This window comes from Pelophylax lessonae, assembly GCF_965119305.1.
Source record: "Pelophylax lessonae genome assembly, chromosome: 1".
NCBI classification, from domain to species: Eukaryota; Metazoa; Chordata; class Amphibia; order Anura; family Ranidae; genus Pelophylax; species Pelophylax lessonae.
Genome location: NC_138768.1, coordinates 574,257,206 through 574,401,384, shown reverse-complemented (window position 1 = coordinate 574,401,384; position 144,179 = coordinate 574,257,206). Strand labels below are relative to the sequence as shown.

Below are 144,179 nucleotides of genomic sequence, written 5' to 3'. Positions count from 1 at the left end.
AGGTGGACATCATTTCACTAATTATGTGACTTTTGAATGTAATTAGTTGAACCAGAGCTTTATATGGGCTTCATAACAAAGGGGGTGAATACATACGCACATGCCAATTTTCTGTTTTCTATTTCTTAAAAAATAGTTTTATGTATATATTTTTCTCATTTCACTTCACCAACTTAGACTATTGTGTTCTAATCCATCACATAAAATTCAGATTAACAAAACATTAAACTTAAGGCTGTAATGTTACAAAATAGGTAAAAAGTAAAGGGGGGTGAATACTGCTTACCAGAGCAGTCAGAGGTGGGGAAAACGATCCGGTCATGTCCCAGGCAGGAAGTCGAGTGAGGGCAAGATGGCCCCCACACCACTCTATGGCCTTGGCGGACCGGAGCGTGACGTCAGCTGTCGCTTCCTCCCAACAGCCTTAAATGTTCCATTTTTTTTCTTCATAAAAAAAACAAAAAAACAGAGTTAGACTTACCAGTAACTCTGTTTCTAGGAGTTGTCCAGGACAGCACAGGAGATATAGACTCCACCTCCGGAGACAGGAAACACAAAGGATCAGGTGAATAAAGGGGCGGACACCCACTGTCTTCTCCCCAGTCTTTATCCGAGAACTCCCCAGACATGGCATCTGCAACAAGACAAAAACACTCGCCCATGGTTATAACAGCATATAGGGAGGGAATCCCTGCTGTCCTGGACGACTCCTAGAAACAGAGTTACCGGTAAGTCTAACTCTGGTTTTTCTCCAGTCGTCTGTCCAGGACAGCACAGGAGAGATCAACGAGAACTTACCAGATTTAGGGTGGGACTACCGCCTGAAGGACCTTCCTTCCAAACGCTTGGTCCTGCGCAGAGAGAAGGTCCAGTCTGTAGTGCTTGATAAATGTTGAGAAGCTAGACCAGGTGGCTGCTTTGCAAATTTGTTCTGGTGTCGCCCCTGCTCGCTCTGCCCAAGAGGCAGATAACGCCCTCGTGGAGTGAGCCAACAGAGAAAAAGGGCACTCTTTGTCTAAACTTTTATAGGCTTCCACTATAGCCTGTTTAATCCCCCTGGCAATAGTGTTCTTTGAAGCTTGCTGCCCCCTATTTTTCCCTGAATGCACTACAAATAAAGCATTGGATTTTCTAAAGCTTTTAGACAACTCTAGATAGTGTAACACACAGGCCCTGACATCTAGAAGATGAAATTCTGCTTCCTTTGGATTGGTAGGGGAGGAACAGAAGGAAGGTAACATCATTTCTTGGGCCCAGTGGAGCCTGGAAGCCACTTTAGGTAGGAATCCTGGATCTGTACGTACCACCAACCTGTTTCAAAAATTTGAAGAAAAGGTTCCTTAACTGAAAGCGCCTGTAACTCACTGATGCGCCTGGCTGTAGAAATTGCCACCAGAAAGGCTGTCTTAAGGGTAATATACTTAAACGACAGGTCTATGTCCGGCGAAAGTTTTATCCAACCCTGCAGTACTATTGATAAGTTCCATTTAGGAAGAACCCTAAATGGAACTGGTCTCATTCTGGATAATCCCTTGAAGAACCTCACCACTAACGGTTCTAAAGCCAGGGATTTCTCCAGAAACACTGATAATGCCGCTACTTGCACCTTTAAGGTGCTAACGGCCAGTCCCTTGTCTGCCCCTTCCTGCAGAAATTCAAGGATGGCTGGAATACCGACCTCCCGGTTACCCGTATTTAGCCAAGAACAAAAAATCTTCCAATATTTAAAATAAATTGCCTGGGTGACCTTCTTTCTACTAGAAAGAATTGTGCGGATCACATTATCTGAAAGTCCTTTTGACTTCAAAAGACATTCTTCAGATACCAGGCTGCCAACTTCATTCTCTGAATTTTTGGCAATTGTATCGGCCCCTGGGACAGCAGGTCTTCCCTCTCTGGGAACATGAGGGGAGGGCCCACTGCTAGACGCCACAGGGATGAAAACCAAGGCCTGTTTGGCCAAAACGGAACTACCAGGATTAAGGTGGTATCCTCCTGGATGAATTTCTTTAGAACAAGAGGAATCAGCTTGAATGGGGGAAAGGCATAACTCAGCTGAAACGTCCATTCCTGAGCCAGGGCATCCACCCCTATGGCTCCTCCGCCTTTCTCCAAGGAAAAGTACCTTGGGACTTTGTTGTACGTTCTGCTGGCGAACAGATCTATGTCTGGAAGGCCCCATCTCTGGGTCACTAACTGGAAGACTTCCCTGTTTAGGGACCACTCCGATTCCAACACCTGATGGCGACTTAAAAAATCTGCCATCTCGTTGTCCACTCCCCTGAGGTGGACTGCGGAAATAGAGCTCAGGTTCGCCTCTATCCAAGAAAAATAGAATTTTTGTAAGAACTTACCGTAAAATTCTTTGCTCTGAGTCCTCTGACAGTCGCCGCCCACTCATTCATTCTGCACGTCTGGGTATTGGCCTTCGCCACAGGAGTAAGCTAGGCAGAAGATTTTGTTAGAAATAATCACAAAACCTTGTATAGACACACCTACAGGGGGCTGTCCTGGTCAATACCCCCAGCTAGCCTCATTCCCAATTCAGTTTGGTAGCAAGCAGTACAGAGATCCATGAACCCCAAAAAAAGGGCGGGAGCGGCGACTGTCAGAGGACTTTATGGTAAGTTCTTACAAAAATTTTCTCTTACGTCCTCTGACAGTCGCCGCCCACTCATTCATTCTGCACGTCTGGGATGTCCCAAAGCAGTGTAGATGTGAGGGGTGGGAAAAAACGCAACCGTCAAAAGGGGCAACGCAGCACCCAGGTCAGAGAAAAGAATCTTGTCTGAACCAGAAAACTGGGCAACAAAAAAGCTCAACAGGAGCGAACCCAGGAAAGCAAACAAGAAAGAAACCCCAACAGGAGGAGACAGGCAAAAAACCATCCTGTTTCCCCTAAGGCACTGCCGCACTCAGAACTTTGCGGTCAAAAGAGGCATTCGCTGATGCCAATACATCAAGTTTCTAAAACTTAGTAAAGGTATGCACGGATGACCAGGTCACCAACGCCTGATGGCGAAAGGCCTAAGACGCACTAATCGCTCTGGTAGAGTGCGCTGTGACAGGGAAAGGTGGAACCTGATCCCTAATCGAATAGGCCTGCACAATCGTCTGTCTGATCCATTTAGAAATGGTTGTCGCAGACACAGCCATACCCTTCCGAGGTCCCTCGTGAAGGACAAAAAGACAATCTGACTTCCAGAAGGATTCAGTAGACGACAGGTAGACCCTGATCGCCCGACCACATCCAAGGAATGCAAGGCAAACTCCTTAGGATGCTAAGGCTTCACACACAGCGAAGGCAAGACAATGTCCTCATTGAGGTGGAAGTCAGAAACCACCTTTGGAAGGAAGGACTGATGAGGTCGCAAGACCACTTTATTCCTATGAACAACCAGGTAGGGGGACCGGCAGGACAGGGCCGCCAACTCCGATACCCTGCGAGCAGATGTGATCGCCACCACAAAGGCAACTTTCCGGGACAGCACAGGCAGAGGAATCTCCCGGATGTTCTCAAAGGGAGGAGGTTGCAAAACGGACAGAACCAAATTCAGGTCCCAAGGGGGCAAGAGTGCCCTCCTAGGGGGAGCCAGATGACTCACCCCCTGAATAAAGGTAATGCAGGAAAGCCAACACCCTCACCACCAAAAAGGAGCGCGGATGAAACCCCTGCAACTCACACCAGGCAAAATAAGCCTTCCATGTAGGACAATAAATCTTACCAGAGGAGGCCTTCCTGGCCTTGAGCAAGGTAGGAATGACCGCCGACGAGAGACCTCTGTCTCTCAAGACTTGGCTTTCAACAGCCACGCCGTCAAAGCCAGCGACTGTAAAGCAGGATGGAAGATCGGCCCTTGAGACAGAAGATGTCCGCTTACCAAGACCGACACGGCCAACCTGGGGCCACCAGAATCACTAACCTCGGCTCCGAGACCAACCTGTGGAGGAATCTGGACAACAACTGAATTGGGGAGAAAAGCATAAATCAGTCGATACCGATGCCAAGGTACCACCAACGCGTCCGAGGCGTTCGCCAGAGGGTCGCGCGTTCGTGCCACGAACCTTTCCACCTTGTTGTTGAGACAAGACGCGAACAGATCCACATCTGGGGATCCCCACCGCGCACACAGCATCTGAAACACCTTCGGGTGGAGGGACCATTCCCCCTGATCCAGGGTCTGGCGACCCAGATAGTCCGCCTGCCAGTTCTCCACATCTGGAATGTGAACTGCCGAAATCGCTGGGACCTGCGTCTGGGCCCAGGACAGAATCTCGGCCACCTCCTTGGCCGCCTGGGCACTCCTGGTGCCCCCCTGGTGATTGATGTAAGCCACCGCGGTTGCGTTGTCCGTCTGTACACGCACTGGGCAGCCCTGAAGTCGATCCGACCAACGGAGCAAACAGAGCCCGATTGCCCGCAGTTCCCAGACATTTATCGTCAGGGAGGATTCCCCCTTCGACCAAGTGCCCTGGGCACATTACTTGCCCAGAACTCCACCCAGCCCGACAGGAGCCACCACAGGAGATCTGATCTCACTTGGGGGCTCAAATAAATCCTCCTTTACAAGGACTGAGGATGTCTGTCCCACTGGACCAGAATCTCCGCTTGAAGAGATCTCGTGTGAAACTGTGCAAGTGGGATTTGTACCTCTGATGACCCTCGTCAATAGGGGTGTGCATCCTTGAGGTCGATGGAAGCCAAAAAATCCCCTGGACTCAGGGATGCCACCACCGACCGGAGGGACTCCATCCGAAACTTCTGAACCCGCACAAAGCGGTTTAGAAACTTCAAGTCCAGAATCGGACGCACCTTGCCCTCCTTTCTGGGCACTGTGAACAGATTGGAGTAAAAACCCCAAAACCTGTTCCGCTGTGGAATTGGGACGACCACCCCTTGGGCGAGGAGATCCTGGACCGCCCAGCAGAGATCCCAAAACCGATCGGGAGTCAACTGAAGATTTGAGGGAAAGAACCTGTCCGCGGGGCGAGACCGAAATTCGATCTTGCACCCTGAACGAATGTGTTCTTGAACCCACCTGCCCTGAATCTTGGACAGCCAGGGCTCGGGAAAACAACGCAGACGTCCCCCCACCCCTGAGACGGGTGAGAGCATCCCTCGAGGATGAGGCGGACTGAGTCGCTGTGCCAGCGTGGCCGGCTTTGGACTTACCCGCCCAAGGCTTCTTCTGGCCACTAGAGGCCTTGAAGGACTTCCCTTTATCCTGTGCCCTGAAGGCACGAAAGGACCCCTGGTTAAGTTTAAAGGAGGGACCCCGCTTGGCGCGGGACGATTTACCCCTAGCCACCTGGGGCAAAAGAGTGCTCTTGCTCCTAGTGAGCCTTTTGATCAGTTCACTCAGAGAGTCCCCGAAAAAACCACTCCCCGCATAAGGGATGTCAGTTACTGTCTTTTTGGAAGACTGGACGGCCAACCAGCTTTATAACCAAGTGATGCGGCGGATTGCAACTGCGACCGCTGACAGTCGTGCGACTAAAGGGGCCTCATCCAAGGCCACGTCACACAGGTACAGCACTGCCTGACCCATTTGATCCACCATCTCCAGCGCAGCAGGAGAGGCGGAGTCAGCAATTAGAGTGCGCCTAAGCGTTTTGGCCCACTCTACAACAGCCTGAGAGACCATTACTGAAGCGAACATGGGCTTCAGCAAGGAACCCGCAAGCAGATAGATGTGGCGGAAAGTGTCTCCCCCGCCTGTCCGCCGGGTCTTTAAACACCGGGAAATCCTCCACGGGCATTAAAGTGGCTTTATTCAATCTGGACACAGTGTGGTCCACCTTAGGAGCCGCAGTCCAGCGAGAATCCACCGGATCCGCAAAGGGATAACGGTACTGAAATCTCTTGGGCACGACAAACATATTGATACGGCGCCATTGGTCGTTTCGTGAAACTCCGCGGGGCAAGGAAAAACCTGGCCCGATTTTTGGGCTTTGCGGGTCCCAAAGGAAACCTTCTTACCCAACAGGGGGGGCTCATCATCCAAATTTAACTTAACAGAGCTGATAAGCGCGTCCAACGCAGCGCGGTCCCGCGCATACCCAGAGAACTAATCCTCTTCCTCCACATCCGACTGAGAGGACTGGGACCCCCCAGGGGGGACGTTGTCTGTGGCAACCATATCTGGCTCTGAATCAGAAGACTGAGAGGGCATAGGCCGTTTCTGAGAAACCCGGTCAGACATCAGCAAATCCACTTTTGACGCTAAAGTCGCAAGTGCAGCAGATAAAGAAGCTATGGCAGTGGATTCAGGGGTACCACAGGTCTGTGGGGAATTTGCTATCCTGGGACTCCATAACAGCAATATACAATTTTAGTGACGCTGGCCCTTTAAATCGGCGATTCCCACGGCCCCCACCGCAAACCTGCACCGCAAAAGGAGACCTTGTCCCTTGCTACAGGAATCTACAAAAATGAGTGCTAGCAGGAATCCAGGCCAGAGAAACCAGTAAAAAAGCCCCCCACAGTGTGCTATACTTGCCCGCGCTGCTGAGGATCTGAAGAGAAGAAGGAGGAAGTGACCTCACGCCCCTAGAGGCAAAGCCAGCCCTTTGCCACAGAAAAATGGTTGCCAATAGAAGTCTATGGGAGGAAAGCCCTGGAAAATGGCCGCTGCCCACAAAGGACATCACGCCCACACTAAAGATGGCGCCCGATCGGCGCCAAAAGGATGACAGAAAATGGCTGCTGCCCACACCCTGAGGCCGAACAGCCTGCCCACACCCAAAATGGCGGCCACGCGGATTAGCGCTATTTGCGGCCCCGCTATTTGCGAGGCCTGGGCGTACCAATAACCTGCTAACGCTCGATGGCAGGCTGGGAGTCCATAAGGTTCTTAGAACAACCAGTGCGAGGCCCAGCTCTGAAAATGCTGTAGTCTTCTAAAGTGCGACTAACTAAGCGATGGAGAAAAATAAAAGCTATCTTTCAAAAGAAAAAACACTTTTTTAGAGAGAAACAGAAAAAGAAGAAAAAAGCTGAGACCGAAGTCTCAGCCAGGGAAACCCAGCCTACTCCTGAGCTAGGCAGCAGAAAACTGAATTGGGAATGAGGCTAGCTGGGGGTATTGACCAGAAGAACAGCCCCCTGTAGGTGTGTCTATACAAGGTTTTGTGATTATTTCTAAAAAAATCTTCTGCCTAGCTTACTCCTGTGGAGAAGGCCAATACCCAGAATGAATGAGTGGGCGGCGACTGTCAGAGGACATAAGAGAAAAAGGTTCGCTGTCAGCTGCATCAAGAACGGGCACCGTGTCCCTCCTTGTTTTTTGACATAAGCGACCGCCACCACATTGTCCGAGAGGACTTGTATATGGCGGCCGTTCAGGTCCTTGGAAAAAACCTTTAGGGCTTCCCAGATTGCCTGCAGCTCTCTCCAATTTGCTGATTTCAGAGATTCCATCCTGGACCATGCTCCTTGGGCCATCCTTGATCCCCAGTGGGCTCCCCAGCCCCAGGTACTGGCATCCGTAGTTATCCGGACAGATATTGGGAAGGACCACTGAAGGCCCAGCCAGAGGTTCTCTTCTTTCCTCCACCACCAGGGCGATTGCTTGGCTTTTGGGGATAAGTGGATGGTCTTGTCCAAGGATTGTTGTCTCCCATCCCAAACTCTCAAGATGTTGGCCTGGAGACACCGAAAGTGGGCCCTTGCCCAAGTAACGGCTGGGATCGTTGCCGCCAGGAACCCTAGGCCTGACATGGCTGTCCTGATGGACAGTGACAGGTTGGTTTGTAGGGCGATCGCTGTCGCTTTTACTTTTTGCCCCTTTTCTGGCGTGAGGAAAAACTTTTTGCTCTATCGAATTTATCCTGTACCCCAGATAGCACAAATCTTGTGTTGGGATCAGGTTGGACTTGTCCTGGTTGATTAACCAACCCAGGTCCTCCAAGAATAGAGTAGCTACCCGTAAGTCTTCCTGCAAAGGAGTGAGCAAAAAATAAAAGGTCGTCCAGATAAGGAATGACCGAGATCCCCCTTAGTCTTAAGGGAGCCAGTGCTTCTGCCAGAACTTTGGTAAAAATCCTGGAAGAAGAAGTCAGCCCGAATGGCAGGGCGCTGAACTGCAGCTGGCGAACAGTACTCCCCCAGCTTATCGCTATTCCCAAAAGACTTTGAGACTTCTTCTGAATCGGGATATGTAAATAGGCAGCCCTTAGATCCAGGGAAGCCATAAAGCAATTTGGGGGGGAGCATCGCCTTCACCGTAAAGATGGCTTCCATCCGGAATTTCTTGTAGGTCACCCATCTGTTGAGAGGTTTTAGGTTCAGGATAAGCTGAAACTTCCCTGACGGCTTTTTCACTACAAAGACGTGCGAGTAGAAACCCACATTTGTTTCTTCTTGGGGCACTGGAACGCGAACCCTCTGGTCCATAAGGTCACCAATTTGCGACAGTAATGCCGACACCTTTAGGGGATCTCTGGGAGGGGAGGTCAGAAATGTTCTTGCGGGTGGAGTGCCCTGGAACTGAATCTGATAACCCTCCCTGATGACCTTCAGTATGAACCCGTTTTGGGTCACTTTTTCCCACTGTGGGAGGAATTGACCCAACCTTCCCCCCACCGGGAACCGGTCACTGGGGTTTAGGGTTTTTTTAGGAGAGGAAAAGAGAATACCCTTCTTTTGTTGCCCTCTCCCCCACTGTTTTTTAGTGGTTGGCATCTTGGAAGCCTGCCCTTGTGGTCTTTGGGGGACGAAAAAAACGTCGCTCTGGAGCCTTTTTGACCTTTGATGGAAAAGCTTTCTTCCTAGCAGCTGTTCGGTCTAAGACCTTTTCCAGGTCTAGGCCGAACAGGAGGTTCCCTTCAAAGGGAATACTACAGAGCTTTATTTTGGACACTAAGTCCCCTGACCATGATTTTAACCACAAAGCCCTGCGCGAAGAGTTCACCAGGGCTGCAGTTCTGGCTGATAACTTAACCGATTCTGCCAAAGCGTATGCCATATACCCGGCCGCTTTTGACAGCATAGGTAGGGAATCCAGAATCTCTTTAAGGGAAGTCCCTCCTTCCAGATGGGCTTTAAGTTGGTCCAGCCAAACCTCCAAATTTCTGGCCACCACTGTTGTGGCCATAACTGGCTTTAGGTTAGCCATAACTGCCTCCCATGACCTTTTGAGGAGAATCTCTATTCTCTTGTCCATGGGCTCTTTAACCGCTTGCCGACTGCCGCACGACTATTTACTGCGGTGGTCAGCCCCCCACAGGCAAAGTGACGTAGTACTACATCGCTTGCCTGTGAGGCTCTAGGGAGCGAGCGAGCGCTGCCGGAGGCGCGCTCCCGCTCACTCAGGAACCCCCCCCCCCGCACGAGTGACCGGCGGACCCGATGTCCGCCGGTCACTCGCGATCGTCGGTTACACCGGGAGAAAGGCAGGCGGCTAATGTAAGCAAAGCCGCCTGTCAATCTCCGCTGTGTAACAGCACAGATCATACCGTCCTGCTATGTAGGACCGTTGATCTATGCTGTTACACACACAGCCAGATCCAATCACAGTTAGAATCACGCCCCTAGGGACACACTTAACCCCGCCCTCTCCAATAAAGTTAACCCCTTCCCTGCCAGTGTCATTTTTACAGTAACAGTGCATATGTATAGCACTGATTACTGTAGTAATGTCACTGGTAACCCCAAAAGTGTCAAGGGTCCGATCTGTCCGCCAAAATGTGGCAGTCCCGCAAAAAAAATCACAGATCGCCGCCATTACTCGTTAAAAAAAAAAAACAATAAAAATGACAAAAATCTTTCCCTTAGTTAGTAAACGCAATAACTTTTGCGCAAACCAATCAAAAAAATACGCTTTTTGTGATTTTTTTTACCAAACATATGTAGCACAAAACAAATTGGCCTGAAATGTTAAAAAAATTAGATTTTTACATTTTTTTTTGGGGGGGGGGGGGGGACTTCATATAAAAAAATGTGAAAAATATTGTTATTTTTGCAAAATTGTCGCTTTTTTTTTGTTTATAGCGCATGATCAAAAAATCGCACAGGTGATCAAATACCACCAAAAGAAAGCTCTGTTTGTGGGAAAAAAAGGACGTCAAATTAGTTTGGGTACAGCGTCGCACGACCGCACAATTGTCCGTTAAAGTCACGCAGTGCCGAATCGCAAAATAGGCCCTGGTCAGGAAGGGGGTAAAATTTTCCGGGGCTTAAGTGGTTAAGGACACCCATGTCCTCAAAGGCCAGGTCTGTAGACTTGGCGCATTGTGAGAAGGCCGGATCCAGTTTTAGAACCTTGTTCCAGATGCAAGAGGGATCCTCGTCAAAGAGGAACCTCCTTTTTAAGCTTTTTGGGAAAAAAAGCTTCTTTTCAGGTTCCACCCACTCTTTTTTAACCACTTGCCTACTGTGCACTTAAACCCCCTTCCCATCCAGGCCAATTTTCAGCTTTCAGCGCTCTCACACTTTGAATGACAATTGCGCGGTCATGCTACACTGTACCCATATGAAATTTTTATCATTTTTTTCACACAAATAGAGCTTTCTTTTGGTGGTATTTAATCATCTCTGGGTTTTTTATTTTTTACAAAAAAAAAGAAAAAAGGCAGAAAATTTTGAAAAAAAAAAAAAAGTTTTTCTTATTTTCTGCGAGTAAATTTTGAAAATAAATTTTTCTCCTTCACTGATGTGCACTGATGAGGCGGCACTGATGGGCACTGATAGGCTGCACTGATGGGCACTGATGAGGTGGCACTTATGGGCACTGATGAGGTGGCACTTATGGGCACTGATGAGGAGGTACTAATATGCCGCACTGATGAGCACTGATAGGCGGCACTGATAGGCGGCACTGATGGGCACTGAGAGGTGGCACTGCTGGGCACTGACGGACGGCACTGATGGGCACTGATAGGCGGCACTGATGGGCACTGGCGGATGGCACTGATGGACACTGACGGGCGGCACTGATGTGCACTGATGGGCGGCACTGATGAGCACTGATGGGCAGCACCATCAGTGCCCACACTCAGTGCCCATAGTGCTGCCAGTCAGTGCTAATCAGTGCCTAGATGAGCAGGCACTGATGGGCACTGACTGGCAGCACTATGGGCACTGATTGTGGGCATTGATGGGGGGCACTGATGGCGGGCACTGTGGGCACTGAGTGTATGTTTTTTTACTTCTAGTAATCAGGGCACTGGTGATCGGTGCCCTGATTACATTCTTCTGTGTCCCCGGCGGCTGACGGCTCTCCTCCTTCCTCACACTGCAGTCTCCGTGTGTGGAAGGAGCGCTGGCGATGAGAGATGATCTCATATGTTTTCATATGAGATCATCTCTCATTGGACGGTCCGATCACGTGGTGAATGGCCGCTGTGATTGGCCATTCACCACGATCTGTGATCGGCTGTGTCCAAGGGACACGGCCGACACAGATTTTCCCCGATGCGCGCTCACGGGAGCGCGCGGAGAGTGTGTTACTGGGAGGCCGTTTAAAGACGGCCTCCCGAAAATGTGAGTCCGCGCTGCAGCCGTACATAGGCTGTAGCGTAGATGGGAGGTGGTTAATGGAGTCTGACAAGGTACCATGTATCGGAAAAAACCCTAGACTGAGTTTCTTTTAGGGTTTGGTACATCTTGTCATGTAGGGACAGAGAGACCTGCTCTTCTTTCATTTCTGAGGTCTCATAAATCACTCCTAGTAAAGCATCAACCTCCTCTAGTGATAACTTATATCTAGGCGACTTAGTCCCTAACTCAAGGATCTCCCTGGAAAAAGCTGCCTCACTAAGCTCTTCAAAGGAATCCGAGTCCTCTGCTTCTGTTTCTCCACCCTTCTCTGGGGCTGAAACTAGGGGGGCTTCTACTGGCTGTTTGGGGGTCTCTATGTTAGACAGCATAGATTTAATTGCTTTAATTTCCTTCTGGACTCCTGCGATTAAATGCTTGTATGACCCTGTTGACTCCTTATAGACTAATTTGTCTATGCAGGGTTTACAAAGGGGTTTACTCCAGCCCTCAAACTTAGCGGCACAGGCCGGGCATCTTTTCCTCCCTGCCGGTTTCTCTTGTGTCTTTGGGCTGAGCCTAAAGATGAGAAGAGGGGGAAAAAAGGAAACAGTAAGACCCTTAAACAGAAAAAAAACGAGGGGGATAATCTTTAACAGCCACCCCCTACCCCTGCCAGAGAAGCTAAGCCAGAATTCCTAGGCTCTTTAGCCCGGACTCAGCTTTGAGGGGGGGGGGGAACAAACAGGAGGTTCCACAGCATTCTGAGGGGGCCCTGTACTCACCCCCCCTCTCCCAGCCTAGTAGGTAGCCTACCCCTGTGACACCTACCTGAGCTGGGATGGCGCCACCACCGCTGTGTCCTGCAGTCTCCATGAGAGAGGCCTCTTCCTCCTGTAGCATCGTGCTGCTGCGTTTTGCACAGGGAAGCCCAGCAGACTTGAAGCGGTTTCAGCAGTTTAAATAAACCGCCATGGGGGGCGTATCCGGCCGGCGATGCTTATGGCTGCATATTGTGAGAGCTCCCTGCCATCTCTCCTTACAGCGGCTCTCATCGACGGTGTGAAGCGAGCTTCTACCTCCACGACTTACCCGCAACCTCCAGGGAATCCTGCCAACCGTTTCCGGACATGTCCAAGTGGCGTAAGAACAACAAGCCGCCGCAGCGGCTCACAGACTTTTTTCCGGCAGCTCCTCACAGGGGAAGGCAAGATGGCGCCGGCCCCGGGATCAGCTTCCCGCCCTCCTTTGCAGGTAATCTATCCAACACTGCCCTGTCTGCTGGTGACTTGGGATCTCCCCAGAGTGCCCTGGATGAGACCTCTCCTCCCTTGTCACCTACTACGAGCAGCCCCACTAAGACTAAGTACCGCAGACATGAGGGGGAAGCCCCCCCTGGAGCTCATACTGCGGCCTATCAGGCCTTACTTCAAGCTAAGCCAGGCATACCAATAGATGCCTTTCCTGCCACAGACCAGGCTGTTTCAGAGGCTACCATGAAAAATATGCTCCTCTCCGTGAAAAGCACTTTGTACAGTATCATGAAGTGGAGAAAACATGGTGGCAAGCTCACTAAACAAAGGGTTTACAAATGGGCATTCTTGTCAAACCAATCTCTTAACATTCTACGAGGAGGTGAGCTGTGAGCTAGACAGGGGCAGACCAGTGGATGTGGTGTACTTGGATTTTGCTAAGGCGTTTGATACAGTTCCCCACAAGCGCTTAATTTATAAAATAAGGTCTGCAGGTATCGACAGCAGGGTTTGCTCTTGGATACGGAACTGGCTAAAAGGGCGTGTCCAAAGGGTGGTAATAAACAGCGCATACTCAGACTGGTCGGAGGTAGTAAGCGGGGTCCCCCAGGGCTCAGTCCTGGGACCAACCTTGTTCAATTTATTCATAAACAGCATTGAGGTCGGGATCAGTAGTTCGTTATCAGTTTTTGCAGATGACACAAAATTGGCCAGGGCAATAACTGCACAGCATGAAGCAGATATCCTACAGAATGACCTGGACAAAATAACGGAGTGGGCAACGACATGGAAAATGAGGTTTAATGTGGAGAAGTGTAAGGTTTTGCACTTGGGGACTAATAACATAAAAACACATTAGGAGGGGAACCCTTGGGGGAATCAAAAATGGAGAAGGATCTGGGAGTCTTGGTTGATGATAGATTAGGCAACAGCATGCAATGTCAAGTGGCAGCTGCCAAAGCCAGCAGAATATTAGCATGCATAAAGAAAGGGATGTATTCCAGAGATAAGACTATAATCCTTCCACTTTATAAAACTCTGGTCCGACCCCATCTGGAGTATTCTGTCCACTTCTGGTCGCCAGGGATGTGTTGGAGCTGGAGAGAGTCCAGAGAAGGGCAACTAAACTGATTAGGGGATTGGAGGACCTTAATTACGAAGAGCGTCTGCAATCGCTTGATTTATTCTCCCTGGAGAGGAGACGCCTGAGGGGGGACATGATAGCAATTTATAAATATCTCAATGGGGATCTCAGCTTAGAAAAAAAGCTGTTCAGTCGAAGGGATTGCATGAGGACAAGAGGGCACACAATGCGATTAGAGGAGAAGCGTTTTAACCTCAGGCAACGTGGGGGGTTCTTTACTGTTAGGGCTACAAGATTGTGGAATTCTCTACCACAAGAGGTGGTTTCTGCGGGAAGTATGGTGGCTTTCAAAAGACTCTTAGACGTACATCTCAAGTATCAGAACATTCAGAGCTATGTGAGAGGATTACAGACACTCACACCTACACAGGTTGAACTGGATGGACTATTGTCTTTATTCAACCTCAACTACTATGTAACTATGAAGTACATGATGACAGGATACAGCATCTAGAGACTAAAATGGCGGATCTGTACACTGCTCACAACGACCTTGTTGATGCCTATGCTGACCAGGAAAGCGAGATGCAGCGCCTCCAGTACAAACTTGCGGACTTAGAGGACCGCTCTAGGCGCAATAACATTAAATTCCGGGGCATCCCTGAATCTGTGCCACATAAGGACTTGACCAACTTCATTCAGGGCCTTATGAAATCCCTTATACCATCTCTCAGTGATATAGAGTTATGTGTGGATAGGGCCCACCGTATCCCCAAGCCTAACTTTCTGCCTGACACCGCACCTAGGGATACTCTAGCCCGTATTCACTACTATCACGTTAAGGAGAGGGTCATGGCGGCGGCCAAGCACAACCCGGTCGTGCCGAATGAATTTGCGGGTATATCCCTCTATACTGATATATCCCAACAAACGGCTCTCAACAGGAAAAAGTTGTCCCCACTCACGAAATTTCTTCGTAACAACAGCATTGTCTACAAATGGGGCTTCCCCACCAAACTACTTGTCACGTGGAATGGTAAAATGTATCCTGTTCATAGTGTGCACAAGGGCATCCAACTGTTTAAACAATGGCACCTGCTGCCAGCGGATTCTGTGCCTCCAGGGAGGTCCACCCCTGAGCGCCAGAGCCAAGCCGGACCTGGAATGGACACCTGAATTGCTCTGTTCCTCCGTTTCCTTGAGAAAAAATAGGATGGATGAGACAGGGAACCGTCTACTATATTTTTTTCTCCTGTTCCTTTTTTTTTTTTCTCCTCGGATGCCCGCCAGTCAAGCGCTTTGACTGGGTGCTTGGTTCTCAGTGATGCTTCTCCATCATCTCCCCCGATGTGCTTTAGCGGCCGCCCATTGTGCCTGCATGCTCAGGCTTTTTTTATGTGTACCTGTGTATTATTTTTGTTTGCTTTTTTTCTCCCTGCCTACCCCCTCTTTTGCTCTCTCCTTTTTGGTCCAGCATCCACAGTGGCTAGTTATGCTCATCATCACCTTCCTGCTCTGCTACCAACGTGCACTGCTGCTCCGCAGACGTTGTGATGGCTGTTCCCCTGGATGTTTGTGCTACTTGGCGTGTAACCCGTCCCGGTACAGGCTTTTCTACTGGCAAGTAGTTGTATTGCATCTTCTCTTGTTATGTCTCCTTGCCACTCTGCCACGTAATCCCCCGATGCTGACATGCCTCTGAAGTTCATGTCACTGAACACCAAGGGCCTGAACTGTCCTGCTAAAAGGGCCTCGTTATTGAGAGAAGCAAAATCTCTTCGCACAGACGTTCTATTTGTGCAGGAATCCCACTTCGCCAAGGAAAAGTGCCCGAAGTTATCCTTCCCTAACTTCCCTCACCTGTATATGGCTAATGCTCCCAAAAAGTCCTGCAGGTTTTTTTTCGCCATAAACACCTCTGCCTCCTTCCTACACAAACATACCATTGAAGATCCATTGGGGAGGTATATTGTTCTTGTATGTGAAATCAACAGTTCCCTTTTCACCCTGGTGAATCTATATGCCCCCAACACCAGGCAGAGGAAATTTTTTACCCACCTCTTTAAATTACTGGAAGGTAATTTATGCAATTTATGCAGTAACCGTCTATGGACTCTACTGCCTAGGCTAGGAGGCCGTCCTGCTCTCTCTCCTCCCTGCTACAAAAACATGATCTATACGACGTATGGAGATGCTTCCATGGAAACGAGAGAGACTTCACCTTTTTGTCAGCTGCCCACTCATCTTATTCCCGTATAGACTACTTTTTGACAGACAAGAGGTCTCTGCAAAACATATTGCATGCTGAAATTGGTACGATATCTTGGTCCGACCACGCTCCGATAACATTGAGATTTGATGATAAGCTTGGCAATTCCCCTCCCCCTATTTGGAGGATGAATACCTCCTTGTTGGAGGACAAGATTTTATACCAAAAGATCGTGCAGGCTCACAATGATTTTTTATAAGTTCAAAGACAAGGCTGATGTTTCACGATTCACCCTGTGGCTCACGTATAAGGTGTATATGAGGGGTATTTTACTCCAACTTGCTTCAGGTCTTAAAAACCGCAGGAGGAAGCAAGTTGAAGAACTTTTGTCTACTATAAAAACAAAAGAGGCGACCAATAAATCGAACCAGAGTCCTACTTTTACCCAGGAATTGTTAATTGACAGGCAAAAATTAAGATCCCTGCTTCTCTGTAAATATGAGAATCACCTGAAATACACCAGGGCCAAATTCTATGGTCTCCGGGACCGGGCCGGGGCGTGGCTAGCCAGACGTAAAATTGCTTCCGTAATGCATCCTAACCCTAAAGTCTCCATGATTAACCCAAAAGATATAGCCAACGCATTTCCGGACTACTATCAATCGCTATATGACCTGCGATCGAACCCTGCCACCCCCCAGCCCTGTCCTGAACTGATTGCAGATTTTCTCAGCAAGGTTAAGCTCCCCGCTCTCACGGCGGAACAACTCCAGTCTATTTCTCAACCCTTTACTTCCCCTGAAATAAACTCAGCCATCCGCAAACTCCCCAACCCTAAATCCCCGGGGGAAGATGGTCTCCCCAATGAGTATTATAAGGCTTTGGTTGATAATATTACTCCACACTTGCAACCAGGGGCGGACTGACAACTCATGGGGCCCCCGGGCAATAGGAGATCATGGGGCCCCCTGTGTCCTCACCCACACCCAAGCCACACCCACACAAAGCCCCACCTACATATTGCACTGCCTACGCTACATGCGTTTGTCACAGAATTTCTCTACACTATGTTTAAAATAAATGTTTATTATAGAAAATAAAGAAAAATAAACTTACATTAAAGAAAGTACAACAATGGTACATTTCCAAACTTAAAGTGGAGTTCCACTCAAAAGTGGAAGCTATGCTTATCTGATTCCCCCCTCCCCTTCCGGTGCCACATTTGGCACCATCGGGGGCGGGTACCTGTTTTTGACAGGTACCCTGTCCCCACTTCAGTCAGACCTTGCCGTAGTGAGATACATCAGCATTTGCATCCCCTCCTCCTTCCCCTGCTGCCGGGCCAGTAAGAGCACAGCGCACTTCGCGCATGCACAGTTGGGAACCGGCTGTGAAGCCCCTTACAGTCAATGGTGGTGGCAGCACCTGACAGCCAATGGAAACACGGCTGGATTCCAGGACAGGTAAGTGTCCTAGTATTAAAAGTCAGCAGCTACAGTATGTGTAGCTGCTGACCTTTAATTTTTTGAGGTAGGGGTGGAACTCCTCTTTAAGGTTTTCATAAATTAACACAATATAACAGGTGCAACAAATGTCTACTTAGCTGAACAGTTTAATAAAAAAATATACAAAAAATTTAAAATACAAAGCTCTGACCAGCATGTTATAAAATTTTGGACCTAGAATTACTTTCACTCTGACGTTCCCGACAATACCATACATAAATGGCGCCACTATTGTTTACATATGTGTGCTCGTCCTACATAATGCTTTTTATATAGAGGGTGTGCTTTACACTTTTAAAGAGGTTGTAAACTCGTATAAATTTTTTTTTTTTTTTTTACACCCTGCAAAAGAAAGACATAATGAGCTAGTATGCATCGCATATTAGCTCATTATGCAATACTTACCTCAGAACGAGCCCCCGCCGTGCCGCTCACTCACCTCTATGACGGGCGACATGTCTAGTCGCCCGTCTTCCGGGATCGCGGCATCCGGCCATCTGATTGGCCGGAGCCGCGGTGACGTCACTCCCGCGCACGCGCGCGGGAGCCGACAGTCACGGCACGGGGCTCTGAAGGAACGGCACGATCGGCCGTTCCTTCACAGCGCATGCGCCAGTGACGTCACTGGCGACATGTAAGGTAAATATCTCCTAAACGGTACATGTTTAGGAGATATTTACAGTACCTATAGGTAAGCCTTATCATAAGCTTACCTATAGGTACAAGTTGTAGAGGAGGGTTTACTTCCTCTTTAATAACATATATATATATATATATATATATATATATATATATATATATATATATATATATATATATAGTATGTAAATCATTTTTATATAATTTTCACTAACCACCAATGTAAGGGGCATTTCTCCCATCAACCACCATTGTAAGGGGAAGTGTTTCTACAGGCCACCAATATAAGGAGCATTCTTATTGCTAACCACCATGTAAGGAGCATTCTTCCCACTCCCACTGACCACCAATGTAATCAACATTCTTCCCACTGACCACCAATGTAAGGGACATTCTTCCCGCTGACCACCAATGTAAGGAGCATTCTTCCCACTGACCACCAATGTAAGGGACATTCTTCCCAATTTTGTTTATTAAAAGTCTTGCAATCAATAAGCATAAAATCAATATACATAAATAAATATATACATATTTACATGAAAAGGGGGGAAAAAAAAAAAATATATAGCAAATTCTGCTCTCAAATAAAGACTGCCTTTACAGCAAAAACAAAACTCACATCATGAAACACATCATTACCGGGAAAAATAATCTTAATAAGACTCACACCACCACACCAGACATCAAACCTGCGAGGTCAAGAAACAAAACCACTCCCATTATGCATGCAGCCCTTCTTCAAAAATGAAGATATTAACTAACAAAAGCTAAGGGCGTAAAGAAATAGCATAGGAAAAAAGCTTTTCACCCAGAGATGGACAGTTCACCAAAAGCAGGTCTGATATTCCTCCACGCCCTTATCCAGACCGCTCGAGGCTCCCTGCCCTTCTCAAGACCCCGAATCTTCCCAACCTCACCCAGAATATCGTACACCACCACCTCGACAGGGAGGACTTTCTTCCGCAGGGTAATCTGGCACCGTGCATTCCACGTGAAGTAACGGACAACTATACTAACTAGAAAAAGTGTATCCAAATCAAAATCCCAGCGAGTCGGGAATGCCCCGTACACCCACTCCGCATAACTCATGCGATAGAGAAAGGGGATGCCTAGAGCCCTCCCCACCCTTTTATACACCTCTATGTTAAAGGGACACTGGAGCAAAAAGTGGTCCATAGACTCCACTTTACCAACACACTCCGCTCTAGGACAATCCCGATCATCCACAGGGCGATGCTTCAGGTTCCCTCTCACATAGAGCCTTCCGTGGAAAGCGAGCCAGGCTTGATCCCTAAACTTCAAAGGAATTCTTCCTAAGTTAATTAAACGCAACCCCTCCCTCATTACGGGGCCTGGGCAATCCCTTAAGGTCAGCGACACACTGAAAGCAGAGCCCAAAATCCTCTTCTCCAGAAGCTTTCTGGGGAGGGACTTGATATCCCCCACTGTCACCTGCCACTGCCTAAGTATTTTCAGACACGGGGCAACATAAGCCGGAAGCTTGCCATGTCGGACTCTCAGACTTTTCACTTGCCCGCCATCTTCCCAGCATCGCAGAAAAGGCCTAAACCAAGATTGAAAAATACCCACCCATCCCGGCGGGGTCTCTGCTAACATATTACCAAGATTATACTTTAAAAAAAGCAGAGAAAAGAAAACTATAGGGTTGACCATTCCTAGACCACCCTCCCGCCTGGACAGGTAAGTTACATTGCGTTTGATCAGGTTCAGCCTATTTCCCCATAACAGTTGGAAAAAGCAGCTGTACACCCTTGCATAGAGAGATTCCGGCAAGATACAGACAAAGCTGACATATAAAAAGATTGGGATCAGGTAAGTTTTAATCAAGTCAACCCTTTCCCTCAAGGAAAGTTTCCATTTCTTCCAGCTTGCCACCTTGGCATTGGCATTCAACAACCTGCTTTCCCAATTTCGATGACCATAGTCACCAGGACCAAATTTGATGCCCAACACTTTAATTTCCTGCTGGGGCTCTGGGAAGGCATCCGGAAATTCGAAGCTTTCACCCTCCTCACCCATCCAGAAAACTTCACTCTTTTCATGATTGATTTTAGAGCCAGAAGCCTCAGTGTACTGCTCTATCACAGAGACCACCTCCTGCGCCTCCTCCATCCCAGAGATAATAACAGACACATCATCGGCATAGGCCACGACCTTCAAAGGCGGCACACCAGCAATGCCCAAAGGCACCCCACACAACGATCCACTCTCTAACCTTCTTATGAAGGGGTCGATTGCGAATACATATAGCAGGGGGCTCAAAGGACACCCCTGGCGCACACCAGAGCCAACCTCAAAAGGCCGTCCAACCCAACCATTAACAAGTGGGAAGCTCTCAGCCCCTTTATATAATGTTTTCAGCCAATCAATAAACCTCCCCTGCAGGCCGTATCTACCAAGTAGCAAATACAGGTACTCATGATTGACTCGATCAAAAGCCTTCGCCTGATCCAATGCCAGCAAGTACTTTCTCCATCCAGCAGCCCTGCATCGCTCCAAAGCCTCCCGGACAGCTAAAATTGCTGAAAAGGTACTTCTGCCCTGGACCGAGCAGTGCTGATGATTGGACAACAAATCGCCTGCTACTGACGACAAGCGCCAAAAAAGAATCTTCGCCAAGATCTTTCTATAAACATTGAGAAGACTGATGGGGCGCCAGTTCTCAATTATTGAGGGGTCTTTACCTTTTGACAGAAGAATCACAGCGGATTGCCTCATGGAGGGAGGGAGAGAACCCTCTTCTAAACAGCTGTTATAAACCTCCGCTAAAAAGGGAGCCAGAATGGACTTAAAACACTTGTAAAATTCAGCTGTCAACCCATCTGGCCCAGGCGACTTTTTGGTAGCCAGCTTCTCTATAGCACGAACTACCTCATCCGCTGAAATTGGTTCTGTCAAATCCATCAAAGGCAATGTATCATTTCCCAATCCTGGAGTAGAATCCAGAAAGCTTTCCATCCTGTCCCGACTAAGGTCCTTTCTTCCCAGAAGGTCTGCGTAATATGACCTGAAGATCTCCAGGATCCCTGATCTGGACTTCACCAGGGAACCCGTACTATCCCTCAGACCTATGACCGTCTTAACTGCTATGCCTTGCTTACAGTTCTGGTAAGGATCAGGCGAGTGATATTTCCCATAATCTCTCTCCAGAACCAAGGAGGCATGCCGGTCGTATTGACACTTCCTAAGAAGAAGCTTTACCTCCGAGATCTCCCCTGGATCTCCTCCATACGAGACAAGACGATCAAGCTTCCTCCGCAAATGCTGGTAGGCAATATACATACCAAGCTGCTTCTTCTTACTTATGGCCTTGAAAAGTCCAATCGCCCTTTGTTTCACAAGCTCCCACCACTCTGACTTACTGCTGCAAAAGTCCAGAATAGAAACCTGTGCCTGAAAAAAATCCTCAAAGGATTGTCTTACCTCTACATCTTCCAGGAGAGCCGAATTCAGTTTCCAGGTACCCCTTCCCCTGGGTGGAGTGTCCGAGGCATTCAGAGTCACAGACAGCATACAGTGGTCAGAGAACTCCACCGCCCTCAACTCAGGAGCCGAGAAAGCAGAGTTCTCCTTTAAAAAAAACCTGTCTATCCTACTCTGACTATTCCCTCTCTGAAACGTGAATCCCGTGCTGCCAGGGCAGTGCTTAATGTGCACATCTACCAGGCCTGCTTGTCTAACCATATCTCTAAGAAAAACGCTATCATAACCCAGCCTGTCTATGGAGACCCCCCTGTCTTCAGGCCTAATTATGGTGTTAAAGTCACCTCCAAAGACAACCTGCTGGGATGTAAAAAGGAAGGGCTTGATCTTTGTGAAGAGGCATTTCCTGTCCCATTTTGACTGCGGTCCATAGATATTGATGAGGCGCAGGTCCTGCCCCCTAACAGAGACGTCTAAGACCATGCATCTCCCCATTTCTACCTCAATTATCCGCCGGCACGTTACCATATCGGTTTTAAAAAGAACCGCAACTCCGCTGCAAGGCTCAGCCGCAAGAGACCAAAAGGAGGGACCACATCTCCACTCCCTTTTTGCTAGATGGACATCGGCCAAAGTATTGAGCCAGGTCTCTTGCAAAAATAAAATCTCAGCATCAAACTCACTGAGCAAAAATAAGGCAATATCACGAGCTCTTGCAGATTTCACGCTGGCGACATTAATGGTCGCCACCTTTATCAGAGCGGGCACTGCCATCAGGATGATTGGGGTAGTCGTTTCTTAACCTCCACCACACTCTCATCACCCGAAACAGCTCTCTTTACACTATGTGACTCCCCCTCATCCATAGATGATAAAGAAGTGGATAAATCGGATACTAACTCCTCCCTTGATAAAACCGAAAATGTGTTGCCAAGAGGAACCCCTCCTGGCTCTAACTGTAAGGAGGAAACGACCGCTTTACTGGTTTTCCTCTTTTTCTTTTTCTTCCTCCTTGTCCTCTCCCACCCCTCCTCATCCGAATCCTCCACAACAGAGGGTGAGACATGGGACATGGACACCCCTCCCTCAACCCCATCGGCCCCACCACCATCCAGCACCCCTGCACCCTCTTGGCCGCGTTTGCGGTGTCGAGAGACAGGGACTGGAGGTGGAGTAGGCCGAGGGGGAAGATCCACTATACCCGCCCCCCCAGCAGCTTCCGCTAGTCTGGAGGATCTACGCACAGTAGATGTAGGAACAACAGGAGGGACAGACTCAGGGACCACATCACTAGGGGAAACAAAATCTGACACAACAGACACAGGAAGGACAGACTCAGGGACCACCTCACTAGGGGAAACAGAATCTGACACAACAGACACAGGAGGGGCAACAACAATTTCCTCTCTAACTTCAGCTGCTTCATCTTCTTTATCAAGCCTCTGCAGCTCAGTCTCCAATCCTGGCAAGTTATGCAGTGCCTCTGGGCACTGGCTATATGGATGACCCAGCTGCTGGCACAAATTGCACCGAATCTGGGTGCATTCTCTGGCCAAATGGCCTAAATCCTGGCACAGTGAGCACTTCTTGTGGGTGCAGGACGATGCAAAGTGGCCTTTATCACCAAATTTATTACATACCTTAGGCTGACCTTGGTAGAAAATGGTCAGCCTATCCCTACCCAGAAAGGCTGAGCAGGGAAGGTGCTGAACTACATCGCCCAGCACCCCCAATTTTAGTGACACTGTCCAGGCCCCTGTCCATATCCCATGCTCATCAAGGACCTTCCGCAGTGGAGTGAGGACCTCGCCATATCGGCGTAGCCATACTAATAAATCAGCCTCTGGTATGGATTCGTTACGCACCAAGATGGTCACCGACTTTATCAGAGGCTGTCTTGAAATCACCTTTGGCACCAAACCACTCCACTGCTGAAGGCCCTTGCACCTCCTAAATCTCTCCCAAAAGAGATCCAAACTCTCAGGTTTCACAAACGACAAATCAAATTCATAACTTCCCACCGGGCAAATCAAAGCAAAAAATGTCACAGGCTTTAAACCCCATTTCCAAGACCAACTCGGCCACTCTCCCCCTTACTGGCGGCGTTCCATCGCCCTCCCACCGCAACTGAACCACATTCCTCCTCCTATACCCACTAACCAACCCCCCAACAAACCTCCTTGAATTGCGATTACTAACCAAATCCCCACCACCCACCCTGGTGCGACTCCCCAAAGCTGAAGCATAGCTTCCAACATTCCTCCCAGCAGAAAATCCATCAGTTTGTTTTGAAACATCCGACACAGACATAACAGATAACGATTGTACAGATCCGGGATTGATCTGTACAATCGATAAATCTTTCCTCTGCTGAGCAGGGGGAAAAATGTCATTTCTATTTTTCCCAGCAATATTATCCCCTTCACCACCACCCACCACATTCATTGCTTTATGATTATTGTCATTTTGAATACTTGCTGGGATATTTGTTGTCTTCACAGCAGAATCCATAGTTGGTGCTGCACTGGTAAGAGTTTCAGCTGTCATCTTCTCTTCCACTGGGACAGGGTTTTCAGCTGTGGAAATGGAATTCAGTTCTAGCACAGCAGCAGGTAAAACACTGCAGGTAACTTCCATGGCTGCTTCCATTCCAAAAACAGCAGCATGCTGATCCCCTCCCCCACCAGCAATCAGCCCTGAAACACTGGGAAGCTCTGGTGAAAGTGAAACAGACTCCTTGGAGCTGGCAGCCATTTTGCTTTCAGAGGGACTACTGGTCTCAGCCAGACCAGCAAAATCCATGTCTGGGGTGTCAGATGCAGGTCCATCCACATTCACCTGATGGTCCGGGGATTTCACGGTCAGGGATTTTCCCTGCATGTCTGTACTGGTTGTGTTCACAGCAGAATCTCCAATAGGTAGCTGTAGGCAAAGTTCCTTCTCACCTGGGACACCATCCACTACAGCAGGTGGGGCAGACATGTTGGATGGCAGCATGGTATACTGGGATTTCTCCACCAGTACTGGCTTTGCTGGTTTGTATCTCCTCTGCCCATCCACAGGGATTTCTGATGGATCATCAGTGAATGCAAACTTATCTGCTCTCAGGGGGGACTCCATCTCCTGGATAAATGTCAGGGATCCATGCCCACTCTCAACCCCCTGGCTGGTTGCCGCTGGCGATTCCCAGTTCTGGCATGGGGGGAGAGTTGCAGAGGCAGATGGAGCCTGGTCATCCATTAACTGAGGCTGCTGATCCACAGAACTTGCTGATGCTTGGCTGGCAAATCTCCTCTCATTATCAAATTTTTCTTTAAACACTCCGCTTCTATCTTTCAACTTTTCCAGTAATAAAGATTGTTTCTTTACCTTATCTTCCAATTCCTGTAGCTCAGGCTTCATGGCTGTGCGATTTTTACTCCAGGCCTGGCAGTATTTGGCTCTGAAGGATTTATGTTCAGCCTTCAAAACTTTAAGTTTTTCTTCAGCTCTCCCAATCGCCCTAAAACGATTGATAACCTTCTGGCTGAAGACATCCGCATTCTCACCAGGGCCTGGACCCACAGACAGGTCCTCCACCTCCTCCTCACTAGGCCCCGTGTCATCAGGGGGATCCCTCCCAGGGCCTCCCCCAGGATCAGGCATTGTTCCTGGGCCAAGCTAGCAAGCAAGGCCCAGGCTTGAAAAGGGCTGGTTCTCTGAGAGAGCTCTTTGGGTGTGTCCTCCTCCTTCTTCCCACTGACCACCAATGTAAGGGACATTCTTCCCACTGACCACCAATGTAAGGGTCATTCTTCCCACTGACCACCAATGTAAGGAACATTCTTCCCACTGACCACCAATGTAAGGAACATTCTTCCCACTGACCACCAATGTAAGGGACATTCTTCCCACTGACCACCAATGTAAGGGACATTCTTCCCACTGACCACCAATGTAAGGAACATTCTTCCCAATTTTTGTTTATTAAAAGTCTTGCAATCAATAATCATAAAATCAATATACATAAATAAATATATACATATTTACATGAAAATGGAAAAAAATACATAGCAAGTTCTGCTCTCAAATAAAGAATGGCTTTACAGCAAAAACAAAACTCACATCATGAAACTGTCATTACCGGAGAAAATAATCGTAGTAGGACTCACACCACCACACCAGACATCCAACCTGCGAGGTCAAGAAACAAAACCACCCCCATTATGCATGCAGCCCTTCTTCAAAAAGAAGATATTAACCAACAAAAGCTAAGGGCGTGAAAGAAATAGCATAGGAAAAGAGCTCCTCACCCAGAGATGGACAGTTCACCAAAAGCAGGTCTGATATTCCTCCACGCCCTTATCCAGACCGCTCGAGGCTCCCTGCCCTTCTCAAGACCCCGAATCTTCCCAACCTCACCCAGAATATCGTACACCACCACCTCAACAGGGAGGACTTTCTTCCGCAGGGTAATCTGGCACCGTGCATTCCACGTGAAGTAACGGACAACTATACTAACTAGAAAAAGTGTATCCAAATCAAAATCCCAGCGAGTCGGGAATGCCCCGTACACCCACTCCGCATAACTCATGCGATAGAGAAAGGGGAGGCCTAGAGCCCTCCCCACCCTTTTATACACCTCTATGTTAAAGGGACACTGGAGCAAAAAGTGGTCCATAGACTCCACTTTACCAACACACTCCGCTCTAGGACAATCCCGATCATCCACAGGGCGATGCTTCAGGTTCCCTCTCACATAGAGCCTTCCATGGAAAGCGAGCCAGGCTTGATCCCTAAACTTCAAAGGGATTCTTCCTAAGTTAATTAAACGCAACCCCTCCCTCATTACGGGGCCTGGGCAATCCCTTAAGGTCAGTGACACACTGAAAGCAGAGCCCAAAATCCTCTTCTCCAGAAGCTTTCTGGGGAGGGACTTGATATCCCCCACTGTCACCTGCCACTGCCTAAGTATTTTCAGACACGGGGCAACATAAGCCGGAAGCTTGCCATGTCGGACTCTCAGACTTTTCACTGGCCCGCCATCTTCCCAGCATCGCAGAAAAGGCCTAAACCAAGATTGAAAAATACCCACCCATCCCGGCGGGGTCTCTGCTAACATATTACCAAGATTATACTTTAAAAAGAGCAGAGAAAAGAAAACTATAGGGTTGACCATTCCTAGACCACCCTCCCGCCTGGACAGGTAAGTTACATTGCGTTTGATCAGGTTCAGCCTATTTCCCCATAACAGTTGGAAAAAGCAGCTGTACACCCTTGCATAGAGAGATTCCGGCAAGATACAGACAAAGCTGACATATAAAAAGATTGGGATCAGGTAAGTTTTAATCAAGTCAACCCTTTCCCTCAAGGAAAGTTTCCATTTCTTCCAGCTTGCCACCTTGGCATTGGCATTCAACAACCTGCTTTCCCAATTTCGATGACCATAGTCACCAGGACCAAATTTGATGCCCAACACTTTAATTTCCTGCTGAGGCTCTGGGAAGGCATCCGGAAGTTCGAAGCTTTCACCCTCCTCACCCATCCAGAAAACTTCACTCTTTTCATGATTGATTTTAGAGCCAGAAGCCTCTGTGTACTGCTCTATCACCGAGACCACCTCCTGCGCCTCCTCCATCCCAGAGATAATAACAGACACATCATCGGCATAGGCCACGACCTTCAAAGGTGGCACACCAGCAATGCCCAAAGGCACCCCACACAACGATCCACTCTCTAACCTTCTTATGAAGGGGTCGATTGCGAATACATATAGCAGGGGGCTCAAAGGACACCCCTGGCGCACACCAGAGCCAACCTCAAAAGGCCGTCCAACCCAACCATTAACAAGTGGGAAGCTCTCAGCCCCTTTATATAATGTTTTCAGCCAATCAATAAACCTCCCCTGCAGGCCGTATCTACCAAGTAGCAAATACAGGTACTCATGATTGACTCGATCAAAAGCCTTCGCCTGATCCAATGCCAGCAAGTACTTTCTCCATCCAGCAGCCCTGCATCGCTCCAAAGCCTCCCGGACAGCTAAAATTGCTGAAAAGGTACTTCTGCCCTGGACCGAGCAGTGCTGATGATTGGACAACAAATCGCCTGCTACTGACGACAAGCGCCAAAAAAGAATCTTCGCCAAGATCTTTCTATCAACATTGAGAAGACTGATGGGGCGCCAGTTCTCAATTATTGAGGGGTCTTTACCTTTTGACAGAAGAATCACAGCGGATTGCCTCATGGAGGGAGGGAGAGAACCCTCTTCTAAACAGCTGTTATAAACCTCCGCTAAAAAGGGAGCCAGAATGGACTTAAAACACTTGTAAAATTCAGCTGTCAACCCATCTGGCCCAGGCGATTTTTTGGTAGCCAGCTTCTCTATAGCACGAACTACCTCATCCGCTGAAATTGGTTCTGTCAAATCCATCAAAGGCAATGTATCATTTCCCAATCCTGGAGTAGAATCCAGAAAGTTTTCCATCCTGTCCCGATTAAGGTCCTTTCTTCCCAGAAGGTCTGCGTAATATGACCTGAAGATCTCCAGGATCCCTGATCTGGACTTCACCAGGGAACCCGTACTATCCCTCAGACCTATGACCGTCTTAACTGCTATGCCTTGCTTACAGTTCTGGTAAGGATCAGGCGAGTGATATTTCCCATAATCTCTCTCCAGAACCAAGGAGGCATGCCGGTCGTATTGACACTTCCTAAGAAGAAGCTTTACCTCCGAGATCTCCCCTGGATCTCCTCCATACGAGACAAGACGATCAAGCTTCCTCCGCAAATGCTGGTAGACAATATACATACCAAGCTGCTTCTTCTTACTTATGGCCTTGAAAAGTCCAATCGCCCTTTGTTTCACAAGCTCCCACCACTCTGACTTACTGCTGCAAAAGTCCAGAATAGAAACCTGTGCCTGAAAAAAATCCTCAAAGGATTGTCTTACCTCTACATCTTCCAGGAGAGCCGAATTCAGTTTCCAGGTACCCCTTCCCCTAGGTGGAGTGTCCGAGGCATTCAGAGTCACAGACAGCATACAGTGGTCAGAGAACTCCACCGCCCTCAACTCAGGAGCCGAGAAAGCAGAGTTCTCCTTTAAAAAAAACCTATCTATCCTACTCTGACTATTCCCTCTCTGAAACGTGAATCCCGTGCTGCCAGGGCAGTGCTTAATGTGCACATCTACCAGGCCTGCTTGTCTAACCATATCTCTAAGAAAAACGCTATCATAACCCAGCCTGTCTATGGAGACCCTCCTGTCTTCAGGCCTAATTATGGTGTTAAAGTCACCTCCAAAGACAACCTGCTGGGATGTAAAAAGGAAGGGCTTGATCTTTGTGAAGAGGCATTTCCTGTCCCATTTTGACTGCGGTCCATAGATATTGATGAGGCGCAGGTCCTGCCCCCTAACAGAGACGTCTAAGACCATGCATCTCCCCATTTCTACCTCAATTATCCGCCGGCACGTTACCATATCGGTTTTAAAAAGAACCGCAACTCCGCTGCAAGGCTCAGCCGCAAGAGACCAAAAGGAGGGACCGCATCTCCACTCCCTTTTTGCTAGATGAACATCGGCCAAAGTATTGAGCCAGGTCTCTTGCAAAAATAAAATCTCAGCATCAAACTCACTGAGCAAAAATAAGGCAATATCACGAGCTCTTGCAGATTTCACGCTGGCGACATTAATGGTCGCCACCTTTATCAGAGCGGGCACTGCCATCAGGATGATTGGGGTAGTCGTTTCTTAACCTCCACCACACTCTCATCACCTGAAGCAGCTCTCTTTACACTATGTGACTCCCCCTCATCCATAGATGATAAAGAAGTAGATAAATCGGATACTAACTCCTCCCCTGATAAAACCGAAAATGTGTTGCCAAGAGGAACCCCTCCTGGCTCTAACTGTAAGGAAGAAATGACCACCTTACTGGTCTTCCTCTTCTTCTTTTTCTTCCTCTTTGTCCTCTCCCACCCCTCATCATCCGAATCCTCCACAACAGAGGGTGAGACATGGGACATGGACACCCCTCCCTCAACCCCATCGACCCCACCACCATCCAGCACCCCTGCACCCTCTTGGCCGCGTTTGCGGTGTCGAGAGACAGGGACTGGAGGTGGAGTAGGCCGAGGGGGAAGATCCACTATACCCGCCCCCCCAGCAGCTTCCGCTAGTCTGGAGGATCTACGCACAGTAGATGTAGGAACAACAGGAGGGACAGACTCAGGGACCACATCACTAGGGGAAACAGAATCTGACACAACAGACACAGGAGGGACAACAACAATTTCCTCTCTAACTTCAGCTGCTTCATCTTCTTTATCAAGCCTCTGCAGCTCAGTCTCCAATCCTGGCAAGTTATGCAGTGCCTCTGGGCACTGGCTATATGGATGACCCAGCTGCTGGCACAAATTGCACCGAATCTGGGTGCATTCTCTGGCCAAATGGCCTAAATCCTGGCACAGTGAGCACTTCTTGTGGGTGCAGGACGATGCAAAGTGGCCTTTATCACCACATTTATTACATACCTTAGGCTGACCTTGGTAGAAAATGGTCAGCCTATCCCTACCCAGAAAGGCTGAGCAGGGAAGGTGCTGAACTACATCGCCCAGCACCCCCAATTTTAGTGACACTGTCCAGGCCCCTGTCCATATCCCATGCTCATCAAGGACCTTCCGCAGTGGAGTGAGGACCTCGCCATATCGGCGTAGCCATACTAATAAATCAGCCTCTGGTATGGATTCGTTACGCACCAAGATGGTCACCGACTTTATCAGAGGCTGTCTTGAGATCACCTTTGACACCAAACCACTCCACTGCTGAAGGCCCTTGCACCTCCTATATCTCTCCCAAAAGAGATCCAAACTCTCAGGTTTTACAAACGATAAATCAAATTCATCACTTCCCACCGGGCAAATCAAAGCAAAAATGTCACAGGCTTTAAACCCCATTTCCAAGACCAACTCGGCCACTCTCCCCCTTACTGGCGGCGTTCCATCGCCCTCCCACCGCAACTGAACCACATTCCTCCTCCTATACCCACTAACCAACCCCCCAACAAACCTCCTTGAATTGCGATTATTAACCGAAACCCCACCACCCACCCTGGTGTGACTCCCCAAAACTGAAGCATAGCTTCCAACATTCCTCCCAGCAGAAAATCCATCAGTTTGTTTTGAAACATCCGACACAGACATAACAGATAACGATTGTACAGATCCGGGATTGATCTGTACAACCGATAAATCTTTCCTCTGCTGAGCAGGAGGAGAAATGTCATTTCTATTTTTCCCAGCAATATTATCCCCTTCACCACCACCCACCACATTCATTGCTTTATGATTATTGTCATTTTTAATACTTGCTGGGATATTTGTTGTCTTCACAGCAGAATCCATAGTTGGTGCTGCACTGGTAAGAGATTCAGCTGTCATCTTCTCTTCCCCTGGGACAGGGTTTTCAGCTGTGGAAATGGAATTCCGTTCTAGCACAGCAGCAGGTAAAACACTGCAGGTAACTTCCATGGCTGCCTCCATTCCAAACACAGCAGCATGCTGATCCCCTCCCCCACCAGCAAACAGCTGGTCAATCAGCCCTGAAACACTGGGAAGCTCTGGTGAAAGTGAAACAGACTCCTTGGAGCTGGCAGCCATTTTGCTTTCAGAGGGACTACTGGTCTCAGCCAGACCAGCAAAATCCATGTCTGGGGTGTTAGATACAGGTCCATCCACATTCACCTGATGGTCCGGGGATTTCACGGTCAGGGATTTTCCCTGCATGTCTGTACTGGTTGTGTTCACAGCAGAATCTCCAATAGGTAGCTGTAGGCAAAGCTCCTTCTCACCTGGGACACCATCCACTACAGCAGGTGGGGCAGACATGTTGGATGGCAGCATGGTATACTGGGATTTCTCCACCAGTACTGGCTTTGCTGGTTTGTATCTCCTCTGCCCATCCACAGGGATTTCTGATGGATCATCAGTGAATGCAAACTTATCTGCTCTCAGGGGGGACTCCATCTCCTGGATAAATGTCAGGGATCCATGCCCACTCTCAACCCCCTGGCTGGTTGCCGCTGGCGATTCCCAGTTCTGGCATGGGGGGAGAGGTGCAGAGGCAGATGGAGCCTGGTCATCCATTAACTGAGGCTGCTGATCCACAGAGCTTGCTGATGTTTGGCTGGCAAATCTCCTCTCATTATCAAATTTTTCTTTAAACACTCCGCTTCTATCTTTCAACTTTTCCAACAATAAAGATTGTTTCTTTACCTTATCTTCCAGATCCTGTAACTCAGGCTTCATGGCTGTACGATTTTTACTCCAGGCCTGGCAGTATTTGGCTCTGAAGGATTTACGTTCAGCCTTCAAAACTTTAAGCTTTTCTTCAGCTCTTCCAATCGCCCTAAAACGATTGATAACCTTCTGGCTGAAGACATCCGCATTCTCATCGGGGCCTGGACCCACAGACAGGTCCTCCACCTCCTCCTCACTAGGCCCCGTGTCATCAGGGGGATCCCTCCCAGGGCCTCCCCCAGGATCAGGCATTGTTCCTGGGCCAAGCTAGCAAGCAAGGCCCAGGCTTGAAAAGGGCTGGTTCTCACAGAGAGCTCCTTGGGTGTGTCCTCCTCCTTCTTCCCACTGACCACCAATGTAAGGAACATTCTTCCCACTGACCACCAATGTAAGGGGCATTCTTCCCACTGACCACCAATGTAAGGAGCATTCTTCCCACTGACCACCAATGTAAGGAGCATTCTTCCCACTGACCACCAATGTAAGGAGCATTCTTCCCACCCGACCACCAATGTAAGGGGCATTCTTCTCACTGATCACCAATGTAAGGAGCATTCTTCCCACCGACCACCAATGTAAGGGGCATTCTTCTCACTGATCACCAATGTAAGGAGCATTCTTCCCACTGACCACCAATGACAGGAGCATTCTTCCCACTGACCACCAATGTAAGGAGCATTCTTCCCACCGACCACCAATATAAGGAGCATTCTTCCCACTGACCACCAATGTAAGGAGCATTCTTCCCACCGACCACCAATGTAAGGGGCATTCTTCTCACTGATCACCAATGTAAGGGACATTTTTCTCACTGACCACCAATGTAAGGAGCATTCTTCCCACTGATCTCCAATGTAAGGAGCATTCTTCCCACTGACCCCCAATGTAAGGAGCATTCTTCTCACTGACCACCAATGTAAGGAGCATTCTTCCCACCGACCACAAATGTAAGGGGCATTCTTCCCACTGACCCCCAATGTAAGGGGCATTCTTCCCACTGACCCCCAATGTAAGGGACATTCTTCTCACTGATCACCAATGTAAGGGGCATTCTTCTCACTGACCACCAATGTAAGGGACATTCTTCCCACGGACCACCAATGTAAGGGGCATTCTTCCCACTGACCCCCAATGTAAGGGGCATTCTTCCCACTGACCCCCAATGTAAGGGACATTCTTCTCACTGATCACCAATGTAAGGGGCATTCTTCTCACTGATCACCAATGTAAGGAGCATTCTTCCCAATTTTGTTTATTAAAAGTCTTGCAATCAATAAGCATAAAATCAATATACATAAATATATACATATTTACATGAAAAGGGGAAAAAAATACATAGCAAATTCTGCTCTCAAATAAAGACTGCCTTTACAGCAAAAACAAAAAACTCACATCATGAAACACATCATTACCGGGAAAAATAATCTTAGTAGGACTCACACCACCACACCAGACATCAAACCTGCGAGGTCAAGAAACAAAACCACCCCCATTATGCATGCAGCCCTTCTTCAAAAATGAAGATATTAACCAACAAAAGCTAAGGGCGTGAAAGAAATAGCATAAGAAAAAAGCTTTTCACCCAGAGATGGACAGTTCACCAAAAGCAGGTCTGATATTCCTCCACACCCTTATCCAGACCGCTCGAGGCTCCCTGCCCTTCTCAAGACCCCGAATCTTCCCAACCTCACCCAGAATATCGTACACCACCACCTCGACAGGGAGGACTTTCTTCCGCAGGGTAATCTGGCACCGTGCATTCCACGTGAAGTAACGGACAACTATACTAACTAGAAAAAGTGTATCCAAATCAAAATCCCAGCGAGTCGGGAATGCCCCGTACACCCACTCCGCATAACTCATGCTATAGAGAAAGGGGATGCCTAGAGCCCTCCCCACCCTTTTATACACCTCTATGTTAAAGGGACACTGGAGCAAAAAGTGGTCCATAGACTCCACTTTACCAACACACTCCGCTCTAGGACAATCCCGATCATCCACAGGGCGATGCTTCAGTTTCCCTCTCACATAGAGCCTTCCATGGAAAGCGAGCCAGGCTTGATCCCTAAACTTCAAAGGGATTCTTCCTAAGTTAATTAAACACAACTCCTCCCTCATTACGGGGCCTGGGCAATCCCTTAATGTCAGCGACACACTGAAAGCAGAGCCCAAAATCCTCTTCTCCAGAAGCTTTCTGGGGAGGGACTTGATATCCCCCACTGTCACCTGCCACTGCCTAAGTATTTTCAGACACGGGGCAACATAAGCCGGAAGCTTGCCATGTCGGACTCTCAGACTTTTCACTGGCCTGTCATCTTCCCAGCATCGCAGAAAAGGCCTAAACCAAGATTGAAAAATACCCACCCATCCCGGCGGGGTCTCTGCTAACATATTACCAAGATTATACTTTAAAAAGAGCAGAGAAAAGAAAACTATAGGGTTGACCATTCCTAGACCACCCTCCCGCCTGGACAGGTAAGTTACATTGCGTTTGATCAGGTTCAGCCTATTTCCCCATAACAGTTGGAAAAAGCAGCTGTACCCCCTTGCATAGAGAGATTCCGGCAAGATACAGACAAAGCTGACATATAAAAAGATTGGGATCAGGTAAGTTTTAATCAAGTCAACCCTTTCCCTCAAGGAAAGTTTCCATTTCTTCCAGCTTGCCACCTTGGCATTGGCATTCAACAACCTGCTTTCCCAATTTCGATGACCATAGTCACCAGGACCAAATTTGATGCCCAACTGTTTAATTTCCTGCTGGGGCTCTGGGAAGGCATCCGGAAGTTCAAAGCTTTCACCCTCCTCACCCATCCAGAAAACTTCACTCTTTTCATGATTGATTTTAGAGCCAGAAGCCTCCGTGTACTGCTCTATCACAGAGACCACCTCCTGCGCCTCCTCCATCCCAGAGATAATAACAGACACATCATCGGCATAAGCCACGACCTTCAAAGGTGGCACACCAGCAATGCCCAAAGGCACCCCACACAATGATCCACCCTCTAACCTTCGTATGAAGGGGTCGATTGCGAATACATATAGCAGGGGGCTCAAAGGACACCCCTGGCGCACACCAGAGCCAACCTCAAAAGGCCGTCCAACCCAACCATTAACAAGTGGGAAGCTCTCAGCCCCTTTATATAATGTTTTCAGCCAATCAATAAACCTCCCTTGCAGGCCGTATCTACCAAGTAGCAAATACAGGTACTCATGATTGACTCGATCAAAAGCCTTTGCCTGATCCAATGCCAGCAAGTACTTTCTCCATCCAGCAGCCCTGCATCGCTCCAAAGCCTCCCGGAGAGCTAAAATTGCTGAAAAGGTACTTCTGCCCTGGACCGAGCAGTGCTGATGATTGGACAACAAATCGCCTGCTACTGACGACAAGCGCCAAAAAAGAATCTTCGCCAACATCTTTCTATCAACATTGAGAAGACTGATGAGGCGCCAGTTCTCAATTATTGAGGGGTCTTTACCTTTTGACAGAAGAATCACAGCGGATTGCCTCATGGAGGGAGGGAGAGAACCCTCTTCTAAACAGCTGTTATAAACCTCCGCTAAAAAGGGAGCCAGAATGGACTTAAAGCACTTGTAAAATTCAGCTGTCAACCCATCTGGCCCAGGCGATTTTTTGGTAGCCAGCTTCTCTATAGCACGAACTACCTCATCCGCTGAAATTGGTTCTGTCAAATTCATCAAAGGCAATGTACCATTTCCCAATCCTGGAGTAGAATCCAGAAAGCTTTCCATCCTGTCCCGATTAAGGTCCTTTCTTCCCAGAAGGTCTGCATAATATGACCTGAAGATCTCCAGGATCCCTGATCTGAACTTCACCAAGGAAACCCGTACTATCCCTCAGACCTATGACCGTCTTAACTGCTATGCCTTGCTTACAGTTCTGGTAAGGATCAGGCGAGTGATATTTCCCATAATCTCTCTCCAGAACCAAGGAGGCATGCCGGTCGTATTGACACTTCCTAAGAAGAAGCTTTACCTCCAAGATCTCCCCTGGATCTCCTCCATACGAGACAAGACGATCAAGCTTCCTCCGCAAATGCTGGTAGGCAATATATATATACCAAGCTGCTTCTTCTTACTTATGGCCTTGAAAAGTCCAATCGCCCTTTGTTTCACAAGCTCCCACCACTCTGACTTACTGCTGCAAAAGTCCAGAATAGAAACATGTGCCTGAAAAAAATCCTCAAAGGATTGTCTTACCTCTACATCTTCCAGGAGAGCCGAATTCAGTTTCCAGGTACCCCGTCCCCTGGTTGGAGTGTCCAAGGCATTCAGAGTCACAGACAGCATACAGTGGTCAGAGAACTCCACCGCCCTCAACTCAGGAGCCGAGAAAGCAGAGTTCTCCTTTAAAAAAAACCTATCTATCCTACTCTGACTATTCCCTCTCTGAAATGTGAATCCCGTGCTGCACATCTACCAGGCCTGCTTGTCTAACCATATCTCTAAGAAAAACGCTATCATAACCCAGCCTGTCTATGGAGACCCTCCTGTCTTCAGGCCTAATTATGGTGTTAAAGTCACCTCCAAAGACAACCTGCTGGGATGTAAAAAGGAAGGGCTTGATCTTTGTGAAGAGGCATTTCCTGTCCCATTTTGACTGCGGTCCATAGATATTGATCAGGCGCAGGTCCTGCCCCCTAACAGAGACGTCTAAGACCATGCATCTCCCCATTTCTACCTCAATTACCCGCCGGCACGTTACCATATCGGTTTTAAAAAGAACCGCAACTCCGCTGCAAGGCTCAGCCGCAAGAGACCAAAAGGAGGGACCGCATCTCCACTCCCTTTTTGCTAGATGGACATCGGCTAAAGTATTGAGCCAGGTCTCTTGCAAAAATAAAATCTCAGCATCAAACTCACTGAGCAAAAATAAGGCAATATCACGAGCTCTTGCAGATTTCACGCTGGCGACATTAATGGTCGCCACCTTTATCAGAGCGGGCACTGCCATCAGGATGATTGGGGTAGTCGTTTCTTAACCTCCACCGCACTCTCATCACCCGAAACAGCTCTCTTTACACTATGTGACTCCCCCTCATCCATAGATGATAAAGAAATAGATAAATCAGACACCAACTCCTCCCCTGATAAAACAGAAAAGGTGTTGCCAAGAGGAACCCCTCCTGGCTCTAACTGTAAGGAAGAAATGACCGCTTAACTGGTCTTCCTCTTTTTCTTCCTCCTAGTCCTCTCCCACCCCTCATCATCCGAATCCTCCACAACAGAGGGTGAGACATGGGACATGGACACCCCTCCCTCAACCCCATCGACCCCACCACCATCCAGCACCCCTGCACTCTCCTGCCCGCGTTTGCGGTGACGGGGGACAGGGACTGGAGGTGGAGTAGGCCGAGGGGGAAGATCCACTATACCCGCCCCCCCAGCAGCTTCCGCTAGTCTGGAGGATCTACGCACAGTAGATGTAGGAACAACCACAGGAGGGACAGACTCAAGGACCACATCACTAGGGGAAACAGAATCTGACACAACAGACACAGGAGGGGTAACAACAGTTTCCTCCCTAACTTCAGCTGCTTCATCTTCTTTATCAAGCCTCTGCAGCTCAGTCTCCAATCCTGGCAAGTTATGCAGTGCCTCTGGGCACTGGCTATATGGATGACCCAGCTGCTGGCACAAATTGCACCGAATCTGGGTGCATTCTCTGGCCAAATGGCCTAAATCCTGGCACAGTGAGCACTTCTTGTGGGTGCAGGACGATGCAAAGTGGCCTTTATTACCACATTTATTACACACCTTAGGCTGACCTTGGTAGAAAATGGTCAGCCTATCCCTACCCAGAAAGGCTGAGCAGGGAAGGTGCTGAACTACATCGCCCAGCACCCCCAATTTTAGTGACACTGTCCAGGCCCCTGTCCATATCCCATGCTCATCAAGGACCTTCCGCAGTGGAGTGAGGACCTCGCCATATCGGCGTAGCCATACTAATAAATCAGCCTCTGGTATGGATTCGTTACGTACCAATATGGTCACCGACTTTATCAAAGGCTGCCTTGAAATCACCTTTGGCACCAAACCTCTCCACTGCTGAAGGTCCTTGCACCTCTTATATCTCTCCCAGAAGAGATCCAAACTTTCAGGTTTTACAAACGATAAATCAAATTCATAACTCCCCACCGGGCAAATTAAAGCAAAAATATCACAGGCTTTAAACCCCATTTCCAAAATCAACTCAGCCACCCTCCCCCTTACTATTGGGGTTCCTTCCCCCTCCCACCTCAACTGTACCACATTCCTCCTCCTATATCCACTAACCAGCCCCCCAAAAAACCTCCCTGAATTGTGATTAACAGAATCCCCACCACCCACCCTGCTGCGACTTCCCAAAGCTGAAGCATAGCTGCCAACATTCCTCCCAGCAGAAAATCCATCAGTTTTTTTTAAATTATCTGACACACACTTAGCAGATAACGATTGCACAGATTCAGGATTAATCTGTGCAATCGAATCTTTCCTCTGCTGAGCAGGGGGAGAAATGACATTTTAATTTTTCCCAGCATTACTAACCCCTTCACCACCACCACATTCATTGTTTTATTATTATTGTCATTTTTTATACTTGCTGGGATATTTATTATTCCTGTTTTCTTCACAGCAGAATCCATAATTGCTGCTGCATTGGTAAGAACTCCAGCTGTCATCTTCTCTTCCACTGGGACAGAGTTTTCAGTTGTAGAAATAGAATCCTGTTTTAACATAGCAGCAGCAGGTGAAGCATTGCAGGATACTTCCATTGCTACTTCCATTCCACTTCCAGCACCATGTTGATCCCCTCCCCCACCAGCAATCAGCTGGTCAATCAGCCCTGGAACACTGGGAAACTCAGCTGAAGCAAACTCTTTGGAGTTTGCAGCCATTTTGCTTGCAGAGGGACTACTGGTCTCAGCAGGAGCAGAAAAAGCCATGCCTGGGGTGTTAGATGCAGGTCCATCCACATTTCTCTCACAATCTGGTGATTCGGTCAGGGATTTTCCCTGCATGTCTGCACCGGATTTCTCCTCAGCAATAACTCCAATATGCAGCTCCTTCTCACCTGGGACACCATCCACTACAGCAGGTGGGGCAGACATGCTGGAAGGCAGCATGGTGTACTGGGATTTCTCCACCAGTACTGGCTTTGCTGGCTTGAATCTCCTCTGCCCATCCTCAGGGATTTCTGATGGATCATCAGAAAAGACAAACTTGTCAGCTCTCAGGGGTGACTCCATCTCCTGGATAAATGTCAGGGATCCATGTTCCCTCTCAACCCCCTGGCTGGTTGCCGCTGGTGATTCCCAGGTCTAGCATGGGGGGAGAGGTGCAGAGGCAGATGGAGCCTGGTCATCCCTTACCTGAGGCTGCTGATCCAAGGAGCTTGCGGATGCTTGGCTGGAAAAACACCTCCCATTATCAAACTTTTCTTTAAACACTCCGCTTCGGTCTTTCAACTTCTCCAATAATAAAGATTGTTTCTTTACCTTATCTTCCAAATCCTGTAACTCAGGCTTCATAGCTGTGCGATTTTTACTCCAGGCCTGGCAGTATTTGGCTCTGAAGGATTTGTGTTCAGCCTTCAAAACTAAGTTTTTCTTCAGCCCTTCCAATCGCCCTAAAACGATTGATAACCTTCTGGCTGAAGACATCCGTATTCTCACCAGGGCCTGGACCCACAGACAGGTCCTCCACCTCCTCCTCACTAGGCCCCGTGTCATCAGGGGAATCCCTCCCAGGGCCTCCCCCAGGATCAGGCATTGTTCCTGGGCCAAGCTAGCAAGCAAGGCCCAGGCTTGAAAAGGGCTGGTTCTCAGAGAGCTCCTTAGGTGTGTCCTCCTCCTTCTTCCCACTGACCACCAATGTAAGGAACATTCTTCCCACTGACCACCAATGTAAGGAGCATTCTTCTCACTGACCACCAATGTAAGGGACATTCTTCTCACTGACCACCAATGTAAGGAGCATTCTCCCTGCTGAAGTCTATGGATGTCAGTGTTATGTATATAGGGAACAACACTCAGTATACAGATATCAGTGTAACATATAGGGAATATAACTCACTAAGTGCCGGTTCACATTAGTGCGATGCGGGAACGCTGCGAATATACAGCGTGTTCCTGCATCGCATCCGCACATCTGGCAGTTCACACTGCCATATGCGATACGCAGGGGGTGTCAATTAAAAGTTAACGACACCCCCAGTTGCGATCGCATATCCCAGTGCGATCTGCAAGTTCGCACAGGATCGGATCGCACACGTGTGAACCACTGTGTGATCCGATTCTGATGCGGCTCAAAAAATGCCTCTTGTGCGAGTTTGCTGTGGATGCACTGCGAATTCAGCCATACAAAGTGTATGGCTGAACTCAAATCCGCACAGGAGATCGCATGTAATGAAGGAGCAGTGCGCTCCAAATTACATGCGATCTCGCAAACTGCACAAGTGTGAACCGGCACTAAGTGCTATTCCCTATTTATAACACTGATATCTATACAATGAGCAGCACTCAGTCTCAGTGTACAGATATCAGTGTGCACTCAGTGTTCTAGGAAATAGCACCTGTAGATGGGCATTGGGCAAGAAGAAACACTTAGCCTGGCTTGTGATTTTAGACATACCACTAAATTGCGGTGATTACACACTGACCTGCTGCTGCACACCATGCAGGTCAGATGGCTATCTCTGAGATGACTTTACTCCGTGTGCACTCTGCAGCCTCCAGCTCTCTCATCGTCTGTCTCCCCCGGCAAAAACGTATATTGTGGCCCCGCCCCTCTGCTGAATTCTTTAGGGGGAGAGGTGGCCGAAGCGCCTGTCACTGCTATCATCCTTATCGCTCTCTGATCTCAGCAGGCACTGGATTCTCTCATACAGCTGCATTAACTGCCGGCAGGGATGCCAAAGCTCGCTGCCTCCTCAGGGCATAAACCTCCTCTATCCTGCATGATAAGCTGTGGGCACATCCAGGGGCGGACTAAGCCTCTCATGGGGCCCCCCCCCTGACTCGGGGCCCTCGGGCAGTGCCCGAACGCCCGAATGGTCAGTCCACCCCTGCTTGCAACCTGTTTTTGAACTTGCTTCCTCCTCCTCTACATTCCCTCTGGAAATGTTGAGGGCTGTGATAGTGACCCTTCCTAAGCCAGGCAAGGACCCTGTGGTTACGGCCAACTATAGGCCAATCTCGCTTCTAAATACCGATGTTAAAGTGTTTGCTAAACTGCTGGCCCTTAGGATCCAAAGGATTCTACCCATTCTGGTTCACCCGGATAAGGTTGGCTTTGTCCCAGGCCGCCAAGTTCCGGACAGGACGAGACGGCTTGATCTCCAGAGTTGGGGCCGCTCGGACGCCTTCTCTGCTTCTCTGTTTGGATGCGGAGAAGGCGTTCGACCGGGTCCACTGGGGCTATCTACAGGCAGTCCTTGATGCCTTCAGGATTGGAGGATGGATACAGTCAGCCGTCCTGTCTCTGTATTCCAATCCATCCGCTACTGTTCTCAACTCAGGAATAAAATCGAAATCTATCCAGATCACTAACGGCACTAGATAGGGCTGTCCCTTGTCCCCCATCATATTTGCCCTTCTCATGGAGCCCCTGTCAGGACGGTTCCGTTCTCACCCCTGCATCAAAGGTTTGTCGGTGGAAGGATTGGAACACAAGATAAGCCTTTTTGCCAATGATGTTATGCTTATTCTCACGGACCCTGCCACCTCCCTGCCAGAATCATATACCCTCCTGACTGAGTTCAGTAGGGTGTCTTACTATAAACTCAACGCTAACAAATCCCAAATACTGAGCCTTAATATACCGCCCACACTACAGAGTTCCCTAGCCGGGAGGTTTCCTTTTATCTGGTCCTCCCATTCTATCCCCTTTATCGGTACTCACCTTACACCTCATACGTCACAACTGTATACACACAATTTTAAACCCTTTCTGGATTCCCTGCCCTCACTTTTGCAACAGTTACGTACGCAATAATTGTCCACTATGTGTTGGCTAGCTTCCTTTAAAATGCTTATCCTCCCGAAGCTACTTTATCTATTTCGAACCATTGCCATACCCTTGCCTGTGTCCTTCTCTGCTCTCCAAAAACAGTTGACCCATTTTGTGTGGAATGCTAAGCCTCCAAGGTGCCCCCTTAAAACCATGGTTTTACACAGAAAGCATGGCGGTATGGGAGTCCCTAATCTGGCCGTCTACTACAAGGCGTGTGTTCTAGACCAACTTAGATATTGGTGGGCACCGTCGCCACACAAGACGTAGGCTTCCATTGAGTCCTCTGAAATCCCTGGTCTTGACTTACAGTTGAATCTCATTGCTACTGCACTGGGGGCTTGGCCTGGGACTTCCGAAAACCCGATTGTTCAAGCCTCCCCTCTCCCTGTAGAGGGAATTTTGCCGCTTACAATCACCTGCAACTTCCATGCACAAAATACATTCCATTGAAGGTGCTGTGCCACATTCTCCCGCACCTAGATATACAACCGTGGCTGCGCAAGGGAGTATTACTCCTTAGCGTCCTGTTCCACGAATCTCACATGAGCCCGTTTGATAGCTTACAAACCCGTTTAGACCTTCCACAGGGAGCATTCTTCTCCTACCTCCAGATCCAATCATTCCTCCACAAACATCCACTCCCCACTCATGTAGAAATACCCAGTTTGGTACACCTTTTCCTTCAGAACACAGCTACTCACATAAAAGGAATCACGCTGTTCTATGCCATCTACAATAACCATAACCTTTTCTCTAAACCCCCTTCAGTCACCAAATGGGAAAGTATCCGGTCGTCCTCATTCCCTGATTCCACTTGGCTGAAAGCCTTTGCCTCCACCTATGCGGCCACGAAAAGTGTTACCCATTGGGAACAATACCAGAAGGTGCTCCACTCCTGGTACCTCACCCCATTAAAGCTCTCTAAGTTTTATCCATCCCACCCCTCTCTATGCTGGCGACATTGCGGAGAAATAGGTACTCTGTACCACACAATGTGGTCTTGTGTCTCACTACGGTCCTGCATATCAATATTCATGAATTTAAGCCCTGCCATAGAACGGTTAACATACACCTGCTTCTTGCAGCAAAAACTGCTATAGCCACACACTGGAAATCTCCTGTGCCCCCTTCCTGTAATGAAGTCATCCTTGCACTTAACCACCACTGTATGATGGAGAGAATGCTTGCGATTGTCAACCTTGCCGCTCCCTCGTTCCGGAGGAAGTGGGAAGTTTGGCTGTCTCAGCCCAAGTGTACGGTCTTAGACTGATATGTTAATGTGAATTTGTTATCTGGATCTAGCGGGACCTCTCCCTGTCCTGTTCTTATCACCCTTATCTCTCCCCTACCTCCATTCCTGTCCCCCTTTTCTCTCCTTCCCACCGTTTTGCCTCTCCAGTCCATACCTCCCCCAAATGCTCTACCTTGGCATTTGGGTCAACCTCATGTACCTTGCTCTACGTTCTGAGCATGTTGATAAATTTAATGGTTATAAGATTGGTCGCATTACTGGTCTGTGAACCTGTATTGGTCTGTCTTCTGTCATCCTCCCAGGGCACAGTTTGTTCCCCTTGGGGTGCCCGGGGGGCAATGTCAGACATGTTATGGATGTGTACACTCACCTGTATACGTATGCTACGCTATAATGATACTTGTAGTTGACTTATCTTTCTGTCATGCCCTCTACACCTTGACCCATGTGTACTGCTTTGATTTGATCACTTGGCTGTTTAACCTTGTTATACTTGTCAAAACTCAAAAACGATTGAAACTAAATAAACCGCCATGGTTCCGGCGTCATCACCACTGTGAGAGCCGGAAACCGGAAGTGATGCGTCGGAAGCCCCGCCCTCCTCCAATGCGCTCCAGAGGCCGGAACTTGAGGCCTGCGCATGCGCCCCCTGACCTGTATGCGGAAGACGATCCCTCATCATTGCGGGCAGTGGACATAGCCCTCCCCGGCTTCCAGGAGGAGAAGCGCCAGTCACAGCCTCACCGGCCCCCACCGCTGATCGCCTTCATGGCCCGCTGACCAGGACAAGTACAGCAGAGCTCCTACACCTGCCTCCTCCTCCGGGGAGGAAACACAAAGACTGGGGAAGACGGTGGGTGTCCGCCCCTTTATTCACCTGATCCTTTGGTGGTTCCTGTCTCTGGAGGTGGAGCCTATATCTCCTGTGCTGTCCTGGACAGACGGGAGAAAAATTATTTATTTTTTTTTTTTTGCTTTTCAGGGTAGATGTGAGATCTGAGGTCTTTTCGACCCCTGATCTCACATTAAGAGGACCTGTTCTGCTTATTTCTTTCACAAGGTATGTTCACATTCCTTGTAATAGGAATAAAAAAAAAAAAATGTCTGGGGATAGGCTTGGCCCTTCTCTTGCTCTCTGCGCCTGGAGGCCAGAACCACGACCTCCGGCACGCAGTGATGACCTCACATGCCCTGGAAATTACGCCCAGCATCTTCCAGTTTGCAGCGTCCTACAGCGAGGATGTCTAGGGCCTTCCCCATTGCTGATACTCGTCCACCACTGCCCTCTCCCTCACCGGGCACTGGACAGAGGGGGTACAGAAAACTTCAACACCTGTGGAGAGAACCCGAGGCCAATAGTTGCTCCATGAAAAAAGGTGAGGGGGAACTCCTGGCTGAAGCTGGCAGTCCTTGAGCGATGTAGCTTATCCAGCCCTAGCGTTAAAAAAAACAGTTCCTCCAGGCGACAAGGTGCCTGAGGGACCATCTTTTAAAGGGCTATTAGCGATGTCTTTCCTGTCTGGTGGGAGGAGCTCCATCTCTCAAGAGCTGTCCTGAAAGACGACTGGGGGGAAATTAGAGTTAGAGGTACTAACCAACATTTATTTCAGTCAGTAAAAGGGTCCACGATAGCCAGGGATCAAACATTTCCAGAAAAAGGTGTCAGACATACCAGCCTCAATGGTTCCCTAATGCAGTCTCAAAAAAATGTTCACCAGTGGAAGCCCTAAAAAGATTTCATCCAAAAAAAAAAAATGCATATTTTTTTTTGCAGGCATGTGCATTTATTTATTTTTCTTCCTATGAACCTGCAGAGCATTGCACCTGCGATCAGCAGATCGTAGGTGTAATGTCAGACTCCTGCAGACACGCAGTATAGCTGTCTGCCCGTACCTCCCGTACATGAAGACAGTTACTGAAGTCCAGAAAGATCAATGAATTATGACAGTGCTCAACAGCACCCTCACAGTTCATTGAGGCCTACAAGCACTTATCAGAAGTGGGAAGAGCAAAATTTAGTAGCAATGATCTGGATGCCACAGTGGTTACATCCTTTTGGAACCCAAAACTTGTATTTACCAAATTACATTCCCTCTTTAGGGGTCTTTTCTGGAAGCAGAAGCAACCCAGAATGAGACTGGAATCCTTACAACTACCAAAAGGATGGAGGCAGTCTGGTAATTCCAAATGCCTGATTATATTTTATAGTGGCCAAACATCATCATGAGGGGTTAGGGCACTTTAAATATGCAAGACCCTAATCAAGGATTGCTTACCACCTTTCTCCCACAATACTCTTCGATCCCTTCCAGAAGGTGAGCAACTTCACTTGCAGCAGCAATCCCCCCCCCCCCCCCCATTCCCACACTTTTCCTTATTCATCAAATTTGGTAATTACTGAGCACACTTGGTTCACCCACAATATTCCCCACTATGGAACAACCAGGCCTTCCCTGAATTATATGGAAAAAAGGAAAAAAAAAAACAGAGCCAGAAGACTGCACTGTCAAAAGGACCATACTAAAGAGCCTCAGGGGTCTTAGTAAACTAGCAAAATAGGAAAATACAAAAGTCTTTAATCTCAAAAATGGGCACAATGATGAGAAAAAAGAACCCTCATGTCTATGTACAATGGCTCAAAAGAAAATCAATGAACGTCGGCACATGTGCATATGCAGCCAGGATGACCGTGGAGCCACATAGAATGAAGTATTTTCATAGGAAGCAAGTAACAAATGGCCAGTGTGGCAAAGCAGACTGCCATTCAAGATCACAGTTCACAGCATCGAACAATAATTAACAGGAGTGAAGCAAAGGGCTAAAATCAGCATACCACCGAAGAACATTGTATCTGAACCAAACTTTTCAACCTTCTCACAATTGGCAGAGTGGTCACTGCAGTATACAAACAGACGATCCCGTGTAACAGATGGTTGCTTAAAAAAGTAAAATTTTGGATTCACAAATTAAATACTTTGATGCCCAAAGGGTTGAATAAAGAGTAAATTCAGCAGGTATTTTTGGATTGATTATCCGTTAGGTCTTTAACCACTTCTGAACCGGAAGCTTTTACCCCTTTTATTGACCAGGCCATTTTTTTGCGATATAGCACTGCCTTAACTTCCCTGTCGGTATAGTGTGGCTCGGGGTTAAACTTTCAGTACCTAAATCGGTAACCCCCCAGCCACACTCGGGATTACCCCAGAACGTTACTCACCTTCCCTGCAATCCCCCGCCGTCCTCCCTGCTGTCCTCACTCTCTCCCCGCTCTGTGCATGGCTGATTGCCAGCACTTGCCTTCCGGTTTCCTACCCTGCGAGCGTAGCTATGCAGAGGGGGGTCGAACCAGCGGCAAATTCAAAAGTGTAAATTCACTAAATGACATGATACAGTGTAATCCATTAGGATCACAGCTTTGTATCATGCCATTTCACTACAGGATTGCACCTGGTGACTTTCCCAGAGCCCTGCCTATGCTTTTCCAGTGCTTTGTGCCTGGAAAATTATGAACGACCATGGCGACCAAAAAGCGTTTTTTGCGCAAAAGCGCTTTTAGACTACCTGGAAAACAGACAGCAAAACTGAGTTACTTGAAGAACTGAGCGATAGCGATTAGTGGGAAAATTCGTTATCAGGTAAGGAAAGTGACTATTCTGATGTCACTTTCTGGCACATAGCTTGTGGAATTTTGGGAACTATATAAAATGATGCTTCAGAATTTCCAACAGAGCTATGTGCCAGAAAGAGACATCAGAATCATCGCTGTCGTCACTTTCTGTACCTAATGACTAATTTTCCCACGAATCGCTATCGCTCAGTTCTTCAAGTAACTCAGTCTCGCTGTCACCGTTTTCCAGTTCGCCTAAAAGCGCTTTTGCGCAAAAAACGCTTTTTGGACGCCAAGGTCTCTCAATTTTCCAGGCACAAAGAACTGGAAAAGCACAGGCAGGGCACTGGAAAAGTCAGCAGGTGAAATGGCATAATACAGTGTATAGTGTATTTACATTTTATAAATTGCCGCCTGTTCCACCCCCCTGCGTCGCAACGCTCGCGGGGAAGGGAACAGGAAGACAGGTGCCGGCATCGGCCGAGCACAGAGCGGAAGGGCGACGGGGGGAATCGCAGGGGAAGGTGAGCTTTAAAATGTAAAACAGATTTCCATGCAAAAGAGTGTACCGCTTTTAGCACAGAAATCTGGACATCAGACAGCCAGGGAGGTTAATTTAACAGATAACTGACGCTGTACCCAAATAAAAATTATGTCCTTTTTTCCCCACAAATAGAGCTTTCTTTTGGTGGTGTTTGATAACCTGTTTTTTTTGCACTATAAACAAGAGCGACAATTTTGAAAAAAAAAAAAAAAAAAAAAAAAAAGGTATATATATATATATATATATATATATATATATATATATATATATATATATATATATATATATATATATATATATATATATATATATATATATATATATATATATATATATATATAATTTTTTTTTTTTTTTTTTTTTTTACTTTCTGCTATAAAAACACAGACATTAAGAAAGTTAAAAAAAATGTAATTATTATATTAATTTAGGCAAATATGTATTCTGCTACATATTTTGGATAAAAAAATCCCAATAAGTGTACATGGATTGGTTTGTGCAAACGTTATAGCGTCTACAAACTATGCAATATTTTTATGGAATATTTTTTACTAGTAATGGTGGCGATCAGAGATTTTTTAGCAGGACTGACATTGCAGTGGATAAAATCAGACATCCGACACTTATTGGGGACCAGTGACACTTATACAGTAATCAGTGCTTTAAAAAAAAAAAAAAAAAAAAAAAAAAAAAAAAGCACCGACACTGCACTAATGACACTGGCAGGGAAGGGGATACCATCAAGGGCGATCAAAGCGTTGTGTGTCCCTGGGGGGTGCTTACTGTGGGGGGAGGGTTGCACTGATTGAGAGAAGACAGAGATCAAGGCTCCTGCTTATCAGGAACACAAGATCCTCATTTTTTCTCCTTGCAGAAAAGCGATCTGCCTTATTTACATAGGCAGATAACCATTCTGCGCCCCCCGGGTTGATTGCGGGTGGCCGGCGAACATATAAAGGACATTGGCAGGGAAGGGGTTAACATCAGGGGCGAGCCAGGGGTTAAGTGTGCTCCTAGAGAGTGCTTTCTAACTGGACCCACTGTGTCCAATCACAGCGGGAGCAGGTCGCCGGCGTTACACGCGCTCCCCAGATTACAAGCGCGACGTACAGGTATGTCGGTTCGGACAGGAGGGCTGCCCTACTGCAGTGTATCTGCCGGGTAATGGTGCGGCCACGCTGAGGCGCCTTGTGCACTATACACTCCAACCTCATGGATGCATGTGGAGCCCACGCCAGTATTGGCAACACAGCCTAAACGGTTTGCATGGACCGTGTTTACAGCAGACGGGCCTGCTGTGAGAAGTATTGAACTCTGCATGGGATCGTCTGTTATTTGCATACTGCAGTAACCACTCTGCCACTATGAGAAGGTTGAAAAGCCTTGGCTCAGATGCAATGGTCTTCGGTGGTATGCCGATTATAGCCCTTTGCTTCCCTCCCTGCTTTGCCTATCGCTCGCTGCTGTGAACTGTGATTTTGAATGGCAGTCTGCTTTGCCACACTGGCCATTTGTTACTTGCTTCCTATGCATATACTTCATTCTATGTGGCTCCATGGTCATCCTGGCTGCATGTGCCGACATTTAATGATTTTCTTTTGGCCCATTGGACATAGGTGTGAGGGGTTTTCCATCCCTCCCCCCCCCCCATATGCCAGCGCCGTGTTGTTCCTTGCATTTACCACACCCCAAGTAGCTGCATATTAGGTACACTTGGATGTTTCAGGGTACTGCCCAATGGGTTTGGAGCCTTGATTTATGGATGGTTTCATACAAGTGCTTTACACTCTGCCTCCCCTTTTTGAAACAGGACAGTTTTGGTGGAAATAATTTAGTCATTCATATTGTACCTTGTGTAATATATACAGTGGGTACGGAAAGTATTCAGACCCCCTTAAATTTTTCACTCTTTGTTATATTGCAGCCATTTGCTAAAATCATTTAAGTTCATTCTTCTTCCTCATGAATGTACACATAGCACCCCATACTGACAGAAAAACACAGAATTGTTGACATTGTTGCAGATTTATTAAAAAAGAAAAACTGAAATATCACATGGTCCTAAGTATTCAGACCCTTTGCTGTGACACTCATATATTTAACTCAGGTGCTTTCCATTTCTTCTGATCATCCTTGAGATGGTTCTACACCTTCATTTGAGTCCAGCTGTGTTTGATTATACTGATTGGACTTGATTAGGAAAGCCACACACCTGTCTATATAAGACCTTCCAGATCACAATGCATGTCAGAGCAAATGAGAATCATGAGGTCAAAGGAACTGCCTGAAGAGCTCAGAGACAGAATTGTGGCAAGGCACAGATCTGGCCAAGGTTACAAAAAGATTTCTGCTGCACTTAAGGTTCCTAAGAGCACAGTGGCCTCCATAATCCTCAAATGGAAGACGTTTGGGACGACCAGAACCCTTCCTAGAGCTGGCCGTCCGGCCAAACTGAGCTATCGGGGAAGAAGAGCCTTGGTGAGAGAGGTAAAGAAGAACCCAAAGATCACTGTGGCTGAGCTCCAGAGATGCAGTAAGGAGATGGGAGAAAGTTGTAGAAAGGCAACCATCACTGCAGCCCTCCACCAGTCGGGGCTTTATGGCAGAGTGGCCCGACGGAAGCCTCTCCTCAGTGTTAGACACATGAAAGCCCGCATGGAGTTTGCTAAAAAAACACCTGAAGGACTCCAAGATGGTGAGAAATAAGATTCTCTGGTCTGATGAGACCAAAATAGAACTTTTTGGCCTTAATTCTAAGCGGTATGTGTGGAGAAAACCAGGCACTGCTCATCACCTGTCCAATACAGTCCCAACAGTGAAGCATGGTGGTGGCAGCATCATGCTGTGGGGGTGTTTTTCAGCTGCAGGGACAGGACGACTGGTTGCAATCGAGGGAAAGATGAAAGCGGCCAAGTACAGGGATATCCTGGACAAAAACCTTCTCCAGAGTGCTCTGGACCTCACACTGGGCCGAAGGTTTACCTTCCAACAAGACAATGACCCTAAGCACACAGCTAAAATAACGAAGGAGTGGCTTCACAACAACTCCGTGACTGTTCTTGAATGGCCCAGCCAGAGCCCTGACTTAAACCCAATTGAGCATCTCTGGAGAGACCTAAAAATGGCTGTCCACCAACGTTTACCATCCAACCTGACAGAACTGGAGAGGATCTGCAAGGAGGAATGGCAGAGGATCCCCAAATCCAGGTGTGAAAGACTTGTTGCATCTTTCCCAAAAAGACTCCTGGCTGTATTAGATCAAAAGGGGGCTTCTACTAAATACTGAGCAAAGGGTCTGAATACTTAGGACCATGTGATATTTCAGTTTTTATTTTTTAATAAATCTGCAACAATGTCAACAATTCTGTGTTTTTCTGTCAGTATGGGGTGCTATGCGTACATTCATGAGGAAGAAGAATGAACTTAAATGATTTTAGCAAATGGCTGCAATATAACAAAGAGTGAAAAATTTAAGGGGGTCTGAATACTTTCCGTACCCACTGTATGTTGGTAATACCCAATCGTAACTCTGCTGTACAGAAGAATGCCAAAAGGCATTGTATTTTTAAAAAGGAGAAAAAAAAAAAAAACACACTTGCAGATTTAATAATGAAAACAAAGCTGCATTATATCTGCCTGGTGTTAAGCTTAAACTATAGCAGTACAAAATAAGGAGAAATAGAGATTAGGACTCAGGGGATCCACTGGAGCAAAGATCCAAATGTAATATTTCCACAGTGGTTTTATTATAAAAATGGCACAGTATAATGCATAACGGTATAAGACTACACAAAATAAGAGATGTGGGGCAACAAAGGAAGATTAGCCAAACAGCTTCTATCAAATGGTATAAGAAACCACTGCAGTTACAAATTAAGTTACAAGTTATAAATTTAATACAAAATGAGAAAATAGCCAACATGGTCATACAACCAACACACAGTCTCTACTCCGCATTAGAGAGTCTGAAAATCAGACACGAACGATGGAGCACCAATCAAAAACAAGTGAACAAAAACTATTAAAAATGCAATATGGTTCAAAGTATTGCTTTCAAAATCTTGTATTGAGTGGGAAACATCAGATCCACTTGTATTATGTTCATTTAGTTTAGCCTTCAAAAAATTGCATACTTTATAGCAGCATTGTTTTCACAGAATCAACTGTAGGCAAGTTGGGGATGCAGAAGGGACAAAAAAAAAAAAAAAAGAAAAAAAAAAAAACTCTAGGCAGTTTGTAATGTGCCAATTATATTTCGTTACTTTTTAAATAAAGTGTTTATGGTTTTATGCACAGCTTACTGAATATGGAGAGAAGAAACTTATTTTAAGAAAATATACAGAAACATTTACACAGGTATGTATAATTTCCCCTCTGAAAAGGCTCCCTCCAATATATCAATGTGCACTGTCTCAGCCATATTAAGCTTAATCCAGTTAATACAGTACGTGCACGAACAAAGGATTAAAGCCAAAAAAAAAAAAACTTGCTAATTTTAACTCTTTAAATTAAAATGCTTCAACAGAAATGTTGCTACTTTGTAAACACACAAGAGACCAGGAGAAAAGCAAATATTCCATGTGCACATAACAAATGTGGTGAAATCATCTTCGGTATCTGCCTCTGTCTCCCCGATCTCTGTCACGCATTCTCTCTCTCTCTCTGTCTCTATCACGTTCACGTCCTCTGTCTCTCCTGTTGTCCCTGGGCCTTTCTCGTTCACGCTCTCGCTCCCGCTCTCTAGGACGGCTTCTTCGGCCACTGACAACAGCCTGAGTACGTCTCAGAAAATCATCCACCCTCATGTCATAGTCATGCTGATCAAGATTAAATGGTGAAAAAATTAATTCTCACATTACAGTGGTAAAAGATACAACAGAGAAACTGCAGAAATTAGAAGTAAATGTCAGATATTTAGGAAACAAATACAACACCTTGAAATATAGGTAAATTCCAGCAGTGCTTTATATCCACATGCTATAAATATCCATAGAATACAGGTTATCTTGACAGTCCTTGACATTCTTAAAAGTAATACGTACATATGTATGGACTAGCATATGTTGTATATAAAATTGCAAAACATGTTTAAAACCTTGATGCGGGATCATAAAAAACATTAACATTTTTAGCTCACAGTAAATTAACAGACTGGTTTGAGGAAGGTTTTTATATTAGCTGATAGGTCACATCTGCTTCCCTGTGAAGGAAATTTCTTCTTAAAAGAAACCTGTAGCAATTAAATATTGCAGCATTGACTTCCAAGGAGGTCAGCAGTAGCAAATCCAATATCTACATATAGATTGGGTGGAGGGCACCATAAAGACTTCCTATACAATAGGTCGCTAAAATCTGTTCTGCAATTGAAAAAAAATTTCTTAAAATTGATAACTTACAACTCGTTTGTCCCGGTATCGAGTGTCATGTTGACCTGGATGGTGACCTGAAAACTGTGGATGAGCCTGAGGAGGAGGAGCATGGTGCTGATAATATGGGTGGTGAGGAGGCTGTTCCATTGCAGGGTATGGAGGCTAAAGAAGGAAAAAACAGGTTGAGTTAAAAAAAAAAAGCCTTCCCCCCCCCCCCCCCCCACTGCCCGAATACAATAACTCAGTGAGCAATCCCCCAATTTTTCTGTTTAATCCACTGGTTAAATTAAAAATGACTAATTTATGGGCTGCTTTAAAAACTAACCGTTGAACCCAAAGCAATCAACTTACATACTGTATATGGCATAAACACAGATGTGTAATCAACCTTGTTCCATATAAAGCACTCCCATAGAAGTATATAGAAATATGAGGGCTAATAGCACAAAAAACCTAGCCAACAAACAAGATGAGGCACAATATTTTACATGTCTATACAGCACGAGGTGTTACTGAAATTATAATCTACTTCCAACCAACTATTAATTGTAGTGTTTAAGGATACTGATCCACAGTTGCTCTGCAGGGTTTGTGATTCTTTTATGTGTACCAATTAAAGTGTTTATTATTCAAATAGCAAGAACTGTACAAACCATTCCTTGCCATGGAGCAGGTGGTCCCATGTTATGAAATTCTCTCACATAATCGTTGTAGGACTGTAAAAGGTAAAGACGTTGCAAATAAATTAAAATCACATTACTGAACGTACAAAAGACTTTTACAAAAAATAAATAAAATAGGTTGTGAATAATCCTGTTGACAAAATGTAAAGCCCAACTCCAGAAACAGGGGGGGGGGGGGTTAAAAAAAACAAACACACTGCAAGATGTAAAAGCTCATGTTTAGGCATGGAGAAACAAGGCGCAACACAAACCTTATTCCTTCCTTGCTCTAGCAGGCTCTCCATCTTATTCTCTCAAAGGTACTCACAAGTTTGGTCTCATGATTACCTTCTCACATTGGTTGCAGGACTACTAGTCATGCATGGTACAGGATGATGCAGAGGGATCACCCAAAGTCAGAGCGTGTCAGCATTGCTCCTCCCAAACAAACGTGATGAGGAGTCCCCAACAGTACACATGGGAATCAACAGGCAAGATCCTCTCCATTCCACTCCACTTGCCTTTGTTCCACTGGTTGGCATAACATTTTAAGGGGTCTAAAGGAAGAGGGTTCCACCAGATGGGTGTACCACACCCTAGGCCTGTAAAACACTCTGCAGCCAGCCGCCTCACGTGTTGTATACAAGTACCTAGGTGAGCACCTTCAGCAGAGTCCAGTGCCAAAGGACAAATTACAGGCTGGCCCTGCTGCTCTTCAGCAGTCCCGGATACGGCTTTTGTGGCAATGTAGAAGACCAGCCGATTCAGAAAAGCTGCAAAACGAGGACCCTTTCTGACGCTGCAGCAACAGAAGAAACTTGCTAGAAAAAAAAAGTTTTTTCTTCTCTAGGGAGGCGAGAAAACATCCATTCTGGACACTAGCAAAAAAAAAAAGGCAGGCTGAAATGGGAGGAGGTTATATGGGGCTGCCCTTACAGCTTTGATTTGCTGTATAATTACCTGAAGGCAACATAAGCCAGTGTACCTGAATACTTCATCCTGTGCCCTTTAATGTATGAAGAAAAACATTTAGCAGTTTATAAAAAAAAAAAAGATCAGATTCAGCAGTCGCTGAATGGATCTCAAAAATATTGGACAGGATAATCAGCTGTTGGGCAGCAACTGCCAAAAATTATATGAGCTTTTTTAAATCACTGGTAAAACCTACTGACAAAAATTACACTGGCTGAGTAGCCCCCCACCTTCGTAGGGGAATGATCAGTCTCTACTACACTGCTTCATTCATCAGAAAGCCCACAAATGTGTTGTGTTCGATTGTATGTTTGGGAAGAAAGATTGCATGGCAAGATGGCCTTCTAATCTTGCTCTTTTTGCTGCAGTCAGAATCAACAGGATTCTTTCGTGTAAGGGTATCTGAGGTCTACAGCAGCACTAAAGATAATTTCTGCATTAATGCTAAGCGAAAAAATAAAACCACACCATTTTGACAAGTTTGGAATAAAGAAAAAAAAAAAAAAATCTTAACACTCTTAAAAATTTTGAAAGTATTTCCATCATGTTTTTATACATGGACACAGAGCATTCAAACCAATCAATTTGGTAGGGCCCAAAAAAAGCAGAAAGTGGTGAACAAGGAACACAAAATTTATCTGAACTTACTCCATTTAAAAATACATCCCTGCGAACTCCTGTAAATCTTCTGTGAAGGGGAGGGAAAAAAAAAAAAACACACACATAAATAGACCAGAATTTTTTTTTTTCTATTGTAATTAAAACGATAACACAAAAACAAAGCCTACCTGTCTACTTCTGGGAAACGAGGATCCTTAACAAACCCTGTTTAGAAAAAAATCATAACATTAGCAGTGATGGTATATGCTGTTATTTCATCCATGCCATTTTTTAACTATGTCTTTATCACTTTCCTGATTCTGCACTGAGGGAGGTTTACAAGAATGTGTGCAAGTAGCAATGCAAAGTAGCCTATATATTTGGTATGTTTTTTTTCCTGTGCACACAACCGCTCTTAAAGCGGTATTAAACCCAACACCAATATATTCCAGCTTACAAATCATTAGATGCAGCGGCTGCATTAGTTCTCTTTAAAGCAGAGTTACACCCAAAAATGGAACTTCCGCTTTAAGCACTTGCAAGCGCCCGGAGCTGAAGTTATCCTCTCCCCCTCCCTCCCTGGAATCCTCTGGGACACGACAGTGGTCCCAGAAGATTGCCGGCCAATCAAGATGTGCAGCGCAACTCACGCATGCGCAGTGTGTATCCGACTGTGAAGCCAAAAGCTGTCACAATCGGGTGTCCACACTAGCGCAGCCGAGAGCAGAGGGAAGAGGATCAAGGCTTTGGGCAACCACATCACTGGATAGTGGGACAGGTGAGTGTGTATATTAAAAGTTAGCAGCTAAACATTTTGTAGCTGCTGACTTTTATTAAACACAGAAAACGTGGAAACATTTGAATGCGCACAGAAAAACTAGGAGGGAATTTTTGTACATAACCAAAACCTTCTTTGGGATTAGAAGTACGGAAGGCTAAAAAGACCTTTTTTATTTATTTATTTTTTTGCCATCTGTAAATTCAAGGAAATTACCCTTCACTTCCCATCCCTGAGATGTAAAAAAGAGGTTAAATCTCCCAAAGAGGTGGAAATCCTTTTTTCAGACAGTTGTCCCTAGAACAGTAATCTCCAATGAAAGATTTCACATCACCTCTTGTTCTGGGGACAACTCTACATTTTTAGATCTCCCCTTCTTTTATTGGTGACAGTGGCTAGCAGGACAAATAAAGTGGCCACATCTTTACAATGGGGATATAGCAATAAAAATTTGACAGAGGGTCCAATGTCCCCCTTCTCCATTTCATTTTTTCCCCTAGAGGCACAGTTCAATCTTGTAAACAGTGTGGTGCTTCAGGGCAAGGTCAGATGAGCTAGTAGCTGACCCTGAATTTCTTGAAGTGAAACTTTACATGAAACTTAAAAACTATGTTCTATAGCTAGGTACATTCCACATGCCACACCAAAATGAGAGTGCGCTGTAAATTGCCTCCAGCATAGCTTCAGTTTCTTCTAGCTGGAGGCTGCCTTTTGTTGAAACCCAGAGCAGTCACTTCCTTACTGTGAACTCTCGCCCTCTCTTTAGTCTCAAAAACTGTACAGTATGTCACTTTCGCTAATGTGTGTCCACTTCTAGCCTTGATTTTGTGTCTTGGCTCGGCTGGAGGGGAAGGATGCAGTAGCGGACAGTGCTCAGATTCCCAGATGCTGATATCACGGTAGAAAGGAGAGAATATCAGGGAGTTAAGGCAAGACGCTATCCTTGTAAATTTAACACTTGTGTCTCCCTGGCAGCAGAATGTGCCCTGTCATCTCTCCTGCTTTTCTTTTTTCCCTGCCCAATTGGTGTTCCCTCAGTCTCATTCCTGTGGCTTCCTTTCCCTTATCAGCAGTAAATCTTGAGGCCATTAGCTGATAAGCCTCCAGTGACTGATTTTGTGCATAATGCCTAGAATACAGGAGAACCGTTCAGAGCATAATAAAGACATGTGTATTACTGGATTTTAAACCATATAGACACTTATTTTTAAGGTTTTACATACAGTAGATACACCTGCAAAAGGGATCAGCATGAAAGGATTTATCAGGACTTACATTTTTTGCAAAAGTTCCACTTTAAAGTGAATAAAAAACAAATTTGCAACAAGGAAAATGTGTGTATATGTATGTATGTATGTATGTATATATTTATATATATACACACACACACACACACACACACACACACACACACATATTATATATATATATATATATATATATATATATATATATATATATATATATATATATATATATATATATATATATATATATATATATATATATATATATATATATATATACACACACATATACACACACACACAAGGCTTGACAAATTTGCCTGAAATCTAGGAGCCAGCTAAAAAAGTTAGGAGCCAGTTTTTTTTTTTTAAACTAACAACCAAGCTTTATTTAATAAAACGGATACTAAATTTACAAATAAATAGGACTAGAACCCCACTCTCCTCTATAGCGCAATTGGATGGAAACAGACTGTCTGTCTCTTTCCATCCGCTGCCATCTGATCCGATCCACAGGATGGATAGAAAATAGAACCACCATCCATCTGTTTTTGGAGGACAGGATCAGATGGCGGCAGATTACCGCTCCCTAGAGGAGAATGAAGGGTCCGATCAGGTCTGTCTGAAAAACTGACAGGCGGACCCGATCAGACAGCCTGTGTGAAAGGGGCCTTCGGCTGTGGCAGGGCGATGAGGAAAAAAAAAAAAAAAAAAAAAGAGATAGAGATTATATATATATATATATATATAATTTTTTTTTAATAAGAATTGAAAAAAAAAAAAAAAGGAAAAAATTATTTTTTTTTTTTTAATTTAAAAAATAAATTACTAATAATAATCACACTCCCTGTCCATTTACCTTTTAAGCAAAGGTAACTGGACAGAGATGAAGCCTGCAAAAACTTCCCATCTCCTTCCAAAGAGCAGATGAGAGGGAAGGCATTGAGAACATGCATTACTCCCGGCCACCACAAGAGGGCGCCAGTTCCCCTAGCCTCTCATCTCACATAAGAAGGCCGAAAAGCCGGGGCCTCAATTTATGGACGGCGTGGAAGTCCGTGCACTCGGGAAAGAAGGTGGGGCGCAAAAGGGACAGGACACCTCCTGCAGGGCACCCCAGGTTGCTAATTCTAGTCGCAAATATATATATATATATATATATATATATATATATATATATATATATATATATATATATATATATACACACATATACATACATACATATACACACGCATATATACATACACACATATGTATATATTATAATTAAAAGTGATTACAAGAGGCTGCATTCTGGTGAAATGCAGGAATTTGTCCTTAACCACTTGCCGACCGGGCCATAGCCAAATGACAGCTACAGCATGGTCGGCTTATTCTGGAAGGGCGTACGACTTCCTCCCAGAATAGCACTTCCCGCATGCCCCCCCTGGGGCGTGCACACGCAAGTGTCCGTGTGCGCCGGATCCCGGGGACTCGTCGCATCACAGATTGTGGTAAAGGGCCAATGATGGCGCGATCACTTGTCAACAAACCGGCGCATGTCCGGTTCATTTCTCTCCTCACACTGTACACAAAGATTGGTACAGGGTGCGAGGAGAGGAGAGAAACTGCAGCTGCAGCCATCCTCTGCCTTCTCCAAACCTAAAGTATGCCCATCCATGCCACGTCAACGCCACATTGTGCCATGTCAGTGCTCATCCGTGCCTCGCAAAATTGTAATGGGAAGACAGGAAATGACAGGGCTCCCCTGCATGTTGGGCCTCTGTATGTGGCTAGGCTGTGGAAAACTGTCACATGTGGTATTGTCATACTCCGGATGTATTTTGGGGTGTCATTTTTGCTATGTACATGCTATGTGTTAGAAATATCTTACAAATGTAACTGTAAAAAATAAAAAAAAAAAAAAAAGCGTTTGCATTTTCTTTCCACATTTTCCAAAAACTAGTGGAAAAAAAAAAAAAAAACACATGTTCAAATGACGCATCATGGCTCCTAGATTATGTGTTGGGGTGTTTGCTTTTCAAAATGGGGTAATTTGGTTTGCATTTCCCCATTTTCCTGGTGCTCCAGGACCTTCAAAAGTGTGATAGGTTGTCAGGAAATTATATGTATAATTTTTGCTCCTAGAACACCTGGAGGTGCTACTTGAATGTTGGGCCTCTGTATGTGGTCAGGCTGTGAAAAGTCCAACACATGTGGTATCGCCATGCTCAGGAGGAGTAGCAGGATGTATTTTGGGGTATAGTTGCAAGTACACCTATACAGTGTGTGAGAAATAACTTTGTAATATGACAATTTTGTGGGAAAAAAACATTTTGCAAAGAATTGTGGAAAAAAAAAATTACAAATTCAAAAAACCCACCATGCCTCTTACTAAATACCTTGGATTGTCTGCTTTCCAAAAAGGGGTCATTTGGGGGGTATTTGTACTTTACTGGCCTGTTGGGATCTCAAGAAAAGATATCAGCACATCAGGTGTGATCAATTTTCAATGAATGGCACTATAGCTTGTAGACTCTATAACCTTCACGAAGACCAGAAAATGTATACTTATTTGGGTTATTTTTACTAAAGATATGTAGCAGTATAAATTTTGGCCATGAAGAAAAATGACCAAATTTGCAAACATTTTAAAACCGAAAAAGAAAAAAGGCATTTTTTTTTTTTTTTTTTACAAAGTTTTTCGGTCTTTTTTCATTTATAGCACAAAAAATAAAAAAAACCCAATTATGATTAAATACAACCAAAAGAAAGCTCTGTTTGTGTGAAAAAAGGAAAACAATGTCATATGGGTACAGTGTTGCACGACTGAGAAATTGTCATTCAAAACGTGAGAGCACTGAAAGCTGAAAATTGGTCTGGTTAGGAAGGGGGTTTAAGTGCTCAGTGGGTTAAGTGGTTGTAAATCTCAGTCATGAAATCTGAACAAAGCACATATCTGCAGTGTTTACTTGTCTCTCTTCAAAGTTTTAGGCTCCATGTACACGGGACGTTAGAAAAACGTGCTGCAAAGCTACTTCTGACGCAGGGAAAAAGCAGCTGTTAAAACGTGCTTTCAGTAGCTTTTTCCATTTGCGTTATTGCACGTTTGGCCACGTTGCTTTTAGCAACGTTTTTTCTGCCTCCATTCAAAATCAATGGTTCCCTATGGGAGCCTATTGATTTGAATGGAAGTCGCACCGCAAGTCGGATCAAGATGATCCGACTTGCGCTGTGAGAATCTTGAGGGGGAACTCCACCCCACTCCACAGATGACGTCATCTGTGACATGAGGGGGCGGGGCCTCTCGGTGATGTCATCGGGGACCACGCCCACAATGGCTATATAACAAGCTGCAGAGACCGGAGACATCGTCTGAGGAGGACCGGAGGAAGAAGAAGAGAAGAGCCGAGGGCAAAAGAGCAGAAGAGTGGACAGCAAAAGAGCAGAAGACCAGGAGAGGGAGAAGACCAGTGCAGAGAAGAACAGATGAAGATTTTTAATAAACTTTCCAAAAAGTCTCCTGTCGTTATTTACATACACTGCCTTTTATGGGCTGAATGGGTAGGGGTACAGTGTGCCCCATACCCATTCACATAGGGAGGGGGTCCGGGATCTGGGGGGCCCCCCTTGTTAAAGGGGGGTTCCAGATTCCGATGAGCCCCCTGCCCGCAGACCCCCACAACCACCGGCCAGGGTTGTGGGGATGAGGCCCTTGTCCTCATCAACATGGGGGCAAGGTGCTTTGGGGTGGGGGGTGCAGAGCTCCCCCTGCCCCAAAGCACCAACACACCCACCCCTATGTTGAGGGCATGTGGCCTGGTATGGTCCAGGGGGGGGGGGGGGGGGGGGGGTGTTGTGGGGCCGCTCGCTCGTCCCCTTCCTGCCCTACCGGGCTGCGTGCTCGGATAAGGGTTTGGTATGGATTTTGGGGGGGACCCCATGCAGTTTTTTCGGCGTTGGGCTACCCTTAAATTCCATATCAGACCCAAAGGGCCTGGTTTGGAACCTGGGGGGGACCCCCACTCAGTTTTTTTCCCCATTTTTGGCGTGGAGTTCCCCCTTAAGATTCTCACAGTGCAAGGATGATCCGACTTGCTGTGCGACTTCCATTCAAATCAATAGGCTCCCAAAGGGAACCATTGATTTTGAATGGAAGAAAAAAAATTATAACGTGGCTGAACGTATGTTCATCACGTTTGGTCACTTTCAGCCGCGTTTCTGCGTTTGAAAAGCCGGGAAACACACGTTCGAACGCAAATAATTGCGTTCCAAAAAACGTCCCTGAACTCAACTGCCTGCAAATGACTGGAAACGACCCTTTGTACATGGACAGATAAGATCAAATGTAGATGGGTTCAGGGGCTTCTGAAAAAAACGCCCAACTGCTCCTAAACAGCCATTTACAATGTCCCGTGTACATGGAGCCTTAAGTGTCGGTTCTCTGAAGCTTCCTTCCTCTGTTATCAGCATGAGTCACTTCTGAGAAGTTTTCCAGACACCAGGTAAAATCTTCAGCTGTGTGAAGGGGGGTTGTGTTCCTTTCCTCCAATCAGCTCTCAAACAGCGTCTCAGAACTAACTGCAGCTCCCCACCCCCTCCTGTGATACTGACACCACTTTTGAACAGATGTACAAAAAAGAGAAGATTGCAGATAAACAAGTAAAACTTATACTGGAAGATTTTTCAATTGTGGCTTTTCACTTCACTGGGTATTTGCTTTAAACCCCCCCCCCCCCTTTTTTTTTTTAATAAACTGCATTCCTTTTATTTATTTATTTTTTTTAATAGCTGCACAAAGTTCAATTTTAACAGAAAAAGTACAGCATGCCCTGGCCTTCCAATTACATATAGAATGTTTGGCTGATGCAGATCAGAAGGCAGGAAAAAAGTTGTGCTTTACGAATATGCCTTCAATCCCAGCAATAAACACATTTATATAAATGCATCATGAATTCAAACAAATCTAAATGAGATTTCTTGCTGACTAGAAAAAAACTTTTACGCTCTGTAACAAGATTTTTTTTACCTCTTTAGTAGCACAAAAATTATCTCAATTTGACAAACTGTGACTAAAAGGAAAATTACAAAAAAAAAAACAAAAAACAACAACACTTGAGAAAAAGCAATATAATTTATCCACCTGCTGCTGGCTTTAAAAAGAAAAAAAAAACAGCCGGGGGAGCCTGTTGACATGTCGCAGCCACGATACTTTGTATTGCAGTAAATTTACCACGGCATGAGTAGTTCACAGGAAGCACCAATTGTCACACAAGTTCGAGTTAATAGGGGGGTTGCGTCGCAACCACAAGCCAAACACTTGGTTCGAGGTTGCGGAGCTTTTGCCCCATTATACGTTACCATTTGAAAATAAAAAAAAATCCACCAGACCGCTTTTGAGAGCATAATGAACCTAGCATAAGAAGGCAAATGGATGTAAGTGCATACAAAAGGTTAAGGTGATATGAAACCCTCCTAGTCTATATAGCCAAGGAAGCCAACATCTTAGCCTCTAATCTGCAGTTGTATGTGATCAGTTATGACACTAGCCATTTGATGGCTTGACAGCACAAGCAACTGATAGTTTTTTACGACATTGCCTAATTTTAACAGTTTTGGGAAACCGTTAAAACAAGGGGTAAGTTACACTTACAAAAAAAAAAAAAAAAAAAAAAAAAAAACACTGCCCCCTTGAATCAGCATACCTTCCTTTTGTACTTACTGAGTGTTCTTGGCCTGAAAAATTTAAGGGGAACCTTATTCCAAAAACAAACTATTTCTCACTGTCTCTCCTCCTATTCAGACTAGACAAGAATGGCGTATCCCTGCCTATGCAGCCTCCTAGGATATCCCCATCATATACCTCAGGAAGCTGCAGAAGTAGGAAACCCATGGTGGCTGAAGAAAGAACCTGGTGCAGTGTCATTGTGGGCCAGCTGAAACAACCTGGAAGAGAGTCAGCTCCTGATGACTTGGAGAAGAGGGAGGCAGGGGACAAGGAATGTGGCAGAACAGGGGAGCCCAAAAAAAAAAAAAAAAAAACGCTAGAATTCACTGGATGTGTTAGTTTAGGGAAACGAATCCAGCCACCACGTCTTAGGACTTGTAAACTGCAATATACTACATTTTTTTCTTGGTCTTATTTAGGAGTTTAAGGGCAGTGAGCATGTTGTACAGAGGAGGGTCCTTTTGAATACTGTAGGGAGCCTGCCTTCTAACCTGAAGCCTATGAAATATGGCTGAAGCAAAGGAGCCAAGACTAGAGCGTAAGCCATGCAAGTGATCAATCCAAAGCACACAAGGTGTATTTATGGATTCAGACTTACATCAGCATAGGGCCCAATGCCTGGAAAGGGAATTTTCAAAGATTTAAAGTGGTTATAAAACCTAAACATTTTTAACATCTCAATGCATTTACTTGAACTTTGGTAAAAAAAAGTCTTTAGGCATCAGTATGCCCCTCACCCACCTTTACTTACCTGAGCCCTCATTCAATCCACTGCTTTATCTGTCTGCAGCTTTTCTTTCCTCTACCTTCTGGTCTCTCTGGCTTTGCTGAGGCAGCGGGAGGGAGCAGGGGGGGACAAGGCTCAAAAGCAAGTCAGCATGAGTGCCCCCATAGAAAGCAGATTTCTTTGGGGCCACTCAGAGGAGGGGAGGGGCTAGGAATGCCAGCAGGGGACCAGAGAAGAGGCGATTCAACGCTGTTCTGTGCAATTCCATTGCACAGAGCAGGTTGGTACAAACCTGATTGTTTTGTGTTTTTAACAACTTTACCCCCCTTAATGAGAAGTCCATTTTTTGCGATATGGCACTGTGTGTTGACGCTGTATCCAAATAAAACTTACGTCCCTTTTTTCTCACAAACAGAGCTTTCTTTTGGTGGCATTTGATTACTTCTGCAGGATTTATTTTGTGCGCTATAAACAAAAAAGAACCGACAATTTTTTTTTTACTTTCTGCTATAAAACACATCCAATAAAAAAAAATGTGAAAAAAAAAAAATTTAATTTCTTCATCAATTTAAGGCCAATATGTATTCTGCCACATGTTTTTGGTTAGAAAAATCCCAATAAGTGTATATATATTGATTGGTTTGCACAAAAAGTTATAACATCTACAAACTATGGGATATTTTTTTTTTATATTTTTTTACAAGTAATGGCGGCAATCACCAACTTATAGTGGGACTGTGATATTGCGGTGGACATTCTGACACTTTTTGGGAACCAGTGACACTAATACAGTGATCAGTGCAAAAAAATGCACGGTCACTATACTAACAACACTGGCTGAGAAGGGGTGGTCAAAGAGTTAACTGTGTGCCTAGCCAGTGTTTTACTAGCTATACTGTGGGAGGTACTCTTACTAGGTAAAGAGATGGAATTTATTCCCCGCTTTGGAGGGACACAAGTTCCATCCCTTCAAACATGTCAGAACGACGATCTGCCTTGTTTCATAGGCAGATCGCAATCCTGTCTCTCTGCAGGACAATCAGCGGGTGCATGCAGACAATCGAGTCCCCGATACCCGCCGATCGGCTCCTGCTGTGTGCAATCCCTGAAGTGTGGGATCAGGTAAACAAAAAACATGATTCTGCACACAGTAAAATTGCTATAGGGCGGTCGGCAACCAGTTAAAAAGTGCATTTACAAATCACTTTAAATAGGCACAACACAAAACATATCACATCACGACAGACAACTCGACACTGCCACATGGAAAGCAAGCATATCAGTAGCTGATTCGGGTGCACCATTTTTTTCTACTGCCATCTTTGCACACAAGATTAGGCCTTACCTTGTAGCACTAGGGTGTTGAGTTAAATCCTCATTACAAGAATATCTGTACTTCTAATATTCTGTAGCACCCCTATCAGCCCAATTGATGCGTACTTTTATTTATATAAATCTTATAAAGCTAACCTTCATTAAAGAATCCCTCAATTGAAGAGCAAAACAAAAAGGTTCTAGTAGCAAAGCATATTAACCTGGTCTCTGGTGAAACTCTTGTGGATAGTCAATTCTTGGTTTCTTTCGGTTGTTATGAATATCATAATCTTCTGGTCGACGCCTATACAAATTAAATGTTAGAATTAAACAGAAAACTTGTTGACATTTGGGTATGTACATACCTGAACAAAGCCAGTCTGTAGTACCATCACCATAAAGCCAAACACAAACAGGCCTGAGGTTGTAGGTTCAAAGTGGGGCAATTGGAGATAACTTAACCCAACCAAAACCACAAATGCTCATACACAAAGCTGTACTTCAGTACAATATAACCTGCAATAATTAATTCTTTAATGTCTTGTATAATGTAAACGCCAGCTGCCTCTTCGCACACCATCAGCAATGTAGGTATTTATTGCACTCAGGCAACGCTAACTGTATGTGGCTAAAGAGCAGCCAATGTTCCATAAAAAGGTTACGGACACCAATAGAAACTTCTTAAAAAAGAGAGTGGATTGTCAGCTCACCCCGTGGCCCTGCAGCATTGTCCTCTTAAAGTGTATCCAAAAGCAGTTTTTTTTTTTTTTGTTTTGTTTTGTAATGCAGTAAGGGTTAGAACTCCTCTCTGTCAGTAATAAAAACCTGTCTATTTCCCCATTAAAGGAAAATTACTCTATTTGTCCAAATGCCTAGCAGGACTGAGAAAAAAAAAATCCAAAAATTTGAGTGGTTAACAAAACTGTAATTAAGTGGTCAATTGTTCAGGTGACAAATTTCATGTATGCTAAAATTTTTTCTCTTACTTTCTGTTAAGCACTGAGACAAAAAGAAACCCCAATGAGATACAGATCGCAAAAAAAGAAAATACATCACAGGAGTTTTAACTATTACCTACTCAACCCAAAACAAAAAGTTTGGGCTTTAGACATACTTTAAGGGATACATCCAACTTTTTAAACAAATCAAGCACTGGTCTCAGTTACATACAATAATATTGGCGACATCCGTTTTAGAAGAGAATATTCTGTTGAAAGCAGCTGAACATGCAGTACATTTAGTGCATATCCTTTGGAAAAGCTTGAATTCAATTCTAATTCCAAAAGTATGCTTAATTTTTGACACATAATTCTAGGTTATATGCGCTTGTTTAATGAAGCAACCCCTCCACAAACACAGAACTATGCACCCTGGGATCTACAACTATTTGCAGTATATGCAAATCAAAAATGCAACACATGCCTACTTCTAACGGCATCCTTATACTCTTTTTCCTGGAAGTATTAATTCTGCTAGCCTATTTACTGTTAATGAAAATCAAAATACCTGTGGCATGGTTGCATAATAAAGGACTAGCATTGGAAGTTAAATCACTAGGAGACATGTGTTTTACACTTCTAAAACTTACTTTTAGTTGCTACTAAAGCCCAACAGTTTCTAATTGAAACTGTTACAGCATAAAATTCTACAATTTTGTATGCCAATTAACAGAAATCTGTACTTTAATTCTTAAGGATAACCTGCTCAAATATGAGCATAATTAAAGTTCTTTCTAAATATTTAATACCTTGTGTTAATCAATCCCTCTAAAATACCTGGAGATTTGTTATTTTCTGAACAAGAATCATATCAGTTGCACATAAAGCAAAAACCAACCAAATGATCAAAAAAATAAAAAGCTGGTGTAAAGAGGGAACATACCGCTTTCTTGTAGAGTGCATTTATGACCGGTATAAAATATAGCAACAGTTCATACAGTAGTCCACTAAGGTTTTTAAGCTGTAACCCGCACACATACAAGGTGGACATGAGAAGGTGTAGTGCTGTTACAATACATTTTGCAGTCCATTGCAAAACTGGCGTAAAATAGGTCACTTGTTAAGGCTCATTAGTGTAAAGGAAACCTCAACTTCGTTGAGTTCAGTCCATATAAAAACGCAAAAAAAATTTTGGAAAAAAAAAAAATTAAAATGGAAAAGAACTGAAATAGGGGGCTCGGTCAGGTTTCCGCCTACCTAATTGTGTCCTTTTAAGTTGAAATGAATTGGGACACTGGAGCTGGCTCTCTATCAGACACAAATACCCACAGGTGCACCCCTTCAAACCAACATATCCAGTCCTTAGAAGAAACCTGTTAGCATTACTTAATGCAATTAGCCTATACAAGGGAAGGGTGGTTGGCTGAAGGGCTTTTAAGTATCAGTTCTTTGAAAGCCTTCAACTCTGAAACCCTCTTTTTTCCTGGAACATGACGTTAAGTTCATAAAGCAGGGAGAAATAACCATGTCGATCCACTACAACATTTACAGTCCACAGGTATTGCCAGCATCTCTGGAAGGGATGTACAGACACAGCAACAGCCACACTTTCTGGTATGTTGCCGGGTCTCCAAGTGCAATTTGCTCCCCTTTCCATACCTAAAGCGGTTTCAGGAGCTCAGCAAGATGTATTCACTGTGGGGATATTTATAGAGCCCATTTTTTCAATCTGCTTCTAAACACATCATGGTGAAGCCATATGGAAATAGTCCCAACAAGGCTCCTCTTGAAAACAAAGCAACTTTTTTTTAAAGCTTTATCTCCCCAAGAGGAGGTGGCATCTTCTGCAACACCATTATTGATCCATTTTAAAAGTCCCATATCTGATAGGGGATATCCAGGGTTTTACCTGAAAGAAAAGGCTTTTCACAAGAAATTAAACATTCTTTCTGTAATAGGTTAATATATTAAATTCCTCAATCATTATTCTGGCTACAATCTGCAAGGTTGCTGAATTGAAAAGATCTAGTTCTATACTAGTCTAAAGTTGCTGCTCTTCAATGACTTTTCCCTGTAGTGGTAACCTCCTCTGATGGTACTTGACAAAAACAGAATGCAAAGTGGGACTGGGGGGTGGACTGTGGAAGGGGCGGAAGGAATGGGATCAAAATGAAATCCTCAATGAAGCCACAAACTCTTCCCTGCAGCTTGATGTGAGGATTTTTTCTCTTCATCACTGGCATCGCAATGTGCTGTGTGGTGTCCGTCATGTTACTCCAGCACAAGTGCCTACTATCAGTCCAAAGAATGTTTCTAACCTTCCCACATCTCTTGTTGTCTCGCGACGAGAGGGACGGCCTCGGGATCGGGGCTGTGAATGCATTCTTCTCTTGTGTCTCATTTTGTGAATGACTTGATACAAGTCAATGCTTTCATCCGCTGGAAATAGAAGGCAAAGCTGGGTCCCACATTCTGGTTCAATTTCCTGTAAACAACAATCAATTCAAGTGAGAAAAGCAAACACACACACAGATATAACTATTCAGGCAGTTAAGAGAAGACCGAAAACTTTTTAAGTTTTTTAAACAGATAAATTTTACAATTTGTGCATATTGTAAAAGGCTTACTCTCTGGTACAAAAGGTGAAATCAATCACCAAAGATATACTCCGCTTGCTTTTTAAAATGACTGCTTCCCTGGCGGTCCCACTGCTATAGAGCCCTTTCACATGGGCTCTCTGATCCGGTCTGCCTGTCAGTTTTTCAGGCGGACCGGATGGGATGCTCCATGCAGCCCTACGGAGCAGCAGATGTCAGAGGAGATATCTCCACTGACACCCGTTGTTATCCGGGCAGATGGAAACCATATTTTACATCCGGATGGGATGAAAACAGACAGACGGTCCGTTCTCATCTGATCTCCCATAGAGGAGAGTGGGGCTCTAACAGCTTTGCCTCTGCACACAGAGCGGAGACGAACCTGTCATCCGCCTGCTCAGCGGGGATCAGCGGATCGATCCCCGCTAAGCAAAAACGGACTCCGCCGGGCGCACTGCTAGCGTGAAAGGGGACACACAGTATATTACATGCTTGTTCCTGGTTTGAAATTAAGAAGTAGTGAAGCTAAAACACAGCTGGACAACTAAAATTATCCTCTTGGTCAGCAAATGCCACCCCAAGCTTCTCATGATCGATGTCCTTTGAATATTAACTGACCAGGAACAAGTGTAGAGAGTTGGCATACTTTCATTGATGAAAATTAGTATCCTGGCAATTAAAATAAATTAGGGCAAATGCCACAAGAGTGGACAAATTAATGGAGCCAGTATATGCCAGAAAGCATGCTTTTCTATTAATATAAGAAATCATAGAACTTTCTTAAACCATCTAAAATATATACAATTTTTATTATATATAAACTCCCTCCAACCAAGAAAACCTGCTTTTTACTTTCAGTAATAAAACAATCAAAGCAGGGGGAAGAATAAGACTGGTTTTTGTACTTACCATCAAAAATCCAGTCCTCGGAGGTATTTCAAGTCAGTAGGGTTTTACTGTCACCTAAAAAATTAAGACAACAGGCAAAAAAAAAAAAAAAACTCAAGTCTAGTGAAGAGTGCTGTGATGGCCACCATAAGCTTGAATAATGCTCTGCCTTAGCCACTGAGAAATGGTGGAATGAGAAGCAGGTTATGCTTTATGGGGATTGTCAGGGATGACAAAGAGCTGGACAGATGGATGGAAGAACCCTGTTCTGGATGGGGAGAAAGGCTGAAATCACCATAGGAAGGCTCTAGGCCTTGTCCCTGAGCAACACCAGGAAAGGCTCTTTACAATCAAGGCCGCCAGCTCAGACACATGCCTAGCAGAGTAGAAAGGGGAATATCCCTGACCATTGCAAAAGGAAATTTTTGAAACAACGAGAACCAAATTGAGATTCCACAGAGCCCCGGGTACGCAATATACTCAGAGTATTTCTGGAACAATACTGCAACTGCCAAGATCCAAGGGTAAATCAGAATTAGAATGTTTAACTAGGCCCAATTGCAGAAAGACCAAGAGTCATCCCAAGGTGAATTTTCTTGAATGAAAACTGTTTCTCACACCAAGAGAAGTAAGCCTATTTGCGATGAAAATCCTCACTTTTAGCAAGGTGTGAATCACCAGATCAAGGATGCCCCTGTTCCAGGTACACAGTTAAAGCATAAGTTGACCTTTTGTAACATGTTCCAAATCCACCAGCCCCCGCACCTAGATGTGGAAGGCAGTGGGGAAAATTCCCCATTCTGACGCCCCCCCCTTTCTGTCACACACTGCAATGAACGTGGCTGAGATTTTAATTGAAAACGACAAGGTCCGGCAGCCTTTGCAGCTGTCGGCGTGTAGTTCTCAATGAACTACCACAGCACTGTTGAGCGTTGTGGTAGTTAAAGATGTACGGTCAAACAGCCTACATACAGAGCCAACAAAAAGCTCTGCATTGCATCGGTGATCTGCTGATCGTGGGTGCAATGCTTTCCAGGCTCCAAATAAATTTAAAAAAAAAATGCATTTTTTTTACCTGCAAAAAAGGCATGCATTTATTTATTTTTTTATTTTTTTAAAGGTGAACTTATCCTTTAAAGCCAGTGACAATGAAACAGGATAGTAAACCAGTGCCTGGGACAGTAAGGAATACGTATCAGGGAATTGAACGTGTAGATCAGGTTGTACTATTCCTACGTAAACCAGAACATCCACTAGTAACTAGTAATTCTCTGCACCCAGAAGGTCCACATTTGACTTATACCTCTGGCACAGGTTATTGAACGCGGGTGTAGGGACCATTTAGTTGGGTCCAGACCTGCTGGTCAGGGAAGCTTTCCTGCCAATTGTTCATGCCAGGGAAACAAAAGGACAGACAGGGCTGGAACGTGATGGTTCTTCCTTGATAATTGATGGACGCCACTGTTATAGCGCCATCCGACTGAACCCGGATTGGGTGACCGTCCAGTCAGGGTGTGCAGCATCGTGAGAGTCTCCGTAGGAAAGACTTCACTAGCTACAAAAACTGGATGCCTGAGCCACCAGGCAAAAGACAATACGGCCCTCAATGTCAGTCTGTCCAAAGACTGGACTGACTTATCCCATGGTAAAAAGGTTGTTGAGTTGTAGGGGTCTGTATCGAAAATGGCTGAACAGAAATGCCTCAGTCAGATTGCTCCTGAACTAAAGAGTCAAAGTTGTGAGAGGGGAGACTTTAAAGTTTCTCTTGGAAAAGAAAAAAAAAAAAAAAAAAAACTCTGCCTTGAGTTGGGTCTAGGATGAGATCCAGATACTCCTTGCAAGTGATTTGTCAGTTCCAATTCTAAAAAGGTACAGAATCCAGCTGAACCTGTAGAGCAGTGGTCCTCAACTCCGGTCCTCGGAGCCCACTAACAGGCCAGATTTTAAGTATTACCTTGAGGAGATGCAGACTAGAATACTGCAATCACTGAGCAGCAAATGAGATCACCTGTGATGTAATTTAGTTATCTTGCAAACCTGGCCTTTTAGTGGGCCCCGAGGACCACTGCTGTAGAGTACATAGTTTCAGCTGTCTATGCCATGTTGTCAGTTAGAACTTGTGCTGACTGTTCCCTCAACAGAAGGCCATCCAGATAACCCACATTGAGAATACCCTGTAGTAAAGCAAGCACAAGGGCCACATTTAAAAAGCAGAAAAATAGAGTAATTGGCATGGTCACAAATGGGAAGTGTTAGTACCCAGAGCGAAGAAAAATTGAGACGCGCAAGTAAGCATCGTTTAGGTCTACAGAGGCCATTGAAAAACCTTGTTGACTTCAGAATTTCTGGGCCAGAATAAAATATTTGGGGCCCTGAGGTCCAAGATCAGGCAAATGCCCTCTTTTGGTTTGGGAACTGTTGGTAGCAGAACACCTGGAGCTGTTCTGCCACAGGTACACGAAAAGGAATCCCCCGAAACAGCTGCATGGAGATCTGATAATTTATGTAACAGGAGGAGGTTTGAAGACCTGAACCAAGGAGGGGACTGAGAATTAAATTATAGCTTGTAGTCCCTGGAAACCATCCTTTACCCAGGCATTTGAGCAGCTGGATGCCCAGATGTCCACAAAGGCCGACATCCTCCCCACTTTAGAAAATGGGAGTGCCCCTTCATGCTGAAGGAGGCCAATCTATTGACTTAAGGAACTTAGAATCAAAGTTGCAAACGGGCCCACAAATTAATGCAAGACTGCATTACAATTCTTCTAGGATAGAACTGAGGAGGAAGCCACACAACAGTGCTATAGAAGACACCTAAGATGGCAATTACCTCAAACAGAGGGCAAAATTCCAAGCCGTCAGTGTCAGGCCCTTCAGGGGGTGCATTGCAATCATTAGTGGATCATGAGCTGAAGGCAGAACCGTTCCCCATGAGAGTTTGATATGTTTCACTACAAAGCAAGGAAAACATAGCAAAGGAAGAAATCTAGGCCTTGAATCCAAACCAGATTTGGGGAAGGTTGTCTTTTGGTTCAAGAAGCTGGACCAGGACCCTGCAGACGGTAGCAGGGACAAAAGATCATACACGTGTCCCTTGTGAACAAGATCAGCAGCAGGAAGGTACTTACAAAGAATGGGCTGGAAAGAGCAGGGCAAGAACATGCAACACTCCACCCAAGCTAATGTCAGTGCTCAGTCCTTTAGTGGATTTCTAAATGGCACCCAGAAGCCTTAGTTATGAGCTAGCTTCCAGGCCCGCCGCCTACTCACAAAATGAGTCTTCAAAAGGGTCCCATTTGAGCTGTGCCATGGCTCTGGAGCTGGAAAGCACTTGGTCGTAATATGTGAAGGTCTGGAATGCACCACATTGCAGAGCCCAGTGCCCGAAGGTCACATTCCAAACAAATATTGCAATTGTCCAATCCAGTGGATACGGGTAGAGCCTCCAAAGCCATTGCTGAGGATACAGCAATCCTGAAAGCTGCATAAAGCAGCTTGTGGGGTAATCGTGATTAAAGAAAAAAAAAGCTAGGAAAAAGTTAGGCCTCTAGCCACCCCTAAAAACTTACCTAAGCCCGTTATTGATCCAGCATTGCTCACGCTCTCCCCATAGGACATGGAGGCAGCATCAGGGCCACTCCCTGTGAGGACGGAGCGGGAGGTGGGGCAGGTCACACCATGTGTGTCAATAGACACACACAGCCTGGCTCGCATGCCCTCATAATGGAAAAATAGGTTTGAGTAATACTCTATGCAAAGCCATTGCACAGATCAGGTAAGCATACCATCTTTAATATTTAAAAAAACAATTCAAACCTCTACAACCACTTTCAAGGCAGTCATGAGATTAACCTATTTCTCGGCTATATCTCGGCTCTGCCGCCACCACCTTAGAAATTAGACATTTAGAATTTGATAGCTAAAGACACTAGGAAGAGTCAATTAATGTAAAACACTAAATAGATACCGGGGGTTACCTGGCCCTGGAATCTTTACCAGCACTTTACTACTACGGAATATACTTGAACACATTTACTATAGCATTGTTAAATGTGTCAATAAAAGACATTTGAAATTTAGAGCCAACTACAATAAGTAAAAAAATGTAGTAAGAGTATGGACTTCACCTGACCTATGATTATCAACACCAATTACATTATAGGTGAAACCAATTTAGGGTTTTTTTCTTGTGAATTCTAGTGGTGGTCCACACATAGATTTACTCAAAATGTACTAATTTCTGAATACTCGCTCCTTTGCTACCTGGGCCTCTTTCCAGGAACATTCTGCAACTTCAAAATTTGAATACGATTACCATCTACAACTCAGACGCCAGCTGGTGACCCCATGTGAGCTAGGAGATTTTTTGTACACATCTACTTAATTCAACCAGAGGCACCCAGACCTATTGCTATTAGAAGTTACAATTAATAAACAGGGAGCCCCCTTCCTCTTATGTAGAAAACTGGGAGCAGGATCTTTTGGCGTCTACGGATTTGGAAGACTAATGTAAGGCCTGGTAATGCACAGATAACTTTATTTGATACTTCCAATTTTTGAATCCACATATTTACATAACTGTAGCTCTTTTTCAATTGTACTAGGTACCAGCCAAATGTTAAATTATGGAAAAGATGTTTAGCATTCCTAATAATTCCCAGTCAGAATTTTGAAAATTTGAGAACCATGGCAAAATTACACCTTCTCACAGCTTTGTCAGATCTCTTGATCTGAGTTTGTGGGGATTGGGCCCTACCCCTCTCTCACTTCTTACCACCTTCATTAATTTTCCCTATTCACTATGCAAATTAGTTTGTTTCAGATTGTGTTTGTAGATTACGTCACTGGCTTGTAGAATTGAATCTATCAGGAGCTGCAGCCTTTGTGATCTAATGTTAGTACAATATACCACCTAAAAAGAAGGCAACAATCGAGAAAAGTGGAAACTCCAAGACTTTAGCTGGAACAAAAGAAAATCAATCTAACCTGACCATCACGTCCAATCTTCACTGGCTTCATTTCATTCCATGCATTATTAAGATGAGCAGATTTAGTAAATGGAAGTTCTCGCCTATTCCAAGTGAAGTAGAAATAAAATGGTTACCATTAAAGACAGTCTTTTTTTTTTTTTTTTTTTTTTTTTAAAAATCAGTGCTGTGAGAGATTGTATTTAGGAGAATTTGGGTGTCAACAGCAAATTAGCTTACCTGCAAATCCAATCTATCTTGAATACTCCACCGAGCATCTTTGCATTCATTCCTGCTGGAAGGACCCAGTGTATGGGTGATCCACCATGATGAGATTCAGATGACAGTCGTGCAAATCCTTAAAATAAAATTCAACAGTTTAGGTATTTGCTATAGAGTTTAAAAAAAAAAAAAAAAAAAGGTACAGAGTTAAAAACTGAGTAGAATTATCCACTTACCTTGAAATTTTCCACTCTCTCTAACAGAGAACACCAAAATAACACTCTGCGAAGATCTAAAAGCTGTGTTGAGCTTTTTCTCATTTACTGGTAAAGTTGACCAAACACCCTGTAGAAAAAAAAAAAAAAAAAAAGTGTGAAAACACATGAAACTATTAAATACAATATTATATTAGCTGTAGATGCTAGAACCACTAAACCCTGTTACAGGCTGTTATTCCCTTGCAATTTTGTGTGGGCGAAAAAGGAAACCTATGAATACTACCTTCTGAATATACATGTAATTCAATAAGGTAGTTGAGCGCTCGTTCACACAATGTACAGAGACTTGCATTTTTCTGTACATGATCAATAAAAGGTCTGTGCAAGGAAATGCACGTAGTAGTGCTATGCAGTGTGTTCATGTACTTTTATGCATTGTTTCACAATGTACATGAATGCATGTTACATGCACAAACCCAAAAGTAGGTGAAAGTAATGTGATGACACAGGAAATATATAAAAAATCACCAAAAAAAAGCAGCAGATATCAAATGTACATAGAAATACATGTAAACGTGTATCATACACAATATTTCCATGAGTTTTTATGCACAATACGGTGCGGACGAACACCCCAAAACAAATACTGGGAAATTTAGTATTGTGCACCTTCATAAAATGATCCCACCCAGTGTGCGCCACCCTTCTCAGTTCTAAACAAATTGAATAGCTTAACATTTTATCCTATATTATTGCATAATGCTGAGTCATGTAATCTCCCACAGAAAGGTTCATTTAAAACAGAGGGTTAAAATCTGGTCTTCTGCTAAAAAGGCAACAGCCACTTATCTTACCTTTGCTTTAGCCAATGATACATTTTCATGATTGTTGCTCTTTATGAGGAAAAAATGTGCATCCTGCAGAATGTATCGAATTTTGTTCAATCGTTCTGAAAAATAAAATAAGTGTGAAGAATCTTTTGCCTAACAAACACGTCACACACACACACACACACACACACACACACAGTACTGTGCAAAAGCCTTAGGCAGGTCAGAAAATTCTGTAAATGAAAAATGCTTTCAGAAATACAAGTGTTAATAGTTTATTTTTATAAATTAACAAAATGCAAAGTAAATGAACAGAAGAGAAATCCAAATGAATATTTGGTGTGGACCACCCTTTGCTTTAAAAATAAAGCATCAATTCTTCTAGGTACACTTGCACACAGTTTTTGAAGGAACTCAGCAGGTAGATGGTTCCAAATATCTTGGAGAACTTACAGATCTTCTGTGCATGCAGGCTGCCTAAAATCCTTCTGTTTCTTCATGTAATCTCAGACATCAGATACGTGTTGAGGTCAGGTCTCTGTGGGGGCCAAACCATCACTTCACAGACTCCTTGTTCTTCTTTACACTGACGATAGGACATTGGCTGTATGTTTGGAGTCATTGTTCTGCTGCAGATAAAATTTGGGGTCAATCACACGCCTCCCGGATGATGATGAAGTATCTGCCTGTATTCCTTAGCATTGAGGACACCATTGATTCTGATCAAATCTCCAAACTCCATTTGCAGAAATCCAGCCCCAAACTTGCAAGGGACCTCCACCATGCTTTACGGTTGCCTGCAGACACTCATTGTACTGCGCTCCAGCAAACAAACTACCTCATGCTACAGCTACATATTTCACATTTTGACGCATCAGAAAAGAGCACCTGCTGCAATTTTTCTGCACCCCAGTTCCAATGGTTTCTTGCATAGTTGAGTCGCTTGTTGGTTGTTTAGCCACGATTCTTCCATGAAGACCACTTTTAGCCAGATTTCACCAGGCAGTAGATGGGTATACCTGGGTCCCACCGATTTCCACCAGTTCTGTGCCGACGGCACTGTTGCACCTCTTCCCATGTCGAAGGGAAGTAAACCTGATGTGTCTTCCATCTGCTGCACAGTTTCCTTGGACGACCATTGCATCTACGGTCCTCAACGTTGCCCGTTTCTTTGTGCTTCTTCAAAGAGCTTGACTAGCACAGCCTGAAACCCCAGTCTACTTTGAAATCTTTGCCTGGGAGAGACCTTGCTGATGCAATATAACTATCTTGTGTCTTGTTGTCTTGCCATGGTGTATGACCGGTGACATAAAACTGTCTTCCACAACCTCACCTTGATAGCCAAGTATGGCTGTTCCTTACCCAGTATTTAGCCTCCTACACAGATGCTTCAGTTTCAGTTAGTGACTGTTTAACCTACATATGACATTAAAGCGGAGTTCCACCCAAAAGTGGAACTTCCGCTTTAGGGAGTCCTGACCCCCCGACATGCCACATTTGGCATGTCATTTTTTGGGGGGGGAGCGGGTACCTAGTTTTGACAGGTACCCGCTCCCACTTCCGCTCGGAGCGCCGCGGCGCCCTGAGCGGAAGTTCTCCTCTCCCCCTCCCTCCCATCTTCTGGGACACGTCAGAGGTCCCAGAAGATTGCCGGCCAATCACGGCGCGCAGCGCGACTCGCGCATGCGCAGTGGGCACCCGGCTGTGAAGCCGCAAACTGTAACAGCCGGGTGCCCACAGCAGTGATGCCGGCGCCGAGGGAGAGGATCGAGGCTTCGGGCGGCCGCATCGCTGGACCGTTGGACAGGTGAGTAAATGGCTGGAACTCCGCTTTAATGATCATTAGCACCTGCTTGATATAATTATTCATACACCCAATTCTAATCCTACAAAATCACTGACCTTGTGCAAGTGTAAGCATTGATGCTGGTTTTAAGTCAAAGGGTAATCACACCAAATGTTCATTTGATTTAGATTTTTCTTTGGCTCGTCCACTTTGCGCTTTGTAAAATTTATAAATATAAACAATGAAAAATATATATTATTGAAAGCATCCTTACTTTACAGCACATCTGCCTGAAACGTGGGAACAAGAATCCCCCACTGGTGTCAGTCGGGAGAAGAGGAGAGAGGTGGCTGGTCATTTGAGTGCGGCACTCTGAAAAAAGTTATATATATATATATATATATTTTTTTTTTTTTTATAGCACACTGGGGCACCTATCATAAAACGAGAGGATTGTATGAAAATTCAATTATAATTTTATCAGCAGGAGGGGGGAGGAGGCAGAGGAGAGCAGCGGATGGAGGCACATAAACTGACCACAGTGTCAAGGCTCAGCAGCCATGAGAAACCGTGGTCAGTACCAGGCAGGATCAACCAGGTATTTCAGGTGATACAGGGGGCCAATTAACACAGCACAAGCCCTGTGCTGTATAACATGCTTTAAAAGGAACAGGATCCATTTATTTTTTATTTAATTTTTAGGGCAACAAACGCTTTAAGGCATCAGCATACAAAGACATTGTGGACAATTTCATGCTCCCAAATTTGTGCGAAGTTTGCTGTGGCCCCTTACTGTTCCAACATGACTATGCCGCCAGTGCACAAATCAGGGTCCATAAAGACGGTGATTTGGGTGGAGGAACTTGGCTGACCTTAACCCAAAAGAATTATGCCTCGTACACACGCAACGATTATCGGCCGACCGATCGTCCAACTTTTGTCCAGTGTTGTTTTGTTGGTTGGAATGTGCCTAGACTGCACACAAATTTTCTCGGCCAACAAAATTCTACTTCAGAAGTGATGTCATGTGTTGGTTTGTTTTCTTTGTGTTTTAGCTTCACTGGAGCATGCCCAGATTTGCTCATCAGATTTTTCCCTGTTGAAATCTGTACTGACTGCACGAAAATCGGCCGTTGTGTTGACGGCCAACAAAAATTTAATAGCCTGCACACCGACTTTTCGTCCGAAAAAAATCTGGAGTCGGTTGTCGGAAGCATCATACTAACAAGCTGAAAATCGGCAGATCGGACGTTGGCCGAAAATTCCCTGCCAATTTTTGACACGTGTGTACGGGGCTTTAGAGCCGAGACTGCGAGCCAGGCTCTCTCGTCCAACATCAATGCCTGACCTCACGAATGCGCTTCTGGAAGAATGGTCAAACATTCCCATAGACACTCCTAAACCTTGTGGACAGCCTTCCCAGAAGAGTTGAAGCTGCAAAGGGTGGGCCAACTCAATATGGAACTCTACGGACTAAGACTGGGATGTCATTAAAGTTTATGTGCGTGTAAAGGGAGAGAGAGAGAGAGAGAGAGAGAGAGAGAGAGAGAGAGAGAGAGCGAGAGAGAGAGAGAGCGAGAGAGCGAGAGAGCGAGAGAGCGAGAGAGCGAGAGAGCGAGAGAGCGAGAGAGCGAGAGAGAGAGAGAGCGAGAGAGCGAGAGAGCGAGAGGGGGAGAGGGAGGGAGAGAGAGGGAGAGGGAGAGGGAGAGGGAGAGAGAGGGAGAGGGAGAGGGAGAGGGAGAGAGAGGGAGAGAGAGGGAGAGGGAGAGAGAGGGAGAGGGAGAGAGAGGGAGAGGGAGAGAGAGGGAGAGGGAGGGAGAGGGAGAGAGAGGGAGAGGGAGAGAGAGAGAGAGAGAGAGAGAGAGAGAGGGAGGGACAGAGGGAGGGACAGAGGGAGGGACAGAGGGAGGGACAGAGGGAGGGACAGAGGGAGGGACAGAGGGAGGGACAGAGGGAGGGACAGAGGGAGGGACAGAGGGAGGGACAGAGGGAGGGACAGAGGGAGAATGTAATTAAAAATATACATATACACACACACACGCACTAACCGGCCACTTTGTTTGGTACACCTATTCAATTGCTTGGTAACACAAATTGCTAATCAGCCAATCACATGGCAGCAACCCAATGCATTTAGGCATCTATACGTGGTGAAGACGAATTGAAGTTCAAACTGAGCATCAAAATGAGGAAGAGAGGGGATTTAAAGAGACCTTAAAACTTGGCATGGTTGTTGTTGCCAGATGGGCTGGTCTGAGTATTTCAAAAACTGCTGGATCTACTGGGATTTTCACATACAACCATTCCTAGGGTTTACAGAGAATGGCCTAAAAAATGAAAATATCTAGTGAGCAGCAGTAATGTGGAGGGAAATGCCTTGTTGACGTCAGAGGTAAATAGGCAGACTAGTTTGAGATGATAGAAAGGCAACACTAACTCAAATAACCACTCATCACAACCAAGGTATGCAGAATACCATCTCTGAACGCACAACACATTGAACCCTGAAGCAGATGGGCTACAGCAGCAGATGATCACACTAGTTGCCACTCCTGTCAGCTAACAGGAAACTAAAACTACAATTCACACAGGCTCACCAAAATGGGACAATAGAAGATTGTAAAACGTTGCCTGTGCTGAGTGGTCTCGATTTCAGCTGTGACATTCAGATTGTAGGGTCAGAATTTGGTGTAAACATGCAAGCATGGATCTATTGTGCCTTGTATCAACGCTTCAGGCTGGTGGTGGTGGTGTAATGGGGTGATGTGGGGGATATTCCTTGGTACCAACTCAACTGAGCCTCGTTTAAATTCTACTGCCTACCCGAGTATTGTTGCTCACCATTTCCATCCCTTTATGGCTACAGAGTACCCATCTTCTGATAGCTCATTCCAGCAGGATAATGCACCATGTCACAAAGCTCAAATCATCTTACCACTGGTTTCTTTGAACATGACAATGAGGTCACTGTACTCCAATAGCCTCTGCAGTCACCAGATCTCAATCCAATAGAGCACCTTTGGGATGTGGTGGGATGGGGGATTTACATCATGGATGTGCAGCCGACAAATATGCAGCAACTGCGTGATGCTATCATGTCAATATGGACCAAAATCTGAGGAATGTTTCCAACACCTTGGTGAATCTATGCCATGAAGTGTTAGGGCAGTTCTGAAGGAAAAGGGGGATCCAATCCGTCACTAGCAAGGTGTACCTAATAAAGTGGCTAGTGAGTGTGTGTGTGTGTGTGTGTGTATACGATTTGTGTAATAGGTTAAAGCGGAATAGTAGGGTGTATTACCTTCACCCAGATATTACGGTCTTACTCTGTAAACGGAAAATACAGCAATAGGATAATCCGGTACTCCAAAGCCAGGAGATCCACCAGTGAAATCCTGTATTTGGACTCACAAAAGGATATAAAACACCCTCAGACTTATGTGGACTTTTAAATCTAGTATTTTCTTTTAAAACTACCCTTGAGGTAATGACTTGAATTTTGTGCAGGTAGACAATTGTGGGGGAAAATTATGTAAAAAGGTACATAGCGCAAGATAGGTTTACCTTTTGTTTTTGTACCCTATTTTCTGAGCATCATACACAAACAAGCAAGACATACAAACTAAGAAACAAACAAAAAAAAAACAATTAACCTCGGAGTTGGCGCCTGCCAGCCCTTTAAGGGGTTTAGAGTGCCAGGAGGCAGGGCGCAAGCAGCGAACAGGAGGCGGAAGCACGCAGGGCACGCACTCTCGGCACTGCTATTTGCACACAAGTATGCAGCCACTCGGCGCCAAGGGGTTGATATAAGAGATACAGAAGCTGAAAGTGTTTTGAGCCCAATGACAATGCACACAGCTCACTATAAAAAGACAAAGCTACTTCATTCTAAAACAAAATGTAAATCAACATTCCATGAATCATCCCATAGCAAGTAATCTGGAACTATGAAGCACTTTACAGAACTACTCATGTTCAGATATTCACCAAAAATAAAGCACTTAAAAAAAAAAAAAAAAAAATTGGATCTAAAATCATACAACTGTTGCATTAATGCTGCCATACACTGCTTGCATAACTTTTGGCTGAGAGGTCAGAAGTGCTGATGTTTAGCCTGACGGATTTTACATACAATTATTGCTGGCTAACTGTTCTCCCAGCGGCGACAGCAGCTTCCCCCAATGGGAGAGCGCAATAGCTCTGCGGGAGGGATTCCCTCTCCAACACTTACTGTTGATGGGGGAATCTAGCAATTTTCTTTCCGGCAACAAAAAAGTAAAATCGCTCTATGGCTGGCTTTACTGCCTGTCCTAAACACAAAACAAACAAAGTGATTTCCTAGTGAGTGATAAAAAGAAAAACCTAACTTGATTTTTCTATCAAGTTTTAATTTTTAGAGAAAAAAAATGTTTTTTCCTTTGAGCAGAAGGCATATACTATACTAATCCACCCTCCGTTTTGCTCTAATTTAAATAACCCTAGAATCTTCCCACCCAGCTGGTTAATATTATGACAGACTAATGCTCACATCCAAGGCCCCTTTCACACAGGCTTTCCGATCCGGTCCGCCTGTCAGTTTTTAAGACGGACCTGATTGGATGCTCCATGCAGCCCTATGGAGCGGCAGATGTCAGCGGAGACATGTCCACCGAAACCCGCTGCTGTCCGATCCTGTCCATGAAATCCAGACGAATGGAAACACTATTTTCCATCTGCCTGGAGGATCGGATAAACTCGGATGATAACGGACAGGCGGTCCATTATCTTCCAATCTCCCAGAGGAGAGTGGGGGCTCTGACAGCTCTGTCTCTGCACACAGAGCAGGGACGGAGCCGTTGGGCGCACCGCCCACCTTAAATGTATGAGCGCTCAGCCAGTGCTAAAAGAATTCCACCTAAATATGTAAAGAGAGGAACCACTGACCATCATACTTCAGGTAACAAAAAGGCTGAAGGGGGGGGGGGCTTCCAAGTTAGTTTTGTTTAGAGGGCCAACTATGGATATGGCTAATCATTTTGCTTAGCTACACTGTGTCTAGTCCTCATTTATCTTGTACTGCATGGTATCATAGCTTTTTTCCAATCAGGTTAGGACCATGCCTCTGTATGTGGGTTGCTGTGTACACCTCATAGTAGAGTGCACTGCGGTTCTATTCTTGTTGTTTCAGATTGCCAGTATGCTATGTTCTGTCAGTAGTAGTACTATTGCATTACTCTCATGTACATAGATAGGTATATGCTCATTTTATCACTCCATGCTGTTTGCTATAATTGTGTGCCCAGGATGATATTGTTACAATCAAACTTTCTTCTTGATTTAAAAAAAAAAATAGTCATATTGTATAATACAGACAATGGGGGGGGGGGGAGAGAGAAAAGAAGAAAGGGAAAAAATGTAAAGGATACCTTTTCGAATATCACGAACGGAAGAGGGTAATTTTTCACGCTTCTTTTCTGAACCTGCATTTAGTCAAAGTACATGCATTCAGATTGTGCCTTCAGACAAAAAATTCATTTTCAATACAACATTGATTGAATCAGTTTTATATCAGATAAAATGTACAAGATCAGGCTTCTTTGGAAATGCTACATTCACAAGTTGAGCAACAAGATGCACAAAAATGATCAGTCTAATCTAGCCGAAACAATGTTTAACATGCTAAAAAAAAAAAGATGGGATTCCCTAATAAAAGTTTCATATGCCATGTCATTACAGCAATGGGTTTTCTCTAGAACACTGCAAGGTACCAGAGCGGCACTTAAGATGCATTGATAAAACATTCTTAGCCAAAAGCATACAATAAACAAGCCTTCCCACCTAAATTCTCAGAGACCCTATATTCAGTATGTCTTATTATAGTAGAACAAATGGCAGTGAAGTCAAGATACTTCACTCAGCACCCCCCCCTCCCCCCTCCATTTTTGTCTGCAGTTGCATATGCCAGCGATGAGCGTCACACGCTCACCTGAAGTTTAAATTTTCTTGTGTGGAAGAAATCAGAACAAGTGTCTAATAAAGGAAAGAATACCTGCATAAGAGTCTGATGCAGAACTTCCACTTCTATCAAACACAATTGGAGAAATACCTCTAGCCCTTTTCCTTTCCTCCTTTTTCTCATCTAGAAAATGTGAAAAAATAATGTAAGAATGGCAGGGGGTCTCTGAGTGCTCCGACAAACTCTAATCTGGCTGGTTTTCTAACCATCCATCAAAAGGCAACACAAAAGCGTTCATAATCAGGAATCCAGATTCCTAAGGTCTAGCAACTACACTGCTGAAATACATGTCACACTGCTTGCACCATACACAATTCAACTAACGCACACAAGAGACAGCAAAATAGAGAGACTTCAAAATATATACGTAATGTACGAAGTGAACTAAAATTTGAAGCAGAGACAGTCTCTAGTCATCAGCTGGAAAGTGCAAAAATAGAACTTAAAAAAATTCTCAAAAAAAAAGCATCTAAAAACAGCAAAGTAAACACATTAAAAGAAAAGAAAAACCAATATCTAGAACAAAATCATTCAAAATGTTTTAGGATTTAAAAAAAAAAAAAAATCTTTAAAGTCAAGGTACCAGAGACCCCAAAACCAGCTGCACCAATTCCCACATACATGTAACCATCAATCCGCTGAAGTATCAGCAGCAATGGCATAAGATTTAAAAAAAAAAAAAAAAAAAAAAAAAGGGGGTTTTAGGCATCTAACGCGAAAAAAATTAACTCCCAAAACTAATTTAACCCATTTCCATGTCCATCTTCCATGGCCCTTGTGTGTTCATCTTTAGGACCATGCAATTATAACACTGGGTGAGAGGTGCACAAATTGTAAGGTGCTACAACTTACGAGGTGGTGCACAATTACTGAATACACCACAACCAGTTCAGCATTAGTGGTCACCTGAAACCACCACAAATATTCAGAAAAAAAATTGAATGCAAGGATGTATTACTGGCACCGAAAAAGCTTCATCATACCATTCTACCACAATACACTGTCAGAGTGGAAGAGGTCTGAAGTATTAACCTGAGATTAAAAGGAAAATTTCATCATTTTAGGTCAGTTCCTTGCAATTAATAACTATTAACCACTCCAGCTCCAGAAAGGTTTTACCCCCTTCATGACCAGGCCATTTTTTTGAAATGCACTATTTTAACTGGCAATTGTGTGGTCATACAAACGTTGCACCCAAATGTATATAAATTTTCACACAAAGCTTTCTTTTGATGGGTTTAAAAAAAAAACAATCAGATTTCTTTATAAAATTGTGGCCATAATAAATTCTGCTACATGTCTTTGGTACAAAAAAATTCTAATAAGTGTACATTGGTTTGCGCAAAAGTTATAGTGTCTACAAACTATTGTATATGCACTGGATTTTTTTTTTTCACTACCAATGGCAGTTATCAGATACCTAGAATGGGACTGCAATAGTGTGGCAGGAAATCTGACTGGGAACTAACTGCCACAGGCATCATCAACAGGGAAAAGTCATCAGTGAGAACACTATACAGTCACTGTACTACTGACACTGGATGGGAAGGTGTTTGCCTCTAGGGCGATCAAGGGGTTAAATGTTTGCAAAGTGTGCCATTTTTTCTTTTTGTGTTTTATTTTTACTAAAGCTCTGTTTCTTATCTCTGCTTTGTAAAGAGGGAATGATTTCTGTCAACACAGGGCTCAGAGTTGGCTCACATTATGGCGACACGACTTCAGGGGCGACTAGTGAAGTTGCCGTGCACCGCGACTTACACGGACTTCACATAATGAAAGTCAATGCAAGTCGCTCCGACTTCGGTCAAAAGTAGTGCAGGAACCTTTTTCTAAGTCGGAGCGAATTGAGTTGCTCCTATTAGAACGGTTCCCATAGGACAAAATGGAGCACGACTTGTCAGGCGACCAAGTCGCCTGACAAGTCGTGGTAGTGTGAGCCGGCAGTCAGGGCCCTGGTTTTGACAGCACTGATCAACACCTTCGGGATATGAATCATTGGCCTGGACAAGCTGACAGACTCCCGCTGTGTACATGCGCCATAAACCTAGAAACAGGCAGTGATGTTCCAGTACTTTGCTTGTACGGGCCACCTGTCCACAAGTAGTTAAATACAAAGTCCTTTGACACTAAAAACACTTGTGCCCAACCATATTATAGTGGTTGACGGCGGAAAAGTCAGGATGCAACCCAATTGCATGGATGAAATCTCCTAGTCTTATACCAAGCAAAATAAGATTTTCAAGACCTGTGGAAAACCTTGAAGTCTCCTTCCAGTGCTTTTGTAGGGTATAAAAAGGAATAATCATCGACTCCCTTGTCTCTTCAAGACTCCAGCTTCAACAGCCAAGTTGTTAAAGCCAGCAGCTATAAAAGGATGAAAGCTATGACCTTGCAGGATGCCCCTCCAACATGTTTACAACGTCGGACTACCAAATTCTCTGGGGCCACAGCAGGTGATCAGAAATACCAGAATGCCTTCCACTTGAAATCTGCAAAGCAGACGAAAAAAAAGCTAACAGTGGGAAGGTATAGATTAGCAAAAACAGGTCCCACAGTTTCACAACAGCATCCACCATGAACACTCAAGGATACTTGGTCCTGAAATCTAACATGTTTAGCTTCGCATTAAAACCGAACGTCACAACATCCACATTTGGGGTACCCCATCATCAGCAGAGCTCTTCAAACACTTCTTGGAGAGCCCACACTCCTGGGGACAGCTGCCCATTTTCTAAGCCTGGAAACTGGATGAAGGACAGTGCGAGAATATAGAGTTATGCCCAAGACAGGATGAAATCCATTTCCTTCTGGGCCTCCCAACTTCTGGTGCTGCCTTAATGATTTATATACGCCACTCCTGTGGCGTTGTCCAATTACATCCTTGCAGGGAGGTCCTGCACTACACTGACCAATGTAGCAGACCAGGGTGAATGGCCTTCAATTCCAGAATTTTGATGAGCAATGCCCTCTTCTGCAGTGATCAAATCCCTTGGATCGACACACTGTCCAGAACACCACCCCGGCTTAGCAGACAGACTCATCTGTCATCAGAACCCTCCAAGACAAAACACATTTCCTATCTCCAGCATCCGTAAGGAGTTCCACCAGTCCAGACACAGTCTTGTGTTGGGAATAACAATATTGGGGAATCCCAACAACTGTGTCCTCCTTTCCCACGACGGAAAGACATTCTGTTGAAGTGGAAAACTGGGCAAAGGGCAATGTCGCAAAGGGATTTGATAGTGTCTTAAGCAAGTCCACCTGAGTTTTCAGAGCAGGACATTCAGGTCTGCATGGTCAGACCCATATATTCTAACCTCGGTGCTGGGATTAAAGGATAACTTTTTTTGTGCAGAGGGATTAGAACATTTGTCAGTTTTTATTGCTGTCTGTGTCCCTCCATTTGTCCTGTTTACCATTATTAAAAGTAAAAGAAAATTCCAAATTTTGGGTTGTTCCCAGAAACATGGAGGGGTTTTGCCTGGGAAAGAGAACTTCCTATTTTTGCCAGTGTCCAATCATCTCAAGGCGATAGTATAACCTGTTGTAATGGAGATGGAGATACCCTGTGAACTGAAAAGTAGGATACAAAAAACGTACATTTAAACTATATTATGCATCCTGTGCCTCTCCTACTTATACAGCCAAAAAAGTCATGAAACTGCTGTCATTTTGGATTTGATGTCACCAGACCCAGCAAACTAAAAGTTGTCACTCAAGGGACACCATTTCCATTTGGCCTTCCCCTGACAGCTATATAAAAAGATTATGTAGAAAAGTGAGGGGCAGAAATGCTGAGCCAGCACAGACAGCATTTAGACATTCCCAGAGGAGAGGGATATGACATGGATGGAGGCAGGCTGCTGTGCTGGAGTAACAATAAGCCCATGCATGCCTCTGCACAAGACTGCCTGACACTCAGTTATCTATGTGTACACACATCCCATAACACACCTAAATTTTCCCCTTGTTCATTCTCTAAAAATAATGGTAAGTGCATCTGTGGCAAAGCAGATTCCTACAAATCTCCTCACCTGGCCTTGCTGGAAAAAATTCAAATTCACTTGTCTGCAATGGCAACATCTTCTAAAATGAAGGTACCCACAATTAAGACTGCAGGTAAACCACTTTTTTCTTTTACAAAAAACAGAAAATCCAACACACAGGATCTTCTGGCATTTTTCCTTCAAAGCTGGTTTACACTGTTAAATCTCTGAACACTTGAAATCCACCGAATCCTGTCTTGTGCAGACTGAATACAACCTTATAATTGGGATATAGATGGAGTTTGTCTTGCACACAGCAACTATAACAAAGTAATTCTAGCAATGCAAAGCAGAAATGCTGGTCATACACCAAGCAGATTTCCAGTTACCAAACATGATACTTTTTAATGGTATGCGTTGTGAAAAAAATGTTTTACATTTACTAGCTTAGAACACCAGAAATGTCAAGCCCTGATACCGTAGAGCTAAATACTTCTGCATGACATACCAATTTTTTTTTTTCCTTTTTACCGGCATCTAATGCCAATTTCAGTGTAAAAGGAGAAGTATAGCCATTACTTTTTCTATGGATCACAGAAGCGAAGTTTATTGTGCGCCCCTGTGACCAGTTTTCAGCAGACAGCATGCTAAAACCCACTGAACCCAACTTCACAGAGCCGGTCCATGCTCTGAAAAGAGAACGACCATATCGTCAGGGTCCACCTAGAAGCCTGGACCAGGCGCTGCATCAGCCTCTCTGTGATCCGCTGACATCCTGAGCCAGCCTTTCCCGCCCCCTCCATAGCCCAGCACTCCAGAAGGCACAGAGCAGAGAGCTGATGACGGACATTCACCAGCTCTCTGCAGGCTGAGGACTGAGAAGTGACCTGTCAGCAGTCTTTAATCACTTAGTTCGTGGTCTTAGAGGCAATGGGAGACACATGCAGCTGGAACTAGTACTGCAATAATCTAAGTATGATTTTTTTTTTTTTTAAGAGAAGCCATACTTCTCTTAACTGGCACATGTACCTATATATTAAATAGCAAATGTTATTTTTGGAATGCCGATGCCTAATTTCTTATTTTCAGTGAACGCTCAACGTCTACCTGGTGTATGTAATTCAATTTCCATATTTTAATCATAAAAGGGATTTAATATGTCACTATACACAATACTGCAAGTGCATACCATTATGGTATTTAATATTTACAAATGATGCAAGACTACCTCATTTTAATGCTATGTACAAACATACACGAAAACAAGCAAAAACCTTACTAAATCTTCCCTATGTATAAGGACTTAAAACAAGCTCCAGGCTCCGCCAGAAAAAAATTAACAGTCAACAGCACAAATACTGTATCCGCTTACTTTTAATATTAGGACAGTTACCTGTCCACGAATACAGCAGTGTCTTCACCCAAGCCGATTAATTAAATTGGCTCTTGGGTACTGCCGCCACCATTTTGGGTAAGGCAAACCTCCAAAAAAAAAAGTGCCAAATGTGGCAGCGGAGGAGGGGTTCGGGAGTCAAATAAGCTTCCCCTTTTGAGTGGTGCTTTAAGGTGGATATAGAGGGACTGAAATTCAGACAATTTATCAGGGACTAGATTAATTTTGATCAGTGCGTGACAACTGCAAAAGAGGAAGTGGATCGATTTCTGTCGTATGGACAATTTATGAAACTTAAAAATCGATCAACAGCTGCAGTAGGGTCCCGCTGTCAGAACATAATGTCCTAATGGAGAGGATTCCTACATCCACCTTGCTGCTCAAATAAAAAAAAAAACAAATTATCTATAGCCAGCCATCATCCATCAGGGCACATTTATTTTTCTTTCAGGGTGTCAAAAATAAAACGTCAAAAAGGAAACCTATTTTTTACTTTGCATAATATTTAAAGTTTTACAAAACATACAACAGTAAAATCAGTCTGTATTTGCAGAAAAGCATGCTGGTTATACTCACTGTGGAACCTAAGGGGTTAATCGTCTGCATTGTGTAAAAAGGCTGTTTGATCCTGTATGCACAGATCCTCTTCTTCCCTTGTCCCCATAACATGTCCGGATAAGAGAGTTACTGGAGACAGGCTGCATATGCTCAGTTTGGTGTGTATTGCTAGAGAGTTTTTTTTGTTTTTTTGGGAGAGTGCATGCGGATCAGCACAGGGCCATCCAGCACTGTCCAGACAGAGGGTCAGGGGTCCTGCATCCTGATTGGATAGCCAGTGCAGTATGGAAACTCATCCTACAAGCCTTAACCAGGCACTGATAAAAGTCACAATACTGCTATATACTGCTAATGAGAAAAGATATTTAGCAGTTTATACTTACTAAAATGATTGCATTTACATGCTCTGTGTATGACCAGGCAGTGAAATCAGGGTCCTTGGGTTTATTAACACTTTAAAATGTAACTAAAAAGGCAAAAAAAAAAAAAAAAAAAAACTTATTTGTCACTTTGGATAGTGTGTCAGGGTTTTTTTTTTTTTTGCCATCTGTGTCCCATTGGGGAGATTTCCCCTTCACTTTTTGTCCTTTAGCCAAAACAGAAAGTGAGGCAATCCCTACAAAGAAGAGGAATCCCAGGTGTGTCACCAGAAGTGTTCCCCTTGGAAGATTTCCCTCCTAGAAGTGTTCGGATGGCAATCCAAAATTTTAATGGGGGACACGCACAGCAGTTAAAGCCGACAGGTGTTCTAATGCTTCTCCATTCAATAAAAAAAAAAAAAAAAGTTAAACCTTAAAATCAGGATTCCGCACAATACTTTTCCTCTAGATTTGGATAAAAATGGGGAAGGGTTATGAATACCATCAAGTTGCTCTTGAAGCAATTTCCTCTTTATTTTGGCCTCAACCATTGGATCAGAAAATGAGGGGAAATCCAAAATTTTACAGCTACCACCAAAACAGTAGTAAAAGGTGTTTTTTGGGACTACCATCCAAAGTTTTTTTCCCTCACTTTGGGAAGATTTCCAATCACTCCCTGAAGCATCTCTGGGTCAGGAAGCGGTTGTATTTTAATTAAAGCATGCCCTGCCCGCAGTTCTTACTGTATATTCTACATTTACTATTTTTTTTTTTTTAAATGCTGGGAATAGTTATATCAATGGACACTGTAGCCTACATGTGCCATGGCCTCCCGGAGGACATGTATGTGGATGAAGTCAGTCTAGATAAAACAATTTCCAAAAACTTACCAAAAAAGCTGTAATTACAGCATGTGTGGCCCCCATTTTTTTTTAGAAGGGACAGACAGGTCATTATAAAAGCTATTAGGTTTTCAAATTTAACTAAACCACCAAACCAAAGCACAAATGCAACTTCAGGACAAATACTCACAAACAAGAGTGGTTTTTAAACTCTGATAGTTAACCTTCTCTAAAATTAAGCCATATCTTCACATTGAAGAGGCCTTCATTCCAAATCCTCATTTGCATCATAGTAATCCTCCCCTATCCTTAGCCAAAAAAAGTATAGTTTTTTTTAGTTCAAAATTATTGTTTTTGCCCCACCCCCTTCCTTAATTTTCATCGTAATTACGTTGTGCTCCTCCAGCAGCCTCCTGGTATATCTATGTACAATATCTCAGTTCTTTAGGAGGCCTCTATCATTTATTAAAAAAAGGGAAAAAATTAAGAACCTACACAGAGAGGATTTTCAAGCTGAAAACTCCACAGTAGGCAAACTTTTACAAAATTGCTCGTGTTAAAAGTATCCTGTTTTGTAGCTTTAGCCATATATGGGATTTATACAAATATAAGCATATAAAATACCACAAGGAATGGAAAACCTATGCACAAATTACCTGAAATGTCAGAACCAGAACCGGAACGAATAGAGTCTCCATCTGAGAACGAAGCAGAGTCAGACTCTGAGTCGCTGGCCTCACTACGGGTATCATAATCATTTCCTTCTCGTTGCTCTCTTTCGTGTCCTTGTTCATACTCTTCCTCCTCCTCCTCACCTTCCTCCTCTTCAGCTTCCTCTCCTTCATCCTCCTCTTCCATTCCTTCTTCATTCTCACTGTTGTTTCCTTGTTCTTCATCAGAAGAATCACTGCTACCACTGTCCCTATCTGACCCATAGTCATCAGAGTTAGCATCAGATGAGCGACTGGACCTGCTTGGTCGTCTGCTTGAATCATGTCTTACTTTCTAATAGTAAAATAAAAATGGAAAATACATAATTAAACATATATCCTTTGATTAAAAAAAAAAATAATAATAAATCTCAGCATTAGGGGGAAAAAAAACCTAAACAAAACATAAAAAGGCTACTATATAACTGACATTTCTTCTCCTCAGCACATCAAAGCGGTCATTGGTAAGGCATGAGCAAACAGACAGTATACACAATTTCCAAAAATTTTAAGTGGCATTAGGTGATCAAAATATTTGCCATTTAGCACAGCCAAGGTTCCCATGGTGGACCATTCTATTATCAAGTGTACAACTCTACATTATCATAAAATTAGTAATATGCCTGCTCCAGCTCCTAGCATTACATCGGAGAATAAAGCCATAGGGGAAATTGCCTATGTCAGGTAGCAATGCTACATTTACAAGCAGCTAAGAACAGACAAGTTATCTAGGGTGCTGGGGATCAGGAAACCAGCTGATTTTACATATCAGCAACCCTGGCAGAGATAGAAAATAAAACAAATGTGTTTACCAAAATCTGTTCAACATAACAGTTTGTATGGAAAAACGGTCTCAAGACCATTTTTGGGTTGAAACTTTTAAAGGGTAAGTTAATCTTTTCATGAAAAATAAAAAAAGAGGACCTTCAACTATCCTGGCCAACCCTCCGGACCCCACTGCATATAGCGGCTGTGATGCCTGTCCTGCTTGTGTAGTAGTCCGTACACTGTAATACACAGCTCTGAAGGGAGTATCCCTAAAAATGTTTGCAACGGCAAGCTCAACCACATGACCACACTGATGGATAGGAAACCTTTTTTCTGATCATATTGCAAGAAGCCACCTCAGATGCACTCATTTGTCAGCATGGTCATGTGGCTGCACTGACCAATAAGCATTTACCATTGCGAGCATTATGATGGATACTAACTCTAGGGCAATGTATTGATGGGTATAATTTACACTACACTGGAGCCAGACAGAGCAGCAGAAGAAAGGCGTTCTTATTAGGACGAGAACGCTCTTCACTGGAGAGAGCTTCTGGGCTTCACCACCACCTTGTCCTTGAAGGGAGAGATAAGTATTAAAAGCATTGAGAGAACCAAATTCAGATGCCATGGAGCCAAAGGTGAATACGCAGGACTTTTCTGCAATTAAAACATTTGAAAAATTCAGATAAAAAGGAGGAGTTGTGTAGTTGTCTTGGAATTCCCAAGATTATATGAGGGAAGCTTTTAAAACAGCTATAAGATTGACTTTGAGGCCCCATTCACACGATGATCACTGTTTTTTTGTGCATCTGGCAGCCCATACATGCAACGAATGCGCTGAGGAAGCTACAGGACCTTTTCGGACATAATGCATAGCGCATTTACCACACCTCAAACTGCATTTGGAGTGCCATGAGCAATTAAGGGCACTGCAAGCGTGATGTGCGTTTCCAAAATGCTAATTTCCTGTGTTTTGTGTCACATGGTCAGGAAACGCTAAGTGTGATTCCAACCTTAGTGTCCTAGAGGGGGACCCTACTGCAGCTTTCTAAAGTGTGATCACACTAAGATCTAATTGCTGCCAGAGAGCCTGAGTGTTCTTAGCAGAAAGGTGGCAAAACATCTTATAGTACACATTACATTACCCATCACCAGGTTTTTCACCATTTGATTAAAAATCAGGAGATGGAGGGTTTCTTAAAAGGATGCCCCATAGTGGTGGGCACCAAATCCTTGCTGGAACTGTTGGGCAAACAGATGGTCTCTCACTCATAACCACTTATCCTACAACTCCCAGGTTATAGTATGAATAAAACTGTTCTGGCGCACGAAAAGAAAAAAAAAAAACCTGCCAGAGTTGGGTTACTTCGGATATTAAATATTTGTATTACTCGATCCTTTAGCTAGCATAGCCAGCCCTTCGATTTAATCTTTCTAGGTATACTGGTTAATCATAGGAATCACAGGAGGTTCCTTGTAATGTTTATGGAATTACCCCTGACCCACATCTTCTCTGTTCAACAAGGCCTTCTACCTGCCGAGATGCTACGGGGCCAATTTTTCCACTCTGCTCAACCTGTATACAGATGGTGGGAGAAGCACCATGGGTACAAGTTTGGTATCATTTGTTACATTTCTTAAACCACGTTCAGACAAACCTACTTTAAAGGCATCAATTTGCCACCCTTTCCTCAAGTCTATTTCTTCTAGTAAATTCATTAGAGCCCGCCAGAATTGCTCCAATGATTGGAGATTAAGAACAAATGATACCCAACCTAAACTTTGGTTATCAGTAGTTAGAGTGAATACTTATTACTGTAGGGTGTACAGGAGGACAGGTTACAGGGGAAAGCTTTCTATAAAACAATTTTAATTTGTGTTATGTGGTCAGAGAGCGTCTCCGGTGCCTCATTCAGTACATTAGTGCAGTTGCAATGTTAATTTCCTTCTGACTATCCAATGTGTAAATATATTCTAGAAGTACACAATGGTAAGAAGTTGTCATTTCTGTTGGAAGTTTCTCCTGGTGTTAAAACAAATGCGGGCTTAAACTACTGTATGTCTAAGAACAAACCGGATATTACAATTGAGGAGTTGGTTCCAGCACTGATTTCAGAAGGTTCAGTATTCAATAAAATCTCTGGAGGTTCTGGGGGGTCAGGGCTTTCTTATACCCCAGAACCTATACCAACTACTCCCCTGGAAGGTGGTCATCTAGTAAGGCCAGTACTAGAGCAAAGATCTTGGTGAAGAATTTAAATACAGAAGGAAGGCCAAATGACAGGGCAAAGCAGAAATGCAAGTACCTAAAGCAAAGCCTAGGAAATCGCCGATGTGCTGGAAAGATGGGTACATGCAGGTATGCATCCATGACCCCTGAGGACCAGAAAGCCTTCCCCCAGCAGGGAGACTGACAGACCTGGTGGATTCCATATGGAATTTCTGGACCAGATGAAAAAAACATTTAGGGCTCTAAGACTCAATGTGGGCCAGAAGACGCCCTACACTTTAGCCAGTGTCCTTCTCATGTTAATAAACCAAAGACTCATAAGGACACAATAAGCCAGAAAGCTTACAACAAGCCCTTCCCCATGTAATTCAAGACTGAAGGCATGAGCTCTAAATAACCAAAGGATCGACTTCTAAAGAGATAAGTTTTAAGCCAAAAACAAAGATTTGACAGATCAAGGTCATGGCTGTGCAATAGGTTGCACAGCACAGCACGCACGTCAGCATTACACATGACACCGGATAGCCGCAAGTCAGCTCCCTTTCCTCATTTCATCTACCCAGGTGATGCTGGAAGTTGAGCACTTGCAATGATTACATACATGGAGTATCCTGGGTTTTTAATCCCTCTGTTTTAATAAATGGTCAATACTGCACTTAGAGGCGCCTTGTTTTCCTTCTACATCCCACAGAGCTCCTGCTTCTCTTAAGTGTTGCCCGAGTCCAGACAAACTTAAACTACCTTTTGGACCTAGGGCACTATACCACGAAAGCGCCCATATTCTCCTCTATCTTGCACATCAGAACCTGCCTGAGAGATCAAGGCTCTAGCCACTTGACAGCCAAAAATACGTTTACGTCATTACTTTGACGCTGAATATCGTTGTTATAGCAGCAGCTAGCTGACATAACCTCAGTATACTTTTGTTCTGTGAGCGATTGTCTACAAAATAAAAGCGGTCTCAGTGGCACAGTCAAAGCAAGATCGCTTTTAGAGAAGGTGCGAGAGGTGCCCCACCCCCTGCTTACCGGAGAGATCAGTAAAAAAGCAGAAACGATCCAATCTGCTGGAGTGATGGCAAGAAAGTCGAGTGAGGGCAAGATATCCCCCACGCAACATGTTTAAACTCCTTGTAATAGGAATAAAACTGATATCGCTTCTGCTCGCGCGCAGAAGCGAACGCACATGCAAGTCGCACACATGTGTAAGCGATGTTCAAAAATTTGTTTGAAAGTCTGCTGCGCAAAATATTGCAACGATCACCATTATATTCTCTAGTCTCTCTCCTAAAAAAAATATCCAATGTTTTGAGGGTTCTAAGTAATTTTCTAGCAAAAAATACTGAAATTTTACTTTTAAACAAAAAGTTTCAGAAAGGGCCTAGTCATAAGTGGCTAGAGAGGGCCTCCAATTAGAAGGCGACAGATACAGCCTCTACAGGGAAGGTACATGCTTTGTTAGGACAGAGCAGCACATTTTCTTTTTAAACAAAAAGTTCTCCTCAAAAGGATACAAGACTGATAAGACACTTGAAACAGTCTGACAAGTTGGTTGTAAATTTCTAGTCCACATAAAGGAAGAATAAGCCAGCTACTGCACCAGTAAGGTCTTAGCCATATTAAAAGATCAAAACAGGCCTAGACTCCAAAGCTGAAAAGGTCTGCAAGTTCGGGAGTGATGCAAAGAATGCAACTCCTCAACGGCAGGTTCTTCTATCAAGGAGACACCTGCAGGTGATCTTGGCTCCTACCCCACCAAGTCCCCAGTGCCCATTGACACACAGAGCATGGCTCAACACCGACCCCTGCTCCCTCTTCACTGGCTGTGATTGACAGCAGCTGTCATCTGAGCCTATGAGGAGGGAGAGGTGCACATCACTGGATCGAGATCAGGCAAGTATAAGGAAGGTCTGAGGGTAAAGGTTTTTTTTTTTTTTACCTTAATTCAAAAGAATACATTAAAAGGTGTAAAAAAAAAAAGAACAAAAAAGAAAACAAAAAAAAAAAAAAAAAAACTTTCAGGTTTAAGAACCACTTTATTGTACTCTCTACATTAACCACTTAAGCCCCGGAGGATTTTCCTGCTAAAAGACCAGGGGGTATTTTGCGATTCAGCACTGCGTGACTTTAACGGACAATTGCGCGGTCATGCGACGCTGTACCTAAATGAATTTGACGTCCTTTTTTTCCCACAAACAGAGCTTTCTTTTGGTGGTATTTGATCACCTGTGCGATTTTTTGATCACGCGCTATAAACAAAAAAAAGAGCGACAATTTTGCAAAAATAGCAATATTTTTCACATTTTTTTATATGAAATTCCCCAAAAAAAAAATGTAAAAATCAAAATTTTTTAACATTTTTGGCCAATTTGTTTTATCCTACCTATGTTTGGTAAAAAAAAAAAAAAAAAAAAAAAAAAAAAAATCGCAAAAAGCGTATTTTGATTGGTTTGCGCAAAAGTTATCGCGTTTACTAACAAAGGGAAAGATTTTTGTCATTTTTGTTGTTTTTTTTTTAACGCGTAATGGCGGCGATCTGCGATTTTTTTTGCGGTACTGCGACATTGCGGCGGACAGATCGGACCCTTGACTGATATTTTTGACACTTTTGGGGTTACCAGTGACATTACTACAGTAATCAGTGCTATACATATGCACTGTTACTGTAAAAATACACTGGCAGTGAAGGGGTTAACTTTATTTGGGAGGGAGGGGCTGTGTGTGTCCCTAGGGGCGTGATTCTTACTGTGATTGGCTGTGGCTCTAGCTGTAAGGACACTGATCAACGGATCTACATACTAGATCCGTGTAATCAGTGTCTTTACAGCGATGAGAATGACAGGCAGCTTGTTTACACAAGCTGCCTGACATTCTCCCTCTTCCCCCGACGATAGCCGAGTGGCCGGCGGACATCGGGTCCGCTGGTCAAACGCGCGGGGGGGTGCGTGACCGCGCGGGAGCGGGGGCGCGCGCTCGCTCCCCAGACCCTCCCAGGCTAGTGACGTTAATTAACGTCACTCTGCCTGGCAGGGGCTGACCGCCGCAGTAAATCTACTTGCGGCGGTCGGCAAGCAGTTAAGGTAAACGACCCACCATTTGTCCTATCCTCCTCTATCCCTAAAAAGCGCCAGCACCACTCCTCTCACTTTGTTTCTCATGAGAAACTGAGGGAAATGGGAGCAATAGGCTCCTGCTGCTGTCATTCAAAATCCTGTATGGGGACACAGCCCATTTGGGGAGCATGCACGGGTGCCTCCTTAGCAAACGGCTTACCAAGGAGGTACCTAGAGCAGGGAAAAGCTGACAGCCCCAGCAGGGGGTTCCCAAAAGAGGTAAGGGACATCTCTGCAATATCTTTGCGCAGAGCAGGTAAGCATAACATCTTTTTTTATTTTAAGAAAAAAAAAAAAAAAAATTAGATTTAGTATCACTTTATCCTTTCAACTCTGTTTCCTACATAAATTGTCATACTGCGATGAATTTATTCAATGCAAATATTAATAGTATTTTTGGTAATAGGCTATCTGTAGCTTTAAAGGACAATTAGATAATTGTAGAATTTTACATGGTTTAACAATCAGCAGAATTGTAAATTTTAAAGATTTTATGTAGGACAAAAATGACAGCAAAGTAAAATTATGGGGTACACTTAACATGCAGGCTGTAACAAATAATTATTACTAAGAAGAAAACAGTAAAGAGACATTTGTTACCTCAGAAGACCGATCAGGACTGGCAGATTTGGGTCTCCTGTCAGATTCTCTTTTCCTTGTGCTGATTTTTTCCTGTGACCCTTTATATGCTTCCCGTCCTGAGCTGCCAGAGGGATGAACCCTCCGATCACTTTCAGGCCTTCTGCTCCTGTCATGTCTAGAGAAGTCTTCATTCTTGTATTCAGATACCTGCTTCCCTTTGGTGCTAACAACTCTTTTTGTGCCACTAGACAGCCTTTGTGGGGGAGGCCTTGCTATGTGGGAGGATTGTTTTTGCCTTTTAGGTTCGGGAATTTCCATTCGATCACTCTTTCTTTTGGATCCTTAAAAAGAAAAAAAAAAAAAGACAGAAAATTGCTAAAAAATGTGAATTTAGACTAACAGGGTTAAAATACGATTAGAGTTTTAGAAAAATTAGCAATGTTTAAATACATAATCCACTTTTTAGAGCAGGTCTCAATATACATCCATAGCACATTTACATACACCATCCCCCTAAAACCAAAGAGCTCCCTTTTTAACAAAAACGCAGGGTTTTTCTTGTCATAGGTGGTAGTCATGGCTTACTCCACCCACTGCCACATCTTCCATTCACCGGTATTCATCAACTAAACTACTACAATTCCTATTCTTGTCAAACACTTGTTTTAGGTCAGGTTAGTGTCTTTGAGTATATAAGAAAAAGATGCAGCCAGGCATTTCAGCAGAAAAAGGTCAACAATGGCTGCTGATATATTTCTTTGATGCAATTTTTCTTTAAAGTATTGCCTTTAAAATAAAAGTAGATACCCATTTAAAGTGGCCCATGTAGAACAAATCATCAGATTTAATTTCTACAAACCAATGGATACATAGTGGACCTAAACACATTGGGGTTGATTTACTAAAACTGGTGTGTGCAAAATCAGTTTCCGCCTAGGGTCACACTGGTGTGTGGAAAACACCTCATGTAATTTGCACCGCATTCCTGTGCATATCACATGCTATGTCTGTGCACTGCGATTTGAGCCATACATATTGTATGCCTCAAATCGCATCACATCCACATTAAAATGGTGAAGGACCTTTTTTTTCCCGCACCTGAAACGCGTGGGTGTTCACACCCATGCGATGCAATTCTGGCAATATCACTGCATTTTGTCATCTGTTTAAGTGAAGTCACACAATTTCAAGTGAAGTCACACAATTTCAAAGGTGGATTAAGTGTGAACAGGGTCTTAGTAAATCAATTCCATCTGGGACTAGCTGAATTTCGATCAGTGTGTCACCATCCCCACTCGACAGAAGTCAAATTGTTTGATCAACTTTCGTTGAAAAGACATGCTGAAAAACTTTCAATCATGTCAGTCAAATACTGTGACAGTGGTGGGTCCCTCTGTCAGAATACAATGTCCCAGCAGGAGGGGGCTGAGGTGGGGGAAATTACCCTATTCAACCTGTTTGGGTGGATTAAGGAATGTTTTTTGGAATTTGAATGGCGAGAGTGGCTGTGTCAGCTGAAGGAACGGTAAAAAACGCAGCATGAAGCTGGAGGAGGAATCATGTCCGGTTCTCCGCTCGTGGTTACCTCACTGTGGGAACGTCAGGCATCTCACGTCAGAGGCTGCACCTGTGGTTAGCGGTTATCCATCATCTTCTTACAAAATTCAATCCAAAGTGAGTGACATTGCGGTCCACCCCATCACTACAACCTGGATTCATAAGAGTATCATCTGGACTTGACTGGAAGCTGGCCAGAGTTTACTATATCTATGGTGCTTTGTTCTATTTGGGAAAATCCCCTCCCTAAAGCGCTGTAGGCCATTTCCATTAAGTTGGAGACCAAATGTATCCGGTAAGCGGCCATTCTTTCTTTTTGGTGTGTTTAAATGTTGGTGTTGCACAAAAAGGATTTGGGAAGAGTTATCCTCATACGCATGCTGGGATTTGTGTTCCTTTTTCCTCCTATGGATTCAGCTATCCAATGCCACTCGAATCTTATTTACACTTGATCTCTGGTTTTCTTTTATATTTTTGGCATTAATGGACTTACATGATTTATTGTTTTCATGAAATTCATTATAAAAAATTGTATGCACATTTCATATTTTTAGCGCTGCACTATATGCATTTTATTTTTTAGGGTTTTTGTCCATTGGCCCGTGCTAGCAGCTATTGTTTTTTAGGTTTATTTTTACAGATTTAGCATGGATGTTTTTGTAATTTTTTTCTGTTTATGATCGAGGCCACATAAAAATTGTTGTGGATGATAAAAATTTTAAGTGAAGACTTTAAAAGATTGTTCAATTAATAGATGTTCAATTAATAGATCAAATTTTTATTTAAAAAAAAACCTGTATAAACAGACCATCCCCTCTGTACAGTAGACAATGTGCATGCAAAGAACTGTGCAAAATTAACTTTGACTGAAAGCTCAGACTCTGCTTTAAATGTCTACTCACTCTGATGTGACATTGCCAAGTTCCAATATTTTGGGTGTGCTGTGGGACATGAACATATCCCATACAAAGAGGTACTGGGATTTTCAGTGGAGCCTATCAGCATGGCATACAGGAGTATTGAATAAAGGCAAATAAAATAAACTGATTGTGTACATACCTTTCTTCTCATTAATATCCTGCTCACTTTCAGGGTTGTACAGCTCATCATCTTGATCGGGAGCCTCAGTTAAAATGTCATCCAAAACATTGACTTCACCATCTACAGAAAAAATATAAGGAGACATTGGAAAAAAAAAAAAAAAACCTCAAACAGACAACAATGCCCAAATTGGTCTTCACTTCCACTTCCACCATCTCCCCAGAGTAATGCAGTGTCACTATAGAACAGAACTATGATGAAAGTATATAAAAAGATATTTAAAAAATGGTTGCCATGGCGAAATCTCCCCAAAGTGGGAGCGTGTAACTGTCAAAACCAGGTACCCGTTCCCTGGGGGGGTGGGGGGGGGGGGGAGGCAGATAAGCAGAGGTTCCCCTTTTGGGTGAAGCTCCGCTTCAAAGTAACGCAGTGCGCAAAAAAAAAGCACCTTCTGGTGCTCAAGTGGTTAAAGGATCTTGTATAATCTCACTGCTTATGGCCATCTTAATTTTGTTGCAAGCGGAGCGCAGCCAATCAGCTTTTACAATCGAAATTTTCTACCGTGTGTGTGTGTGTGTGGGGAAATGAAAGCTAGAAGCTGATTGGTTAGCATGGACAATTGCTGCAGTTGAGATAGAACAAGTCTGACACTTTTCATTAATAAATTCCCCCATATAAGTCAAATATACAATGTAAGAGGCCTACCCATGCAATGTTGATGTGTAGTAGGTAGAGGACGCAGATGCTTGCCCACCCCCCTTGGAGCTTATGTAATAACGATCAGTGATTACACCAGACACAAGTGAAGAAACAGGTCAGCCAGCAATGCAGATTATTACATCTATACTATACAGCGCAGATGATCACCTCTATACAATACAGTGCAGATGATCACCTCTATACTACAATACAGTGCAGATGATCACCTCTTTATCATACAATACAGTGCAGATGATCACCTCTATACAATAGAGTGCAGATGATCACATCTATACTACAATACAGTGCAGATGATCACCTCTTTACCATACAATACAGTGCAGATGATCACATCTATACTATACAGCGCAGATGATCACCTCTATACAATACAGTGCAGATGATCACATCTATACTAGGGCTGCAACTAACGATTAATTTGTCTGTCGACTAATCTATCGATTATTTTTACGATTAGTCGACTAATCAAACGATTATTTTTATTTTATTTTTTTTTTGCTTAGTGTTTTTTTTTGATTAGCTAATTAATCCTGTAATTAATACAGACCCCTCAGTAAGCCCCCCTCCCACTACAGACCCCTCAGTAAGCCCCCCTCCCAGTACAGACCCCCACAGTAAGCCCTCCCACCTAGTACAGACCACTTAGTAAGCCCCCCTCCCAGTGCAGACCCCTCAGTAAGCCCTTCCACCTAGTACAGACCACTTAGTAAGCCCCCCTCCCAGTACAGACCCCTCAGTAAGCCCTCCCATCTAGTACAGACCACTTACTAAGCCCCCCCCCCAGTACAGACCCCTCAGTAAGCCCTTCCACCTAGTACAGACCACTTACTAAACCCCCCTCCCAGTACAGACCCCTCAGTAAGCCCTCCCACCCAGTACAGACCACTTAGTAAGCCCCCCTCAGTAAGCCCTCCCACCTAGTACAGTATGTACTAGGTGGGAGGGCTTACTGAAGGGTCTGCACTGGGAGGGGGGGCTTACTAAGGGGTCTGTACTGGAAGGGGGGCTTACTAAGTGGTCTGTACTGTACAGACCACTTAGTAAGCCCCCCTCCCAGTACACTAGTACAGACCCCTCAATAAGCCCTCCCACCTAGTACAGACCCCTTAGTAAGCCCCCCTCCCAGTGCAGACCCCTTAGTAAGCCCCCCACCCAGTGCAGACCCCTCAGTAAGCCCTCCCACCTAGTACAGACTGTACTAGGTGGGAGGGCTTACTGAGGGGTCTGCACTGGGAGGGGGGCTTACTAAGGGGTCTGCACTGGGAGGGAGGGCTTACTGGGGGGTCTGTACTGGGAGGGGGGCTTACTAAGTGGTCTGTACTGTACAGACCACTTAGTAAGCCCCTCCTCCCAGTACAGACCCCCCAATAAGCCCTCCCTCCTAGTACAGGCCATTACAAGCCGGTGTAGCGCCGCACATGTGACATGTCTAAGTAGCTGGGTGATCGGGGAGGATGGCGAATGTGTTGCGGCAGAAGCTGTGGCAGTACAGGGAGTACAGGGGTGCTGGAGACGGTCAGCGCTCACCTCTCGTCTCCGACGGAGCCCGGCGGGGGAATTTCACCCGGCCGGCAATGCTTCAAGCGGCGCGGCGGCCGGCCGGGGGCGTGTGACGTCACGCGTTGACGCGTCGACGCTTTTTCCGCACGTCGCCGATTTTTTGTAGTCGACTACGTCGACTCAGCCCTAATCTATACTACAATACAGTGCAGATGATCACATCTATACTACAATACAGTGCAGATGATCACATCTATACCATATAATTAGGGTTGCAATATCAACCCTTTAAACCAGAACACATTAGACAGGTTCTGTGGCTGATTAGGTGACAAACTCACTTGGTGCCTTATGTGCATTATATCAGCCTCAGAATTGTGTAATTCATATGTGTCCTGATTTAACCACTTGCCGACCAGCCGCTGTACTTATACAGTCCTGGCCCCTCCCCTATGCATGTTGACACAGGGTCACGTGTCTTCCTCAGGGGGAATTCTCAGGACGGTGACAGCACCAGGAATCAGCATGGAGCTGAGGAAAAGAGTGTCAGAAGGAATCATCCCTGGAATGGAAAAGAGCTGCAAGAAAAAGTATGTGAACCCTTTGGAATGATATGGATTTCTGCACAAATTGGTCATAAAATGTGATCTGATCATCATCTAAGTCACAACAATCACAGTCTGCTTAAACTAATGACACACAAAGAATGAAATGTTGCCATGTTTTTATTGCACACACCATGTAAACATTCACAGTGCAGGTGGAAAAAGTATGTGACCCCCTAGAGTAATGACATCTCCAAGAACTAATTGGAGTGAGATGTCAGCCAACTGGAGTCCAATCAATGAGATGAGATTGGAGGTGTTGGTTACAGCTGCCCTGCCCTATAAAAAACACACACCAGTTCTGGGTTTGCTTTTCACAAGAAGCATTGCCTGATGTGAATGATGCCTCGCACAAAAGAGCTCTCAGAAGACCTACGATTAAGAGTTGTTGACTTGCATAAAGCTGGAAAGGGTTATAAAAGTATCTCCAAAAGCCTTGCTGTTCATCAGTCCACGGTAAGACAAATTGTCTATAAGTGGAGAAAGTTCAGCACTGCTGCTACTCTCCCTAGGATTGGCCGTCCTGTAAAGATGACTGCAAGAGCACAGCGCAGACTGCTCAATGAGGTGAAGAAGAATCCTAGAGTGTCAGCTAAAGACTTACAAAAGTCACTGGAAAATGCTAACATCCCTGTTAGCGAATCTACAATAAGTAAAACACTAAACAAGAATGGATTTCGACCCCGTTCACACTGGGGCGACGCTACTTGCCGGGGCGACCTCACAGGTCGCGGTGCGCAGCTCGCACCGCGACCTCAGAGCGGCCGGCACGGACTTCATAACATTGAAGTCAATGCAGGTCGCTCCGGGTCGCCCCAAAGAAGCTCCGGACCCTTTTTCAAAGTCGGAGCGACTTGTGTCGCTCCTATTAGAACGGGTCCACAGCTTCTCTATGGCAGGTGACCTACGGCGACCTGTCAGGCGACCAGGTCGCCCCAGTGTGAACGGGGTCTAAATGGGAGGATACCACAGAGGAAGCCACTGCTGTCCAAACAAAACATTGCTGCAGATTTTACAGTTTGCACAAGAGCACCTGGATGTTCCACAGCAGTACTGGTAAAATATTCTATCCCAACTGTGAAGTATGGTGGTGGGGGCATCATGGTTTGGGGCTGCTTTGCTGCGTCAGGGCCTGGACGGATTGCTGCTATTGAAGGAAAAATGTATTCCCAAGTTTATCAAGACATTTTGCAGGAGAACTTAAGGCCATCTGTCTACCAGCTGAAGCTCAACAGAAGATGGGTGTTGCAACAGGACAATGACCCAAAGCATAGAAGTAAATCAACAACAGAATGGCTTAAACAGAAGAAAATACGCCTTCTGAAGTGGCCCAGTCAGAGTCCTGACCTCAACCTGATTGAGATGCTGTGGCATGAGCTCAAGAAAGCAATTCACACCAGACATCCCAAGAATATTGCTGAACTTAAACAGTTCTGTAAAGAGGAATGGTCAAGAATTACTCCTGACCGTTGTGCACGTCTGATCTGCAACTACAGGAAACAGTTTGGTTGAAGTTATTGCTGCCAAAGGGGGAAAATCTTCCGGTCCAGAACTGGTAAGGGCGGGTAAAACCTTCCAGTCCAGAAGTGGTTAAGGGGGGGCTGGGGGAGGTAAAATCTTCCGCTCCAGAAGTGGTTAAGGGGGAGGGGGTTAAAACCCTGCGCTCCAGAAGTAGTTAAGGGGGGAGGGGTTAAAACCCTCCGCTCCAGAAGTGGTTAAGGGGGGGGGGGGGGTTAAAACCCTGTGCTCCAGAAGTGGTTAAAACCTTCCGGTCCAGAAGTGGTTAAGGGGGGAGGGGTTAAAACCTGCCGATCCAGAAGTGGTTAAGGAGGGGGGGGGGGGGGGTTAGAACCTTCCGGTCCAGAAGTGGTTAAGGGGGGGGGGGTAGAACCTTCCGGTCCAGATGTGGTTAGGGGGGGTAGAACCTTCCAGTCCAGAAGTGGTTAGGGGGGGTAGAACCTTCCAGTCCAGAAGTGGTTAGGGGGGGGTAGAACCTTCCAGTCCAGAAGTGGTTAGGGGGGGTAGAACCTTCCAGTCCAGAAGTGGTTAGGGGAGGGGGGGTAGAACCTTCCGGTCCAGAAGTGGTTAGGGGAGGGGGGGTAGAACCTTCCGGTCCAGAAGTGGTTAGGGGAGGGGGGGTAGAACCTTCCGGTCCAGAAGTGGTTAGGGGAGGGGGGGGGTAGAACCTTCCGGTCCAGAAGTGGTTAGGGGAGGGGGGGGGGGGTAGAACCTTCCGGTCCAGAAGTGGTTAGGGGAGGGGGGGTAGAACCTTCCGGTCCAGAAGTGGTTAGGGGAGGGGGGGTAGAACCTTCCGGTCCAGAAGTGGTTAGGGGAGGGGGGGTAGAACCTTCCGGTCCAGAAGTGGTTAGGGGAGGGGGGGTAGAACCTTCCGGTCCAGAAGTGGTTAGGGGAGGGGGGGTAGAACCTTCCGGTCCAGAAGTGGTTAGGGGAGGGGGGGTAGAACCTTCCGGTCCAGAAGTGGTTAGGGGAGGGGGGGTAGAACCTTCCGGTCCAGAAGTGGTTAGGGGAGGGGGGGTAGAACCTTCCGGTCCAGAAGTGGTTAGGGGAGGGGGGGTAGAACCTTCCGGTCCAGAAGTGGTTAGGGGAGGGGGGTAGAACCTACCGGTCCAGAAGTGATTAAGGGGGGGGGTAGAACCTTCTGGTCCAGAAGTGGTTGAGGAGGGGGGGGTAGAACCTTCTGGTCCAGAAGTGGTTGAGGAGGGGGGGGTAGAACCTTCTGGTCCAGAAGTGGTTGAGGAGGGGGGGGGGGTAGAACCTTCTGGTCCAGAAGTGGTTGAGGGGGGGTAGAACCTTCCGGTCCAGAAGTGATTAAAGGGGGGGTTAGAACATTCTGGTCCAGAAGTGATTAAAGGGGGGGGGGGGGGGTTAGAACATTCCTGTCCAGAAGTGATTAAAGGGGGGGGGGGTAGAACCTTCCGGTCCAGAAGTGGTTAAGAGGGGGGGGGGGTAGAACCTTCCGGTCCAGAAGTGGTTAAGAGGGGGGGGGGGGTAGAACCTTCCGGTCCAGAAGTGATTAAAGGGGGGGTAGAACCTTTCCGGTCCAGAAGTGGTTAAGGGGGGTAGAACCTTCCAGTCCAGAAATGGTTAGGGGAGGGGGGGTAGAACCTTCCAGTCCAGAAGTGGTTAGGGGAGGGGGGTAGAACCTTCCAGTCCAGAAGTGGTTAGGGGAGGGGGGTAGAACCTTCCAGTCCAGAAGTGGTTAGGGGAGGGGGGTAGAACCTTCCAGTCCAGAAGTGGTTAGGGGAGGGGGGTAGAACCTTCCAGTCCAGAAGTGGTTAGGGGGGGGGTAGAACCTTCCAGTCCAGAAGTGGTTAGGGGGGGGGGGTAGAACCTTCCAGTCCAGAAGTGGTTAGGGGGGGGGGGGTAGAACCTTCCGGTCCAGAAGTGGTTAGGGGAGGGGGGTAGAACCTTCCAGTCCAGAAGTGGTTAGGGGGGGGGGGTAGAACCTTCCGGTCCAGAAGTGGTTAAGGGGAGTAGAACCTTTCCGGTCCAGAAGTGGTTAGGGGAGGGGGGGTAGAACCTTCCAGTCCAGAAATGGTTAGGGGAGGGGGGTCCAGAAGTGATTAAGGGGGGGGTAGAACCTTCCAGTCCAGAAGTGATTAAGGGGGGGGGTAGAACCTTCCGGTCCAGAAGTGGTTAAGGGGGGGGTAGAACCTTCCGGTCCAGAAGTGGTTAAGGGGGGGGGTAGAACCTTCCGGTCCAGAAGTGGTTAAGGGGGGGGGGGGTAGAACCTTTCCGGTCCAGAAGTGGTTAAGGGGGGGTAGAACCTTTCCGGTCCAGAAGTGGTTAAAGGGGGGGGGTAGAACCTTTCCGGTCCAGAAGTGGTTGGGGGGGGGTAGAACCTTCCGGTCCAGAAGTGGTGGGGGGGGGGGGTAGAACCTTCCGGTCCAGAAGTGGTTAAGGGGGGGGTTAGAACCTTCCGGTCCAGAAGTGGTTAAGGGGGGGGGTTAGAACCTTCCGGTCCAGAAGTGGTTAAGGGGGGGGGTTAGAACCTTCCGGTCCAGAAGTGATTAAAGGGGGGGGGGTAGAACCTTCCAGTCCAGAAGTGATTAAAGTGGGGAGGTAGAACCTTCCAGTCCAGAAGTGGTTAAGGGGGGGGGGGGGGTAGAACCTTCCGGTCCAGAAGTGGTTAAGGGGGGGTACAACCTTTCCGGTCCAGAAGTGGTTAAGGGGGGGGGTACAACCTTCCGGCCCAGATGTGGTTAAGAGGATGAGGTGACATCCCTACATCTAATACAGAGTGGATGATCACATTAGTATAATAGAGTGGAGATATAGGGATCCTATGGAAGGTATAGACCAGGCCAGGCCAGGCCCCCTTCCACAAAGGCCGCATTCATTCATCACACACACGTGTCCGCTCACCTTTGCTCGGCTCTCCTCTCTCCGCCTCCATCCTCCGGCCCTTGTTCCGCCTCCTGCTCCGGTGCGGGAACACTCTGCTGTCCTTGCCGCTGGCGGATGTCAGAGTTTCCCCCCCGCCCCGCCGGGCGCCCCTCTCTCCTGCCGTGGCTAAGCGAAACCCTATAGGGGAGACCAGTCCCGAGACCAGAGAGTGAGCAGCGGAGCTCACTTACCCCGTCCACACTTCCAGCACCTTGCCAGCCTGCTACTCGGCCCTAACTAGGCGACCCGGCACTCTTCTCTTTCTTCTCCTCACCCTATTCTACGAACAAAATGGCGGAACTCAGCTTCAGCCTCCTGCGACAACAACACCCCGCTCCCGGCGTGCACTGCTCCAAGACGTCCCCGGTGACGCCAATAAGCCCCGCCTTGCAGCGTGAGGTAAACACAAAAGGGGGAGGGGGCGTGTGTAGTAAATATTTACAGGAATGTGCTGGGAGGAAGTGCAGTCCTTTGCAGAGGATTCATACTTCCACATAACATATGGGACATCTGCCAGGGGTTTGTATAAAGCTGGATACACACTATACAATTGTCTTTGGATGTTTTCCATATAATATGAGGTGAAACCTAAACACTTTCAATGTGTATGCAGTCAGGCAGGCCCTGGCACTTCATAATTGAAGGTAAAGCTAAAGAAAATCTAACAAGAAAAGTTGTATAGCAGGGATCCTTAAACTACAGCCCTCCAGCTGTTGCGGAACTACACATCCCATGAGGCATTGTAAAACTCTGACATTCACAGACATGACAAGGCATGATGGGAATTGTAGTTCCTGAACAACTGGAGGGCCATAGTTTGAAGACCCTATACAACTATACATGTTGTATAGTGTGTATCCAGCTTTAGGCCAGGTTCACATCTTCACGTAACGCTTCAGCTCACTTGGCACGCATAGGTCAGCCATTACATTCAACAGCAAAACATGCATTTTCTGTGTTCCCACAAACACCAAGAGTTAATGGAGCTGTAGACTTCTTGCACAAGGGCGAAAAACCGCTGCGTTTGTAGCTGTGTAGCTTTTAGCTTACATTGGTTACGGGAACGCTCAGAATTCACACAGGCAAAAACGCGCTGCTATTTCCAGAACCAGAACCATGGTGCTGTTCCATGTGGGCACGTTAAAAAAAAAACAAAATGGAACTACCAACATTTTATTCTTTAGAGTGTCTGTCTGCTTTGTTTTGGGAGTTTTAACCACTTAAGCCCCGGAAGATTTTACCCCCTTCCTGACCAGGGGGTATTTTGCGATTCGGCACTGCGTGACTTTAACGGACAATTGCGCGGTCGTGCGACGCTGTACCTAAACAAATTTGACGTCCTTTTTTTCCCCACAAACAGAGCTTTCTTTTGGTGGTATTTGATCACCTGTGAGATTTTTTGATCACGCGCTATAAACAAAAAAAGAGCTTCAATTTTGCAAAAATAACAATATTTTTCACATTTTTTAATATGAAATTTTCCCCAAAAAAATGTAAAAATCAAAAATTTAACATTTTCAGCCAATTTGTTTTATGCTACATATGTTTGGTAAAAAAAAACGCAAAAAGCGTATTTTGATTGGTTTGCGCAAAAGTTATCGCGTTTACTAACAAAGGGAAAGATTTTTGTCATTTTTGTTGTTTTTTTTTTTAACGCGTAATGGTGGCGATCTGCGTTTTTTTTTGCGGGACTGCGACATTGGGCGGACAGATTGGACCCTTGACTGACACTTTTGGGGATACCAGTGACATTACTACAGTAATCAGTGCTATACATATGCACTGTTACTGTAAAATGACACTGGCAGTTAAGGGGTTAACTTTTTTTGAGAGGGAGGGGTGGTGTGTGTCCCTAGGGGCGTGATTCTAACTGTGATTGGCTGTGGCTTGAGGTGTAGGAACAGTGATCAACGGTTCTACATAGTAGAACCGTATGATCACTATTCCTACACAGGGGAGAATGACAGGCGGCTTGTTTACATCAGCCGCCTGCCTTTCTCCCGCTGTCACGGACGATCGTGAGTGAGCGGCGGACATCGGGTCTGCCGCTCACATGCACGGGGGGTCCGTGGCGGCGCGCGCTCGCTCCCCAGAACCTCACAGGCTAGTGACGTACCGGTACATCACTTTGCCTGCGAGGGGCTGACCGCCACAATATATGTACTTGCGGCAGTCGGCAAGTGGTTAAGTAATCTTAAAGTGTTGCTAAACCCAAGACAGTAAAATGTATCTGTATATGCAGTAAAGCATGCTTGTTATACTCACTGTGGAACCTAAGGGGTTAATCCTATGCATTGTGTACAAAAAGGATGTTTGATCCTGTCTTCTCTGCTCCTCCCCTTCTTCCACAGTCCCCAATAAATCTCCTGATAGTACAGGGCCTTGGAGTCACTCTGCACATGCTCAGTGTGGTGTGTGTTGCTAGAGAGGTTTTTTTTTTCTTGGGAGGGTGCATGTGATCAGCACAGGGCCAATCAGCACTGTCCAGACAGAGGGTCAGGGGTCCTGCAGCTTATAGGACAGTTGGAGCAGAATGAAAACTCCTCTTATAAGCTTCAACCAGACACTGATAGAAGTCACAAGACTACTATATACTGCTAATGGGAAATGGTATTGTAGTGATCGACCAATATCGTTTTTTCATTGCCGCTACCGATATTTTGGTCATTGTGTATCAGCCGATATTTTCATACATTTAAAAAAAAATATTATTTTTTTTTACTTTACAATTACTCTTGTGGAGGGATCTGGAGGTCTAAAAGACCCTAAACCCCTCCGCTGCACTTAACCACTTGCCGACCGCCGCAAGTACATATGCTGCGGCGGTCAGCCCCGGCCAGGCAAAGTGACGTATATATACGTCACTAGCCTGTCACCGGCTTGTGAGCCAATAGCGGGCGCCCCGTCTCGTTCACTAAGGAGTCAGTGCGTGTGACCGGCGGACCCGATGTCCGTAGAGCGGGAGAAAGGCGGGCAGCTGATGTAAACAAGCCGCCTGTCATTCTCCCCTGTGTAAAAATGGAGATCAGACGGTTCTACTATGTAGAACCGTTGATCTCTGTTTTTACAATAGGAGACATGTCCCATCACAGTTAGAATCACGCCCCTAGGACACACTTAACCCCTCCCTCACCAATACAGTTAATACAATGTTAAAAAATTTTGATTTTTACATTTTTTTTGGGGAATTTCATATAAAGAAATGTGAAAAATATTGTTATTTTTGCAAAATTTACGCTCTTTTTTTGTTTATAGCGCATGATCAAAAAATCGCACAGGTGATCAAATACCACCAAAAGAAAGCTCTGTTTGTGGGGAAAAAAGGACGTGAAATTCGTTTAGGTACAGCGTCGCATGACTGCGCAATTGTCCGTTAAAGTCACGCTGTAAAAAATCGCAAAAAACCCCCTGGTCAGGAAGGGGGTAAAATCTTCCGGGGCTTAAGTGGTTAAAAGCATTCAAAATGTTTTGAATGCTGTCAGTTTTTTGAATTTGGCAGCAAGTACCCAGAAGTGATGTCATGACCGGGTTTTTGCATGGAGACCCAATCAGAGCCGAATGCGGCTTTGATCGGGTCTTCGGCGGCCATTCAGGCTGGTTGCCCAGGTCTCCCGTCCCACCGAGCGAGCCACGGAAGGCGGCGGAAGGGGGGGGGGGGTCCCCTCCGGCTCCTTGTAATGACAGCCAAGCGGATTCTCAGCCGCATCGGTTGTCATTACAAGACAGCGGGATCATTGGCTATGGACGCCAGTGCTGGGGTGATGCCTCTAGCTGCAGGCATCGCTCCGGTACAAGCACTTTCCCGAAAAATAAGCAATATCGGTAACCTCCGGGGCAGATTCCGATATATCGGGAAAGTGCATATCAGCCCTCCATATATCGGCTTTGCCGATAATCGGTTGATCCCTAGTATTTAGCACTTTATATTTAATAAAATAATTGCATTTCCATGTTCTGTGTACTGTGGGAGACCAGATATAGTGAATGCAGGGTCCTGGGTTTAGTAACACTTTAAGGCCTACAATTATTTTTAAAACATGTAAACACAAACATTTTAAAAATGGCTCTGGTACCTACTGTAAGTGGTTAAAATACCTATCTTCTGCTCTCTCACACTGCACCCTCCCCCCATTACACACTCTCATTGTGGGGACGGTGAGAGGACGGCAGCAAGATGCACCTTCGCCTGAGTGGACAAAAATCTTTGCACCGGCACTGAGCAGTACATACGTAAGGGTCAGTTCAGGCGGGAATACAAAAAAAAGAAACAAGGCATAGACACCTTGAAAAAAAAACAACCACTCCAATGGAGCCCACATGCTTAGATAAAATACAAAAAATAATAATGAACAATGAAGTCTATCCAAATTATCATTTATTACACTACAACAAGTTTTAGAATTCCATCATAGTATAAAGTATAAAGAAAAAAATACCCTTCACCATACCCACAATAAAATGCAACATTGTCTTTATCACACCTATATATCTGGGCATCTCATTGGTCACTGTGTCTATACCAGCAACCCACTGCCAATAAGTTTAGCTGGCATAAAACAAATCAATCCAAAAAATGGGTTGCTCAACTGTATACACAGTTGCCAAGATATTGGGCTCACCCTCACAAAAGGCAAACATATAACCAAATAAGCATTCCCCACTAACCTGCCCCTTTACTGATTGCCAGACAACATGCCACTAATGTTAAAACCAAGAAGGTCAAAAAATCATTTACATAACAGCTGTTGATCACCTTATCTTACATCAAGTAAAAGGTATTACTTGAACTATAGGCAATTTTTTTTTTTTATTTTGGATAGAGTAAGGGAGGGTTATAACCCCTGTCAGATTTTATTTTCCCCCATCTATGTCCCATTGTGGAGATTTCCCTTCACTCCCTGTCCCATAGCCAAACAGGAAGTGAGAGGAAATCCCTGTGAAATAGGGAAATTCCCTGGGGACCCCCAGTTTACCACAACTTGTGTCCCCTTTGGAAGATTTCCCCTCTAATACTTTTCTAGGGACAATCCAAAATTTGGAATTTTTATTTACTTTCACTTTCAATAATAATGGTAAACATGACAAATAGAGAGGAGGAATCTCCTTCTTGGAGGCACAGACAATAATAAAAACCTGACAGGTGTTCTAATCCCTTTCCACTCTATCCAAACTGGAAACAAAATTGCCTTTAGTTATACAGTAAAACCTTGGTTTGAGAGTAACTTGGTTTGAGAGCGCTTTGCAAGACAAGCAAATTTTTTAAATAAATTTTGACTTGATATACAAGCGATGTCTTGATATACAAGTAGCGTCATGTCACAACTGGGTATAAAAGAGAAGAGAGGTGCCTCTAAGTGTAGCAATATGGTTACATTTAATGAAGGTTCAATATTTAGCAGCTCACATGGTTGACGATTAAAACAGGCACATCTAAGTATGCAGGCATCCGGGGTAAAGCTGTCCATATAGACCATCCTCCGCACTGCCATCTTCATCACACCCTTCCACGCTGCGCTGCACAAGCAATTCAAAGTCTCGCTTTCAGATCACTCTACTGCAGGGTAGTCTTCCCAATCACAATTGCAGACTGACATCGGTGAGAGCCAGTGGTTCAGAAGATTGTCTATGTGGACAGCTTTACCCTGGATGCCTGCATATGTAGATGTGCCTCTTTAATCATCAACCATGTGAGTTGCTAAATGTTGTACCTTCATTAAATGTAACCATACTGCTACACTTAGAGGCTCCTCTCTTCTCTTTTATACTCTGTAGCTCCTGCTGGATTTTGCTTCTAATCCCCTTGTGGAGGCACCATTTGTGGGTGGACATTTTAGGATGACACAACCTATCACATTGCTATAATCTTTATATATAGACTATAAACTGAAAGACTTATGAATGGAACGAATCAGTCTGAGTTTGTGGAACGAATCATCTGAGTTTCCATTATTTCTTATGGGAAAATTTGCTTTGATATAAGAGTGCTTTGGATTACAAGCATGTTTCCGGAACGAATTATGCTCACAATCCAAGGTTTTACTGTACTTTAAATCAAGGTATTCTTAATAAAAATAAAAATGAGCAATAGAGCAGCCAAAGCCAAGTGGAGTTGACACCTTTTGAAGCAGCTAAGCAAGTATACCGGACAGCAGCATGCTAGTTAAGTAACAAATTAAAGCGGAGTTCCACCCAAAAAAGCTTTTTTTAATAAAAATACCCCCGGACAGTCAGGGCTAGTGCATTCCACAATGGCTAGCCTCTGATCTGTCCCAGGTTGCACTTACCTTTTAGGAGAAATACTTACCTTGAAAATGTCTTCTCCAGCGCTGCCATTTCAGGTGTGGGCAGCTTGAAGCCAGCGCGATACTCTTCTGTGTCCTCTTCCGTCTTCTTCGGTCCCACGATGCACTGCACCGGCCCCACCGTCACTTCCGGTGTCGCAGCGTCATCCCTGCACAGCTTCTGGGCACGCCCAGAAGCTGTTTAGCAAGGTATGACGGCGCCTGAACCGGAACTGACGTCGGGGCCGGTGCAGGCGCATTGATTCCTGGGAGCGATGACATTCATTGCAAGCCAGGAAGTGACGAATCGCCGTGGCCGCCGAGGGGAGGAAGAGGAAGTAAGGTAAGTATATTTTCTTCTATACGAGGTAAGTAAAAAAAAAAAATTGCGATTATCCATTTGTTTTTCAGGTGACCCCGGGCATGAAGATGGAGGTAAGTATAATTATAGGGTGGAACTCCACTTTAAGCAGTATAAAGCAGCAAAGCTATTGTCTGTTACAAGGAATGCAAATTCTTCAAGTTGTGGGCCAGTAATATTATCAGTGAACTTTATGTCCCTATAACAAGAGACCGGCAGAGATTTGTCTCACTGTTCTCATCATGTGTGGAGGACATCTCTTGGAGCAGTGCTGGCTGCAATATACAGCCTTTGTTTACATATGGATGATTGGCCAAATGGGGAGGCCATTTTTAAATGGTCTCCTGTCCTCAAACAACAGTCGTCCATCCATTTTTATACAATGGCTAGATGGCAAGTGGTTAACGTGCTAATTAATGTTTTGTATAAAACTTTTCTGATTTATAACATACCTTATTTTAAAGCATGTGACATTATCACTGGGTCTTTATGCAATGCAGACAGATCATGGCTATGGGGGGGGGGGGGCATTTGAAAGCTGTGTCAATGCCCACACGCGATGTTCTTATGATTAAAAGAACTTTCTTTCCTTTTTCACCCTTCCACGATTTTCTACTGTATCCGGCCTGGTGGTGAACGAAGACAAATCTTTTTCCTCTGATATCTCCCTACCCTCAGCCGAGATTACTTAATTAAAACAAAACTACTATTTCGCCTGGCCTAGCGTTCATCTCAACTATTTAGTAAACCGCCTCATCAAATCCTATCATACACTTTACAAAAAGAACTATATTCCAACCTTCCGTTCCCTAAAAGCTCTACTTACCGTTACCGTATATACTCGAGTATAAGCCGACCCGAGTATAAGCCGAGGCCCTTACTTTTACCACAAAAAGATGGGAAAAATCATTGACTCAAGTATAAGCCTAGGGTGAGAATGCAGGGCGGCGGGCATGGTACAGGAGAATGCAGGGTACTGGCATGGTACAGGAGAATGCAGGGTGACTGGCATGGTGCAGGAGAATGCAGGGTACTGGCATGGTACAGGAGAATGCAGGGTGACTGGCATGGTGCAGGAGAATGCAGGGTACTGGCATGGTGCAGGAGAATGCAGGGTACTGGCATGGTGCAGGAGAATGCAGGGTACTGGCATGGTACAAGAGGATCCGGGGTTGTGGGCATACTACAGGAGATGCAGTGCTGTGGGCATGGTACAGGTGGACCATGCCCGCAGCACTGCATCCCTTGTAGTGTGCCCGCAGCCCTGCATAATGGCAGGTAGTGAAGCTTACTTGTTCCAGAGGCGCCTTCATTTTAAAAATGGCGCCGCCCGGCGCCGACGCGTCATTGCGCACGCGCCACTTTCGCTCGTATACTTTCGGCTATTCCCGGCGCCGCTCGGGAGAGGCTGGGACTAGCCGAAATTACACGAGCGGCGGCGGGCGTGCGCGGTGACATGTATGCGAGACGGGCGGCGCCATTTTTAAAGCTTAAGCCCCTCGGAGCGGACAGGGAATTTTTTTTTTTTCCTTGACTCGAGTATAAGCCGAGGGGGACGTTTTCAGCACAAAAAAATGTGCTGAAAAACTCGGCTTATACTCGAGTATATACGGTATGTCGTAGTCTTACCTCCATCTTTCATGGATAGGAAGAATCAATGCCGTAAAAATGACAATCCTCCCAAAGCTCTTAAAATTATTTTGCACCCTTCCTGTCCCCATCCCCTCATATGCTTTCAAATCATTCCCAAACTATGTCCTGAGATTAGTTTGGGCTGACAAAAAAACCTTGGGTCTCAAAACATACTATTCTTATACAGAAGAAACAAGGAGGGTTGGGGGTCCCAAACATTTCAGAATATTTTGTAGAATTGCTTCTTTGATTTTCTTTATGCTGCACAGCATGCTCCCCTATAAGTCATTTTTGAAAAGCTTTTTTGCTGTCTGATTTTTCTCTGTTTTACTTCTGTGGCTTCCCCAAAATCTATACCTTCATCCATTAGTTCCATTAATATCCTCACAATCGAATCAGCTTTTAAAACTGTTTTGAGGTGGTACCTGGTCCCATCTCGTTTTGCACGTCTTCTCCCATCTGCTCCTGGCATCTGTTTCAGAGGTTCCTCTGCTCCAAGAGATGTCCTCCACATATGGTGGATATGCCCTATGCTCTCCTGGTTCTGGACAAAATTCCTTAAACTTTTAGAATCATTACTAACTTACCCCTTCCCAAGAGACCCGTGGGGTATGACTTGTTACACTTGAAACCTCCGGGCCTCACCAAACATCAGTTCAAATCGGCCACTTATGTACTACTGGCGACAAAACAAACTATAGTGCCGACATCGAGGGCTCCCTGGACAGGTAAGTGTCCTTATAAAAAAAAGTCAGCAGCTACAGTATTTGAAGCTGCTGACTTTTATTTTTTCCCCCAGGCTGGAATTCTGCTTTAAGCAACATCTGGAGAGCCTGAGAGGTATATAGGTAAACAAACTTTCCACATGTTATTTAGATTTAAAAATACTTTTGAACAGATCTTCTTTTTTTTTTTTTTTTCTTAGCTGACCATCTACAAGAGAAAAGTGCATGGGTTTACATACTCCATTTACCCAACAAATGTACAGGGCATGTGTACTTTGTATCCCAGTTTTCTTCCAAAAAATAGAACAAGTAATAAGTAACACAGAGACCTCCTGAAGTCATTAGAATTGTGAGAAAGAAAAATTCCCTTTGGCTGTATTTTTGATTGGTTTGGATCATGAGTCCTCTAGTTAAAGTAGTACGAAAGGCTCATCTATTTTAACACATATGTATAGATTAACTGAACACAATAGAATAAACAACTAGATCCCATAAAAAAAATATTGCCTGCTTCTGAGTTGAGACTTTAATTTAGAAGTATTGGGTTTTTTTTCTTTCAAGAATAATGCATACCTAGGTGGATGCAGCATCAATGCGCAGAGATGTATAGTAACTAAGTAGAACTACTTCACTACTGTACTTAACCGAAAGGCGGTATCTGTACTTTCCTAGAGTAGAATATTTTTCTCCTACTTCCACTTTTACTTCACGACATTTTTTCAATGATTTCAATACTTCTACTCCGATATTTTTTTTTGTGCTGCATAGTTACTCGTTACAATTATAAAAATGACCACTGCCAGAACAGTAGATGGCAGGTTTCATGAAGCTCAAAACGTGCATTATCAGCGCATACGAAAATAAATGCTACTGTATGTATAAATAAAAGTTGCATTTGAAATAATAAAAAAACAATATGATGTTTAAACTTTTGACTTCTTTCTTTAATAACTACATAACACAGTACTTGTACTTTTACTTTCAGTACTTGAGTAGAAATTTTTTTTTCAAAACTACTTGTACTTTTACTTTCAGTACTTGAGTAGCAATTTTTTTTAAAAAACTACTTGCAATACTTAAGTACAAAAAATGTTGAATACTTTAGTACTTCTACTCAAGTCACTTTTTGATCGAGCACTTTCACTTCTACTCAAGTCACTTTTTGATCGAGCACTTGTACTTTTACTCAAGTATGGGTTTCAGGTACTTTATACAACTCTGTCAATGCGATGCTGCATCTGTCCCCTGCCGGCTCCAAGACTGAAAACCGAGCGATCAAATACCGCTGACTACTCGGTTCTCACAACTCTGAGCAGAGAGCTGGTGTCTGCTCTGCTCCCCCCTCCATGCTTACTGGAGAGCAGAGCTGTGGAGGGGGCTGGAGCAGCTGGCTTAGCCTCTCGGCGGCACGCTAAGAGGCTGAACTAGGTGCCGGTTCAGGGTTGTTGTCGTTATCTTGCCCCAGCCTGGACCGGCTCTGTGACGTCAGCCACCAGTGGGCTTCAGTTTGCTATGTGTTGAAAACGGGTCACAGGAGTGCAGTCTCTTCTCCTTTAAGCCGTAATATCCAGGTTCCTGGGCACCTTTTCCTCAAACTTCCTCAAAGTGATAACGTCATGAGTTGAAAAATCTCAGAATTTGTCCCATTATTCTTTGCGCTACCACACATGCATGCCCCATTCGTAACATTTAACCAAAGGGGCAGACGCTGCCTGTGCCAACACTGACAGGGAGCTTGGACTACACTCAGAGGACAAGCCCTCTTCTCCTTCTCCAAAGCAAGTGCAGAGGCAGAGCCTCTGAAGCCTCTTGTCCATCATTCTGTGTTCTGTGTATGTGTCCTTTTGGGCTGTGTGTGCATTTTGGCACAGGCAGCATCATCACGTCACCCAGATCCAGGGAGCACGAACAAAAGGGTGGCTCCGTAGGACTCTGCAAGGAAAACGCGCCAACCTGACATAGGAAAGTGGGGGCAGCCAACTTTAATACATGAAGAAGCAGCATCCCTGGTCTACACCTGAGCAGGAATACTGAAAAAAAATAAGGGATTAAAATCACTTTAAGGCTAGGTTCACAAGGGCAGAAAAGTGTGGTAAAAACAGTCTGTTGATGACGATCACTCCGGTCTGTACACATTGCTGCAGCCACGATGCTTTGCATTGCTGCAAATTTAACTTGGCATGTCATGTTTGGCAGGTGGTACCATTAAAGTAAATGCGGCCATCATGTTATTTCAATGTAAAATCTCCTTGCCATGGCTACGAGGCAAAGCATTACAGCCACAGTAGGTGTATATCCCCAGCAGATACATGTACAGCTATAGGGGATAGCTGTTGGGGGGTTGTAAAACTACAAAGTGTGAACAAGCTCTAACAGTGACCAAGCCCTTATTGTGCAGCTAGTCAGTGTCTCTGATGACCACCATACCAGTCACAGTGTCGTCAGACCAGTGTAGCTAGAAAAAGTGTTCCTGATTGCTGCCACACCAGACCAGTGCAGCCAGCAACAGTTTTCCTGATCATCCCAACACCACTTCCAGTGTATGCCAGAAACCATATTCCTCATCACTGCCCCACCTTTCGCAGTGTCACCAAACCAGTGTACAGTAGGCCAGCAACAGTGTTTTCTGATCACTGCCACACAGTGTTGCCAAACCAGTATAAGCTATTAGCAATGCTCCTGATCACTGTCACAGCAGTCTTAGTGTTGCCAGACCTATGTAAGCCATTAACACTGTTTCTGATCGCTGCCACACCAGTGAAAATGTCACAAGACCAGTGCAGTTAGCAACAATATTTCTGCTCACTAGCCACACCAGTCCCAGTGTCAACAGAGCCAGTTCAGACATCAACATTGTCCCTGATCACCACCACCTCAGTACAGTGTCACCAGAACCAATGCGGCCAGCAACAGTGTTCCTGGTCACCACCACACCAGTGCAGTGTTGCCCCTGCCTGCCACCTGTACGGACACTGGCCTGTTAATTGACCACGTTTCTGCCTGCTGTCTGGACCAATCCTTTGCCTGTTTGCTGACCATGTCTCTCCCTGCAGCCTGAACTGACCCATTTGCACATCCTACTTGATTATGTTCTGGCAATAAACCAGTCCCAGCAATCCCCTGTGGACAACTGCACTCCTAGAACCACAGGAACTTTTGTTGTTCCTTTTTTCAGCCTCCTCTACTTCCTGGCCAGTGAACATGGCATTCCTCAGAGCAGCCAACGCCAGTAGGCTAGGCTTGCTTGGCTTGTAGGAACGGGTGTCCAGTACATAATCTGTCCAAACATTGAAAAAGTCTCACACATGTGGTATCCCCGTACTTGGGAGGAGTAGCGGAATGTGTTTTGGGATGTAATTCTAAGTATGAACATACTGCGTGTGGAAAAATTGACAACTTTGAGTAAAAAAACCTAACTATCTATTTGCATTTTCCAAAAACTTGTGGCAAAAAATTAGGTCTTCAAAAGACTCGCCATGCCTTTTAAAAAACTCCTTGGGTTGTTTGCTTTACAAAATGTGGTAATTTTGTGGGTGTTTCCACTGTCCTGGTGCTCCAGAAACTCCAAAAATGTGATAGATAGCCCTTGGATTTTGGTTATTGTTCATTGTGGGATTTCATGTCAACTTGTACATTTAAAAATAAACACTAGATGGCAATAGACTCCTTTGGAATGTATGCTTTAATAGACGTCTGAGTTATACGCAGAGTTAATCCCCGTACACACGTACCGATTGTCGGACGCAAATATTCGGCCGACGACCGATCGGCCGATTGTAGGCTTGTTAGTATGATTCTTCCGACAGCCGACAGCGCATTTTCGGCCGAACAGAATCTGTCGTGCAGGCATTAAAATTTTTGTAGGCCGACAATAGAACGGCCGATTGTGCGTCAGTCAGTACAGATTTCGGCCGACAATCAGCAGATTTGCAAGACTGGGCATGCTCAGAGAAGAAAAAACACACAGAAAGTTAACCATCACATGACATCACTTCTGCAGTCGGCTGTTGTTGGCCGACAAAATTCATGTGCAGTCTTTTGCACTTTTCAGCGGACAGGACAGCCCTGGACAAAAGACGGCCGATCGTTCGGTCGACGATCGGTACGTGTGTATGGGGCTTTAGATATATTTTGTTTGTATTCACAGTGTTTATGGCCCTGTTCACACCTGAGCTCATCTCTGAAGTCTCAAAACACCCAACATTTCAATGGCCCCCTGTACACATCTGAGCGTTTTGCCCACTTGTAGCTCAAAAAAGTTCATGAGCTTCTTTTTTTGCAGATTACAGGCATTTTTGTTAGATGTCAATGCCTGCCTCCAAACACCTGCAGAAAACGCCTGAAAAAAGCCTGAAAACCGTACGCTCGGGTGTGAATGGAGCCTAAAGATAAATGTTAACTTTGTAACATTATAACAATAATCCAACAAATAAAATCCCCAAGGTCCTCCTCACATTCAGAGCTGCATAGTACACATAATAATGAATGTATCCTATATAATAGTTAGTGGGGGAGTCTCTGGTATATTAGAAAAGACAATCTCCTCAAATAATAAAACACACCTGGCTAAGACTGCTGAACCTCTCTGAATGTGCCAAAAAAGTAGAGTACACACCAAGATGATCAAACACATATAAAAATCTATTTTATTTATTAACTCTTATTAAAAAGAAAAACAAACAACAAAAATATTAAAATTCTTGGCAAAAATGGTAAATCAAGGAAACACTCCTACAACTGGTAAGTAGATCTAGTGTACATCATAAATATTCCAATGGAAATCAAAGTTCAAAAAAGGCTACAGTCCACAAGATCCATAATAATGAAAACATCTCATTTTTTCTTACGTTCACTGTCTGACATCCATCCAGCAGGTAAGACCTATCATTGCTATAGTTTGCCAGCACTATGGGAAGTTTTCTAATAAGTTCCCTTATAGACATTTGGATGGCCTGTATCTTTATTCAAAGAACAATTTACACTCCTTTAGGGCTGGACATGCAACCAGCCTATTTTGTTTTACTAATTTTAGATTAGCCATACCATATATATAACAACACTATATATCCATCTTTATTGGCTGGTCATTGAGCAATTGGTCTGCTTTTGAAATACAGTATATGGGCCAGCGGTTGTTTATGCTATGCATGGGAGGCGATTTAGGGGACATAGATACTTACCTATGGTCAGTGGCGGCTGGTGCTCAAAATTTTTGGGGGGGGGGCGCAAACAGAAAAATGTAATAGGCATTGCTTTGCAGCAAAAAAACGCTGTAAATAATTGTGTGACTTAACAAACAATCATTAGGTTGGTTCAAGATTGACCAGCGTGTCCCCATTCAATGCACAGTGACCAGCATGTCCCCCATCAATGCACAGTGACCAGCATGTCCCCCATCAATGCACAGTGACCAGCATGTCTCCCATCAATGCACAGTGACCAGCATGTCCCCCATCAATGCACAGTGACCAGCATGTCCCCCATCAATGCACAGTGTCCAGCATGTCCCCCATCAATGCACAGTGTCCAGCATGTCCCCCATCAATGCACAGTGACCAGCGTGTCCCCATTCAATGCACAGTGACCAGTATGTCCCCATCAATGCACAGTGTCCAGCATGTCCCCATTCAATGCACAGTGACCAGAATGCCCCCCATTCAATGCACAGTGACCAGAATGCCCCCCATCAATGCACAGTGACCAGCATGTCCCCCATCAATGCACAGTGACCAGCATGTCCCCCATCAATGCACAGTGTCCAGCGTGTCCCCCATCAATGCACAGTGACCAGCGTGTCCCCATTCAATGCACAGTGTCCAGCATGTCCCCCATCAATGCACAGTGACCAGCATGTCCCCCATTCAATGCACAGTGACCAGCATATCCCCCATCAATGCACAGTGACCAGCGTGTCCCCCATCAATGCACAGTGACCAGCGTGTCCCCCATCAATGCACAGTGACCAGCGTGTCCCCCATCAATGCACAGTGACCAGCGTGTCCCCCATCAATGCACAGTGTCCAGCGTGTCCCCCATCAATGCACAGTGACCAGCGTGTCCCCCATCAATGCACAGTGACCAGCGTGTCCCCCATCAATGCACAGTGTCCAGCGTGTCCCCCATCAATGCACAGTCTCCAGCGTGTCCCCCATCAATGCACAGTCTCCAGCGTGTCCCCCATCAATGCACAGTGTCCAGCGTGTCGCCATCAATGCACAGTGACCAGCTTGTCCCCCATCAATGCACAGTGGCCAGCATGTCCCCCATCAATGCACAGTGGCCAGCATGTCCCCCATCAATGCACAGTGACCAGCATGTCCCCCATTCAATTCAAAGTGACCAGCATGTCCCCCATCAATGCACAGTGACCAGCATGTCCCCCATCAATGCACAGTGTCCACCATGTCCCCCATCAATGCACAGTGTCCAGCATGTCCTCCATCAATGCACAGTGACCAGCATGTCCCCCATCAATGCACAGTGACCAGCGTGCCCCCCATCAATGCACAGTGACCAGCGTGTGGGGGGGGGACAGAGCATGAGGGGCTACCTCCTGTCTGCTGGGGGGGAGAACAGAGCATGGGGGGCTACCTCCTGTCTGCTGGGGGGGGACAGAGCATGGGGGGCTACCTCCTGTCTGCTGGGGGGGGGGACAGAGCATGGGGGGCTACCTTCTGTCTGCTTGGGGGGGACAGAACTTCTGCCCCCCAGCAGACAGGAGGTAGGCCCTCCATGCTCCGTCCTCCCCCCCAGCAGACAGGACGGTCCGAGGTAGGCCCTCCATGCTCTGCCCCCCCCCAGCAGACAGGACGGAGGTAGGCCCTCCATTGTGCTCTGTCCTCCTCCCCATTAGCAGACAGCAGGTGTTCTGCCTGGTGATCGATGTCCTCTTGAGACAGCGGAGCGGAGCGGCATTACAGACAGTCAGTCAGTCATGACTTACCTGCTCCTGCTGCCTTCTTCAATCTTCTTCACTCTCTCTCTCTCCCTGATGCCACTGCACTGTAGAAGCAGAGGAGGTGGGTGGAGCATGGAGGCGGAGCTAACTGGCGCAGAGGAATAAATTAATGATCATGTGGCAGCACCCGGGGCGGACCGCCTCCCCCCCCCCCGCCTGCATGATTGGTCCAGGCTGGAGTCTGGACCAATTACAGCCAGGATAGGAGTCAGTGGGGGAGTATCGGGGCGCATTACTCTGCGCCCCAATGACACTCAGAACGGCGGCCAAACCCCACCCCCCCCATAGCCAGCAATAGGTCTGGAGCCCCATAGTGGCTTTAAATGGTAATTTTTTTTATTTTATTTTTTTTTTTTTTTTTTAAGATGATTGGGGGGGGGGGGGGGGTGGCGCCCCTGCGCCCCCTATCGACTGGCCGCCACTGCCTATGGTTGGGATATACAATAATAACTACTTCCTACACAGTTTCACCAATTTCCCTATGAAATAGGGTGTTTACATACGTATATATATATATATATATATATATATATATATATATATACATATATATATATATATATAAACACCCTATTTCATAGGGAATTGGCAAGAAGTAGTTTTATATATATATGTATGTATATATATATATATATTTATAAGATTGGGAGATTAGCTCACAGGGATCACCTTTTCCAGGAAAATAAACCCAACATGCAGGTAATTTCTTAAAAGTCTGGTGGGTTTCCAGCTTTATTCAGCAGAGGTTTGCACATATGAAAAAAATAACAAAACATTAAAATAAATCCTTGCTGTCCGGCGCTAAACTATACAGGATTTTTCCTCACTATACAGTGTGGGGCTGGTCCCCATCACCCACAAAACATATGGTAAAGCAAACCTTTACTTTCAAAGTCCAAAAAGAGCTCCTCTCTCAGATTCCCTTCTCAGGCCAGAGCATTTCTGTGCTCTCTTCCTGTTCATTTAAAGTCCACCTGAGCATGGACTCAAGTGACCCACAATCTCTGGCCCGGAACCTAGCCTGTCACAGAGGCTGGAAAAACCTGGGCCGCATTCCGGTTGTCTCTCACTACAGAACGTATGCGAGGTGAAATATAGCGATTATCTACTAACTCACCTCACCTCACATACCATCACATATCCTCCCCCTCTGCTCAAGCGCCTGCGATTGAGCAATTGACCCAAGCATACAGTGCATGCGGGAGAGGGCATCCGCATTGTTTTGGAGCTTGCCCGGCCTATGCTCTACTGTAAATTTAAAGGGCTGTAAAGCCAGAAATTATCTTGTCACGTGGCCATTTTTCTCCCTGTTGTCAGACATCCACTTTAGGGGAGCATGGTCAGTGACCAACCTAAACGACCTCCCCAACAAGTAATACTTCAGGGAGTCCAAAGCCCATTTAATAGCGAGGCACTCCTTCTTGACAATAGCATAGTTTTTTTCATGCTTGTTTAGTTTTCGGCTCAGGTATACAACCGGGTGCTCCTCACCACCTCTGTTCTGGGATAGTACAGCACCAAGGCCCACATCGGAAGCGTCTGTACCACAAACTCCTTTGTGAAGTCTGGGGTCACCAGCACCGGTAGTACACAAAGGGCCTGTTTTAACTTCTGAAACGCCTCCTCCACTTCAGGATTCCACTTGACCATGACAGACCCTCTACCCTTCGTTAGGTCGGTCAGAGGGGCGGCAATGGTGGCAAAGTTGGGTATAAACCGTCGGTAATACCCAGTGATGCCTAGGAAGGCCCTCCTCTGGGCCTCCTGAGCTCGCTCCATATGTTCTCGCACCAGTGGCAGCACAGCAGCGATTCTATCTTGCATCAGGGAGACATGCTCTATGACGCTTCTATATGGGGTGGCCTCACCTTCCCATGTTTCTTTGGCAACATCCAGCAGCCCCTTGGGATGTCTACCATACAAGAGCTCAAAGGGAGAATAACCTGTGGATGCTTGCGGAACCTCTCATATGGCAAACATAAGATATGGGAGCAAAAAATCTCAATTTCTTCCATCTTTGTCAACCACCTTTTTTAGCATACTTTTTTCAAGGTTTTATTAAATCTTTTGACCAAACCCTCCGTTTGGGGGTGGTAGACAGAGGTACGGAGATGGAAGATTTTATATAATCTACACAGTTCCTTGGTAACCCTGGACATAAATGGGGTGCCTTGATCGGTTAAGACCCCTTTTGGGATTCCCATTCGACTAAACACCTGGACTAACTGCTTGGCGATAGCCTTAGCGGAAGTGTTACGCAAGGGTATGGCCTCAGGATAGCGTGCCGCATAGTCTAGGATTACCAGAATATGCTGGTGACCCCGGGCAGACTTCACTACCGGCCCCACAAGGTCCATGCCAATCTTCTCAAAAGGAACCTCGATGATTGGTAGAGGGACCAGGGGACTGCGAAAATGGGGCGACGGTGCCGACATTTGGCACTCAGGGCATGATTCACAGTACCCCCTGACATCTGCATGCAACCCAGGCCCAGAAAAATCTCTGGGCGATTCTCTCCCTGGTCTTTCGATACAGAGATGTCACCCCCCCCCCCCCCCATTACATGACCATGGGTCAGGTCTAGGACCAACCTGCGGAAGGGTTTGCGAACCAGTAGCTGTTCAACCTCATCCTCTCCACGTTTTACCACCTGATACAGTAAATAGTTTTCAATGGCCATGTAAGGAAAAGACACCCCCCAGTGAGGATCTACTGGTTCCCCATCCACCATCTTAGCGTTTTCTCTGGCTCTAAGAAGGGTGACATCTCGCAGTTGCTCGGTACAGAAATCATCTCTCCTGACCTCTAAGTCGGGTACCACATTTTGGCTACTCTCATTGTCAGGGCCAGAAATGTCCTCCTGTTCGTTACCCTCCGGCTGGGAGCTAGCTTCCAGGTCCTCTGGCTCCCCAGCCATGACAGGGAAAGGAAGAGGATCACCAGCTCCCTCGATTTCCCCAACAATTTTCCCTTTGGCAAAAAGGGTCTGGGGAGAGTTCCTGGGCTTCCGGAGCAGGGGGATCTCTATCCACCAGCCTCCCCTTGCTCTCCCACAGCCTCCAAAAATGTGGGAAATCCCTCCCCACTAAAGCTTCATGAAGAAGTGAAGGCACCACCCCCACTGAATGGGTCACACTGCCCCAAGGGGTATCAACCTCAACCACCGCTGTCTGGTAGTCCCGAGTGTCCCCATGGATGCAAATGAACCCGATAGTACTGGGTTGTAGTTTTGTGGGATTTACACAGTCACTTCTGACTAGGGTCACCACACTTCCAGAGTCTAGCAGGGCTGTGAGCGACTTTCCATCCACTGCAATAACCCACATTTGTTTTTCAATGCAATTCTGACATGATGCAGTATATGCAACCTGTTCGTTTGGCCAACCTTCACAGACAGTGACCCTCTCAAAATTAGCTATGTGTGCTTCGACATTATCGGCCGGTGTCATCTTTTGCAGGTGGTACGAGGCACATACCAGTTTTGGTTCAGCTGGCACAGGAGATGCAAATGCCTTTTTCAACTCCAGCAGAGCCTCTGCAAACTGCCTGTTCATCTCCTGCTGGGCCGCCTGTTGAGCTGCAGCAGCCTCCTGTTGTGCTGTAGCGGCCTCTGCGATTTGGCGGTTGGTTTTCCGCTGAGCTGCATTGGCCTGTAGCACGGCCTTTAACATTTCCTCCATCTTTATAATATGCCAGCATCCTCCACCACGTGTGGGAGATTAGCTCACAGGGATCACCTTTTCCAGGAAAATAAGGCCAGCATGCAGGTAATTTCTTAAAAGTCTGGTGGGTTGCCAGCTTCATTCAGCAGAGGTTTGCACATATGAAAAAAATAACAAAACGTTAAAATAAATCCTTGCCGTCCGGCGCTAAACTATACAGGATTTTTCCTCACTATACAGTGTGGGGCTGGTCCCCATCACCCACAAAACATATGGTAAAGCAAACCTTTTCTTTCAAAGTCCAAAAAGAGCTCCTCTCTCAGATTCCCTTCTGAGTCTCAGGCCAGAGCATTTCTGTGCTCTCTTCCTGTTCATTTAAAGTCCACCTGAGCATGGACTCAATTGACCCACAATCTCTGGACCGGAACCTAGCCTGTCACAGAGGCTGGAAAAACCCGGGCCAGATTCTGGTTCAGTCTCTCACTACAGAACGCATATTGTTACAATATATATACACACACACACTCCATTCCACTTTTGCCTACATTGTTATCTGCCAGGTCTTGCTGGAAATACATGAGAGTCAATTTTCAAACACCAAACCAACACTCCACTCTCCTGCGCCTGAAGGTGGGCCTCACGCAAAGAGGCTCTCAGGGCTTTGATGCTAGTTATCCAAGATAGCACTTACCTTGCTGCTCTCCCAAGACTGAGGATGTCCGGATGGGCTAGGAACAAGAAAAAACAGAGGGCGCACCAGCCTAGCGCATTACCTCAAAAATAAACGGATTTATTAAAAGATAGTGCAAATTCATACTCACAAACTAATTTTGAGGTAATGCGCTAGACCGGTACGCCCTCTGATTTTTCTCAATTTTCAAACTACCTGAGACACTTTGGCTCTTCTATGACCAGTGAAGTTTGTCATTGTTTGTTTTTAAATCTTTTTGTGGCTTTGTATATACAGTATATAAAACTCCTTTCAACATGTAAGTGTACAATTATGTTAAGTGAAACAACAACAATGTATATTGATGTGCGTATGGTTGCCTATAAATGTACATTTCTCTTTTAGAAGGGATCTGTTTAATGCTACAGAAATATACACCCCCTAAAGAATTTCCTCTGAAATGTGTCAGATGTTTCTGGTCCACTGTGCTATCATGTTTCCTTCATGACCATCCCGGTGACTTTTCATACGTTACTTCATGGTTTGTTAATACTATATATTGGTAGCTTTGCTTTGGATGTTTTATTCATTACCCACAATACATGTATCTAGGTATAATTTATAAATGTTTTTAGACATTCTTTGTTGAATAAAATATGTCATTTTATACTATCAATTAGATTATTTCTTTAGACTTGCCATTAAAGTCCTTTTTGGGGTTCATCTCTAGATATGTTTCTTTGAGTTTGGAGATAGATATTTTTACAATTCAAACGGTTCCTTTATTGAAAGAAATGGAATGACACATTCACAAAATGGGTAACATTGATAAAATAGGAAGTACAATCAACAGAATGCTGACATATTATATAACAAAAAGAAAAAAAAATGCAATGTCGGAAGTCATACAGCAGCCAAATATCCCCCTGCCCTCTATCCGGGAAGCACCAGGATTGGCTCAGGGCCGGCATATCGCAACTAACCCATAGGTGCCAGCCAAGCCTGCCATACCGTCAAACTTTTTAGGACAGTTTCTCAGCAGGTAAGTCAGTTTATATAATGGCAGAACAGCGTCTATAGAGTGCTCCCAGGAAACCACAGAGGAGGGAGAAGGGGCGATCCATTTCAGAATAATTTCTCTTTTAGCATAGTACAGCAAATAAGCGATTAAGAGTTTGGTGGGTCTAGGTCTCTGATCATCATCTGTAATCCCGAACAGGGCCAAAGCCGGCGAGCCCAGGAGAGCCATCCCCAACCTGTGATTAATGACATCAAAAACCTGTAGCCAAAATTGAGCCACCTTTGGGCATTCCCAAAACATATGAAAGTATGTCCACACCGTAGTGAGGCAACGCGGGCAGTCCTGAGATCTCTGGGGGAAGATTCTATGTAACCTCTGAGGGGTATAGTAGATTCTATGCAAAAATTTGGTCTGTATCAATCGGTCCCTGGCGGAAATCATCAGTTTGGTACTATTCTCAAAGCAGTCCTCCCAGTCCTCTCTATCAAGGTCTGGCAAATCACCCTTCCACAGATCCCATAACTTGTCTATGCGGGGAGAGTGGGTACACTGTAAGGTAAGGTAGAGAGAGGAGAGTGGCTTGGCCAAGACCTCATGCGCCAGCAGCTCCTCCACCGGGTCCATTTCCAGGGTCATACCCTCAGGGAATTGAGCTCGGACGGCATGTTGTAGCTGGAGGTATCGGAAATACATCCACCCAGGCAGGCCCTGCGCCCTTTGAAGAACAGAGAAGGGGAGGATGGAACCCTCGGGACAAATGTCCCGAAGAGTCCTCACCCCAAACCTCGCCCACAACTGGGGATCCTGCATGGACAACAGATGCCGCAGATTGGGGTTCCTCCACAATGGGCAGACCGGTGACCACCTATTAGGCAGCAGAAAGCGCCGCCGGGCCGCCACCCACACCCTCAAGGTAACTCTAGTGGACTGAAGGGCCAGAGGGCAAGCCCGGACGCCCCCTGTACACCAGATTACTAAGGCCCTGCAGGGACCCCACCAGAGCTGCTTCCAGAATACACAGCCGCGTTACCCCACGACTATGCATACCACCAGCCAACAGTGACCAGCACCGCCGCCCAGTAGTAGGCCCAGTAATCAGGCATGGCCAACCCCCCACAACTAGCTGGAAGACACAGGGTAGATTTCGCTAAGCGGGGAGACCTTCCTGCCCAAATTAATGAACTCACATGACCGTCAATGACCCTGAAAAAGGAGACAGGTAGCCAAACCGAGCAGTTCCTAAAAAAATTACAAAAATTTGGGCAAAAATATAATTTTAAGTAGATTGATTCTACCCATGAAGTTGAGTGGCAAAGAGGCCCAAAGCGCACATCTATCCCGAAGGTGGGTCACGAGTGGATCAAGGTTCAAGGACCTGAAGGAGGCCGGGTCCTGCCTCACCTCTATACCCAAATAACGAAATTGGTCCACCCACCGCAGAGGGGTCAGGGCCGCGCCAGTCCTGGCTCCGGATCCAAGGGAAACAGAACTGACTTAGACCAGTTGATTCTGATACCAGAGAATCAACCAAACTCATCAAAGATCTCCAGAGCAGCCCCCCAAGGAGGAGTTAGCATCACGCAGGTATAGAAGTGCATCATCTGCGTATAAGGAGATCTTCAGGGGGCCCACCCGCAGACCCACGACAGAAGGCGATCCCCGGATCAGGATTGCTAGAGGCTCAAGGGCCAATGCAAATAATGAGGCCGAAAGCGGGCAACCCTGTCGAGTACCCCTCTGCAGGGGGAAGGAACCCGAGATCCCGCTAGAGGTGCGAATCCGGGCCGTAGGCGACTGGTAGAGCAAAGTCAGCCATGTCAGAAAATTAGGTCCAAAACCAAAGCGACGCAGCACCTCACATAGAAACCCCCACTCAACAGACTCAAAAGCCTTTTCGACATCAAGGGAGGCGATGAACCGTTGACCACAGTCAGCATGGTCGGCCACTAAGTTAAAAAAAAGCCATCGCAAATTAATATCAGTCCCCTTACCTGGCATAAAACCCATCTGGTCTGCCTGCACCAGCACATCCAGTACCCCAGCAATTCTGCGAGCCAACACTTTGGCCAAAATTTTGGCATCAACGTTGATCAGGGAGATCGGCCTGTAAGAGGCACAGTTCTCCGGGTCCTTCCCAGGTTTGGGGACCAGGATGATGACCGCCTCCCGCATAGAGGCAAGTGAGAGAGCCAAGGGAGAAACTGTGCTCAAACAGGGAGACCAGACGGGGGGCCAGAAGTTCCTGATACACCGCATACACCTCCGTGGGGATACCGTCCGCACCAGGGGTCTTACCAGACTGTAGGAGACCAAGGGCTTCCTGCACCTCCTCCAATTTTATGTCTGCTTCCAGGGCATCCCGAACTTCCATGTCCAAGACAGGAAAGTCGACCCGATCTAAATATAAACCCAGTTCCTCGGTATAATCCACCCTGGAAGAATACAACGTTGCATAAAAGGACTGAAATCTGGCAGTAATGTCTCCAGGAGAACGGAGGAGTATGCCATCCGCATCCCTAATCCCACTGATATGAACAGGAGGGGCAGTACCCCGCGCTAGCCACGCTAAGAGCTTACCATTTTTATTGCCATATTCATAAACCCTCTGAGCCGAGGATAGCATAGACTTGCGAGTCATCTCAACCCTAATTAGATGAACCTCCCTGAGAGCGCACCGCCACAGACCATAGGAAGTGGAGAAGGGGTCGGCCACATAGGCCTCCTCCTCACGTTCCCCCAGAGATCTCTCAGAGGCCCTGCGCACTTCCGCTATGCGTTGCCCATTTTCTCCACGAAGCCATGCCTTAAACAGGTCCCAAAGGACAAGCTGGTCTTCAGTTTCCCCATTATCCCACCAAAAATGGTCAATTCCCTCCTGGACCTTCTCCCGAACTTCCTCGTGCATGGCCCAGAACCTGGAGAGTCTCCACGATCCCCCGCCCGAGGTACCCCCCTGCAGCGACACCAGCAATGGCCCATGATCAGAGACACCCCTAGCCAGGATAGACACCTTCGACACTCTGCGCAAGGCAGTGTGGGAAGCAAACGCCAGGTCTATCCGGGATAGGGACCGATGGGACGCCGAGGTGTACGCTCAGGAAGTGGGGTGGAAATGACGCCAGACATCAGTCAGCGCAAAGGCCTCTGCCCATTGAGCAAGGCGGAAGGTCCCCAAAGCAGAGGAATGCAGTCTGTACCATTCCGGGCACATCACCAAATTAAAATCACCCATTAAGAGAAAGTCCTCCACCCCGTAGCCGAGGACCACCTCCATAACCTTGGTCAGGAGGGGGCGGGATATACAGCCCCACCACAACCAAAGGGACTCCAGCAATAAGTGCATTAATAATCACATAACGGCCCTCAGGGTCAGTGCACAGATCCAACATAGTGAAGGGCAACGATCAATGAACCAGTACACTGACACCTCTAGCATAGCTGGAGTACACAGAGTGATAATGAGTCCCAACCCAGGCACGTCTCAGACCCAGAATCCTAGATCCCAAGAGGTGCGTTTCCTGCAGGATACATATTTGAGGGGACAACTTGCGTAGATAATTAAAAACCAGAGAGCGTTTCACAGCTGTACCGAGACCCTGGACATTCCAAGAGAGGATAGAGATGTCAGACATTAGAAGAGAGGAGAAATAAAAGTAAGGCAGAAAACAGATAAGAGGTAGGTGGGGAGCAGCAACAGTCCACAAAGGAAAGGAGGGACAGAAGAGGCACAGACAGCCCACCCCCAGAACCAGAGATAATTAGGAGAACCAGCGACCCGCATACATGTGTCAAAGCAATATAAACTAGGAACCTGTAAAGGAAACAAGCATAATGAACAAAAAAAACAAGCAAACAAACCAGAGGCCCAACTGGACGCCAGTCTGGCTAGTAGTAGCCAACATCCCCTTCCCCCCACCCAGCGGACCCCCCCGGAAAATGGGGCCGCCTAATTCCCAAACCAAAAGCCCGAGGGCAGAAAAAAACGCCCTAGAGAATCCTGGAGCCCCGGGATCCCAGGTGGAACTGACGGTCCGGAGTTCCTGAGGCAGTCAATTCCACAAGGAGATGCTGAACTGGCAATAAATGGCAGAGTGCAAAAAAGAAAACACCCAGCAGGGCCAGGGGCACAATCTTATAGTAAGATGAAAAACGTTGTTACAGTGTTATGCGTTGTCCTTCATCCGCAGCAAGTAAGGCAGGATAGCCAGCAAAGATCACAACAGGTGAGTGTCCAGAACCAGCAGGGGACTATAAACCAGGCAGGTATAAAACAGAAGCAAACAGTATCCCCCGGCAAAGAAGGAGCAGAAGTTCACCGCCGCCCTGGCAGCATGAAGGAGTAGGTAAAGAGGTATATCCATCCAAAGCACACGGAATATCCATCAGCCTCTGTCCTGAGGGGGAAGGGTTTCCAGCCAAGCAGCAGCATCCTTAGGGGAATTGAAAAAGCGTACAGACTCTCCATATACCACCCTCAGTTTTGCAGGGAAAAGTACACTATATTTAATCCCCCGAGAGCGCAGGGAGGCTTTGACTGAATCATAGGACTTTCGCAGCTTTTTAGTTTCTACGGAATAATCCGGGAAGAGCATCAGGCGGTTGTTTTGATAACAGAGCACACCCAGGGCCCTTGCTGCCCGGAGAATTTCATCCCTGTCACGAAAATTAAGTAAGCGCAGGATTAGAGTGCGTGGGGGAGTGCCCGGTGGACCCGGTTGAGGGGGAACCCTATGCCCCTCGCTCTACAGTAAAATGTGGGGAAAGGCGGGCCGCAGGGATTGGCCGCGAAACAGTTCCTCCACAAATGCAGTCGCATCCCTGCCCTCTACTCCCTCCGCCAGACCAATGATGCGAATATTGTTTCGCCGGCACAGATTTTCTGCATCCTCGGCCCTATACTCCAGGGTCCTCACCTTAATCTGTAGGGTACGAATGGCTGCTGAGTAGTCTGCCATCGTGTCCTCCACCTGCCCCACCAGCACCTCCGCTCAAGCCAGGCGTGTTCTAATTTTGTCCAGGTCCTGCCGGACGAGACCGACATCCAGCTGCACAGCCTCAATTTTGTTGGTGAGAGACGCCTGACAGGCTGTGATCGCCGCATCACCTCCCGTATGCCAGGCATCAGCCTCGTCTGGAGTGTTAAAGAACCGCACTGATCCTCCATGAGTGATCCGGAGACGACTGGGGTACAGCATGCCATACTGAACCCCCTTCTCGCGCAGCCGGCGCCTGACGTCAGTAAAGGATTTCCTCTTTCGTTGAAGATCCGCTGGAAAATCCGCATAGAGCTGAACAGAGGTATTCTCAAAGCGTAATTCCGGGTGCTTGCGCGCCTCGCCCAAGATTCGGTCCCGGTCTCTGTAGTTCAAGAAGCGAACCAGGAAGGGTCTCGGGGGGGGCGCCAGGGATCATCTTGCCGGAGGGGACCCGATGGGCCCGTTCTACAACATACGTGGGCGATACATCCCCAAGGTCCAAGAGGTGTTTGAAAAAGCCCTCCGCAAATACAGCTGGGGAGTCACCGTCCGATCCCTCAGGCAGGCCAAGCACCCGGACGTTGTTCCGCCGCATTCTGTTCTCCGCGTCGTCAGCCTTTGCCATGAGAGTCCACCTTGTGTTGGATCCAGCAATCGGGAGTGGCGAGCCGCCGTGTCCTCAGTCGTGGAGACTCTGCCTTCCACCTCTGTGAGGCGACCGCGGATCTTGTCCAGATCGTTGCGGATGAGATTGCATTCCTCCGCGAGGTGATCAATGCGGACAAGAAGGGAGGTTTTGCTCTGCTCAATAGCCTGTAGGATCACCGCCGTATCAGCCCCAACACCCCTGTCCGGGGCAGCCGAAGGGGAACTGGAGACCCGTGCCTCCTCCATGTCCTTCAGCAAGGCCTGGAGCCGTTCCGTCAAGATGGCGTCCGGACATGCGGCGGGCAGGGCCTGGCGCTGAGCAGATGCGCGCGGAGCCGCGTATTTCTTCCTCTTGAATGGCATAAACGGCAGGGGTCTGTTGCACAGCAGGTAAGATGGAGGCCTGGGTAGTTAGAGGCGATATTTTCTTCAGGATGGTAAAGGTTGAGATCAGGATGGTGGGAGCTCTCGAGGCAGACGTCCGCTCCGCTCTATATCCAAGCCACGCCCCCCCCTGCACAGTCATTAAAGTGATTTTTTAAACAACAAACCTGTAATTAAAATTAAATAGTGACTAAAACTTTATGAGTAACACACCAAGCTGTGCATTAAGTGATTGAATCCTCTTGTCCCACACAGCCAGGATGTTGAGTTGCAAATGACTGAACATGAGCAGCGGAGAGTCTGCAGCTTGTCCAGGGGAAGTAAACCCTTGGATATGGTCCTGTCTATGACCAGGCACGGATATTTCAAATGATGAGAGAGTTTCAGTGATGATTTTTGGAGATTCAGAATCAACCTTGTGCAAAGTGTGCACAGTTTGGGTGGGAATCTGTGAAGGAGGTCCTCCAGAAGCCCAAACTTGAAGGGCAAAAAAAACTGGTATCATGTCCACAGCAAAATACATTTAGCATTAATGTACTGGAAAATGGGTACATGTAAGTATCCTTGATGTCCACAGAGACCAAAGGATCTCAAAGATAAAGTGAAGAAATAACAAAACGAGGTAGATTCCATATAGAATTTTTGTACCCAGGAGGGAAGTGTTGACAGCCTTTACACTATGCAGCAGAAGCCCCTTTTTGCCTCTGGGACAGGAAACAGGTATGAATAGAAATCTTGAAAATTCTTAATTACCAGGACAATGGATATGACCCCTTAAGAAGAGAGCTGTGCCAGAGAAGCTTAAAAGTCTGCTAGTCTATGCAGAGATGTTGGCAAATTTGATCACAAAGTGGGGTGGAGGCAGAGACTGAAAATCCAGCTTGTAAGATTCTGGATCCAAACATCCAGAAGGCTGATAAGGCCAGCTGACGTCCCCTGAAAAGTGAGGTTGTCCCCAAATTGATAGGATGACTTGCTCATGGACTTGGAGGAAGTAAGAGACCAGGACTTACGGCAGAACAGAGTTCCAGGCTTTTCTAGAACCTGGAAATTGTTCTAAAAAGTAATGGATGGCTCTATGACAAACCACTTATTTAGAAAGCCCTCTTCTATATGGTATTGCTGGGCAAAATGCTTAGGGGTAGCAAAGACGTTTACCAAATTTAGCCAATCACCAAAAAAGTCCTAACAGATTTGGGGGCTCCACAGAGAACCCAGCCTGGTCAAATTAGGTGTAGCCAACACAGGCAGCTCCAGAGCTAGATATGAACAAACAAATTCTCCTGCGCTGAAAAGAGATGTGGCTGCGGTGAGTCTCTATGGCTCTGGGTATAAACACAGATTCTGCTGCCTTCCTAGGGTCAAGGGAAACCAAATGGAAACACTATGAAAAGAACAAAAAGAGGGTGCACCAACCTTGTGTATTACCCAAGTGGAGTTTTATTAAAATAAAGTGGAAAGAAATATACTCACCGGGACAGTGTCCAGCACGCCAGGGGACCTTCCAAATGGCTGATGCCTTTCAAGGGGAAATCCCCTCTTCCTCAGAGCACTCTCAGAGGAACATAGACCAGAGCCACTGCAGATAGGCACAGTGCTGGATCAAGATAGGACTTGGGTAAGAATATAGGGAGGTGAGGGGGCGATACAATTAATGGGACATGTTTTAACTTAAGGCAGGGAAATGCCTTAAAGTGATTGTAAAGTCTCAATTTTTTTCAATAAAAATAACAAACATGTTATACTTACCTGCTCTGTGCAGTTGGTTTTGCACAGGGCAACCTAGATCCTCCTCTTCTCAGGCCCCTCTTCAGCTCTCCCGGGCCCCCTTTGAGTGTCTGCACAGCAAGAAGCTTACTATAGGGGCACCTGAGCCGAGTTACAGCCATGTGTATCCATTCAGACACGGAGCTGCGGTTCGGCCTCGCCTCCTCTCTCCCCTCATTGGCTCCTGCTGCTGTCAAAGTCAGTTAGCCAGTGGCACCGTTGCTGTGTCCTACCCAATGAGGAGGGGAATCCCAGACAGCTGAGACAGTCAGACATTGCTGGATTGAGAGGGGGCTCAGGTAAGCATTAGGGGGAGCTGCTGTACACAGGTTTTTACTCTTAATGAATAGATTGCATTAAGAGAAAAAAAAAAAAAACATTCTGACTTCGCAACCACTTTAAGGTTAAAAAAAAAAAAAAGGGGATTTTTGATTTACTGTAAGATCCAATTCCCGGATGTTCATTGACAGACACAGCTCCTGGTATTCATTACCATTTGATTATACTGCCCCCTACAGGAGCAGGACACTAGGCAGAAACAATTTCTGGCTACACTCATGGGCAGTCCCAGGGGCTATACTCCCCTCGCTCTGCTATAGCCACTCAGTTTTGTAACAAGCAGTGTCAGGAGAATATTAACTCCACAAAGGGGTGGGTGCTGTGTCTGTCAATGAACATCAGAGAAATGGATTTTACGGTAAGTCAAAAATCCCATTTTCTCTTTAATTGACATACACAGCTCCTGGTATTCATAACCATTGGGACGTCCCAAAGCAGTGTTCAACATGAGGGGTGGGAACAACCAAAAAAATTTCCCCAAGGCTAAGAATTAGCCAACCAGGCAACAGGGGCTCAACCAAACAACCGGAGCCCACCTGAAAAAAAAACAATACACCCTCAAAGAGGATCAGGTCCTCTTAAACAGCAGCCTGCAAAACCTTGCAGCCAAAGGAAGCATCCACAGATGCCAACATATCCACTTTATAAAACTTTGTAGAAGTGTGCACTGACGACCAGGTGGCTGCCTTGCAAACTTGCGTCACTGAAGCCTGATGACAGAAGGCCCAGGAGGCACTAAGCACCCTAGTAGAGTGTGCCTTGACAGGGAAAGGAGGAACCTGACCCCTGATGGAATAGGCCTGAACCACTATCTGTCTGATCCATCTGCAAATGGTCGCAGAGGAAATGGACAATCCTTTTCCAGGTCCATCCGTAAGCACAAATGGAGAGTCTGAAAGACGCCATTGCTGCCAGGTACACCCTAATTGCCCGAACCACATCAAGGCAATTTCCTTCAGATGTTTAGGCCTGGGACACAGGGAAGGCAACACAATGTCTTCATTCAAATGAAAGTCAGAGACAACCTTTGGAAGGAACGACGGGCATGGGGAGAACCACCACCTTCTCACTGTGAAAAACCAGGTAAGGTGAATGACAGGATAAACCCCCAAGTTCCGACGCCCTGCATGCAGAAGTGATAGCCACTAAAAAGGCCACCTTTTGGGACAGCGTAAGCAGGGGAATCTCCAGAATATTTTCAAAAGGAAGCTTCTGCAGAGCCGAAAGCACCAAATTAAGATCCCAAGGCTACAACGGCACCCGCTCTGGAGGAACCAAATGTCGGGGAGTGTGTGGCCAAAAGGTCGTTGGAAGACCGCAAAAGCCGACACCTGGCCCTTGATGATGCTCAAGGCAAATTTCTGTTCAACCCCCCGTAGAAGGAAGGTCAAGATCCGAGCCACTGAGATGGAGCGAGGAGGAACCCCAAGACTCACAGCACGCAATGTACATTTTCCACAAGCAATGGTAGCTTTCAACAAGGTAGGAGCCTAGCTTTCAACAGGGTAGGAATCACCAACTCAGATAAACCCCTATCCTTCAGCACCTGGCATTCAACAGCCAAGCCGTCAAAGCCAGCGACTGTAAAGCAGGATGGAAGATCGGTCCTTGGGACAGCAGATCCTTTAAGCCCGGTGAGGCAAGTCTGGAGCCACTAAGATAACTGGAATCCCTTCTGCCTCGATCCTGCGTAGAAGTCTTGGCAGAAGCTTGAGAGGAGGGAAGGCGTAAATCGGACGATACTGACCCCACCAACACATCTGTGGCGTCCGCCAGAGGATCCCATGACAGAGCCACAAACCTCTGCACTTTTCTGTTGAGCAGAGAGGCCAACAGATCCACCTCAGGGATGCCCCACTGGAGACATAGCTGATGAAACACCTCCGGATGAAGGGACCACTCCGCTTGCCAGTTTTCCACCCCTGGAATGTGTACGGCGGAGAAGGCTGGATGAGCTGTTCTGCCCACCTTAGAATGCCGGCTACCTCCAGAGCGCCAGAACACTTCTCGTGCCTCCCTGGTGATTGACATAAGCCACGGCCATGCGCACTGAATATCCCTGAAGACAATTCGTCCAATGGCCTGAGCACAGTCTGATCGCTCAGAGTTCCAAGGCATTGATTGGTAGTCTTAACTCTTCCAGTGTCCAGAGCCCCATAGCAGAATTTTTGCAGAGGGCGCTTCCCCAGCCTGACAGGTTGGCATCCGCGGTGACCACTGTCCAATACAAGGGGAGGAAAGATTTGCCAAGCGGAATCGGCAGAGGACGAAGCCACCATATCAAGGACTCCCTCGTTCCCTGACTCAGCCGAATCCAATTTTCCAAAGACTGGGGAGTCTTAATAAGTCAGTAAGCATTAGGCATACATTTAACCCCTTGATCACCCCCAGTATTAACCTCTTCCCTGCCAGTGTCATTATTACAGTAACATTGCATATTTTTAGCACTGATCACTGTAGTAATGTCACTGGTCCCCCCAAAAGTGTCAAAAATGTCAGTTAGGGGTCCATTCTGTCCGCCACAAAAACAAAATAGCAGATCGCCACCATTAACCACTTGCCGACCGCCACACGACTATTTACTGCAGCAGTCAGCAGCTTACAGGCAAAGTGACGTAGTACTATATCGCTCGCCCACTCACGATCTCCCACAGGAGAGGGAGAAAGACAGACAGCTGCTGTAAACACAGCCGTCTGTCATTCTCACTAATGACAGAGGCTATGCGATCCTGCTATGTAGGATCGTATGGCTCTGTGATTACATCACAAGCCACGACACACCCCCCCCCCCCCCACAGTTAGAATCACACCCCTAGGGACATACTTAACCCCTTGATCACCAGTAAAGTTAACCCCTTCCATGACAGTGTCATTTTTACAGTAACAGTACATATTTATAGCACAGATTTAAAAAAAAAAAAAAAAAAAAAAAAAAAAGGACAAATCTTTCCCGTAGTTAGTAAACGCAATAACTATTGTGCAAACCAATCAAAATATGCTTAGTGATTTTTTTTTTTTACCAAAAAATATGTAGCAGAAAAATTGGCCTAAAATGTTAAAAAATTACATTTTTTTTGCGAATTTCATATAAAATGTGAAAAATGCGTTATTTTTTCAAAAATTGTCGCTCTGTTTTTGTTTATAGTGCAACAAAAAAAAAAATCACGCACAGTTGATCAAATACCACCAAAAGAAAGCTCTATTTATGGGAAATAAAGGACGCAAATTTTTGGTGAAACGTCGCACGACCGCGTAATTGTCCGTTAAAGTAACGCTGTGCCGAATCACAAAATAGGGCCTGGTCAGAAAGGGGGCAAATCCTTCCGGGGCTAAAGTGGTTTAAGTAACGCATCGTAGTAACGCAAAAATTGGCCTTCCGGTCCAGAAGTGGTTAATGTAATCCAGGGTAGCTCCAAAAAGGTGATCTCCTTGGAAAGGAAGATCAGTCAAAGCCTTTTTTAAAGTCTGATCCCCAGACCAGCACTTAAGCCAAAAGACACACCGAAGGACCACTGTCAAAACCTAGGCGCGAGCCATCAGGGGAGCCGCATCCAAAGAGGCATCACAGATAAACTGTAGCCCCTGGACCAGCTGGTCTGCCAGCTCAGCAAAGACAGGGGGAACTGTTCCCCCTCCAGGTCACAGCCTAAGAGCTTAGCCCACTTAGTCAGAGTTTGCAACACTAGGGCAATGGTCAATACCAGCCTCATTGCCGAACCAGCCAGAGTGTACATATGGCGGGCCACAGCGTCCACCTTCCAGTCAGCCGGACCCTAAAGGCCGGGAAACTCTTCCCCTGGAATCATGGTCGCCTTGTTTAATCTGGAAACAGGAGGGTCCACCACCAGTGGCAAAGTCCACTTCTTAAGAAGAGACTCCTCATAGGGGTAACGCCTAGTAAAGCAATTAGGGACCCCACGGGAACCCTTTAGGCAGGGGAAGGAAACACCTTTGGTGCTCTGGATGGCTTGTGAGAACCAAACTGTACCTGCGCCTCCTTTGCAGCTTCAGCTGCGTCCTCCATCATGAGGGTGTCACGCATATACAATCAGTGCATCCACCAGCGCCTTTTCGTGCGCGGTCGCCGACCTGGAGGAATCATCCTCACTATCAGAGGATTCCAGGCGCTTGGTTGCAGACCCAGCAGGGTGACCCACATCCACATTGGCCGATACGATCTGATGAGACAGATGGGGAAGGCAGGGGGCACTTTTTGCTAGCCTGTCACCCCCAAGCATTCTTCACCCGGGACACAAAGGACTCCAGGACCGCCGTCAGTGCATCAATGGATGGTTGGGACCCAGGGGGCTCCACAGCCTCACAAAGGGGATCAAGTGGGGAAATGTGCTCCAAAGACTCCAAAAGTCACCAGGAGGACCCCACAAAAAGTGTAAAACACTGCTAAGGGACAACCCCTACAACACTGGCAGCACCACCCGGTCGCCAGGCACAAAGCACCAATCGATATTTGGCAGAGAGGAAGAGGACCCCACCAGAGTCACCACCAAGATAATCTGCACTATACATGCCACGATCAGGAAGTAAAATGATCCAAGAGTCAGCACCATGGGATGAGGAGGGCGCCCACCGCCAAAATTGCCACTCACAGGGCTCCACTGTCATGGCCACCGCTATTTTTCAATGGCAAATCACAGCAAAATGGCCGCCAGACACAAACATGGCCACCGTGTATAGAACACAGGCTACAACAAAATGGCGGTCCCATGCGGCATACAGGGACTCAGGATTGGGAGATCAGGCCTCAGGGACAGTGCCAGGCAGGCCCAGGGAAGGGGGCCTGGCAGGTATAACCCCCCTTCCGCACAGTCTATCGTCCAGTCGCCAATGGCACACCCCCTCCGCACAACCCGCCAGTCAGCACCCTGCCCCCAACCCCTGGAAAGTATCAAGACCACCCAAACAGCCCCAGCGTATATGGAAGTGGGGGCAGGATTAGTGACTCGGCAAGTGGGGGGTTCCTTCGGGAAGGAGGGGAACCCGGGGGTCTGACCATCCCAAGGATGGGCCCAGGTCCACCCCAAAACCCTCCAGGGGAGAGGATGGACAGCTATTCACCATACCAGGAGAACCAGGGATGCCATCACCGTGGGAATGGCTCCATTCTAAAACTTCTGCACCCGCACAAAGCAGTCCAGCGCCTTGACGTCCAGGATTGAATGCACCTTGCCTTCCTTCCTAAGGACTGCAAACAGGTTTGAGTAAAAAAAACCTGAAAAACATTCCAAAGTCAGAACAAGGGACAATCACCCTTGAAGAAACAAGTTTTGTACCGCCCCAAACAGACCCTGTAAGTGGTCCAGGGACAGGCGCAAGTTGGAAGGAAAAAACCTTACCGAGGGACAAGAGCAAAACTCGATCTTGTAGCTGGACCCGATAGAGGTGAGGGTGCACCTTCATGCTGAAGGAGCCTTGTCCGCGGGTCTGGAGAAGCCCACTCTTGACTTTCCAAACCAGGTTAGTTTGGGGGCCTCCATTGGAGGCCCTGAAAGGCTTGAGCCCTTGTCAGTTGACCCTGATGAACGGAAAAAAAAAAAAAGCCACCCCCCCCCCCCCCCCGGGACACAAAGGACTCCAGGACCGCCGTCAGTGCTGCGATGGATGGTTGGGACCTGGAGGGCCCTGCAGCCTCAGAGAAGGAATCAGATGGGGATATGGGCTTCAAAGACTCCATGAGTGGCCAGGGGGACCCCACATAAAGTGTAACACTGCAAAGGGACAACCCCCACTGCGCTGGCAGCGCCACCCAGCCACCAGGCACAAAGCGATCCTCAGCAGAGAGGGAAAGGACCCCACCAGACTCACTACCCAGCAAAAACTGGCACCTGCAGCCACAAGGACAATCTGCACTCCACGTGCATCAATCAGGAAGTGATAAGATCCAGGAGTCAGCACCAGGAGACAGGGGGCGCCCACCGCTGAAATCACCACCCACAGGGCTCCACTGTCATGGCCGTCACTAATTTCAATGGCAAACCACTGCCGGACTACACAAACATGGCCGCCGTGCTTTGAGCACACAAGCTACAAGAAAATGGCAGCACCACGAGGCTCCCTAGGCCTCAAGGAAAGACCCAGGCAGGACAGGGGTTCTGGCAGGAGCCCCTACCAGGTACAAGCCCCTCTCCCTGCACAGCTAATCGCCCAGTCGCAGGCAACGTACCACCCCATCTTTAGCATAGCACCCTGCCCCCACCCCAAGGAGGTAGACCAGACCACCCACACAGCCTCAGCATAAGTGGAGGGGGGTAGAATGAAGGGGGGGGACAGATGAAGAGGGGTGCCTGACAGGAAGGAGGGGAACCTGGGTGTTCCGACTGTCCCAAGAAGGGGCCCACATTCACCCCAAAACCCTCCATGGGTAGAGGGGGAACAGCTACTCACCATACCAGGAATCAGGCGGGCACTGATCCAGACAGAGCCTCTCTATCTAAATGGGGGGCTGTCCGCCAGGAGGATTGCTGTGACTCGGGCCAAGAACTGGTTGTATGCGACCTCGCGAGCCGTTTTAACTCGCAGGCCAGCCCCCCGTCCGGTGGGGCTGTGGCGACCGATCAAGCGCAGAGCTAAGGCCTGCATGCTCACTGGCCAGACTGGAGTGACCACTGGATCTAGATTATCCAGCCCGTCTTCCAGTCCGGCAGTTGATTGCAGATCTCACCGGAAAAACAAAAAAAATTCTATCCAAAAAGAATATCCAGGACCAGAGATCCCAGCAAGGAACTAGGTCCTTACTCCTGACTAGACAGAAAAAAAACCTATAGCAGAGAGAGGGAGTATACCCCCTAGGACTGCCCATAGGTGTAGCCAGGCCTTTCTTCTGCCTAGTGCCCTACTCCTGTAGGCGGCAGTTTAACCCAGTGGTTAAGATCAGGAGCTGTGTCAGTCAATGAACGAAAGAGAAAATGTCGTGCCCTTAGAACCACCTTACCTCATGCTTGGGATGTGAGGTACGGCCGCCAAGAGGGGATTTGCCAAGAATGGGCCCTGGAGAGTTAGGCTACTGGAAGTGCCAAATTTGAAAACCGGTGCAGCTCTGTGAGGTTGCACCAAGGATACTTAGAAGAGCGCGTTTCACGGAGTCCAATATCCAAGACAAAATACAAGCTAGCTTCCGTGTCTTTTTCCCTATGGGGTCTGGACACAACTTTCGTGGCAATGCTGAGTAGCCGACCTGAATAGCTGCTAACTGAGCCCCTTCTGTCTCTGCAACAACTGAAAAGAACCACTTGAAGAAAAGGGGAA

General features: G+C 45.8%; 1 protein-coding gene across 3 annotated transcripts; it reads right to left on the bottom strand.

Annotated features, from left to right (window-relative positions):
- Positions 1-51,015: 51,015 nt before the first annotated feature.
- Positions 51,016-107,850, bottom strand: YTHDC1 (YTH N6-methyladenosine RNA binding protein C1). 3 transcript variants are annotated; one of them, XM_082257254.1, is made up of 17 exons: positions 107,472-107,850; positions 100,279-100,380; positions 97,681-98,003; positions 90,914-91,262; positions 83,153-83,242; positions 82,530-82,583; positions 75,363-75,457; positions 74,527-74,635; positions 74,309-74,426; positions 74,088-74,172; positions 67,935-68,101; positions 64,900-64,982; positions 55,091-55,127; positions 54,951-54,990; positions 53,322-53,384; positions 52,696-52,830; positions 51,016-52,116 (listed from the first exon to the last, which is right to left on the bottom strand). In XM_082257254.1, the coding sequence occupies exons 1-17, from the start codon at positions 107,500-107,502 to the stop codon at positions 51,904-51,906; spliced, it is 2,094 nt and encodes a 697-aa protein (XP_082113380.1). In that variant the 5' UTR covers positions 107,503-107,850; the 3' UTR covers positions 51,016-51,903. The 3 variants fall into 3 exon arrangements, with proteins under 3 accessions (XP_082113380.1, XP_082113381.1, XP_082113382.1); XM_082257255.1 differs by lacking the exon at positions 83,153-83,242 and having other exon boundaries at positions 107,472-107,849; XM_082257256.1 differs by lacking the exons at positions 82,530-82,583; positions 83,153-83,242 and having other exon boundaries at positions 107,472-107,849.
- Positions 107,851-144,179: the final 36,329 nt, after the last annotated feature.

Coding starts and splice junctions, on each gene's coding strand:
- YTHDC1 (XM_082257254.1), bottom strand. CDS start 107,502: ATGGAGGCGGAGAGAGGAGAGCCGAGCAAAG. Junction 98,004..100,278: donor GGATATTAATGAGAAGAAAG/GTATGTACACAA, acceptor TTTCTTTTTAAG/GATCCAAAAGAAAGAGTGAT. Junction 91,263..97,680: donor GTCCTGATCGGTCTTCTGAG/GTAACAAATGTC, acceptor TTTTACTATTAG/AAAGTAAGACATGATTCAAG.